Consider the following 144,179-nt stretch of genomic DNA (forward strand, 5'->3'; position numbering starts at 1 on the left):
TTTCAATGGGGTTTAGATCTGGAGACTGGGCTGCTCATGACAGGGTTTTGATGTGGTGGTCTCTTAATTTTTGCCAGAGCTGTATGTGTGTTTCTATGTTTCTGGTAAGACAGGGAAAGTAGATAGTGAAAGTGGGACTGGGGCTTCATGTGAGTGATGTTAATCTACAAGGCTTCAAAATATATTGATAAAAATATTAAGTGACAAGAAACTAAAAGGACCATATGATATAATAATTTAATCTATGTAATCATTCCACAGAGCCCAGGTGAGATAAAGCTTTCTTCCAATTTCATCATAATGGTAGCCTTCGATTCTTAGTTCACTTGATATGGGTGCCTGTTTTCATACAAAATTGGAACCAAGACTTGTAGCTCCTTGAAATAACAAAATATGCATAACTTACTGAAGCACTTTCATATCCAGTGCAACCTTTTTGCTATTCCCCTTCATCTTTGTTTACTGGTCATTCACTGTGGCATTGAAATCCCATCTTCAAAACATGACTGTTGCAGTAAATCACTGGCTTCAGCAGTCATAGTAAGGGAGATGGCACAAGAATGTTAAGGTGAGATGTTGAAAGCAGCAGGTTTTTGTTGCTATAATATAATCCGAGTGTAAGATTGGTTGATAAAGATATTTCAGGTGACTAAAGAAGAGACTCATAACAAAACAAAAATGGTTTCTTTAGACCCATGCCTCCAGTAGACCACGGCTCCTTAGAATTGGGTCTCATTAGACAGACCTAGTAGGTACCTGGGTCTCATAATTGTAATGTAAGTTCCTACTACAATTTAAAAAAGGCTCTAAATGTTAATTTTTTTGTATCCTAATCCCAATATAATATTAAAATAAGTACACAACTTTCTGATACACTAAATATTGTTGTAGCCATAGAAAGGTTTGTAAATCATATCATTACTTTTATAAAAAAAACTATGTCCCCGACTAAGCCTCACCTGCATCTTGCTGGTGCCTCACTGATGACTCCTAACTCGCAATTTGAGACTCACTGCACCCGACAATACAACAAGAAGAAACTGAATGAACAGCATCTGCAGTAATTAAGGCACCACTAATTAATATTTGGCTGCACACCCTTTGGCATTGATGACAGCCTCCAAATGTTTTTTGTAGCCATCTATAAGCTACTTGCATTTTTCAGCTGGTATTTTCTCCCACTCTTTCTTTGCAGTTTGTTCATGCTCTTAAATGTTTATAGGGTTCTTTTTCCCAATGGTAGATTTTAGCTCACCCAAAAATGTTCAATGGGATTGAGTCAGGACTAAATGCTGGCCATTTTAAAACAGTTCATTTTTCATTTTCAACCATTCCTGTGTACTTTTGGATTTGGGTTTGGGTCATTATTTTGTTGGAGCACCAATGATCTTCTGCTCTTACCAAGTTTTCTTACACTTGGTAGGACATTTTGCTCTAACATTTCTTGATAAGTCTCTGATTTTAAGATTATTGTGGTAGGGTCAAGGTCTCCAGTAACAAAGAAAAGCATCCCCACAACATTATGGATCCTCCCTGATGCTTAACTGATGGTAGGGTGTTCTTTTTCTTATAAGCTTAACTGCAATGTCCATAAACAAACTGTTGTGTTGTGAATTCTCTCTCTGGCTTCCCTCTAGTGATTACTGAAGGTAGTGGAGCTGGTCAAATTGACAGATTGGTTGCAAGTTCTCATTCTGGGCTCCCTTTGGTGGTTGCTGGAGGTAGTGGAGCTGATCTGATTGACAGAGGCTTGCCACCTGGTAATGAGGAAGATGATTGGAGATCTGGGGTTTCTAATTTGGATTTAAGACAGCTGACTCCCTCTATTCCTGCTGGTGATTTTCTTCCTGTGCCTTCTGAGGTCTGATGTCTCCTGCCCTGTCCCTGCATGATTCAGCTAAGTGGTTTATTTGCTATTCTGTTTGCATTTGATCTGGTTTTGTCTATCTCTGCTTTGTGTGGGTCTGCCAGCTCCGGCTGGGGCTGTGCTGAATCACCGCTCATATGTTACTGCTTGTGCCAGTTTGTTTTGTTCCCTGTTATATTGGTCTCTTTTTGCTTTGCTTTCAGAATATACCAGAGTGCTGATATAGTGGGGGCGAAGTCGTGAGACTTCAGTGTTTTTTGTGCATCAGACTTTTTGCAGGGTTTTTTGCGTGATTGCAGACTGTGTCTTTCCTTTCCTGTCCTGTCTAGTCAGTGTGGGCCCCATCATTTGCTCAGTCTATTTTCCTGCCTGCGTTTGTGTTTTCATCTTGTCTCACTCACAATATATGTTTGGGGGCTATCTATTCCTTTGCGGTCGGCTCTGGGGCAGTTTAGATTTCCCCTTTCTTGCTTTAGGCTTTGTTAGCTCTCCGGCTGTGCCGAGGCATCTAGGATCATCGTAGGTATGCTCCACGGCTACTGCTAGTTGTGTGGATAGGATCAGGGGTCTGCAATCTGCTTAGTTACTAACCTCTCTGGTTTTCTGTGGCTTAGCCTGGGCCTGCTATCCTCCTCGGTGACCCATTCATAACACTGTTGCTTTGCATTGCCAAAATTTTGGTTTAACCTGTCCACAGAATATTTTCCCAGAAGAACTGTGGTTTGTCAAGGTACTCTTTGGCAAAGATCAGTCATTCCATTTTATGTCTTGTATTCAGCAATCATTTCTTAGGCTGGTTTCACATTAGCGCTTTTTAAGCGCACGCACGGCCGGGGGTAGCTCCGCCCCCGAGCCGGCTCTCTGCCCGGCGTGCCCGCCCCTTGCTTGTAGCGCCGCCTCCTAGCGGACAGCGGCGCCTGCGATCGGCGCACCCTATCTTTAGCATAGGGTGCGCAGATCGTGCGCAGGCCGTGCGCTAGTTGCGCTTTGACCTGCGCTGCGCACTTTTGACGGTGCGCCGTGCGCGCCAAAATCCGAAAAGTTCGATTTTGGCGCGCACGGCGCACCGTCAAAAGTGCGCAGCGCAGGTCAAAGCGCAACTAGCGCACGGCCTGCGCACGATCTGCGCACCCTATGCTAAAGATAGGGTGCGCCGATCGCAGGCGCCGCTGTCCGCTAGGAGGCGGCGCTACAAGCAAGGGGCGGGCACGCCGGGCAGAGAGCCGGCTCGGGGGCGGAGCTACCCCCGGCCGTGCGTGCGCTTAAAAAGCGCTAATGTGAAACCAGCCTTACTTGGCATTCATTCATAAAGTTCTGCTTAGTTTAGTGTATGGTACTTGTTGAAATGTTTTAATGTTTGATGTGGTGTTTTTCCCCCATTCATACAAACCTCTTTCCTCCCCGTCCAGGGAGGTTCTTGACGATTCAATGTTTGGCAAACTTCTTAATAACATTGTGTACTGTAGAAATGTTGATACCAAGATCTTTGGATATGGCCTTATACCCTTTGGAAGTCTAATAATAGCAGGTTTGATGTCCTTAGACAGCTTCTTTGTCTTCCCCATTGTGACATAGGAACAGGGCCTACCATGTGGCTTTTTAAAACTCTGAAGTCATCATTTATTGGCTAATTCATGTCACATGGGCATGGACAATTAATCACAGGTGATTCTTGTGGAGACAAGGGGGGGATGGGCCAGCACCTAAGTCCGCTATCTGGAACCACATGGACCAGGGATCATCTCGCCGAACATCCCTCACTCTTTAACGTGGGCATAATGCTACTCAGACAAAACAAGGTGAGGATGAAACAGTGTGGCAATGCTTTATTGAACCACAAAACAGGCAGATAACACATAGAACAGTCCCAGCAAAATACCTCCAGATGGTGCACATTACAGAGTCTCACCCTTCCGCTGACACACTGGGATAATGACAACCATTACTTCAGAGGTCCCAAGGTCGCTAGCCTACTTGTGGCATGCACACAGAGAGGAGGTAATGACAAGTGTAGAGAGATGTTAGCCCATTCACGTAGAAGGCCAGTTGACCCGAGGGTCACAACCTCCCTTCTCCAAACATCTATGGGGCCAGGCGACGGGCGGGTCCCAATCCTGGCTTTCTCCAAACGTATCCATGGTTCAGCTATGGTCAATGGAGCAGACCTGTATTCTTCCAACCAGGGCCAAAAAACCCTAGGTTGTTTAATGTTGAATGATAGATCTATGTCCTTTGTGATAGAGCCATGATGAATTGGCAGCAGTCCTGTAGGATCCCCTTGATGTTTGGATGTGTCTGGCTGTCTGTCTCAGTCAGTCTATACCAAGGCATGTAACCTATTTTATACTTAACAAGTGTCCTTCATTAGGTATTTACATAATGTCTAAGAATGGAGATGAGATCAAGTAGCATTACTTGATTATTTAATCTCTGCATACTTTTTCCTCCTCTGTCTTAAAAATCAACAAACTATCTGGCCTAGAGAATGATTAATTAGTATATCAGTAAACATGACCAGTCATCAAGGATAAGCGCACAATACAAGTTAATATTACAGGCTTACACAAACAAAAGCCTGTTTTCTTGACAAGCCAAAAAGAAATGCTTAAATTCAAAAGTCAACATATAGATAACAGGCTATTCTTCTTGGTTTGCTAAAAATAGTCGTCTGGGTAGTTAAGATACAATGCTGTCTCTCCTCAATTCTCATTTGTTATTTACCACAGGTGAGTCAAAATGTATTTCCAATCTAATTTAATGCAATGGGTGCCAATACCAATGTTACAGCAGAAAACAGCTGAAAGTTGTTGCATTTTCCCCTATTGGAGAATGCTATTCTCTTAAAACACAGGTCAGCAAAAAGATATATTGGTGCTTACTAAGGGGTTAAAACATATTTAGTTGCCTCCAATGCAAATTCACAGTGTTCTATAAGTATTTTTCAGGCAATTAGAGGCTCTTTAATTATGTGATTTGTGTGAATTTTTTTGCCACAAATCAAATTTTGGTGGAAACTTAAGCAAACCAACACATTTGAGATTCAAATGATCCAATTATCACTATCAGTGACTAAATCCATAATCAAATCCAATATACAGTGGGGAAAAAAAGTATTTAGTCAGTCAGCAATAGTGCAAGTTCCACCACTTAAAAAGATGAGAGGTGTCTGTAATTTACATCATAGGTAGACCTCAACTATGGGAGACAAACTGAGAAAAAAAAATCCAGAAAATCACATTGTCTGTTTTTTTTTTCATTTTATTTGCATATTATGGTGGAAAATAAGTATTTGGTCAGAAACAAGCAATCAAGATTTCTGGCTCTCACAGACCTGTAACTTCTTCTTTAAGAGTCTCCTCTTTCCTCCACTCATTACCTGTAGTAACGGCACCTGTTTAAACTTGTTATCAGTATAAAAAGACACCTGTGCACACCCTCAAACAGTCTGACTCCAAACTCCACTATGGTGAAGACCAAAGAGCTGTCAAAGGACACCAGAAACAAAATTGTAGCCCTGCACCAGGCTGGGAAGACTGAATCTGCAATAGCCAACCAGCTTGGAGTGAAGAAATCAACTGTGGGAGCAATAATTAGAAAATGGAAGACATACAAGACCACTGATAATCTCCCTCGATCTGGTGCTCCACGCAAAATCCCACCTGTGGGGTCAGAATGATCACAAGAACGGTGAGCAAAAATCCCAGAACCACGCGGGGGGACCTAGTGAATGAACTGCAGAGAGCTGGGACCAATGTAACAAGGCCTACCATAAGTAACACACTACGCCACCATGGACTCAGATCCTGCAGTGCCAGACGTGTCCCACTGCTTAAGCCTGTACATGTCCGGGCCCGTCTGAAGTTTGCTAGAGAGCATTTGGATGATCCAGAGGAGTTTTGGGAGAATGTCCTATGGTCTGATGAAACCAAACTGGAACTGTTTGGTAGAAACACAACTTGTCGTGTTTGGAGGAAAAAGAATACTGAGTTGCATCCATCAAACACCATACCTACTATAAAGCATGGTGGTGGAAACATCAGGCTTTGGGGCTGTTTCTCTGCAAAGGGGCCAGGACGACTGATCCGGGTACATGAAAGAATGAATGGGGCCATGTATCGTGAGATTTTGAGTGCAAACCTCCTTCCATCAGCAAGGGCATTGAAGATGAAACGTGGCTGGGTCTTTCAACATGAAAATGATCCAAAGCACACCGCCAGGGCAACGAAGGAGTGGCTTCGTAAGAAGCATTTCAAGGTCCTGGAGTGGCCTAGCCAGTCTCCAGATCTCAACCCTATAGAAAACCTTTGGAGGGAGTTGAAAGTCCGTGTTGCCAAGCGAAAAGCCAAAAAACATCACTGCTCTAGAGGAGATCTGCATGGAGGAATGGGCCAACATACCAACAACAGTGTGTGGCAACCTTGTGAAGACTTACAGAAAACGTTTGACCTCTGTCATTGCCAACAAAGGATATATCACAAAGTATTGAGATGAAATTTTGTTTCTGACCAAATACTTATTTTCCACCATAATATGCAAATAAAATGAAAAAAAAACAGACAATGTGATTTTCTGGATTTTTTTTTCTCAGTTTGTCTCCCATAGTTGAGGTCTACCTATGATGTAAATTACAGACGCCTCTCATCTTTTTAAGTGGTGGAACTTGCACTATTGCTGACTGACTAAATACTTTTTTTCCCCACTGTATAATTGTAAATGTCAGTAAATTTTTATTTTAGATAAATGAATTACTACTGCGCTTATAGTCACTGGTATCTATTGTCTTACTCAAATGGATTTGAAGAGAAAAAAAAAAATTCAAAGTCCAGAGCACAATAAAAGAACCAGGTTTGGACAGAAAACAACATATATACTTGAGCGCCACTGAGGTTTTTATATTATAAAATATTTATGTTAGGCCGGTTTCACATTAGCGCTTTTTCAGCGCACGCACGGCCGGGGGTAGCTCCGCCCCCGAGCCGGCTCTCTGCCCGGCGTGCCCGCCCCTTGCTTGTAGCGCCGCCTACTAGCGGACAGCGGCGCCTGCGATCGGCGCACCCTATCTTTAGCATAGGGTGCGCAGATCGTGCGCAGGCCGTGCGCTAGTTGTGCTTTGACCTGCGCTGCGCACTTTTGACGGTGCGCCGTGCGCGCCAAAATCCGAAAAGTTTGATTTTGGCGCGCACGGCGCACCGTCAAAAGTGCGCAGCGCAGGTCAAAGCGCAACTAGCACACGGCCTGCGCACGATCTGCGCACCCTATGCTAAAGATAGGGTGCGCCGATCGCAGGCGCCGCTGTCCGCTAGTAGGCGGCGCTACAAGCAAGGGGCGGGCACGCCGGGCAGAGAGCCGACTCGGGGGCGGAGCTACCCCCGGCCGTGCGTGCGCTGAAAAAGCGCTAATGTGAAACCGGCCTTAGCTGCATTATATTATGCTATTAATATATTATTTACTTGGAAATCTTTTCCTGTAAATATAATGTACTTTCTCTTTCGATTAAGAGGTTTTAAAAAGGTGATAATAAAGTGGGCAACACATGAAAAAAAATTACATTTCCACATTCATCTATATGTCCAATAATTGTATTTATATTCCAATATAATCTTTAAAATATTAAACTCTCTGGCAAAGTGTGACTAGCAGGCAAGTAAATCTAAGAGCTCCAGAATAATGTACCTCCCTGATGGGAAAAATTGAAGCTTTAGCTACCAAGTCACATTGTAAATCTTATTCTGTATATTTTACAATATGTGGGGCAGCGGAACTGTAAATGATAAATTCTTGCCTGTGGAACATCATTGCACGATATGATTAATTAATGATAGATACTACAATGAAAATGGATGGACTTTTATAAAACTCACTGTGAAGCTTCTATAATTCAATTTATTATATGAAAGCATAGATTATTGTACATTGTCATCACAGCTTTGGGTTCTAGAACACAGACAATTACCTATTTTTAAAACAGATTTTTATTTTAAATATAGTTTTAAAAAATAGCAATGAATTGCAGTATTAAAAATTACAATTAGAAACAGTGCAATTTTCATACAAAACAAAGAACTGCTTAAATATTTGCACCAGAAGCAGTGTGAAAGACTGGTGGCAAACATGCCAAGACGCATGAAAGCTGTTTTTAAAAATCATGGCTATTTCACAAAATATTGATTTCTGAACTCTTCCTAAAACATTAGTATCGTTGTTTGCAAATGATTATGAACTTGTTTTCTTAGCATTATTTGATGTCTGAAAGAACTGGAATTTTTTGATATTTTGACAATTTCTCCTTTTCAGATAAAAATACAAAATTTATTGCTTGGAAATTCAAAGACATGTTGTCAGAAGTTTGTAGACTAAAAGAACAATTTACATTTTACTTAAAAATATACCTATAAAGAGAAAAATCAGACAAACTGAGTATTTGGAAGTGGTCTCTTAATTTTTGCCAGAGCTGTATATATATATATATATATATATATATATATATACACACACACACAGCTCTAGCAAAAATTAAGAGACCACTGCAAAAATTTCAGTTTGTCCTCTATGGTCCAATCCTTATGGTCTTTGGCAAACTTCAGCTTGGCTCTCCTTTGCTTCTCATTGATGAAAGGCTTTTTTCTAGCTTTACATGACTTGAGCCCTGTCTCTAGGAGCCTGTAATGAACTGTTCTTGTAGTGCACTTCACTCCAGCTGCAATTTGCCATTCCTTTTGTTGGTCACTTGATGTCATCCTGCGGTTGCTGAGTGACATTCGAATAAGGTGATGGTCATCCCGGTCAGTGGAGAGTCATTGTCGCCCTCTGTCGGTCTGTAGCTTTGTTGCCCCAATGTCTGCTGCTTGACCATGTTGTAATGGATGGTCATCTTAGAAATTTTAAGGATGGAGGCAACATGACGCTCACTGTATCCCTCTGCTAGTAAAGCCAGAAATGAGCCCTTCTTTTCCTCACTCAAGACTTTTATTTTCAACTCCTTTGGCATGGTTAAAAGTTATTTTTGCATTCCTATTACTTTTGGGATATTTGTGTGATTCACCGTGCTATGCTGAGCAGATGTATACAAAAAAAAAAACAACGACAAAAAAAAAAAAAAGAGGGGGAATAAATACTTAACAGCAGTTATACGTACTCACTTAAAAATGAAATTGATGTAGAATATTCTGTGTAAGTTGAGATTTCTACGTGGCAAGTAGTTTGCAGGTTATCTGATGGTAGAGATCTCGTTTTTGATAGCTGCTGATGCTATTGGAACAATGATATATTAAGGTACCAATAAAACATACAAAAGGTCACACCACTCCTTGCATGTCCACCACACTCACTGGTTGTATCTTAACGTTTATATTCTCTTCGGGGTGTTCCATTTATGGTGGATGAATTGATAAAATACTAAATATGAAGAGAATTTCAATTACTAACAGTGACCACAACCTTGATATTCAGTCCCAGTTCCTGGGGTACATATGCACTTACTTGTGCTAGATTTGTTATGCTACCCAGGTGTAAATCTTGATAGACTCTCTATAATGGTCTTTGTTGGCTTTATTTAGAGCCGGTGCAGGGACGATATCCACTCTTGAAAAAAATGACAAAGTGCAGGGTAAGGACTGATCCACTAAACCCACAAATAGTGCTAGCGTTCCAGTAGCCTGTTAGTCCTGGTAGGACTTCTATGCACTTACTTCTGGTAATTGCTCTGTCGCAGTCTGGCTGAGGCAGCGGCTGCTGATAGAGTGATAAGCGATGCAGTGTAAGGAGGGATCCACTAGACACCCTAATTATGCTAGCGTTCCAATAATCAGTTAGTCCTAATAGGACTTCTATGCACTTACTTCTGGTGATTGCTCTGGCGCAATCTGGCTGAGGCAGCGGCTGAGGCAGCGGCTCTGGCTGAAGCAGAGCCAGCACCTCGTCTACCCGCTCCCCTACTACACGCTGCATAGCTTATCGCTCCATCAGCAGCCGCTGCCTCAGCCAGAGCCGCTGCCTCAGCCGCTGCCTCAGCCAGATTGCGCCAGCCAGCCAGACTGCGATAGAGCAATTACCAGAAGTAAGCTCATAGAAGTTCTACCAGGACTAACTGGCTACTGGAACGCTAGCACTATTTGTGGGTTTAGTGGATCCGTCCTTACCCAGCACTTTGTCATTTTTTTCAACAGTGGATATCGTCCCTGCACCGGCTCTAAATAAAGCCAACAAAGACCATTATAGAGAGTCTATCAGGATTTACACCTGGGTAGCATAACAAATCTAGCACAAGTAAGTGCATATGTACCCCAGGAACTGGGACTGAACATCAAGGTTGTGGTCATTGTTAGTAATTGAAATTCTCTTCATATTTAGTATTTTATCAATTCATCCACCATAAATGGAACACCCCGAAGAGAATATAAACGTTAAGATACAACCAGTGAGTGTGGTTGACATGCAAGGAGTGGTGTGACCTTTTGTATGTTTTATTGGTACCTTAATATATCATTGTTCCAATAGCATCAGCAGCTATCAAAAATGAGATCTCTACCATCAGATAACCTGCAAACTACTTGCCACGTAGACATCTCAACTTACACAGAATATTCTATATCAATTTCATTTTTAAGTGAGTACGTATAACTGCTGTTAAGTGTTTATTCCCTCCCCTTTTTTTTTTTTGTATACATCTGCTCAGCATAGCGCAGTGAATCACACAAATATACGGTTCGCTCAGACTTTATAACAGGAGCTGACACAGTCCTGTCTCTTCACCAGCTGCATCTGAATTTTTTGGATAGGTAGCGCCCGTGTTACTTTACCGTAATTACTTTTGGGATATTACTAGCACTTGTTTTGCCATCCAGCTTGTCCTATTGCAAGAGGATTGTGAACACCCAAGCAGGGTTTTTTATATTTTCCTTCGTTAAATAAGATATGGTTCAGGTGATAGTAAGGTTCGTCCAGGACAATAATCTTGGCCGAGGACACCTGTGCTTCTGTGTCCTGGCCTTCCCTCACAGAAACATATTCCCTCATAGCCAGCATACCTGTGCTTTCTGATTCAGCTCCTTCTGCTTCTCCTCTTCGCTGTAGGAGTCCTTTTTCAGGTGATATAGCAATAATTGAGGCGCAATCCACTTTCACTTCAACAAGAACATCTTTACTAGGTATTCTACACAGCTCATCCACAATTTTAACAGTTTTTACAAGAGGCTTCACCTGATATGTTCTTTGCCTTTCCCTGCACTTCATTCATGGTTACACAGCACAGACCCAGGTCGGACCATCCCTGACAGTTCCTCAGTTTAATCTCTGTTCAGCCCCGCAACTGATATGCATCCCTTGGCCTGTTTCACCCCAGACACAAGATCATTAATTCCTGGAGCAGAAAGCCACTGGGAGAGGGTACTGCTTTTCTGTACTGTACTCCGCACTTGATCCACATCTTTCCTGTCTGTACTCACTTTCTCTGCAGAGTTCCCTGGCCGTTTTGCCTCGGTCCTTAGGGAGTATGCCCACGCAAGTAGTTGCCAAATTGTGGGTCCACTTTGGTCCATTAGCTGTATTGACCCGTTGCTGTGCTGTTTCTGGTGGTGTGGAAAGCTGGGCTTCACTTCACTTAAAATGTTGTGAGACTGCTGCAAACTAAAGTCTTCAGAACATTGTAACTTCAGTGCAAATCTGCACCCTGATTGATCTACCCAGCAGCTGTAGAGCAGGATCTCTGGGTTATTGACTCACCAGCACAATAGTTATCTTCATATACAGCAGCCCAGTAGTCTAGCTCTGCATCTGGAGCAGCACTGCTTACCCTTCACATAAAAATCAGCAGCACTGAGCACAACCAGTATCAGACACTGTGCTGGACAGAGCACAGACCGGAAGACTGCTGCTCACTTCCTTGCTGCACTACATCATGGGAGAGTGACATCAGCAGAGCAGGGGAAAGTGTAGATTCCCCTCCCTGGAGGCAACTTCAGCTGAAGTCGGCTCATTTGAATGAGAGGCTGGTGCCAAGGGAGTTTTTCTCCCACTTGGTAGAAGCCTTGCTTATAATTTTTTTGTCAAATTATTACCCCCGCTTTTAAATTAAATCATAAAAAAATTTGTGATAAGTTCACTTTAAGTCACACAAAATAGTTCATAAATAAAATTTCCCACACTTTACATCTGCCTAATTTTTCAAACTTAATATTAAACTTAATTTTTTTGTTAGGAAGTTAGAGGAGTTAAAATTTCTCATTTTTCCAACAAAATTTACAAAACCATTTATTTTAAAGGACCATATCACATTTGAAGCAACATTAAGGGCCAATAAGACAGAAAATACCCAAATGTGATACCAATCTAAAATATCCACCCCTCAATCTACTAAAAACAATATCCAAGAAGTGTATTACCCTTCAAGTGCTTCACAGGAATTAATTAAATGTGGAAGGAAAAAATGAACATTTTTATATCTTTCACAGAAAAACTGGACTCTAAAATTTGGTGTTCAATTTCTCCACCATGTCACATTTGAGAAGCCGTGATGTGCTTAAAGAGGAAACCCCCCACAAGTTATCCTATTGTGGAAATGAGACCCCTTTAAAGAACACAGAAGTTTATACCGTTGAGCTGAGAAAATAAAAAAATCAATTTTTCCCCACAAAAATGTTTTTTAGCCCAATTTTTTTTATTCTCACAAGGGCAACATGAGAAAATGCACCACAAAACTTGTTTTGCAATTTCTTATGAGTACGTTGCTGTCTCCAATGTGAAGGAAAACTACTGTTTGGGTGCATGGCAGGGTTCGGGAAGGGAAGGATCACCGTATGACTTTTTAAATGCAAAGATGGCTGAGATTGGGAGTGTACGCCATTTGACCCATGGGTGTTTTCCAGAAATAAGCAGTGGTGAAAATTGCTGAGTGAAAATTGCAAATCTGTTATTGTTGTGCTCAGTACGTTGTAGTGCCCAGCTAGTTCTTCTGGAGACATGCACCCATAAATTAGACGGGCTCTCATCACTACAGAAATGCCAAACATATGGATGCTAAATGTGGTTTAAGCATTCTGTTTGACTCTGAAAGGAGTGGGGCATTTGGATTTGAGAGCGCAGAATTTGCTAAATTTCTTTTGGGAGGTCGAGGGGCCATAGTGCTTTGTGCTACCAGTAACATGGGAACCCCTTATATTTCCGATAACAGATGATGGACCTAAGTGGTGACTTGCTTTTTTAGTGGATTGAGTTGAAGTTTTTATTAGGAACATTTTACATAACATTTGGGATAACATTTTTTTGTACTCTACACTGAGCAATTACATCAATGTTTCCATCTAAAGGGGGCTTTACACATAGTGATATCGCTAGCAATATCGCTAAAGCATCACCGATTTTGTGATGCAGCACCGATATTGCTAGTGATATCGCTACTAGAGTTGAGCGAAACGGGTCGGTCATATTCAAAAGTTGGCGACTTTCGCTGAAGTCGGGTTTCATGAAACGAAACTCGACCATAGCGTGAGGTCGGCCACGAGGTCGGCGACCAGAGCGCCAAAGTCGCGCTTCAAGAGATGCTTCCAGCCCCTTTTTCAGCCAATGATGGAGGATGCACACTGTGGGCAACGCGATGACATAGGCATCGGTCACCATCATCTTTGAGAAGGGCATGCAAGTGATTGGCTGGCTTTGTGTGGCGTCACAGGGGCTATAAAAGGGCTTGAACGCCGACCGCCATCTTACTTCTGCCGATCTTAGCATTAGGGAGAGGTTGCTGCTGCTGATTCAGAATAAGGGAGAGCATTAGGCAGGGAAGAAGAACCCAAAAACTGCTTCTGCTGTTGGCGATTTCCACTTACAACACAAAACTTTGTGAGCAGTGACAAGGGAAGGCTCTATTTTTGTGCACCAGCTCTGTTGGTTATTAGGCTGCCTTATAAGGCTCCCTGATAGCTGCATTGCTGTTTGCACACTGCTGTGTAAACTGCTTTTTTAAAAGCAAAAATAATTTTCTTCCTCTTTTCTGCACAGTTACCAAGCGTTCATTTTTCCTCCCTTTTGTGTGTGCAGCAGTCCTGCTTATTAGGCTGCCTGTGTCGATACTTGGACTGAGAGCATCATTGTCAGCGTCCTCAAATCTCTAGTGAGATCCAAATTCTCACCAATCCTATAGACACCCTCCACCTTGTCATACACAATCCAATTTCAGCCTGTTACATTGAGGTGTTATCTCTACTGGGCCTGAGACAATAGTTCAGCGTCCTCAAATCTCTAGTGAAATCCAGATTCTCACCAATCCTGTAGACACCCTCCACCTTGTCATACACCATCCAATTTCAGCCTGTTACATTGAAGTGTAATCTCTACTGGGCCTGAGACAATAGTTCAGCGTCCTCAAATCTCTAGTGAAATCCAAATTCTCACCAATCCTATAGACACCCTCCACCTTGTCATACACAATCCAATTTCAGCCTGTTACATTGAGGTGTAATCTCTACTGGGCCTGAGACAATAGTTCAGCATCCTCAAATCTCTAGTGAGATTCAAAATCTCACCAATCCTATAGACACCGTCAACCTTGTCATACACCATCCAATTTCAACCTGTTACATTGAGGTGTAATCTCTCCTGGGCCTGAGACAATAGTTCTGCGTCCTCAAATCTATAGTGAGATTTAAATTCTCACCAATCTTGTAGACACCCTCCACCTTGTCATACACCATCCAATTTCAGCCAATTACATTGAGGTGTAATCTCTCCTGGGCCTGAGACAAAAGTTCTGCATTCTCAAATCGATAGTGAGATTCAAATTCTCACCAATCCTATAGACACCCTCCACCTTGTCATGCACCATCCAATTTCAGCCAATTACATTGAGGTGTAATCTCTACTGGGCCTGAGACAATAGTTCTGCATCCTCAAATCGATAGTGAGATTCAAATTCTCACCAATCTTATAGACACCCTCCACCTTGTCATGCACCATCCAATTTCTGCCTGTTACATTGAGGTGTAATCTCTACTGGGCCTGAGACAATAGTTCAGCGTCCTCAAATCTCTAGTGAGATTCAAATTCTCACCAATCTTATAGACACCCTCCACCTTGTCATGCACAATCCAATTTCAGCCTGTTACATTGAGGTGTAATCTCTACTGGGCCTGAGACAATAGTTCAGCTTCCTCAAATCTATAGTGAGATTCAAATTCTCACCAATAGTATATACACCTTCTACCTTGCTTTACAGTACCATATAGCTGGTGGTATTTTGGGCACATTTTCACAAAAATGAGGAAGTATGGTGGAAGATGCCATGGAAGTGGGCGGGGGTTGCCAGTTGGTCCCTATGGTGGTGGTGCTGGTGTTGCATCTGTTAGTAGTGGCAAAAGCATAATAGCACCTAAGGCAGGAGGTGTTGAGCCTGCATCATTGTCTGGCTCCACAAGGCCTCGAAGGCTCTCTTTTCTGGGAGTAGGTAAACCACTTTTAAAGCCAGAGCTTCAGGAACAAGTTTTGGCTTACATTGCTGACACAGCCTCCATCTTTCTCGCCTCCTCTTCTGAAGTTTCAAAAAATAAAAGCACTGAGTCGTCAGTAGAGGTTCCTGGTCAGCATCAACACCTTTCCTTGTGTCCTTCACCCCTACCATAAGTGAAGGATGTGGCAGGCCACACTTCCGATTACTCCATGGAGCTCTTTTCACATACCATGCCTGAGTCATGGCTGGGCAGTCTACATCTTGAGGCAGGCAAGGTAGTTAGTGATAACGGACGGAAATTGTGGCAGCCATAGCCCAGTCAAATCTCAGACACGTACCTTGCCAGGCTCACACCTTGAACCTGGTGGTGCAATGCTTCCTCAATAATTATCCAGAGTTAACAGCCCTGCTCCATAAGCTGCGAAGACTGTGCTCGCACATCCGCCGGTCACCCGTACACTCCAGTCGTATGCTGAAGTTGCAGCGATTGCTCCACCTTCCCAAGCACCGCCTAATTATCGACATTGCAACAAGGTGAAACTCCACCCTGCACATGGTTGAGAGGCTGTGTGAACAGAGGCAGGCTGTAATTCATTTGTAGGAGGATACATGGGCAGGCAGTTTGCAGGCAGACATGGAGTTGTCTGGTGTGCAGTGGTTGAAGCTGAAACACCTCTGTAAAGTGCTTCAGTGTTTTGAGGAATGCACACGGCTGGTAAGCGCAGACGACGCCATCATATGCATGAGCATCCCACTTATGCATCTGCTCATGCAAACTTTGATGCACATTAAGGAGCAGGCGTCTGCAGTCGAGGAGGAAGAGGAGGAGGGAAGCCTTGATGACAGTCAGCCATTGTCTGCTCATGGAAGTCTTGTGGACGAGGTGGAGAAAGAAGAGGAAGAGGAGGAGGGATGGGGATGATTATTTTGGGGAGGAGGATGCTTCTCAGGGGGCAAGAAAAAATGTTGGCATGGCAAAGTCAGGTATAGGGTTTGTGCATGACTGGAGGGATGTTGATTTGCCAGAAAGTGCTCCTCCGCCCAGCACTCGCAGTGCATCATTGACACCTGGAACATTGGCCCACATGTCTGATTATGCTTTGCAGATCCTAAAAAGGGACCCCCGCATTGCCAAAATGATGAACGATGACGACTACTGGTTGGCCAGCATCCTGGATCCACGCTATGAAGACAAATTCCAAAACATCATGCCACAGGAGAACCTAGAGCTATTATTGGCTAGCAAACAAGCAACTCTGGTAAACCGTTTGTTTGAGGCATTCCCAGCACACAGCGGTGGTGATGTTTTTCCAATGAGCCATAGGGGGCAACATGGAAGAGGTGTTCGTGGTGCACACAGCCGAAGTGGTGTTGGACACAGGGGTTTCATGACCATGTTGTGAACTGATTTTTCAAGTACCGCTCACACGACTGCATCGATCGAAAGTGACAGGAGACAGCAGTTGTCAACTATGGTAACAAACTACTTCTCCCATATCGATGTTTTCCCTCACCGGTCATTCCCATTTGACTATTGGGCCAGTAAACTTGACACCTGGCCTGAATTGGCACAATATGCCTTAAAGGAGCTCGCTTTCCCTGCTGCTAGTATGTTATCTGAACGAGTCTTCAGTGCTGCTGGATCAATCCTGACAGAAAAAAGGACCCATCTGTCAACCCAAAATGTTGATGATCTAACCTTCATTAAAATGAACCATGCATGGGTTTCAAAGGATTTTGTCCCACCCTCCCCTGCTGACATGTAGGTTGCCAGAAAAATGGCTTGCTTTTGTCCTCCTCTTCCGCGGACTTCTCCAATTACTCCATTTGCAGCTGCTGAATGTCCAACATCAATATATGCCAATTTTTCCACCTCCACGGGGCCGGAGTCACCACCTGGTGCACGCACCCGTGCGAGTGCCGTTGCCCTGGACATGTGGGTGGGCACACTCTTTGGCAACGGCACTGGCACAAGGTCCCTCATAGTAGAATCAAGTGTCTCTGACGGTGGGGGTGCACACCCGCCGTCAGACACACCGGCGTACTATGAGGGGCCCTGTGCTAGTACCGTCACCCACGAGTTCCCCCCTGCTTGCTCAGGGCACCAGCACTTGCAATACTTACCTCTCCCTGCTCCACCACTTTGTAGTCTGGTCTGTTAAATATTTAACTGGGACTGCCAATACAAATTTGGTGAAATGATAGATGATGGTTAAGACGTAGCTATGCCCTGTCCTGCTGGGCTCTATCTTCACATGATCAATGGCTTCCATTTGTTATGGACGTCGACTCACAATGAGATGCAGTGGTGGTTTATCACCAGCTTTCACGGTTTTCCGACTCACAGACGTGTGACATTCCTGCCCACATTTTTAAATGTGTCCTCTCATGCCAATCCAATAGAATCGCCCACGGCCTGTGGCTTGTGTCTTTTGCACTCCAAAGTTACCTGACAGATCATGATAGGCAGTGAGGACAATGTCTACATCTGTCCCTGTGATCACAATTTGATGGAGATGAGTAACGGTGATGGGTTCCACGGTACTTCGATACAGAAAACCTTTCTTCACAAGAACTGTTTTCGCTGTCTCCACAAAGTAATTGAGGGTCAGAATCGCCTCAGAGAATTCTCCTGGGAGTTTTTACCGTGATTAGTAATTCCAAAATTTCTGCAATCAGTCGACTTTCCGTCTGTACTTGTATCATCTCGTTTCCTCTTGCGGAGAGTCTGGACTGTCTTACTGAGAATGAAATATATATGAAGATTGAAAAATACCCCAACAGTGTATACTGGTGTGCGCTTCGAATATATAACCCTTTTTCTACTTTTTAGATTCTTATCTAATCCATACTGAGGCTGTGTCTTTGCCGGACTCCGGAAATATACACACAGATTTTTTATGTTTAAACTATGCTATATATGCCTGTTATCCGGTGATACTGTACCTTTTTACAACTTTGCACAATCACGTCAAGTCCATACTGGGCCTGAGACCCTCTGAGTCTGCCTCCTGATATATAGACATAGGTTTTTCAGGTGTACACTATGCTACATACAATATATACCTGTTATCCGGTGATACTGTACCCTTACTCAACTTTCTACAATCTTGTCAAATCCATACTGGGCCTGAGAATGTCTGAGTCTGCCTCCTGATTAGAGATGAGCAGTGTTCGAGTTGACCTGTTCGCCAATTTAAATTTCCAGCTGTTTTGGGTGGTGTTCGAGCCGTTCGTCGAACTCAAACACTTTGCTTAAAATTCGGCTGTTCGAGGTTCCGTTCGAGTACGGTTCGTTCACCAAAAGCGTAACTTCATTTTCACATTAATAATGGTTTTCAATGTTAATAGACTGTTTCATGGCATAGTAGCGGTGTGTGGTAGCAAGCGTTGTAGTACACCTGTCAAGGAGCTACACCATGTGTGTTTCTAATTATTTTTTACCACATCTTGTCCAGAAAATCCTTTTGGGCCTTGTAACACTGTCTGCTACTCAGCAGAGGAGCCCACGAGAGAACCAAGCTATGCCGCCTGTTTATGTAAGAACTGCGTGCTACTCAGCATAGGAGCCCAGCTGCTAAGCAAGCTACAGCACCTGTGGTTTGGACACTTAATTTTTTCATTTTTTCTGGAATGCCGGTTAGGCCTAATTCCGGAATTCAGGTTGACCTGCACTAACTGGGAAATCCTCGTTCGCGGGGAAGAATTGGAATCCAAGATCCCCATCACTAACGGGGTTCAGCGGGTTATCTGCACCTGTAATTGACACTCGCTGGACCTTTCAGTGTAGCACGCATGCAGCCCTGGACATGCAAGGGCATGACAGACCTGTTATTGATCGATCTCACGTGCCAGAACCTCGAGTGTCCCTCTAGTAAGCTTGACGCGTACCGCTGGGGCATGCCGGAGTCTCGTTCGTTACCGGAATTAAGCTGACAAATCGCTAGTACAACTAAAAACGGACATCCACCACCACCCACAGAATCAACAAAGCTTGCAATCTGTCAATCTTTTATGTAGCGCGCATGGTTGCGGTTTCCCGGGTGGAGGCGAATTAAGCCGCAGGCTCCACTCCTGGTGGTGCCCTTCTGGACATTCCTTTAAGGTTCAGCTTTGCAACCATACTGCCCCCGGAAACCAAACACTTTGTCTTCATGGACGCTGCTCTGAGGTTCGTGGGAATAACGCCGCCCGATCGGCAGTTGGCGTAATTTATGGTGGGAAGTCCGACGGTATATGATCGTCTTCGATTTCAGATTTTTACTGTTTTTTGGTATTTTACATTTTTATTACATCCTTTCTTGACTTCATAAGGGCATGACATGCCTATATCTGTGTCTACTCCATCTCCTTTTACTCCTCCATCTCTTTTCTATATGTAGTTGCCGTTTTCCATATGTTATTTTTGTATTCTGAGCATTTTGTCTGCTTTGGGACACCTTTTAAGGTGTTTTGTAATTGTTTTCTATGTGTTTGTATGTGTTTGTCTGCCATTGTTTTCAATGGTGTTCGACGTTGTTCGTCGAACGCTCGACAAACATTCGACGAACTTGCCTCGTGTTCGACGAACCAAAACGAACTGGAACACTAGCGGGGTGGCTTAACAATGCTCCTGAATATATAGACGTACATTTTTAATCTTTAAAATATGCTATATATACCTGGTATCTGGTGATACTGTACCCTTTCTGCCAGGAAGTCCTCCTCCACCCACCACTCTAAGTGTATAATTGACACCTGGAACATTGGCCCACATGTGTGATTATTTCTTGTGGATCTTCTTGCTATATTGTGGTGTGATCCATCCTGAGCGTGTGACAGTCTGTGGGTTACTCCTGCAATTTAGATGTACATTTAAAAATTACCCCAACACTAGTGTATACAGCTCTACGCTTGTGATATATTACCCATTCACTGCTTTTTATATTCTGGTCTAATCCAAACTGACCAAGTGAGAGTTATTTTCTGACTGTGGAAATAAATATTGAGATTGATAACAATGACCCCTACACTGTGTACAGCTGTACTCTTCAGATCCATTACCGTTTTACAGCTTTTTATATTGTGTTTTTACTTTTTCTACTTTTTATATTCTTGTCTAATCCATACTGAGCCTGTGAGCGTCTCTGTGTGACTGATGGTATATATAGGGAGATTGACAATCATCCATTGACTGTATAGAGCTGTACGCTTCTGATACAGTACCATATATCTGATGTTATTTTGGGTTCATTTTCTGGTGCATCTCCTGGTAGTGGCAAAAGCACAATAGCAGTTAAGGCAAGAGGTGTTGAGCCTGCGTCATGGCCTGGCTCCGGAACGCCTGGAAGGCTACCTTTTCTGGGAGTAGGTTAACCGCTTTTAAAGCCGGAGCATCAGGAACTGGTTTTGGCTTACATTGCCAAAACAGACTCCAGCAAATATGCCTTCCTCTTCTGAAGTTTAAAAAAATGCAAGTACTGAGTCGTCAAGTGCTGGCTCCTGGTCAGGAAGAACCCCTTTCCTTTTGTCCTTGTGTCCTTCACCCCCACCAAAAGTGAATGATGCAGCAGGCCACACTTCACATTAGTCCATGTAGCTCTTTCTATCTTACCATGCCTAGGTTATCAAGTCAAATCGTGAATTCCCCAGTCTAAGATGAATCTGACATGGTGTGTGGGTGGCCAGCCAGGGCAGTGGGGTTAATCGGTACCGGGCCGGTGTCTCAGAGGGATGTGTCACGTTAGTGGTGATGACCCGTTCCGTGGCCCTGGGCGTCCATGCAAAGGGGTGAATAACCTTTATAGGTGAATGATACGTGACGCCACCTGTGGTTTCTGATCAGATAGACCCGCGCTGCAGTGTCGCTTCTCTGGGACAGATGTTGTGGTGCAGCTAAGTTGTAGAAGGCCTGCACAGGTAGGGCTGTAGTCACAGGGCAGATGAAAGAGTTGGTAGATGGTCTGCAGTGCAGGATGTAGCAGAGCCGTGCGCCAGGCGCAGAAGAAAGATGACAGACACAGTCGTGCAGTTCCTTTACCTGTACTTGGTAAGTGTTGTCCAGGACCTAGAGTACAGATGGAGAATGAGTTGGTCAGCCTGGAAGCAATTTTGGAATTCTCTCTCTGCAGATAGGTAGTGTAGCCTCCGTTAAAGCGCTTATCTGAGGTACTCGCAGTACTGAGTTCACTGAAGTTTCCCCTGTTGACTCTCTTTTGGAACTTTCTCGTATGGCAGGCAGCCGTTGCCTTTTCCTTCTGGCTAACACACATCGCTGCTGGGGCCTCCGAGCCTTATTTGGGAACAGAGCATTTACAGCTGCTACTTCTTCCGGTTTCTGCTGCAGGACCGTCAGTGTCCCTACAAATTCAGAGACCGGAATCCCGACCATGCGTCCCAGCTAGGAGTGAGACTTAATTCTGCTCATCCTCCACCTCCCCTTCTCACGTCCACACACTTCCCCTGTGTTGTGTGCTGGTTTAACTGCTAGAGAGATCCTTCGTTGCTCCCAAGCATGACATCACACTCCCAGGAGAAAGGTAATGCCACTGTGGCGACCGTACTCCTGGGGGCACCACAAGAGCACTGATTCCCAGCCACTGCTAGATGATTCTGCTGGTACATTGACCCAGACCACTACATTCCCCTCGCACTCTACACAGCCAGAATCTGACCCTGATGAAACTCAGGTTCCCCTTCCCGCATACTATACCACCTTACATGGTGACAATGAGGAAGGTGCAGATGAAAGTGCAGGTTCCTTGAGCAGGTGGGGGGCATACTCATGGGTGACGGCACTGGCACAGGGCCCCTCATAGTACGCAAAAGTGTCTCTGCCGGTGGGAGGGCCCACCTGCCGTCAGACACACCGCCGTACTTTGAAGGGCCCTGTGCCAGTGCCGTCGCCAACGAGTGGGCCCCCACTGCTTGCTCAGGATCACAGCACTTGCCAAAGTTTAAATACTTACCTCTCCCTGCTCCACCGCCGTGACGTCTTCCGCGTTTCCTGACAGTGACATTCTGGTCAGAGAGCGCGATGACATCACATCTGTAAGCCCTCTGCCTAAACAGTCCAAGTGCAGTGAGATGGAAGATGGGGACGGCAAGGAGTCCAGACCAGACTAGTACAGGGATTCCCTAGCGAGGAGACTTATTTAATTGTTTTCAATGTTGGGACAGCTATTTTTGGGGAGCACTATACTCTGGAGAATGATATATGAGGCCCACCATACACTGGAGCATTCTAAAGGTGGACATCAGACAGTGGAGCAGCATTTACAGGGCCCATTATGCACTGGATCATTAGAAATGGGGCCCATTATATATGGAGCATTATTTGGGCCCATAAAACAGTGGAGCTTCATCCATGGGGACCAAAATATACTGTAGCATTTTGTGGAGCTCATCATATACTGTTTCAAACATTATATGGGACCAATGATTTTGTATGGAGAAATAGATGGGCCTCATTACTCTGTATAGCACACTATGCGGTGGCCATAATACCTTATGGAGTAATATACTGTCCGTTTTTGGAGCTATTGGAGAATTTAAAATGGATATCAGTCATGAGATGTAAGAATATACACTCACTGGCCACTTTATTAGGTACACCATGCTAGTAAGGGGTTGGACCCCCTTTTGCCTTCAGAACTGCCTCAATTCTTCGTGGCAGAGATTCAACAAGGTGCTGGAAGCATTCCTCAGAGATTTTGGACCATATTGACATGATGGCATCACACAGTTGGCGCAGATTTGTCGGCTGCACATCCCTGATGCGAATCTCCCGTTCCACCACATCCCAAAGATGCTCTATTGGATTGAGATCTGGTGACTGAGGAGGCCATTTGAGTACAGTAAACTCATTGTCATGTTCAAGAAACCAATCTGAGATGATTCGAGCTTTATGACATGGCGCATTATCCTGCTGAAAGTAGCCATCAGATGTTGGGTACATTGTGGTCATAAAGGGATGGACATGGTCAGCAACAATACTCAGGTAGGCTGTGGCGTTGCAACGATGCTCAATTGGTACCAAGGGGCCCAAAGAGTGCCCAGAAAAAATTCCCCACACCATGACACCACCACCACCAGCCTGAACCGTTGATACAAGGCAGGATGGATCCATGCTTTCATGTTGTTTACGCCAAATTCTGACCCTACCATCCGAATGTCGCAGCAGAAATCGAGACTCATCAGACCAGGCAACGTTTTTCCAATCTTCTACTGTCCAATTTCGATGAGCTTGTGCAAATTGTAGCCTCAGTTTCCTGTTCTTAGCTGAGAGGAGTGGTACCCAGTGTGGTCTTCTGCTGCTGTAGCCCATCTGCCCCAAAGTTCGACGCACTGTGCGTTCAGAGATGCTCTTCTGCCTACCTTGGTTGTAACAGGTGGCAATTTGAGTCACTGTTGCCTTTCTATCAGCTCGAACCAGTCTGCCCATTCTCCTCTGACCTCTGGCATCAACATGGCATTTCCGGCCACAGAACTGCCGCTCACTGGATTTTTTTTCTTTTTCGGACCATTCTCTGTAAACCCTAGAGATGGTTGTGCGTGAAAATCCCAGTAGATCAGCAGTTTCTGAAATTCTCAGACCAGCCCTTCTGGCACCAACAATCATGCCACGTTCAAAGGCACTCAAATCACCTTTCTTCCCCATACTGATGCTCGGTTTGAACTGCAGGAGATTGTCTTGACCATGTCTACATGCCTAAATGCACTGAGTTGCCGCCATGTGATTGGCTGATTAGAAATTAAGTCTTAACACACAGTTGGACAGGTGTACCTAATAAAGTGGCCAGTGAGTGTACATGCAAAGAGAAAATATGAGTAACTAGGTGAGTATAATAAAAAATACGTCTTTATTAGTTAACATATGTATCACTTAGTACAAAAATACAAAGAGTAAAACGACACCACAGGGTAGAGAACAGAAAGACCCGGGAAGAACACCCAGCCACAAGATATCAAATAACAAAGCAGTGTATATCGGATATAGCCACATCTAGGTAAGTAACCAGTGTCTGCTAGTTCCTCATCTCCCAATTGGGAGATCCCTACGCCACATTATACATCCGTTGTAGTGACCTAGTGTGCACAAATAAATCTCATATGGCCAATTTAAATAGATATCTTACCAGATGTATCAAACAGGGGCTGAATGGACCCGGGACCAGGTCAGGGGAACACCCGACGCGCGTTTCGCGTGACTACAGGCACGCTTTCTCAAGGGAAGTATACCGGGGAGTGCGCACAGGACCTTCTTAAACCCATGTGATTAGTCACATGGTTCCCAGTCGGCCAATCACAGCGGTTTAACGCGGTGCATGCGCACTGTACACCCGAAGGGCCGGACAATGCGAGAGAGAGCGGCAGACGTTACCCCAGGCAGCAGGGGAGAAAGAGTCCCCCGGGAGCCCGGAGGAAGGCAAAAGACACTCCTCCACATGTCGGCCACAAACAGGGGCAGTGGGCATGCGCACAACCGCTGGTACCAATGAATGTAAACATGCACCAAGGTAGTGCACAGAATATTGGGCACAGGTCAGAATTGGACAAATATGTTTTCACATAAGACAAACAGCTACAAATAGAGGTTTATACATATATATCAGAGGGTACTGAAAAATTCAAAAATAACATCATAGCACATTTGATCTCTTCAAATCACAGCATCCCATAATCGTCCATAGACAGCAGTGTCCAAGATAATGAGCATCCAAAATAGGTATTAGGATTAGGGCCAGTGGAACGGCCAAGGTTAAATGTAGAATATGTGTCCAGAAAAAGAGGTCCGGCATAAACTATAAAAAGGGGCAAATAAGTGAGACATATATCAAAAAAATACACATGTAAAAAAATAATGAATAAAACCAACCAAAAACCTGGGGTATGAGGAAACAGAGGGGAAGAAGGGGTACAAAATAAATAAATAAAATGACCAAAAAGGCCCAATAGGAAAATATTCACAATTCAGGATACCCTACAAAAAAGAGGCAAATGACAATGATTCGTTAAGTCCCTTAGGAGTCATTGTGTCAAGTGTAATAATCCATTTGGCCTCAATTTGAGCCAGCCTACGTTTATAATTGCCCCCCCTCACCCCTAAATGTACTTGATCAATCCCTCTAATTTTAAGGGAAGTTGATTCGCCATTATGATATTGTCTTCGTATCCGAAGAGCAGATCCCCAGTTTTCAATGCCTAACTATTATTATAAAGTAAATTAAGGTTGACAAGCTTAAGTAATAAGAATTGATGTCTTTGGCATTAAAATGGACACTGTAGGTGTGTTTCCTGTCCTCCACTCCCTGCCAAACTTGGTTCCCTATTGACTTGCATTGGGTTTCGTGTTTCAGTCGGCCTTCGACTTTTCACGATAATCGGCCGATTTCGTTAGACCCGACTTTTCAGAAAGTCGGGTTTCATGAAACCCGACTCGACCCGAAAAAATGCAAAGTTGCTCATTTCTAATCACTACATGTGATACTTACCTCTGACCAGCTCCCCCGCTGGCTATTGCTGATCGTGCGAGATCGGCCTGGTCCATTTTTCGTCATCGGCTTCCTGCTGGCGCCGACGAGCGAGCCATGGACGCCGGCGGAAGATGGACACCCTCGCCGCGTCTGAAAGGTAAGAGCGACCGCCGACCGCTGCTGCATCGCTAGTGATTTAGCGATGCACCAGCGATCCTGACCGGGTCATATCATGGTCGGGATCGCTGGTGCATCACTAAATGTAATGGGGCCTTAAATCTCTGAATGACGCCTGACCAGTCCATTTACTATAACGAGACAGCAGAGTTACTCTGCACTCCATCTGGCCTCTGTTCAGAGGTGTCCTTCTTTTCAAAAGTGCACAAAACTGTGGCAGACCGAGTTATTATGCATGCCTAAAAATGGACACAGCTGAATTATATGCCATACAATGTCCAAAGTGACTCCATGTGCTTTATTTTTTGGAATCATCCATTGGGCCTACATCTGAATCACGTGTTAGAGGTCAGTATAGAGCGCAGGATAAATGTGAGCTGAACCTTACTGCAATCATTGGTAGGCAGAATGAATAAATCAACAGCATGTCAAGAATTGGTTTTACTCATTTTTTATACCTTTCCTTGTGAGGTATAAGTGATAATTGACAATGCAGCTTTATTTATCGGGTCAGTACGATTACAGCCTACAGCGATACCACATTTACATAATTTTTTTATGTTTTGACTCTTTTACACAATAAAAACTATTTCATAGAAAAAGTAAATATTTTGCATGCCTTTTTTCCGAGAGCTACAACTTTTATATTTTTTCACTGATGGAGCTGTATAACAGCTTGATTTTTGTGGCACAAGATGACATTTTCAGTAATACCATTTTTATTTAAATTAGCATTTTTTAATAACATTCTATACCACTTTTTTGTTGAAAAAGTATTTTTTTGCTTTTTTTCATTTATTTTTTTACGGTGGTCACTGAAGGGAGGGATCAGATAGTGTGACAGTTTTAACAAATATGTGTACTTTGTTTTGTTTATTTTTCTTTACATAAAAATAATTACTTATGGGTACAGTATCTACCTACACATTTGCTTTATAAAATAGGTACGGTCATTTAGGTAAAGAAAACTGACTGACAAACGTTTTGCACATACTATTTATTGATCACAATATAGAGAGCAATTCATTGGTTACAATGCTATGACTTAGTATTTTGTAGCATAACCTCTTTCTTTAATTACTGCACCACACGGAGGGGGCATTGAAGCCAATAGCGTAATCAAGACAACCTGAGGGATCTCACTTCATTTCATTTCCAAATCTGAAAACAATTAATCTTTATTTCTATGGGTACAGGCCACAACTCAATGCCCTAAATTAACCCAAATGTGCTCTATAGGGTTTAAATCAGATGATTTGTTTGGCCACTGCAACAGGAGAATATTTTTCTAAATTGGATATGTGCTTAGGTTCATTGTCTTGCTGGAAATTCCAGCTCCTACCTACTTTGGATTTACCATGTGGCATAATTACATTCTCCAGTGTATCTTTGTATATGATAGAATCCAAATTAGCATCAATTCTATGCAGAAGGCCAAAGGCAGATGCAGAAAAGGCGCTCCTAACCATGACAATGCCACCACCATGTTTCACTGTAAATGTTTGGTACCTTGCATCATTACATTTTCCAATTGGCTGGTATATATAGTGCTTGCCATCACGACTTAACAGATTGAACTTGGATTTATCCCAGCACAACACCTTAGACCAATCTACATAAAGCCCACTGGTGCTTTGACAAACTCCTGGGTGTCTAGCTGCTAAGATTGGGTGACAGTATTCACCCGCTGTCAGAAAAAGTAGAAAAAAAGGTGTATTCCAAACAGCGCTCAGAAATGGGGGGAAAAAAGGAGAAGTTATGTGTTAGGCATCAGGATTCTCCCTCTGCACAGGATAGATCCCAAGCGTTGTCTGCCTCTGTGGTCTCCCATTTGGACTCAGTCACTGCAGGTGCTGCTCAGCATAGACATCGGTCCCAGCATCTTGCTCAGGCTCATGCTGTTTGTTTGGTTTCTGCCAGCTCTCCAGCCAAGTCTATCGTTATCAGCGATAGGCAGCGATGACTTGACGCTCTGGAGCCTAAGTCCAGAAATCACATTACTGAGCATGTCTGTGATGTGGCGGCTTTTCTTTGGTGGTTGGACGCTTGCTGTTCTGGTGATGTGGCAGCACCGGATTGGCCCACTTGTGATGTCTCGCACGACTGGGCGTGAGTGTTTGGGAAGGAGCCTTATGTATCAAAAGCCCCCAGCGGCGCACTAGTGTCATTTTGTGATTGTGTGTGTGAGTGAACACGCTACCACTCTGTTTACACATGCATGTGTGCCGCTCTTATACCAGTGACTGTGTGTCTAGGCAGGCAGTGTAGGGTGGGAAACCCTCGCGTGGTTTAGCATCTGTTTCTGTCGTGTGTGCGGTTAGCACAACTGAGTTACAGAGCAAGTCCAACCCTTAGCCTAGACTTTCCTGGGAGAGCAATAGGGTTCCACACCTAGTGTCCTATTTGCTTTTACCCCTGTGATGTTTAACAGGGTTTAGTACTTTGCTTACTGTTTGCAGTTCCCCTTTGTGGAGTAACAAAGCTTAGAACTCAGCGCTCTGTTCATACTGAGTGGCGCTAATTTGGTGTAGACTAGCAATTGCTGGCCGTGTGTTCTGCCTTTGCTCACTAGCAGCAGTTTATCATCTCAGCACGGTGGACCCTGGGTTTCGAGTGCACTTTACTATCTATTTTCTTTTGGTGCAATCCGCCAACCCTAACAATATGTCCTCCTGCAGGGTTTTGTGGTAAGTAAACAACAATACTCCTGCTGAGTTAAAACCCCACTATCAGAGGGTGTCCTTAATTTCACAAAAGTGGCAGTGCATATAGGTCAAGGAAACAGAGTGAGCTTTTATATTTACTTATACATAACAGCATTTATACACATGTGCTGGCAGTCTGATGTATGTATTGCTTAAATACACGGCGGCCCTGGACACAAGGAACCCAGCTTTCCTGTTAGGATCAGTGCACCCAGCTTTCCTAACAACCTAAATTCTGTGCATATTTGCAGGTTGTTGTATAGAACTACATGCTTATGCATTTGCATCAATTTATGTGAGGTGGTATCTTGACCTATATACACTGCCACTTTTGTGAAATTATGTACACCCTATCGCAGTGGGGTTTTAATTCAGCGGGAGTATTGTTGTATACTTACCTCAAAACCCTGCAGGAGGACATATCTTCTCCTTTTTTTTCCATTTCTGAGCGCTGTTTGAAATATACCTTTGTCTTTTTTCTACTTTACCCTAGACCAATCTGTCTCTTTCCATTGGCTGTGTTCTTTGACAAACTCAAGTTGGACCTTCCTGTTCTTCGCAGAGATGAAAAGCTTCTAGACTGGAATTTTTTCATTCAACCCTACTGCTCTTAGTCATTGCGCCACAGCTTGGCATCCCACTTTGACCCCATATTCTTTATTCATTTCATTCAAAATCAGTACAGCACTTTTATGGACATCAGATACTGACTTTTTTTTTATAATTTTCTTAGTAATATGATCAACTTTGGAGGAAGTTTTCCATGGTCGTCCATTTCTAGGTCAGCTGTTTCATAACTTTCTTTTTCTTCTTTTTCTTTCTCTATTATACATGACTAGAGTTGAGCGATACCGTCCGATACTTCAAAGTATCGTATCGGATGGTATCGGCCGATCTTTAAAAAAAGTATCGGTATCGCCGATTCCGATACCGGAAGTCCCATTCAAGTCTATGGGACTTCCGGTATCGGAATAAGAAAAACCCTTTCCTGCCCTTGTACAGCCTCTCTGGGGTCTGTACGGGCCTTTCGGGGGGCTGTGCCGGCCTGCCAGGGGGTCTGTGCAGGCTCCGGTGGTCTGTGCCGGCCTGCCGGTGGTCTGTGCAGTCTCCGGGGGGCTGTGCCGGCCTGCCGGGGGGCTGTGCCGGCCTGCCGGGGGGCTGTGCCGGCTCCGGGGGGCTGTGCCGGCCTGCCGGGGGGCTGTGCCGGCCTGCCGGGGGGCTGTGCAGGCTCCGGGGGTCTGTGCAGGCATCGTCCGATGGGACTACAAGTCCCATCGGGCGATGCCTGCTACCATGACAGTGATTGACACATTAGCCAATGATGGGACAGTAGTAGTCCCATCATCCGGCTAATGTGTTAAATGTAAAAAAAAAAAAAAAAAAAATACTACATACATACTACATGCATACTACATACATACTACATGCTACATACATACTACATATATACTACATACATACTACATACATGCTACATACATACTACATGCATGCTACATACATACTACATATATACTACATACATACTACATACATACTGCATGCTACATACATACTACATACATACTACATATATGCTACATACATACTACATGCTACATACATACCACATACATACTACATATATACTACATACATACTACATACATACTACATATATACTACATGCATGCTACATACATACTACATGCTACATACATACCACATATATACTACATACATACTACATATATACTGCATGCTACATACATACTACATATATACTACATGCATGCTACATACATACTACATGCTACATACATACCACATACATACTACATACATACTACATACATACTACATACATACTACATATATACTACATGCATGCTACATACATACTACATGCTACATACATACCACATATATACTACATACATACTACATATATACTGCATGCTACATACATACTACATATATACTACATGCATGCTACATACATACTACATGCTACATACATACCACATACATACTACATACATACTACATTCATACTACATGCTACATACATACTACATGCTACATACATACTACATATATACTACATGCATGCTACATACATACTACATATATACTACATGCATGCTACATACATAATACATGCTACATGCATGCTACATACATACTACATACATACTACATGCTACATACATACCACATATATACAATACATTCATACAATACATACATAGACATACAGTACATATAACATAGAGTAACATACTTACCAATACTTGTCACATTGTTCCCCGAAGCCATTGTCGTCTACGGAATAAATATTAACATAACAAACCACAAAAATACTCACCCACGATCCGAAGCAGTCCACGAGTGTGTCCCACGACGATCTTGGGTAGAGAACTGCAGCATCAGATGATGCTGCCGTTCTCTACGGGCTGCAGGAATCCAATGACGGAAGGTAGGTATCCTTCCGCACTGTATTCCTCCGCCACTTAAAAAAAAAAAGTCCCTAGTCTCACTTTATGCCATTGCTGTGTGGGAATTTCCCACACAGCAATGGCATAAAGTGAGACTAGGGACTTTTTTTTTTTAAGTGGCGGAGGAATACAGTGCGGAAGGATACCTACCTTCCGTCATTGGATTCCTGCAGCCCGTAGAGAACGGCAGCATCATCTGATGCTGCAGTTCTCTACCCAAGATCGTCGTGGGACACACTCGTGGACTGCTTCGGATCGTGGGTGAGTATTTTTGTGGTTTGTTATGTTAATATTTATTCCGTAGACGACAATGGCTTCGGGGAACAATGTGACAAGTATTGGTAAGTATGTTACTCTATGTTATATGTACTGTATGTCTATGTATGTATTGTATGAATGTATTGTATGTATGTAGTATATATGTGGTATGTATGTAGCATGTAGTATGTATGTAGTATGTATGTAGCATGCATGTAGCATGTAGTATGTATGTAGCATGCATGTAGTATATATGTAGTATGTATGTAGCATGCATGTAGTATATATGTAGTATGTATGTAGCATGTAGTATGTATGTAGCATGTAGTATGTATGTAGTATGTATGTAGTATGTATGTGGTATGTATGTAGCATGTAGTATGTATGTGGTATGTATGTAGCATGTAGTATGTATGTAGCATGCATGTAGTATATATGTAGTATGTATGTAGTATGTATGTAGTATGTATGTAGCATGCAGTATGTATGTAGTATGTATGTAGTATATATGTAGTATGTATGTAGCATGTATGTAGCATGTATGTAGTATGTATGTAGTATATATGTAGTATGTATGTAGCATGTAGTATGTATGTAGCATGCATGTAGTATGTATGTAGTATTTTTTTTTTTTTTAACATTTAACACATTAGCCGGATGATGGGACTACTACTGTCCCATCATTGGCTAATGTGTCAATCACTGTCATGGTAGCAGGCATCGCCCGATGGGACTTGTAGTCCCATCGGACGATGCTTGCACAGACCCCCGGACATCAGCACAGCCCCCCGGCAGGCCGGCACAGCCCCCCGGCAGGCCGGTACAGACCCCCACAGGGTGCACAGACCACCGGCAGGCCGGCACAGCCCCCCGGCAGGCCGGTACAGACCCCGGGCAGTCCACACAGCCCCCCGGCAGGCCGGCACAGCCCCCCGGCAGGCCGGCAGAGACCCCCGGAAGGCCCGAAATGACGGCGCATCATGATGCGCACACACCGCGCATCATGATGACGTCAGGCCGTCAATCAACTGAACTTCCGATTCCGATGCCGAATTCCGATATTGAAAAAATATCGGAAGTCGGTATCGGAATTCCGATACAGCAAGTATCGGCCGATACCCGATACTTGCGGTATCGGAATGCTCAACACTATACATGACACTTGACTCTGAGAGCAGTTGAATTCCATAGCTACCTCTTTTTGGCTTTTGCCTGACTTCACTCTCAGAATAATAAGGTTCCTGACATCTAGTGATATACACAGACAGAAGTTATGTCGCTTATCCATGTTATGTAAATAAAAGCTTATAACCTGACGTTCAATTAATCCATTGGTTGTATAAATTATTCTTTTGAAAGCTGAAACCCTTCAAAATGTGGTTTAGGTTAAGAAAATAAATTGCCATCAATGCAGAAATATTGATCATTTAATGGACACAGAATGGTCAGATTTTGGCAAGACAAAAGTTTTGTTGCCCACAGAAAGTAATGTGATATTCAAACAAATAATTACCTTAAAATACAAATATATGTTGCATAACATTGGTGAATGAAGTTGTGGTGCTATTAGAGTCATATTTAATATTTTGTGTGACTTCCATGAACTTGAAGGACTGCATCCATCCGGTTCAACAATGATTCATACAATTTATTAATGAAGTCATCAGGAATAGTAAAAAATGCAGTTCTAAGCCCCCATCTCATATAGCGAGATCGCTAGCGAGATCGCTGTTGCATCACCGATTTTGTGACGCAACAGCGATCTCGCCTGCGATCTCGCTACGTGTGACACATAGCGGCGATTGGGCCCCTGCTGCAATGTTGCTGGGCCATTTTTTAATCGCTGGTGTCCTGCTGGCCAGCAAGCATTGCTGTGTTTGACAGGGACAACGACGAATGACCTCAATGCTACAGGTCTGAGAGACAGGGTTCTAACATCCGTCGTATCATTCCGTATCGTTGCTGCATCACTGGTGAGATCTGACTGTTTGACATCTCACCAGCAACCATGTAGTGACGCACCAGCGATCCCTACTAGGTCATATCGTTGTCGGGATCGCTGATGTGTCGCCAAGTGTGACGGTACCCTTACATGCCTCCCAGAGTTCATCTAGATTCTTTTGTTTTGTCTTCCAAGCTTCCTCTTTCATCCTACCCCAAACATGCTCAATGATGTTCATGTCTGGTGACTGGGCTGGCCAGTTCTTGAGCACCTTGATCTTTTTTGCCTGGAGGAACTTTGTTGTAGAGATGGATGTATGAGATGAAGCACCATCCTGTTGCAGAATTTGACCCCTTTTATGATTTGGAATATAAGAGGTAGCTAATACTTCTTGATATTTTAGGCTATTGATGTTGCCTTCCACCTTGCAAATGTTTCACACACACTCCTATACTGAATGTAACCCCAGACTATGATCTTTCCACCACCAAATTTAACTGTTCTCTGGGTGTATTTTGGACCAAATGGGCTCCAGTAGGTTTCCTGCAGTATTTGCGGTGGCTGTGGTGTAATTCTACTGAAGATTCATCAGAGAAATCCACTTTCTGCCATTTTTCCAGCATCCATCTGTTTAGCAGGCTGTGGGACTTTGCAAATGCCACACGGTTTTTTATTTGGCTTTTGTTTAGTGATGGCTTCTGGGCACTAATTTGACCATGGAGACCATTTCAAGACAGAATCCTACAAACTGTTCTAGTTTACACAGGGACTTGAGGTGACCAGGCCTGTTGGAGCTCTGCTGCAGTGGAAGAGGGGCTTGCTTTGGATTTTCTAACCAACAAACGTTCCTCCTGAGCAGTTGTCTTGTGGGGTCTGCCGGACCTGGGCTTGTCAAACACATCTGCAGTCTCTTCGATTCTTTTATTAATTCTTTGTACTTGAAGCTGAGACACATTAAAGGTGCCAGCCACCTCTGCAGTGGATCTGGTCTTCAGCTTCTTGATAATCCAGGCTTTGGTCGCAGGGTGGATTTTTGGCATGTTGTCAGAGCTCAAGTTGCAGCTCAAGTGAAGGTCTGGGGTGCTGGGTTTCTTTTCATACACACCCACTAATTAACTGATCATTTACTGAGCACAGGTGAGGATGTAAACTAGGAATGGGTGCATTATATGACCAGGCGACAAAACTTTTGTCTTGCCAAAATCTGACCATTCTGTGCCCATTAAATGATCAATATTTCTGCATTGATGGTAATTTATTTTCTTAACCTAAACCACATTTTGGAGGGTTTCAGCTTTGAAAAGAATAATGTATACAACCAATGGATGAATTTAACATCAGGTTATAAGCTTTTATTTACATAACATGGATAAGCGACATAACTTCTGTCAGGGAGTGTATTTTTTTTTCTTTGCCATGTTTTAACCAAAAAACCTTTTGAGGTAAATGTTTGCATTAAATTACTGAATTGTGGAAATTTCTCTTTTGGCTTACAAAAACTAAAAATATGGTTTGCCAATCTTATAATGCAGGAAGCACACTTCCAGTGATACACAACCCTTAAATTTTGTTTTAGAAGCAAAATTAGTACCACTGAGGGGTTTATTGCTGCCCTCTTTGTTTTTAGTGTGTGAAGTATTAAAAAATGCTGTTATTCCAATATATCTCAAATTAATGAATTGACAGTCACATTAAGTGACTATGCAGGTCCAGCATGTCTCTAAATCACTCGAGTCTTTATATTTTAATTCACAGACTGAGACTACTACTTCCCATATCATGGTGTTTCATTACTGAAGTAATACACCACAATCAAATTAGGCTTTTTCTATCCCTATGTTGAAAGAGTTGTGCACTCTGGCTTCCTAACCGTATGCAGTAAAAGTCTAAAATAGTACTGCTTGGCCAGCCATTATCTTTTTTTACTGGCTGCAGTAGTCCACCCTGATTGGCTGGGCTAGACAAAGCAATGTGATAGGTGGAGCTTATTATGAGGAAGCCTGAGCAGCCACAAATAATGTAATTAGCTTACTCTCGAGTCTTCAGAAGTGTGTGAAATGGTGCAGAACATAAGATTGCCTAGTGTGCAAATTCTCGGTGAATTTCAGGAAATTCGCCTAGAAGTACATCAATCCACTCATCTTTCTCATTCTCACATATCTTCAGGTAAAAAATAGAAACAGTATATGATGCTAGTCACTACTCACAGACTTGCTGTGAAGCAGGATAGTGAAGAGTTCAGGAGTTAGTACCAAGAGGGCTCATAATAGACAAAAAGGGAAAAGACAAAAGCATAGTCAGGTTACAATCTGAAGTCAGAGTATCAAGAAGATAGCGGATCAAGACAAAGGGGTAAGACAAACAGATGCTCAAAGGTAAATCCAAGATTGTCAATGGAGATCATAACACAACTGAGGGCACAGAACAAACACACACCACTTGAGTAAAAGCCCCATCTCACTAAGCGATCTCGGTAGCGAGATCGCTGCTAGAGTCACAACTTTTGTGACGTAAGAGCGATCTCACCAGCGAGATCGCTATGTGTGACAGCAATCAGCAAGCGGCCCCCCTGCCGGTATCGCTGATCGCTGGAAGAAACCTCTGGACATTTCTTTGGTCGCTGGTCTCCCGCTGGCCAGCACGCATCGCTGCGTGTGACAGGCGGGAGACCAGCGATCAGGTGTAAAAAATAATAAAAAATATAAAAAATATAGTTATTCTCACCTTCCGACGTCCTGTTCAGCCATCCTGCCTCTCTCCCCGCTCTGGTCCCAGTGATCCTTTGCACGAATGACCGAGAGACTTTGTTATCCCTCGAGACCGTGACATCTCGCGGTCATTCGTGCAAAGGATCACTGGGAGAGAGGCAGGATGGCTGAACGGGACGTCGGAAGGTGAGAATAACTATATTTTTTATTTTGATTCTATTTTTTACAGTGGTGGCAAGCAATGTCGAGCGCTCGGCATCGCTGTGCTGATCGCTGGTGAAGCTGTATGTGTGACTGCTCACCAGCGATCACATAGCGACTTACTAGCGATCCTGACACCTTGATATCGGTGTCGGGATCGCTGGTAAGTCGCTTAGTGTGACGGGGCCTTAAGGCTACAATTGGCAATGGCCTGATAATTGTCAAATAAAAAGCCTTGTAATTGCCCAGAACGGATGACGCCTGAAGGAAATCCCACAGAATCAGCCAGATAGGACACCTGAGCTGTCATTCACAATACTCACACCTTTGCCTCAGATTAAGTGATTGAGTTGTTACTCACAATCCTAACAGCTCAGAAAGCCCTCTAACCCAAATAACAGCAGAGCTGTTATTTACAGCATCCATAGGACACCAAGAGTGGTGGAATTGTGACACAGTATATCCCAAATCCTCAACCATAGACAACATTCAGGTGCTTGCTGCATTGATGATAACATAGAACATCATGGAAAGAAATTTGCATGCATTTCAGAAAAAAAGGTAGTACACTGAATAAAATATTTAAGCACTGCTCGAGGCTGGACAGAGAAATGTGTTATAGAATGAAACTGAGATGCTGCGCTGTTAGATTGCATTAGCCACAGAGGACTGCTTGTACACTTCCAATCATATGATGAACTGCAAGCAGGCATGCCAGCAAATGCAATGATTGTTCAGTAAGGAAAAGCATAATTTCCGTAGTCATCATAGCTAAACTAACTTATTGGACATTAATACAGATCTATGGCCAAGTGGCAGAACAGCGAATACCAGAGTAGACTTCTAATGTTCCTATTTCTAAGCAGCAGAATAGATGTGATTGGTGGGACTTGGGACCAAACAGAATAATGTCCTGACTATTTATCACCTCTAAAGCTTATGGCAGAGCTATGCTGTGGACTTTTACATTACATTTTTCAGATCCTAAATGCTAATACATATTTCTTAGAAAAACCATTTCATATTGCTTGATTCCTGTTTTAACCAATGCAATATTTACATGCTATTCAGCAGCAATATAAATGTACATTTTCTTCATTTATTTCACACAGATATTTATCACATGCAGTTTTACTAGAAACTATTTTGTTTGCGTATGGGAGAAATATACTAAAACATGGCCTATTTTAGACACATATTGGGAACCTTTGCAGTACTTTTTTTTAACTCATTGCCTCCTTCTGCATTATTTTGGTCCTTCAGTTAAAAGAAAAATGGATGTAACTGCAGGCCATGTTGCATACCATCATAAAAAAGATAATTTCATCAAATCTGCTGTATAGGAGATGTTCTACAGTGGATATGGTGCTCAAATAGCTCTAGGTCATCTCGTGGGTGAACATGAACAGCTTCAAAACAAAGATTAAAACTTCACATTTAATAGAGAATTTTTAAAAATGAGATGTATGTAAAAACATTATGTAATACATCTGAATACATCGGGTCTATGTATTTCAAGCAAATGCTCTTAATCAAGACCATTACCAATCATGATTAAGTGCCTTTGCTTGAAACGCATGGACCGGTGTTATCAGATGTATTGCATCATGCTTTTATGTACATACTTCTTTTAAACTTTTCCAAAAAAATGAGATATAGTGATTAGCGAACATGCTCGCCACTGCTCAATACTTGAACTGGGGGTTCTTGGTTACACTTGTTACGCGATCGAGTATAGCGGGTGCTTGAATACCATGCTCAAGTTTCCACCCTGTTAAGGGGCTGGTGGAACACATCAATTAATATGAAAGTAATGACAATGTGCATTTGCAGCCCGGGGTCCACCGTGCAGAGATGTTACTGGCTGATGGTGGACACTATATGGCGGTGTAATAGCTGAGCGCACGTGGGTTGACGTCACCCGGTGTGTACAGGAGCGAACTCTGTTGCTCTACAGAGTCCACCTATCTTGGAACGTAAGTGCCCTAGCCTGTTAAAACTCAGAGACCTCGGCAAAGAGAGTGCTGGCGTACAGTCACAGGACTCTACCCCAAAGACTCCGGGTTAGAGTCCCTCTAGACCCCCCAGTGCACGGCACCACAACTGTGGTGCCAGGGAGAGACTGCGCTAATAGATTAGAGTGCTACTTGTGTACAGTACCACTCTGGCAGATGCCACTAACCTCCCCTAACTGGGACAAGGAAAGCGCACTAATTGCGCACGGCGCCGCACTGGTGATACTGCTAGTTCGACGCAGTATGCTCATGCCTAGTGCTGGATGGCTCAGTCTGGCACTAGTCAGCTGAAAGACCCTACTACATGCACAACCAGAGGGAGGGAGTCATAAGGAGTCAGTAACCAGAAACATGCATCCATCATCACACACACGAGTACAGTTTTTTATACTAGTGCATGGTCGGGCGGCCATGCAAATCTTTTAAGCAGCCTTCAGGGACCTAGTGGTCCAATTGGAGCAGCAACAGGACCTGACATGTGACCTCTGACCTCCAATGAGAGGTCGGCCCACGGCCATGCTCAGTAGGTGGAAAGAAGGACTTAGTCCCAGGAGCTGCTCGCTGCTGGCTAGTGTGGGTGGCTATAGCTGAACCAGGGGTGGCAGCAGCAACCAAACTGACAGCACTAGCCTGAGCAAGACGTCGGGATCAACGTCTTTGTTGAGCAGCCTCCTCTGCATTCGAGAAAGGATGGGAGTCCGCAAAAGGCATTTTTAAACAGTAGACAAAAAGGAAGCAACACTTACCTGCCCAGATCTTGAAACAAATGCACTAAAGGGTGCAGCCAGCCCATAAAGCAAGATGTCAGCCACACAGGTGCAAAATACTAGCTAAGCACTCTCCACCTACACATTCCTGGAGGGGGTGACTGCCCAGTACACAAGAGGAGAGAGCGGAAGGCAAGGCTCGGGATTCCTCCTGTTCAGAGGAAGAAACCTGACACCTAACACACTCCACTTTTTTCACACCTATTAGACAGCCAGTGAACATGCTGGGATTGTCCACCATACCGGTAATGCTGTACCCATGTTGGCTATTGGCATTACTGTGATTGGCCAGTCATATAAGACCCAGTGACGAAATGCACTGCACACATTGTTATAGGAGCTTTAGATTATTTTAGAGCAGGCTTATAGGCAGTGTTTAATATTGCTATTTCAGTGCTTGTATACCGCTGCTGCACCATTAAGAGAAAAGTCATTTTCAAGGCTATATACTGTCCTTTCTCCCGTAAAACTGCTGTTATCTGCATTCAGTGTAGGTATAGCTGGTGGAGGAAGGATAGTTTTAGAGGCATATAAGCAGGCTTTAATATTGCTACTGCAGTACTTATACAGCTGCTGCACCTTTAAAAGAAAAGTCCTTTTCAGGGCTACATATTATATTTTCCCTATTAATACAGGAAAGTTACCTAAATTAAAATGCGCAAGTCGTGAAGTAAGAGATGGGAAAGCCAACATGCTGGGGATGGTGGGTGCAGAGGCCGAGGCCATGTGCCAGGTGAAATTGTGTCTGCTGCAGGAGCACATCAAATATGTTCATCCATGAGACCTAGCTTCCTATCCCACTTTGCATGGTGACTTTTTTAAAGAAAGTGCCAATGATAAATGCATGGTCATTTGCAACCTGTGCCATACCAAGATCAGCTAGGGCCTTCCTGACCACAACCAGCCAGACCACCACCAGCATGCTCAGGTTAATGTCATGAAAGCACCCGACTAGGTCCTCAATTAGTTTATGCAGGTGTCACCACTGCCTCTTTCCCTGTGCTACTTGCTTGCCAATCCCCTGTCCAAGACGCAAGTGCGGATGCCATCTTCCCTGCAACTGTCGTTACACCTCATTTGCAAGCACCATCATCAACCACGTCCAACTCTTTGCCCCAGTGTGGCGGTCACCTGTTGCTACCCAAGGAGTTGGAATGCAAACAGAAGTTCCCATTCACCCAGACACATGCCCACACAATTGTTGCCGTTTAGGCTTGTGGACACTGAAGCTTTCGGCAGCATCATGGTTACGGCCGTCTCTCATTACTCAGTCCCCAGCTGTCACTATTCTACCTGGTGTGGCGAGGATTGCGAGCCCTAGTTCTATCAGGGTTTCCGTCACTTCCAACACCAGTTTTTGCACCCATCCATGCCTGGCCCACATTTTCTACTTAGTCATTCAGTGGTTTCTAAAAACCTATCTAGACTTAACTGAGCTACTTGTGAAGGTATGCCTCGTGTGCACCCATTTCTGCAAGTCAACTATAGCTGCCACCTGCATGGCAGTGCTGCAGCAGCACTTGTAAGTTCCACCTTAACAACTTATGTGTGATGTGACCGCGTGCTGGAACTCCATGTTTCAAATATTGGCAAGGCTTTGTGTGCAGCAGAGGCCAGTAGTTGAGTTCCAGTTACAACATGCCCGTCGGTAATCCGGTCAGCCTCCACACATAACAACCAATGAGTAGGCATGGATGTCTGACATCTGTGAGATTCTACAAAACTTTGAGGAATCAACTAAGATGGTCAGCAGGGATGGCAACTCAATCAGGGCAACCATTCTGCTTCTTTTTCTACTCAACCGTTTTGGGTTTTAATAAAAAGGAGGAGGAACAGGAGATGGTTGCCTGCACTACAGAGGGTACTACCCATGCCAGCTTCATCCAGTCTATTCAGCATGGATGGGATGAATCAGAGGAGGAGAGGGAGGAGAAGATGGAGATGGAGAGTCGTCTTCTTGGTGGGGACAGGGAAGCCTTGCCCATTGGGAGTCGGACACACATGGCCGACTTTATATCCTAATACCTTTCCTGTGACACTTGCGTTATACGCATTTTAGCCAACACTGACTACTAGTTGTTCACCCTTCCTGTGGTTAAAAGGGCTAGTTAAATGGTGCAATACCAGAAGATCCTAGTGGAATAACTGGAAGCAGAGGTCATTGATCCTTGGACAAACAAGAACGAGAGATTAGGGAGACATACACAAGGTCCAACAAAGGCAGGAAAACACTATCAAAGTTCTGGGACAGTTTCATTAGACCCTCCCAGTGCCCAGGCTCCGATGCACGAAGTAGTCTGACAAGAGGGAAAAGTTTTGGATGATGGTGGAGTACCTAGCCGACAGCACCAGCATCTTCCGTGATTCTTCGGTGCCGAACAACTATTAAGTCTCCAGGCTGGACACATTGCATGTACTCTCCTAGCATTGAAGTTGCTTGCCTGCCCTGTCGCTAGCATTTTGTTAGAGCAGGTTCTTAGTGCCGCCAGGGGCATAATAACTGATAGGCTCTACTACCTGTGAACTGAAAATGCTGACAGGTAAACTCTTATCAAAGTGAACAAGGCCTGGATTGGCCCAAGTTTCTACACCCCACTGGCTGACAGCAGCGGAACATAAAGACAATTCAAATGTTCCTTTTTCAGGTCTATTCCTATGCATCATTTCCCATCCAAAAAATAGTATACGGTTCATGATTTCTTCTTTTTCTCGTCCTTCTCCTCCACCATATTAACAGGGTCATCATGCTGGCCCTTGCTCCAAATTTTCACAAGTTCATCATGCAGCACTCACCGCAAATTTTTAGTGTGTCATCATGCAACCCTCGCTCAAAGTTTTTACAGGCTCATCATGCAGACTTTGCTCATAATTTTTAGAGCGTCATCAAGCAGTCCTCATTTATAATTTTTAGAGTGGCATAAGGCAGCCCTTATTCATAATGTTAGGAGTCATCATGTGACCCTAGCTCTTAATTTTTTCATGGTGTGTATGATGCCCTTCTTCATAATATGTATGATGCCTACCTCTATAATTATCTTTCATATATATTGTATATATATATATATATATATCGCAAAACAACACATAGACCAGCTAACCTCCGAACTCTGAATGGTCAATACCTGTTTCCTCTGTGTTGCACGGACCAAGACTGGGAACAAGTCCAACAATGTATAAATCAAGGCAGAAAAGTCCAGCAAGCGGAAACTTCAGGTGGTATAATAAAATCCAAGAATTTTTATTGCAGATAATTTAAAAAATCCAGAGTTCAGTAACAAGATGCAGACATAATGCTGAACAGACTACGCGTTTCGGCGGTAACAACTGCCGCCTTCTTCACGGTCTCAAACTGCTTCTGGAATACTCCAACATTCTTAAGTAGAAAAAACATTTCTTAACCTCATAATCAAGACGTAGTAACAGGTGTGGATAACATCCTTCAATGTTAACTCTATAGCTTCCGGAAACAAGTAGAGAAGAAAAGCATCAGTGTGAACAGTACCTGCGCTAACAAAGTTATCTGACCAGGATAAAGAAATAATTAAAAACACACATTATTACATTAATACAACGGTGTTATATAATGAAAACATTATGACTGAGCTTTAATAGCACTACTTGGAAAAACATGATATCAGAAATTATTTATAATGTATTGCTAGATCCATTCTATTATTGAATCCATGCAGTAACCTTGTTTCTAAAAGAAACATCTATTTGCTTTCTCTTGCAAGAATTTTTTTGTGATAATTCCCCCCTCTTTCTGGTTTTTTAACCTGTTCAATGCCTATACAAGAAAAACCCTTGACATCACCCCCATGTATTTGTGAAAAATGTCAGGAAACTACAGAGGCTCCTGCTGGTGGCAAATTAACTGCATCAGAAAGATGTTTTCTGATCCTTTTTTTTAAAGTATTCATAGTGCAACCTACATACTGTTTGTTGCAAATTTCACAATTAATTAAATAGGTAACATTGGCGGTATTACAATTAATATATGAAAGAATATCAAAAGTCTTATTGTGCATAGACATAAATGTTTTAGATGATTTTTTGGCATGCTTGCAACATTTGCACACATTAGCTCCACACCCATAGAAACCTTTGGTTTTTAACCAATTGGTATCCTGTGAGTTAAGAGACAAGGGATCCCTGAAAAGGCTAGAGGATAAAAGTAAACTTAAGCCCCCGTTACACACTGCGATATCGCTAGCAATATTGCTGTAAAGTCACCGATTTTGTGGCGTTGCAGGGACTTAGCTAGCGATATCGCTGCATGTGATACTTGCCTCCGACCGGCTCCCTCGCTGGTTATCGCTGATCGCGCGAGAAGCTCCTGGACCATTCCTCGTCGGCCACTTCCTGCAGGGCTTACTGTGGCGCCGACGAGCGACGCGTGGAGCCGGGCGGGAGGACGCAGGATCGCCGCGTCTGACAGGTAAGTAGCGATCCCTGTCCCCAGCGATGTCGCTAGTGAGATCTGCCTGTGTGGCAGCTCACTAGCGACCACCTAGCGATGCACCAGCGATCCTGACCGCGTCATATCGCTGGTCAGGATCGCTGGTGAGTCGCTAGGTGTAACGGTACCCTTAGAGTGGGGGCACGTTTAGCAACAAACAAAATAGATTCACTATCTACCAGTGTTTTTAAGATTTTATCTTGACACAGAATGGGCAGATATTTCTTAATAATCGCAACAATATTATGATACTGGGGACTAAAAGATGTAGTAAAAGTAACTTTATTTGAACCATTACCAATATTATTGCATATTGTCTTTTTATTTTTAAAGTATACAACAAATGGGCTCTATCCATATTATCTGCCAGTTTTTTTGCTCTTTCCAGAAAATAACTGGGATAACCTCGTTCACTTAATCTGGTGCAGGCTAAATATATCTTCCTAGCCAAACAATACCATCTTTATAAGGGTTATCATCACAAAAAATGAAATTTTCCTCCCATGTAGCCATGACTATATTAGCAAGGGACGGGGAAAAGCGTGCTTCCATGCTAACACCCTGTGTTTGTAAGAAAAATCTATTGTTAAATGAAAAATAGTTGTGTTCAAGGAGAAACTCTATTGCAGAAATAATAAAATTTTGAATGTTTATATCATATGAGCTGTACCGATGTAAATAGTACCTAATGCATCTCAAAGCTATATGATGTGGGATAGAGGGATAAAGTCCCACCACATCACATAACAACCAAACATAATTATTCTGCCACTGTATTTTCTCCAAGACTCCAACAACATCCCTGGAATCCCCAAGAAAACTAGGTGTCAATGGGACTAGAGGTTTCAAAAAAGGATCCACCCATTCTCCAAGCCTTTCACTAAAGGAACCTATACCAGAGACTATAGGTCTCATAGGTGGAGGAAAAATTTCCTTATGAACCTTAGGAAGTGAGTGATAAACTGGAATAATGGGATTCTCTACATACAGATACTTCATAATTTTGTTTGTAATGACACTCGTTCCTAGCCCTTCATGTAACAAGACAATCATATTTTTATTGAAATCTGATATAGGATCCTGTCTCAACTCAATATAAGTACTTATATCCTCCAAATCCTGCAGGTTGAGTTTCTTGTAAAGACCGACATTCATAGTCACAACAGCGCCTCCTTTATCTGCTTGCAGAATAAGGAGGTCAGAGTTGTCTTGAAGCTCAGCAATGGATTTCTGTTCAGAAAGGCTAAGATTAAAACCGTGACTGTTTTTTCCAGATTTTTACTAAGATTTATTAAGTCATTTTCTATAGCCTCCTGAAAAAAATCCAGTGCAGCTGGTCTCGATTTCACAGGGTAATAATCAGAAAAACACATGTCAAAAGTGTCATTAAGATTAACATAATCAGACACATTAGTTTCACTCTCCAATTGTCTAAGGTTATTCAAGGACATTTGTTCTTTAAAAGAAATCGTGAAAACCCTATTGTGTGAACTGCGCAAACCACTTGCAGCAGGAAAATCATCATGTTCATGAACCAATTCAGAATCAAAATGCACTTTTAGAGTTAAATTACGTGCAAAACGATTCACATCAAGAATAGTATCATAAAGATTAAATTTACTAGTAGGAGAAAACCCCAGACCTTTGGAGAGAAGAACAATTTGAGACTCAGACAGAATATAACTGGATAAGTTAAACACCGAAATAGTTAGCGTTTTTTGTAATTTCTGATTCTCATATGAAAACCTCTTGGATTTATGTTTTCTTCCTCCTCTTCTGCGTTTTCTTGCCTGTTTTTTGACACTGTTTTTTCTTTATGCATGTTTTTATTGTAGGAGCCTTTTTTATTATTTTTCCAGGAAGACAACGTGTTGGTAGAGGTGGTAGATGTATCTGTAGAGTAACCCGATGTTTCTCCAAAGGTGGTATCCAAAATGTCCGGCTTATTTCTAAAAGATACTTTAGATTTTTTAAGCCATGGTTTCCGTTTTCTTAAAATAGAAGAAGGATTACTAGTCCAGTTATACACTTTATCATTTTTATAATCATCCAGATCCCGTTGGAATTTCCTTTTTTAATAGCAATAATATCATTTTCTTTCTTTTTTTCAGCCCTTGTACTTAGTACCAGTCTAGGACTCCCACTCTTTAAAAATGGCAAAAAAAAAGTTTTCTGAGGCCCCCCTAGAGGTGTCTTCCAAGATTGTGTGTTTTCCCTCCTCCTAATTTTTGGCCCTTGCACTTAGTATGACCTCTATTTTTTAGTGGCATCATTATGGGGTTCATAGCACTCGTTAACAACCTTTTATTAACTCTCTATGGGAAGGAGCATAAACCCACAGTTCCGTCACTATATTTTTTCATTTTAATTATCACGATGCTTTCAGTATTAACTTTATTCTGTGGACCAGTGCAAATGTGGCAGCAACAAATTTATATAGTATTATTGTTTTTTTTATTACTTTTGTATAGTTAATACATTCTTTGAGAAAAAAATAATTTGTTTTGGGGTTGCCATATTAAGAGAGAAATAATTTTCACAATTTTCCATCAGCCGCACTATATAAAGGTCTATTTTTGCGAGACAAACTGAAATTTTCATTGGTGTGTGACATGTGAGTTTTTGATGATTTTTTTAGTAACTCTTTCGGAGGAAAATTAAAAACAACAATTCCTTTTTTTTAAAAGGCCAACTGCTGTTAATTGACATATTATTGGTGTAAGGCTGGAGTCACACTAACCTGCGCAAAATACGGTCAGTATTTTACATGCGTAATACGGATGACAGACCCCTAAACAGTGCTCCGTATGTCATCCGTAATCAAGGTGTGGTCGCGTATTTTGCGCATGTCAGCATCCGTATGTAATCCGTATGGCATCCGTATGGTGAGATTTTCTCGCAGGCTTGCAAAATGGACATATAATGGAGCCCTATGACAGTTTTAATAAAGAAATGAAAGAATAGATATAGACACATAGAATGCATATATATATATATATATTCTATGTGTATATATCTATTCTTTCATTTCTTTATTAAACCTGTCAGTGTGAGTTTACTGTATAGCGCACTGAATTGCCGGCTTTGCTAAAAGACACCTGGTGCGTATTTCTCGCAAGTCACACGTGTGGTCCGTGTGTAATCCGTATTTTTTGCGCACCCATAGACTTGCATTGGCATACTACGGGCGTAGTACGCTGACAATCGCAGCATGCTGCGAGTGGCACGGAGCGTAGGATACTGAGGAGAAATATACGCCTGGTGCGAGGGACCCCATAGAGAATCATTGGTCCGTGTCTCATGCGTGCTTTTTGCGCCTCTCACTCTCCCGTATTCCTCGTCAGTGTGACCCCGGCCTAATTGATATGTTACTTGTGCTTAGCTGTTCAATACAATAACATCAATATATCAGACGATATAGTTAGAAATTAATTTTTGAATTTTGAAAATACATTTTTGGGTCACCATATTCTGACACCGATATGTTTTTTTTATTTTTCAGCAGATAGAGTTGTATACTAACTTTTTTTAGTAAATTATAGTTTTTAATATTATCACTTTTTGGTTCATTTTTCTTTTTAATCACAATGTATTTTTTGCAGTAGGTATGAGCAAAAAAATTAAATATTGAATAGTTTAAAAAGGTTATTTTTTTAACCATATCTCTATATATAAAACTGAATGTGTGTGTGTATCACCAGCCAATCACGAAGCATCTTTCATTTCACCATTGCGGTTCAAAAGAAGCTGAGCTGTGATTGGTTGCTATGAACAGCAGTTTTCCTTGCAACCAATCACTAAGCATCTCTCATTTCACCAGAGCTGGTTAAAAGAAGCTGAGCTGAGATTGGTTGCTATGAGCAAGTTTTCCCACTTGACAACAACTCAGCAGACACTGACATGGTGGGAGAAATCTACCATCCCTGGGAACATAAGCTTCAGCCATTGTCTGCCCCCCAGAAAGCAGCAGAGAGCACGACAGAAATGAATCCCCCCCTCCCGTGCCTATATCTCATCACACATACTCCGTCCCATAGGCACATCTTCCCTCTTAAAGAGATCATTGGTATGGAAGTCAGGGCAAATCCATCCAGCGCTTTGGTTTTGACCCCAGGCCTCTCTTAAAAGGATCCCCAGTATGGAAATCAGGACAATTGCCTTCAAATGCTCTGGTACTGACCCCAGGCTCTCTTAAAGGGATCTCCTGTATGGAAGTTAGGGCAAATCCATCATCACTCTGATTCTGACCCCAGGGTTCTATTAAAGGGATCATTGGTATGGAAGTTAGGTCAAAACCACTCTGCAATTTGGTACTGACCCCAGGCCCCTCTTAAAGGGATCTCTGGTATGGAAGTCAGGGAAAATCCATCCAGCACTTTGGTTCTGACCCCAGGCCTCTCTTAAAGGGATCTCCAGTATGGAAGTTAGGTTAAATCACTCAGCACTCTGATTCTCACCACAGGCTTCTATTAAAGGGATCATTCGTATGGAAGTCAAGACAATTTCACTCAGTACTTTGGTTCTGACACCAGGCCTCTCTTAAAGGGATCCCCGGTATGGAAGTTAGGACCGTTCCACTCAGCGCTCTGGTTCTGATCCCAGGCTGACGGGATGATGAGGGATATTACCGGTAGTAGTCTGGTGCCTCTGACAGGATGGTGTGGGATATTAGGGGTAGTAGTCCGGTGCTCTGGCTGATGGGATGATGTGGGATATTAGGGGTAGTAGTCCGGCAGCTGTGATGGGATGATGTGGGATATTAGAGGTAGTTGTCCGGTGGCTCTGGCTGACGGGATGATGTGGGATATTAGAGGTAGTAGTCCGGGTGCTCTGGCTGCCGTGATGATGTGGAATATTAGGGGTAATTGTCCATTTCTATGGCTGACGAGATGATGTGGGATATTAGGGATAGTAGTCCGTTGGCTTTGACGGGATGATGTGGGATATTAGTAGTCCGGTAGCTCTGACTGACGGGATGATGTGGGATATTATAGTGAATGTGGCTATGCGGAGTGGGCGGGGCTATAAACCCAACTTTATATATATAGATCTAATCATTATAATTTGTTTTAACTAACCATAGTTAGTTACTATGCCCAGGCAATGCCGGGCTCTTCAGCTAGTAATTGTCATGATCCAGGACGGGATTTCGCTTTGACCCGTCCTGGTTAGACTATGGGTTAATTGTGCTGCCTCTCTCTGGCAGCAGGAGGCTATTTAGTGCTCACTGGACCTGGGTCTGGTGTCAGTTATACTCCTGCCCTCGGCTGAGTTAAGTGACCTCTTGTATACGCGTGCCTTGTGCCTGATAACTTGCTTGCTTATTCGGTTGTGATCTGGTTCTGTCCCTGTTACGAGTTCTGCCTGACCCTCTTGTACTGCGCTACCTCTCGTGTATGACTCTCTGCTTGTGACCCGACTCCTCTCTGCTCGTCCCCTTGGTACCGCACCGCCCTCTTGTGTATGACCTTTGGCTCTGTCTGACTACCCGTCTGTTTGTCCCTCTGTACCTCATTTGCCCGTACTGCTGTGACCTCTGTTTTGCCTGACTCTGAGTTGTTGTGTGGTGTCCTGTCCTATCTGAATACAGGATGCTAAGTCCCGCCCCCTTGCTGTCACATGACCATAGGTCCCGTGCAGACTATTCAGTTTCAGTGTCCGCAGGTCCTATGCCTCTTTACTTTCCAGCGCTGACTGGACCCTGACACTATTAGCCTGAAGCACGCATGGTCACCTCTGCTGCCCGCTCCACAGGTATCTTTTAGCACTGCTTCTGTACTCAGGACACGAGCACTGGCTCTATGAGCTAGTGCAGTGCGGTGTCTCTGACATTATAACTGACCTATACCATTTTTTTTTCTCTGCTCCCATTCACCTGTGTGTGTGATGGATCCTGTGCACACTCTTTCTGAGCAGGTTAAGCATCTGACGCAGATGTCTCAGAAACTCTTTGGAGAACAAAGAGTCCTGGCTCAGTCTCAGCAGCTGATCGCCGACACTGTGCAGGGGGTTCTTTCATGGGGGGCTCGGGATGTTACATTAGTTTCCCCTAAGTCTCCGGTTAAGTTACCAGATACCTTTTCTGGAGATAAAAATGACTTCAGAGTTTTCAAGGAAGGCTGTAAGCTTTTTTTTTCCTTAAGACCACACTCTTCTGGGGATGAAAGTCAGAGAGTGGGGGTCATTATGTCTCTGTTAAGGGGAGCTCCCCAAGCTTGGGCTTTCTCCCTTCCTACCACGGCCCCTGAGCGTATGACTGTGGATGCATTTTTTGAGGCCCTGGGGCATATTTATGATGAGCCTGATCGGGTGCGGATGGCTGAGGACATGCTGATGAATGTTTGCCAGGGGAAACACTCAGCCGAGTGGTTTTGCTCAGAGTTCAGACGCTGGGCTGCTGAGGTCTGCTGGAACGATGCCGCTCTCCGGGGGTTGTTCCGTAGAGGCCTGTCTGAGCATCTGAAAGACGCCTTGGCTCTCCACCCCCCACCTGATGCCCTGGAGGAAGCTATGACACAGGCCGTCTGAATGGATCGCAGGTTACGGGCAAGGGGAGTGATACAAACTGAGACTTCATTATTCTCCCAAGGAAGGGGAGCCAGTTCTTCATTGAAAATCACGGAGATGGGAACCATCAACCTTAAGGAGGAAGAAAGGAGACAACGGCACGTGAGAAAATGCTGTGTTCACAGTGGCGAGTCTGGACATTGGAAAAAGGATTGCCCCTCCCGGCCACTAACCAACAAGCGACTGAGCCCGGGTGATTATCGTGGAGGTCACCCAGGCTCTCAGGTACCCTTTTCTGCATTTTCTAAAATGTCATTTCAAGTGGAACTTTGTTGTGGGGGTGTCTCCACATCCACTTCTGCCTTCGTGGATTGCGGTTCATCATTGAACTTTATTGACTCTGACTTGGTGGCCAGGTGTAAGTTAGGGACAGTTAGGTTGGAAACTCCGATTCACCTTGTTGCCATTGACAAAACACCACTGGTTAAGAATGACATTGTGTTTTGTACTGAAGAGTTTCTCCTTAAAGTGAGTTCCTTACACCAGGAACGTATTTCATGTTTTGTAATGAACAACCTGCCTGCGGGACTGGTGTTGGGGTTCCCCTGGTTACAGCTGCATAATCCTGTGATTAATTGGGAATCTCGGGATATTGTTAAATGGGGTCCCTATTGCTCTGAGAAATGTCTTGTTTCTGTGTCTGTGTCGTCCGTGGGTCTAGAAGGCATTCCGGAGTGCCTGATAGATTATACTGACGTTTTCTCCGAAAAAGAGGCTGAGGTTTTACCACCACACCGCCCATTTGATTGTGCCATTGACCTGGTTCCAGGTGCTAAATTGCCCAAAGCCCGCCTGTATAACCTCTCGGGTCCGGAACGGGCTGCGATGAAGGAATATATTTCCGAGAGCCTCCGTAAGGGACATATTTGTCCTTCTGTTTCTCCTGTGGAGGCAGGGTTCTTTTTTTGTAAAAAAAAAAAAAGACGGTGGTTTGCGCCCATGCCTCGATTTTTGTGAGTTAAATAAAATAACTGTGAGGAATACTTATCCCCTTCCACTTATTCCTGATTTATACAATCAGTTGTCCGGAGCTAAGTGGTTTTCGAAATTAGATCTACGGGGAGCGTATAACCTTATCCGAGTCCGGGACGGAGATGAATGGAAGACCGCTTTTCTCACTACTGAAGGGTTGTTTGAAAATTTGGTCATGCCCTTCGGCCTGACCAACGCTCCAGCGGTCTTCCAAAATTTCATAAATCATGTGTTCTCCGATTTGATTGGACGTTTTATGGTGGTGTATTTGGATGACATTTTAATCTACTTGCCTGATAAACAGACTCACATTGGTCATGTTCGGGCAGTTCTCCAAAGGCTCAGGGAGAACTGTCTGTTTGCTAAACTTGAAAAATGTTTATTTTTTGTTCAGGAACTGTCCTTTCTGGGGTTCATCGTGTCTGCTGAAGGGTATCGCATGGATCCTAATAAGGTGCAGGCCATTCTCGAGTGGGTTCAACCGTGTGATTTGAAGGGTCTGCAACGTTTCCTAGGGTTCGCTAATTATTATCGGAAATTTATAAGGGGGTTCTCACAGGTGGTTAAACCCCTCACAGACATGACTCAAAAGGGGGCCGATATCAAGAATTGGTCAACCGCAGCGGTAGCGGCATTTCAGTTTTTGAAAAAATGTTTCATGTCGGCCCCGATTCTTATCCAACCGGACCCCTCTGAACCATTTATTGTTGAGGTAGACGCCTCAGAGGTGGGGGTGGGGGCGGTATTGTCCCAGGGACCCGCCACTTTGACCAATTTAAGACCTTGCGCCTTTTTCTCAAAGAAGTTCTCCCATGCGGAGAGAAACTATGATGTGGGGAATCGGGAACTTCTGGCCGTAAAATTGGCTTTTGCAGAATGGAGGCATTTTTTGGAGGGGGCTGTTCATCCTATAACGGTAATCACGGACCACAAAAACCTAGCTTACATTGAGTCGGCTAAAAGGTTGACTCCCAGACAGGCTAGATGGTCACTTTTTTTTCCCGATTCAACTTCTCGATCACTTTTCGACCAGGATCCAAGAATATCAGAGCGGATGCGTTGTCACGCAGTCTTGATCCGGTGTCCCCCCCGGAACCTCCATCCTCCATTCTTCAGCCTGGGGTGGTGGTGGCAGAGGTTTCTAATGTGTTGGAACGGGAGATTCGAGAAGCCCAGGCGCTTGCACCTCCAGCTAAGCCGTTGGATAAACTTTTTGTGCCAGCTCAGTTTCGTCTCAAGGTCCTCCAGGAGTTCCATGACTCAGTTCTGGGTGGACATCCAGGGATCTCAGCGACCCGGAAGGCCATTGCTAGAATATTCTGGTGGTCTTCTTTAGCCTCTGATGTTGGGGAGTATGTGTCTGCGTGTGAGGTTTGTGCCCGTGCGAAAACTCCCCATAACCGGCCAGCCGGCGAATTGGTACCACTGCCAATTCCTGAGAGACCATGGACTCATCTGTCCATGGATTTCATCACCAACCTTCCCCCTTCCAAGGGTAATACCGTGGTCTGGGTCGTAGTGGACAGGTTTAGTAAGCCTGCACATTTTGTACCTTTGGCAGCTCTACCTAATGCGGAAACATTGTCCAGATTGTTTGTGGAGCATGTGGTGCGGTTGCATGGGGTACCCCTGAATGTGGTGTCTGATAGGGGAGTGCAGTTTGTGTCCAGATTTTGGAGAGCTTTTTGTAGGAGGTTGGGTATTGGTCTGTCCTTTTCATCTGCCTACCATCCAGAGACTAATGGGCAGACTGAGCGGACCAATCAGTCTCTGGAGCAAATTCTGCGTTGTTTGACCTCAGCCCGACAGGATGATTGGTGTTCTGTGTTACCATTGACTGAGTTTGCATTTAACAACCGCACTAACCAGTCTACGGGTACATCTCCTTTTTTTTGCAATTATGGAGAATTTTCCCGCTTGAATTCTGAGTGTCCTGGGGCGGACGAGACGATCCAGCGGTTGGGGGAGGTATGGCGGGAGGTCCAGAATAACATTACGAAGGCCCAGGACAAATTTAAATTTTTTGCGGACAAAAAACGATCCGTGGGTCCAGTGTTTCAGGTCGGAGATAAGGTATGGTTATCCACCAAAAATATAAGGCTCAAGGTCCCCTCTGCAAAGCTTGGACCCAAGTTTATAGGTCCCTATGTAATTACCGAAGCAGTTAACCCAGTGGCTTTTCGGTTGAGTCTTCCGCCATCTCTAAGGATCCCTAATGTTTTCCATAAGGCCCTTTTGAAACCTGTGAGGTCCAGTGGGGTCCAGTGGGGAGGGATCATCATCTTCCCCGACACCGGTTCTGGTAGATGGGCAGGCTGAGTACGAGGTGGAACGAATTGTCGACTCTAGGTTGGTCCGTCGCGCCCTTCAGTATCTGATACATTGGAAGGGCTACGGTCCTGAGGAACGCTCGTGGGTTCCTGCTCGATCAGTTCATGCGGATCGGTTGATCCGAGCCTTTCACGCCAAGTACCCTGAGAGACCTGGGGGTCTGGTGGCCCCCCATTGAGAGGAGGGTACTGTCATGATCCAGGATGGGATTTCGCTTTGACCCGTCCTGGTTAGACTATGGGTTAATTGTGCTGCCTCTCTCTGGCAGCAGGAGGCTATTTAGTGCTCACTGGACCTGGGTCCGGTGTCAGTTATACTCCTGCCCTCGGCTGAGTTAAGTGACCTCTTGTATACGTGTGCCTTGTGCCTGATAACTTGCTTGCTTATTCGGTTGTGATCTGGTTCTGTCCCTGTTACGAGTTCTGCCTGACCCTCTTGTACTGCGCTACCTCTCGTGTATGACTCTCTGCTTGTGACCCGACTCCTCTCTGCTCGTCCCCTTGGTACCACACCACCCTCTTGTGTATGACCTTTGGCTCTGTCTGACTACCCGTCTGTTTTTCCCTCTGTACCTCATTTGCCCGTACTGCTGTGACCTCTGTTTTGCCTGACTCTGAGTTGTTGTGTGGTGTCCTGTCCTATCTGAATACAGGACGCTAAGCCCCGCCCCTTGCTGTCACATGACCATAGGTCCCGTGCAGACTATTCAGTTTCAGTGTCCGCAGGTCCTATGCCTCTTTACTTTCCAGCGCTGACTGGACCCTGACACTATTAGCCTGAAGCACGCATGGTCACCTCTGCTGCCCGCTCCACAGGTATCTTTTAGCACTGCTTCTGTACTCAGGACACGAGCACTGGCTCTATGAGCAAGTGCAGTGCGGTGTCTCTGACAGTAATATATATTTGACACATTAATGTTATTCTGCGGGTTGATACAATTAATTTGATACCAAATTTATAACTGTCTTTGTCTGACAGTTAGCTATTCAGGCTCTAGCACAAAGGGATCTGATTGAGGGATAATGCAGACAGGGAGGACATTGTCCAGCCTACCTGTTGCCATAGAAACCATCGACAATCAGCACTCATGGATAGCAGTGCAAGGAAGTCGATGGGCTTACAAAGGGAGCAATCTCCCTTTGCCAGATTTCTCACATCCCACTGTCAATAGTAACAGAGATTTGCTAATGTGCTAATGTGCTGAGTTCGACACCAAGTCTGGGCTTGCAGCAAGAGCCTTGCTGTAACCACTGGCTCCTGCTATGCATAACACTGGCAAAACTCCTGAGCCTGTTCATCACATGTAACTGTACACTCATTTGCAGCAAATCACCTGGAAGTACAGTTGCACCCATTTGTGGAAAGGGGATAAAAAGCTGTTGATTTAATTTAAAGAGGTTGTCCACTACTTTTTAAATGATAATCTGTCCTTAGGATAGGTCATCAATGTCTGATTTGTTCTGTCCGACTCCAGGAACCCCCGCCGAGCAGCTTTCCTAGGTTTCTGCGTCGTAGATGCTGGCCAGAACTGCTTCAATGCAGACCTGCTGCATCTTATGATAGTGGCCATAGCAGGGAACTGCACATCCACTTTCTATTCAAATCAATTTGGAGAAGAACTAATCGGAGGGGGTGCCGGATGTCAGACCCCGACCGATAAGACATTGATGACCTATCCAATCAATAAAAAAAGTGTATAACCTCTTTAATACAACAATCAAGAGTCAATACAACAAAAGTCTTGTACTTCTTCAATCTCAAAGACTCATGGACAAGAAGCAACATCGGTGAAAGACAGAAATGAATATGCAGACAGAGGTTGCAGCCATGCTATACAATCATCCTGCCCCGTGTGTATAAAATTGAAAACATACTGAGGTACAAAATATTCCCATAAACTCCTTTTGGTGGCTCTGAACAACTTAGAAGTTGTATAAAGTGAAAGCATATCTAAATACATTAGCCCTTAGGAAGAAATAGAGAAAAATTATTTAAAAAAAAAGTCTTGAACCAATAAACATTTGGTGTTTTTTTTCCAAAACTTTTCTAATATTTTCTGAATAATGAGTAAATTAATTTCACAAAATGCAAAAAGCTCCGGATGCGCGTTTCCCAGCCTAAAATGGTAATAATTTACTGGGTTACTTTATTGAGGTTTTTTCTTCTACAAAGTGTTTCTTAAAAGAGTTCTTATTTTAGGATCCTATGATTTTTTTTCAGCTGAGTGGTTCTTTTGTGTAACAGTAATACCAATTTTTTTCTGGAAGCTTTTGAACACAAATATTCTTTTTAGGACAAGAAGTTGGATTTGCAACGATTTTGTTAAGCCATTTTGTAAACAGAGACACAGTACTTTATAGTATTCCTAAATATAAATAGCTAGTGATTAATGTAACTAATTCATTACATAATTATCAGATGGACCTGAAAGAAATGCTGTTATTATAGATAACACAGTGCTATTTTTCATAATTAGTACCTACTAATTACAATAAATGAAAATAATCTATATTCTCCTCTTCCAAATTCTTTTAGAGCTTCTTAACAGACACGTTTTGTTTTTTAGAATATAAGCTTTCACTCGTACTTTTTGCAATTTTTTTTTTACATTTTGTGCACCTATTTTATCTTATTTCTTTTCGGTTCATTAGAATAGATAAGCTTATTGGAATTTTCCAGAAGAATCACACAAGTTGAGCATGCTTTTAAAAGAAAACAATAGAAATAAAAAAGCTACCTAAAATCAAACACAAATGTCAAAAACATAATGAGGCTTTATAGACATTTTAGCTTTTACAATAGACGATACACTATTTGTCTGTAATGTTATTTAAGCAAAAAAAAAGAGAGGAAAAAAATGACAGGAAAAATGTCTTAACCGCTTCCAGACCGTCAGCGGTAGATAAACGTCGGCGCTTGCTGGGCTTTGTGCAGTGCCGACGTTTATCTACTGTCAGTGGTTTTGTGCTCCCCGGGACCCCCACGTACCTTATAATCTGGGGAACCCACCGCACAATGCTTTCTGTGACCCCTGACCTCATCAAGACCTGATTGGTTCAGGTCCTGATGATGTCAGGCAGCAGCCAATGAGAGAGCTTGCTGGGAAGCTTGTTGAAGCAACGAGCTTTCCCGGCGATCTGACTCATAGTAATGCCACTTCTCCTCTGATCTCACACTGACAGGAGATCAGAGGAGAAACAGCGTTACTGTGTGACACAGTAATGCTGTTTCTCCTCTGATCTCCTGTCAGTGCCAGATCAGAGGAGAAACAGTGTGACAAGCACTGCTGTCAACAGCTGTGCCAGGCAGCGATCTTGTCACAAAAAAAGTAAAAAATTTTGATACACAGGTTAGGGCTAGGATTTGGGTTAGGGCTAGGGTTAGGGTTAGGGCTAGGGTTGGGGTTAGTGCTATGGTTACGATTAGTGCTATGGTTAGGGTTCGTGCTATGGTTAGGGTTAGGGATAATAATATAGTTTTGGTTAGGGCTAGTGCTATAGTTAGGGTTAAGGTTAGTGCTATTGTTAGGGTTAGTGCTATTGTTAGGGTTAATGCTATAGTTAGGGTTAGTGCTATAGTTAGGGTTAAGGTTAGTGCTATTGTTAGGGTCAGTGCTATTGTTAGGGTTAGTGCTATAGTTAGGGTTAGGGTTAGTGCTACAGTTAGGGTTACTGTTAGGGTTAGTGCTACAGTTAGGGTTACTGTTAGGGTTAGGGTTAGACTAAAGTTATATTTACTGTTAGGGCTACTGTTAGGGTTACTGTTAGGCTAAAGTTATGGTTACTGATAGTTAGGGTTAGTTTTATTGTTAGGGTTAGGGTTACTGATAGGCTAAAGTTAGGGTTATTGTTAGGCTAAAGTTAGGGTTAGGGTTAGGCTAAAGTTAGGGTTAGGGAAGCACGGTGGCTCAGTGGTTAGCACTGCAGCTTTGCAGCTCTGGAGTCCTGGGTTCGAATCCCACCAAGGACAACATCTGCAAGGAGTTTGTATGTTCTCACAAAGACATACTGATAGGGAATATAGATTGTGAGCCCCAGATTGTGATGAAAATGTGTGCAAACTGTAAAGCGAAAGAAGGAGAAGAAGGGTTGTTGTTAGGCTAAAGTTAGGGTTATTGTTAGGCTAAAGTTAGGGCTAAAGTTAGGCTAAAGCTATGGGTAGGGTTGGGGCCAAAGCTTGTGCTAGGATTGAGGCTAAAATTAGGGTTAGAGTTGGGGCTAGGGTTAGGGTTGAGATTAGGGATAGGGGTGTGTTGGGGTTAGGGTTGTGGATAGGGTTATGGTTGGGATTAGGGTTAGAGGTGTGTTGGTGTTAAGTTTGTGATTAGGGCTAGAAATATGTTAGGGTTGGACTTAGAATTGTGGGTTTCCACTGTTTAGGCACATTAGGGGCTCTGCAAATGCAACATGACGCTCGCAGACCATTCCATCAAAGTCTAAATTCCAGAACGTCACTACTTCCATTCCGAGCCCCACCATGTGCCCAAACAGTAGTTTTCTCCCACATATGGGACCAGCGCACTCAGGACAAATTGAACAACAACTTTTGGGGTCCAATTTCTCCTGTTATCCTTGTGAAAATAAAAAATTGGGGCTAAAAGATCAATTTTTTAAAAGATCAATTTTGTGGTAGAAAATGTTTTTTTATTTTCACGGCTCTACATTATAAACTTTAGTGAAACACTTGGGGGTTCAAAGTGCTCATTGCACATCTAGATAAGTTCCTTGAGTGGTCTAGTTTCCAAAATGGTGTCACTTGTGGGGATTTCCACTGTTTAGGCACATCAGGAGCTCTCCAAACGCGACATGGCGTCCGATCTCAATTCCAGTCAAATCTGCATTGAAAAAGTCACACGGCACTTCTTCCTTTCTGAGCTCTGCTGTGTGCCCAAGCAGTGCTTTACCCCAACATACGGGGTATAGGCGTGCTCAGGATAAATTGCACAACAACTTTGGTGGAATAATTTCTCCTGTTAACCTTGGAAAAATAAAAATTTGGGGGCGAAAAGATCATTTTTGTGGAAAAAATATGATTTTTTTTATTTTCATGGCTCTATGTTATAAACTTCTGTGAAGCACTTGGAGGTTCAAAGTGCTCTCCACACATCTAGATAAGTTTCTTAAGGGGTCTATTTTCCAAAATGGGGTCACTTGTGGGGGTTTCCACTGTTTAGGTACATCAGGAGCTCTCCAAATGCGACATGGCGTCAGATCTCAATACCAGCCAATTCTGCATTGAAAAAGTCAAACGGTGCTCCTTCCTTTCTGAGCTCTGCCGTGTGCCCAAACAGTGGTTTACCTCCACATACGGGGTGTCAGCATATTCGGGAGAAATTGCACAACAAATTTTGTGGTTTATTTTTGCTTTTTATAAAAATTGGTTCTGAATTAAAATGTTTGTGAAAAAAAGTTAAGTGTTTATTTTTCCCTTCCTTTTCCATTCATTCATGTGAAGCACTTGAAGGGTTAATAAACTTCATGAATGTGGTTTTGAGTACATTGAGAGCTGTAGTTTTTATAATGGTGTCACTTTTGGGTATTTTCTGTCATATTGACCCCCTCAAACTCACTTCAAATGTGAGGTGGTCCCTAAAAAAAATGGTTTTGTAAATTTTGTTGTAAAAATGAGAAATCGAGAAATCGCTGGTCATCTTTTAACCCTTATAACTTCCTAACAAAAAAAAATTGTTTCCAAATTGTGCAGATGTAAAGTAGACATGTGGGAAATGTCATTTATTAACTATTTTGTGCAATATGACTCTCTGATTTAAGGGCATAAAAATTACAAGTTTGAAAATTGCGAAATTTTCAAAATTTTCACCAAATTTCCTTTTTTTAACAGATAAACGCAAGTCATATCAAAGAAATTTTACCACTATCATAAAGTACAATATGTCGTGAGAAAACCTGGTCAGAATCAGCAGGATCCACTGAAGCGTTCTAGAGTTGTGACCTCATAAAGTGACACTGGTCAGAATTGAAAAAATTGGTCCGTTCACAAAGGCAAAAACAGGCTCTGGCACGAAAGGGTTAATATGCCTTGTGGTTGAAGTCATTATAACTCAATTTGTTCCCTCCACTGATTCCACTTGAACATTTTTATATACTGCAGGCACTTCATAGTGTTGCTGATTGGTCTCAGTGCAGGCACTGGGACCACCACTGATCAGTTAAAACACCTCTCTGAAGTCCGCAGCTCCAAAAAAAGAACATTGAACTTTTTTCACAAAAAAATTAATTCAGATCAAATTTTTTTTATTTTGACAAGGGTAACAGGAAAAAATGGACAACAAAACTTGTTGTGTAATGTCTCCTGAGCATGCCAATGGGAAGGAGCGTCATTTGACTTTTTGAATGCAACATTTGCTAGAAAAATTGGCAGATGCCACGTTGCATTTGGAGAGCCTCTGATGGCCTAAACAGTACAAATCCCCCACAATTGACAATTGACACCATTTTGTAAACCAGCTATGGGTAGTCCGAAAGCCATTTGACACCATGTTTCCAAACTGTCATACATTTTAGGAAGGAGACGCATTCTGACTCTTAAATATGTTGTGCTTTTGTGGAAAAAAAATCAATCCAAGAACAGCAGACAATCTTCTGAAGATGCTAAAGATAAAAAAAAGTATCGATATCACCATTAAAACATGTCATATCAACATGACCTGAAAGGCCATGCAGCATAAAAAAAGTAATCGATCCAAAAGTGGTTTGCAGGGCAAAATGGGAGGTCTCTTTTCCCTACATGAGTCATGCCTTTTTAGCTCCTGACTAGTGTTGAGCATTCCGATACCGCAAGTATCGGGTATCGGCCGATATTAGCTGTATCGGAATTCCGATACTTAGTTCCGATACTTTTTTCATATCGAATACCGAAATTGGAAGTTCCCATAATTCTAGGAGCCCGCTCGATTTGATTCAGCCAATGGGGATCCTCAGAAGTGTGGGCACATCCTGTTAGGCATGTAGGCATGTTAACTACTGGCATGGCTGTGATTGGCTGCTGAAATGATGTCATGATGCACTATAAAACCGCAGCAGCCGCCATTTCGGGTTCACTCTGCTGTGAATTCAGTTAGGGACAGGCTGCTGTTGAAGACTGTGAGGGAAGTTAGAAATAGCAATCATCAAACATATCTATTGCTCTACCCAGGCTACATAATCCACCACTGTAGCATTTTTGTAGCCCAGCAGCGCTGTTTTAATAGCTGTCTGCAAGGGTTGTGTGAGTGCAGACCCACGCTGTGTAGTGTGTCCTGCAGGCACGTCTGCTTGTAGGCCGCCCAGCGTGTGTCTCTGCCTCATACACATTTTTCTTTTATTGCTGCTTTTTTTCCTCCTGTATAGTGTGCTTTCATACGTATCCATATACGTTGGTTGCAAACACTAAAGGAGTGGACAGCGGAGCCTTTCAGCAGCCTTTCAGTGCTATAGCCCATTTCTCTGCACTGTTTTTGGCTGTCTGATAGGTCTCTCTGTGTGTGAGTGCAGCTCACGCTACAGTGTGTTCTACAGCCACCGCTGGTTGTAGTCCGCTCAGCGTGCGTCACTGCCTCATACATAGTCCTTTTTTTGCAGCTAATTTGTCCAGATTTTTGCTCCTATATTAGTGTGCTTCCATCCGCATCCATTGTCATTGGTTGGTTGCAAACACTATATAGGATTAGGTAGAGGAGCCTTTTTGCTGGCTTGTGCCCTTCAGGGCCAGCCAGACTAGTATCACCCTATTTTTTGGAACCTCATCAATTGCATTGTAGTTTAGCTTCCTTCCTGCATTGTAATCGCTCCAAAAAGTTTGTGATACTATAGCTTTCAAACTTTGGTCACATCCTTTTATTTCCCCCCCCCAAAAAAAAAAAAGGAGATAAAGTTCACCAAACACTCCACTTTAGAGTTGTGTAGACCACATTAGATCATATTAAAGTGTAGTACACACACTCTTAGCAAAATTAGTGTTTCTTATACTGGTTAGCAGGTGTTCAGGAATAAGAACACTAAGCCCCCCCTTTTTTACTTTTCTGCCTATCTTTATCAGTCTACCAAGATGAAGAAGGCAGGGAGTAAGGCACGTGGTCGTGGCCGTGGAGATTCAGCAGGGAGAGGATGGGGGGATTCAGCAGGGAGAGGACGTGGGGATTCGGTGTCTGCTGTGGCCACCAGTGACCCGGCATCCCCCACTTTTACCAGGCAACAGTCCTTCATGCGCAGCTTTGTAGGACCTCGCCGTACCCCACTGCTGCGTGACGAACAAATTGAAGCCGTTGTCAGATGGATGGCAGCTAACGCATCCACTTCAATGACTTCCGCATCCTCTCAGGGCCAGAGCACTGAAGAGCAACCATCTGTCTCTTCACCACCTGCCAAATTGCCCAGGCAGTCTGAGAGCCCTGGACAGGAGCCATCTCAATCTTTACTTCTGTTCTCAGAATCTGTTGGCTTGGAAAGAGGTGGCCAGCCAAGCAGCATTCTAGAGCGTGAAGAAGAGGGAGTATGCAGTGATGCGCAACTGCTTTGTCCCTCTGAATCTGAAGAGGCGGGTGGGCCAGTGCCTATTGTCAGCACACCTCAGTACTCATCTGATGATGATGAGACTCAGTTGCCAATTTCTGGTACGTACGGTGCTGGCGAGACAACCCAGGACCAGCCGGTGCTTGAAGAGGAGAGTGGAGATGATGAGGTCCTAGACCCATCATGGCATCAGCCACAGGAAGGTGGTGGGAGCAGCTCTGAGGAAGAGATTCCCTGAATGGCCAAAAGAGGAGGGAGAGAGCGGGGGCAGACTTGGTTGCCTGTATCCTCCACTTTGGCACCCGTGAGGAGCAATCCTCTTCCAAAACACAAAACGGGCACTCCCAGGACTTGCAGTGCGTGGTATTTTTTTGACACAGTTGCAGATGACATTTGCTTTGTCAAATGCAAGCTGTGTCATCAGAAAGTTAAACGAGGGAAAAATGTGAGCAACCTCAATACCACAAATATGTGGAAACATGTGCGTATCAAGCACGAGGTGGAGTTACACAGACACACTGAAGATGTAGGCCAACCTTCAGCAGCACCTACCACCTCTTCAGCTCGTGTTGGGGCTTCTTCCTCCAGCTCACACACAGCTGGTTCGGCTTCCTCACTGGAACGCCATGGAAGAACCTCTGCCACTGTTGTCCAGAGACCCAGTGAAATTCCACCCACTGAACCACGTTCTCAGTCATCAGCACACTCCCAGGCCACTCACCAGCAATCGGTAGCACAGGCATGGGAGAAAAAGCGGCCATACTCGGCAAACCATCCCCGAGCACTGGCTCTGAATGCCGGCATTTCCAAACTACTGGCCCTTGAGATGCTGTCATTCAGGCTGGTGGAGACTGACACCTTCCGGAACTTGATGTCATTGGCAGTTCCAGAATACAATGTGCCCAGCCGCTTTTATTTCAGCAGGCAAGCCGTCCCTGCCCTGCAAAAGCATGTGGAGGGAAAAATTAAAAATGCGCTACTAAACGCCGTCAATAGCAAGGTCCACCTGACCACCGATGCGTGGACCAGTAGCCATGGACAGGGACGATACCTTTCCCTCACTGCCCATTGGGTCAATGTTGTAGAGCCGGGTACAGATCTAGAGAGTGGCTCTGTACGTATTCTGCCAACTCCAAGGATTGCAGGAATGCAGTCTGTACATATTGAGTCCTCCTCCTACTCTAGTTCCTCGGAATCAGCACTGCATGAGCCTGTTAGGCCAGATATGAGCACAGGTGTGGCCAAACGTCAACAGGCCGTCCTTAAATTAATTTCTTTGGGGAATCGGAGCCACACAGCACAGGAGCTCTGGAATGCCATCAAGCAGGAGAGCGATGTGTGGTTTGTGCCAGCGAATCTCCAGCCAGGTTTGGTAGTGAGTGACAATGGCCGAAATCTAGTGGCAGCTCTGGGCCTAGGCAACCTCACTCACATACCATGTCTGGCACACGTGCTCAATTTGGTCATGCAGAGCTTTCTGAGGGACTATCCGGATCTTAATGCACTGCTGCACAAGGTTCGCCTAGAGTGTGCTCACTTGCGGTGTTCCAGCATGGCAAGATCGCTCATTGCATCTCTGCAACGCCGATTCCGCCTGCCAGAACATAGCATCATATGTGACCTCCCCACCAGGTGGAATTCAACGTTACATATGTTGGAGCGGTTGTGTGAGCAGCAGGCAGCAGTAATGGAGTACCAGCTGCATCAGGCGCAAACAAGTCGCACTGTGCGCCGGACACACTTCACCACCACTGAGTGGACCACTATGAGGGACATCTGCCAAGTTTTGCGTGCCTTTGATGACTCCACGCGGATGACCAGTGCAGATGATGCACTAGTCAGCATGACTGTCCCCTTATCTGTCTGCTTCAAAAAACCTTACAAGCACTAAGTGAGGAGGTTTTTGAAGAGGTTGAGGATGAGGAGTCAGAAATGCCATCTGCTTCTGGCAAGTCTGCGCAACGTGCTTCCACACAAAGGCCCAGGCAGGGGACACTTAGTGAGGAGGATGACGAGGAGTCAATGGAGGAGGAGGAACACATCTCTCAGAGGAGGGAGGTACACAAGGCTCTAGTAGTCAATGTGTACAGCGAGGGTGGGGTGATGCTGAGCAGGCTGAGATGCTGCCTCAAGCTGGGGACAGCGTTTCCGGTCCAGTTGGCAGTCTGCAGCACATGGTTGATTTCATGCTGCAGTGCTTGTTAAATGACCGCCGCATCGCCAACATTCTCCCCACGGCTGATTATTGGGTGTACACCCTCCTAGATCCTCGCTACCAGGACAACTTACAAAGCCTCATACCACAGTTGAAGCGGGAAAGTAAAATGCGGGAGTACCAAGAAACACTTGTGCAGGCCATCATGTTCTCCATTCCCATCGCAAGTGTTGCTGGTAGTGCTTTTCAAAGCAGCCATGTGGGTAGAGGCAGTGGAGGAAGCTCTGCACAAAGAGGTAGCAGAGGCAGTGCCGCAGGACAAGGCAAGGCCAGTATGGCCCAAATGTGGAAAAGTTTTGTGGGACCGCCACAAACGGCTACACCATCACAGACGGCTCCAGTCAGCAGGAGGCAACGTTTCCGTCAGATGGTGACAGACTACTTGTCTTGCCCTGTTAGTGTACTCCCAGACGGCTCTTCCCCGTTCAAGTTTTGGGTCTCTAAGCTGGATACATGGCCAGAGCTTAGCCAGTATGCATTGGAGGTGCTGGCTTGCCCTGCTGCCAGTGTATTATCGGAACGTGTCTTTAGTGCTGCAGGTGGTGTGGTAACAGACCGTCGCACGCGACTATCCACCGATAATGTTGACCGGCTTACTTTTGTGAAAATGAACAAGGCCTGGATCTCACCTGAATTTGCCAGTCCTCTTCCAGAATAAATAATTGCCTGGCAACAGGATCCAGGTCTCCTGTTGTGTTCATGTTTCTATGACCTGAACTTTATTTCCTGGGCTACAGCAACGCCCGTTGTTGCTCAGAAGTGCTGTCCACACAGACAAAACACTCGCACATGTGTAAGTGGGGTTTGGTAACGTCAGCTGATCCCCTGCTGTGTGTATGGCAAAGTGTCCTGCTCCCTCCAAACTCAAAGTACCTCAGATATACACCTCGCTCCAAGTAGGCCTCGGCCTACTACCTGATTTTCCCTGGGCTCCGACACCGCCAGTTGGTGCTCAGAAGTGCTGTGCCCACAGACAAAACACTCGCTCATGTGTATGTGGGGTTCGGTAACGTCACCTGATCCCCTGCTGTGTGTACGGCAAACTCTCCTGCTGCCTACAACTTCTGACTACCTCTGATTTAATATGTTCTCTGATTTGCCCTCTGTTTCCACTCTGTTTTGAGTATTTCCTCCGGCCTACAACACCGCCTGATTCTGCTCTCAAGTGCCATCTGCACAATCATCACTTGTTCCTGTGTTACCTGGGTCCTGTAACATCTGCTCATCTCCAGAGGTGAGTCCGGCAATGTCTCCTGCTTTGTCTACATTCCCACTACTTGTAGTGGAAAAGTGGACAGAGCAGGAGACATTGCCTGACTCACCTCTAGGGAGAAGCTGCTGTTACAGAACCCCAGTAACACAGGAACAAGTGTTGGTTGTGCAGACTGCATTTCAGAGCAGCAACTGGCGTGGTTGGAAGCCAGAGGAAATACTCGAAACAGAGTGAAGCCAGAGGCCTAATTGGAGTACGTTGACAGTTAGTAGTAGTGTAGAAACAATCTAAAACTGCCACCAAGTAGGCTTCAGCCTACTACCTGATTTTCCCTGGGCTCCGACACCGCCAGTTGGTGATCAGAAGTGCTGTACACACAGACAAAACACTTGTTCATGTGTAAGTGGAGTTCGGTAACGTCTGCTGATCCCCTGCTGTGTGTATGGCAAAGTGTCCTGCTCCCTCCAAACTCAAAGTACCTCAGATTTACACATGGCTCCAAGTAGGCCTCGGCCTACTACCTGATTTTCCCTGGGCTCCGACACCGCCAGTTGGTGCTCAGAAGTGCTGTACGCACAGACAAAACACTCGCTCATGTGTATGTGGGGTTCGGTAACGTCAGCTGATCCCCTGCTGTGTGTACGGCAAACTCTCCTGCTGCCCACAACTTCTGACTACCTCTGATTTAATATGTTCTCTGATTTGCCCTCTGTCTCCACTCTGTTTTGAGTATTTCCTCCGGCCTACAACACCGCCTGTTTCTGCTCTCAAGTGCCGTCTGCACAATCAACACTTGTTCCTGTGTTACCTGGGTCCTGTAACATCTGCTCATCTCCAGAGGTGAGTCCGGCAATGTCTCCTGCTTTGTCTACATTCCCACTACTTGTAGTGGAAAAGTGGACAGAGCAGGAGACATTGCCTGACTCACCTCTAGGGAGAAGCTGCTGTTACAGAACCCCAGTAACACAGGAACAAGTGTTGGTTGTGCAGACGGCATTTCAGAGCAGCAACTGGCGTGGTTGGAAGCCAGAGGAAATACTCGAAACAGAGTGAAGCCAGAGGCCTAATTGGAGTATATTGACAGTTAGTAGTCGTGTAGAAACAATTTAAAACTGCCACCAAGTAGGCCTCAGCCTCCTACCTGATTTTCCCTGGGCTCCGACACCGTCAGTTGGTGCTCAGAAGTGCTGTACGCACAGACAAAACACTTGTTCATGTGTAAGTGGGGTTCGGTAACGTCTGCTGATCCCCTGCTGTGTTGTATGGCAAAGTGTCCTGCTCCCTCCAAACTCAAAGTACCTCAGATTTACACCTGGCTCCTAGTAGGCCTCGGCCTACTACCTGATTTTCCCTGGGCTCCGACACCGCCAGTTGGTGCTCAGAAGTGCTGTACGCACAGACAAAACACTCGCTCATGTGTAAGTGGGGTTCGGTAACGTCAGCTGATCCCCTGCTGTGTGTACGGCAAACTCTCCTGCTGCCTCCAAATTCAAACAACGTCTTATCTTAAACTGCCTCCAAGTAGGCCTCAGCCTACAAAATGACTATCCCTGGGCTCCAACATCGTCAGTTGTTGCTCGGAAGTGCTGTCCACACAGAAAAAAACACTCGTTCATGTGAAAGTGGGGGTCAGTAACGTCAGCTGATCCCCTGCTGTGTGGAGGGCAAACTGCTGCTGCCTCCAAATTGTAACTACTTCTGATTAAAACATTCTCTGATTTGGCCTCTGTCTCCACTCTGTCTCTAGTATTTCCCCTGACCTCCAACACCGCCAGTTCCTGCTCACAGTTGCCGTCCACACATTCCACACTTGTTCCTGTGTTCCTGGTGTTCTGTTACGTGAGCTGATCCCCCAATATGTGTCCGGCACTGTCTCCTGCGCTGTCCACCTTCCCACTACAAGTGGTGGGAATGTGGACAGAGCAGGAGACATTGGCAGACACACATCAGGGGATCTGCTGACATTACAGAACCCCAGTAACACAGGAACACGTGTGGATTGGGCAGACGGCTACTGTACGCATAAACTGGCGGTGTTGGTGGTCAGGTGAAATCCTGGAAACAGAGTGGAGACAGATGCCTAATTGGAGCACGTTGACAGTCTGTTGTAGCCTACAAACAATCTAAAACTGCCACCAAGTAGGCCTCGGCCTACACCATGATTGTCCCTGGGCTCCAACACCGCCAGTTGGTGCTCGAAAGTGCTGTCCACACAGAAAAAAACACTTATTCATGTGAAAGTGGGGTTCAGTAACGTCAGCTGATCCCCTGCTGTGTGGAGGGCAAAGTGTCCTGCTCCTTCCAAAGTCAAAATACCTCCGATTTACACCTGGCTCCTAGTAGGCCTCAGCCTACACTATGATTGTCCCTGGGCTCCAACAATGCCAGTTGGTGCTCGGAAGTGCTGTCCACACAGAAAAAAACACTCGTTCATGTGAAAGTGGGGGTCGGTAACGTCAGCTGATCCCCTGCTGTGTGGAGGGCAAACTGCTGCTGCCTCCAAATTGTAACTACTTCTGATTTAAACAATCTCTGATTTGGCCTCTGTCTCCACTCTGTCTCTAGTATTTCCCCTGACCTCCAACACTGCCAGTTCCTGCTCACAGTCTGGAAACAGAGTGGAGACAGATGCCTAATTGGAGCACGTTGACAGTCAGCTGTAGTCCAGAACCGATATAAAACTACCACCAAGTAGGCCTCGGCCTACACCATGATTGTCCCTGGGCTCCAACAACGCCAGTTGGTGCTCGGCAGTGTCTTTGGCATGGGTACTCCCTGTTGCCCAGCCTGGTTCCAGCACGCCAGCTGTTTCCAGGTAGTGTCAATTTCACTTTGCCACCAATCCGCTGTCCTGTCGTCTTGCGGCCGGGTAAGCCGACTCTACGGTGCCTGCAGTTTAGGTGACTCCTATGTGGTCTGCGGGAACTGGCACTGAAGGCTGGATTCGTAGTGCCAATCGGACATGGACCCCCTGTAGGACTGTGGGTTTCGGTAACTGCGGCCGGCTTGCGGCCTGGCTACTTTGCTTTGGATGGGTACCTTCTGCTACCCACCCGGGTTCCAGCACTGTCAGCTGGTTCTCGCCAGAGTCTTTGGCCTAGGTGCCTCCATCTCGGTATCCGAAGGTCCAGCACCGTCAGCTGGTCCTTGGTAGTGCATTCTAGCACAGGTACCTCCTGCCTAGTAACCGTGGTCCAGCACCGTCAGCTGTTCCTCGGTAGTGCCATTGGCTCTTGTAGCTTTAGCTACCCATCTGGGTTCCAGCAACGTCAGCTGGTTCTCGGCAGTGTCTTTGGCACGGGTACTCCCTGTTGCCCAGCCTGTTTTCAGCACGCCTGCTGTTTCCGGGTAGTGTCAAGGTCACTATGCCACCAATCCGTTGTCCTGTCGTCTTGCAGCCGGGTTAGCCGACTCTACCGTGCCTGCAGTTTAGGTGACTCCTATGTGGGCTGCGGGAACTGGCACTGAAGGCTGGATCCATAGTGCCAATGGGACATGGACCCCCTGTAGGACTGTGGGTTTCGGTAACCACGGCCGGCTTGCGGCCTGGCTACTTTACTTTGGATGGGTACCTTCTGCTACCCACCCGGGTTCCAGCACTGTCAGCTGGTTCTCGCCAGAGCCTTTGGCCTAGGTGCCTCCATCTCAGTATCCGAGGTCCAGCACCGTCAGCTGGTCCTTGGTAGTGCTTTTTAGCACAGGTACCTTCTGCTTAGTAACCGTGGTCCAGCACCGTCAGTTGGTCCTCGGTAGTGCCATTGGCTCTTGTTCCTTCTGCTACCCATCCGGGTGCCAGGACTGTCAGCTGGTTCTCGCCAGAGCCTTTGGCCTAGGTGCCTCCATCTCGGTATCCGAGGTCCAGCAACGTCAGCAGGTCCTTGGTAGTGCTTTCTAGCACAGGTACCTCCTGCCTAGTAACCGTGGTCCAGCACCGTCAGCTGTTCCTCGTTAGTGCCATTGGCTCTTGTAGCTTTTGCTACCCATCTGGGTTCCAGCACGATCAGCTGGTTCTCGGCAGTGTCTTTGGCATGGGTACTCCCTGTTGCCCAGCCTGTTTTCAGCACGCAAGCTGTTTCCGGGTAGTGTCAAGGTCACTATGCCACCAATCCGTTGTCCTGTCGTCTTGCGGCCGGGTTAGCCGACTCTACGGTGCCTGCAGTTTAGGTGACTCCTATGTGGACTGCGGGATCTGGCACTGAAGGCTGGATCCGTAGTACCAATGGGACATGGACCCCCTGTAGGACTGTGGGTTTCGGTAACTGCGGCCGGCTTGCAGCCTGACTAATTTGCTTTGGATGGGTACCTTCTGCTACCCATCTGGGTGCCAACACTGTCAGCTGGTTCTCGCCAGAGCCTTTGGCCTAGGTGCCTCCATCTCGGTATCCGAGGTCCAGCAACGTCAGCTGGTCCTTGGTAGTGCTTTTTAGCACAGGTACCTTCTGCTTAGTAACCGTGGTCCAGCACCGTCAGTTGGTCCTCGGTAGTGCCATTGGCTCTTGTTCCTTCTGCTACCCATCTGGGTTCCAGCACTGTCAGCTGGTTCTCGCCAGAGCCTTTGGCCTAGGTGCCTCCATCTTGGTATCCGAGGTCCAGCACCGTCAGCTGGTCCTTGGTAGTGCTTTTTAGCACAGGTACCTTCTGCTTAGTAACCGTGGTCCAGCCCCGTCAGTTGGTCCTCGGTAGTGCCATTGGCTCTTGTTCCTTCTGCTACCCATCCGGGTTCCAGCACTGTCAGCTGGTTCTCGCCAGAGCCTTTCGCCTAGGTGCCTCCATCTCGGTATCCGAGGTCCAGCACCGTCAGCTGGTCCTTGGTAGTGCTTTTTAGCACAGGTACCTTCTGCTTAGTAACCGTGGTCCAGCACCGACAGTTGGTCCTCGGTAGTGCCATTGGCTCTTGATCCTTCTGCTACCCATCCGGGGTCCAGCACTGTCAGCTGGTTCTCGCCAGAGCCTTTGGCCTAGGTGCCTCCATCTTGGTATCCGAGGTCCAGCAACATCAGCTGGTCCTTGGTAGTGGTTTCTAGCACAGGTACCTCCTGCATAGTAACTGGGGTCCAGCACCGTCAGCTGTTCCTCAGTAGTGCCATTGGCTCTTGCTCCTTCTGCTGCCACTACGGGTTCCAGTACTGTCAGCTGGTTCTCGCCAGTTTCTCAGCCTTCTTGTACCTTCTGCTACATTTCCAAGATCAAGCTTTTTGAAATTGTCTTTGGTAATCCTTATTGATCTCCATGACGACGACCCTGATGACGACGACCCTGAAGACCACACCAAAGAAGACCAGAAATATGACCCTAAATAATATGACCAAGAGGACAAAGAACATGAAGACAACCACCAAGATACATAAAAAAAGACAGAAGAACAAGAAGCAGAAGAAGCAAAAGCAGAAGAACAGAAAGCAGAAGAACATTAAGCATAAGACTAAAAATCAGCATAGAAGAAATCAAAATTATAAGCAGAAGAAGACTAAGCAGTAAATGGGGGTGAGTCCGTTCCTCCTCGTGGTGCCCCAGGAAAATGCCTGCTGCTGCAGGCCAAACTGAACGCGGACAAATCCTGTTGTAAATCTTTTGTGACAGGCAGAACGTAAGGTGTAATCTTATATCTTTTATAGATAAGTACTACAGGAATGCCTGTCACCATAAGAAAATGAAGAAAAAGAAGAATAGGAAGAAGATGAAGAAATAGCATATGAAAATTAATAATAGCTGAATAAGAAGAATATGAAGAATGGAAAAAAAAATTAATGGGAAGAAGGTGAAGAAGAAGAAGATGAATAAGGTGAAGAAAAAGTTGATGAAAAAAATGCTACTGCTGCGGATCATGAAGGAGAAAGTGTGGGAGAAGTACAAAAGAAGGTGAAGAGCATGGAAGTTGTGAAACTTACATATCTGACAAAATATAAAAAAGTTAACATAGTCAATATCTTTTTAACTCCGAACGTCTTGAAAAAAAAATTGGAATTAATGCTATGCCATGTGATTTGAATAAACCACTATGCCTTTAATGTCTCCTCCACCTCCCACAATACATTCTACATGATTCTTATTTGTTTTCAATTATGTAGAATTAGCCAACAAGGAAATAAAGGGTTTTTTTAAATTCCGATACCGGAAGTCCCATTGACTTGAATGGGACTTCTGATATCGGAATCGGCGATACCCGATATTTTTTTCGTATCGGGCGATACCATCCGATACGATATTTTTGGGTATCGAACGGTATCGCTCAACACTACTCCTGACCCAGCAGCCAGGGACTTTGTAGTGATGTATAATCGTTGTTCTAATGATGACTCATGCAGGGAAAAGAGACCTTCTTTTCCTACATAGAGGTTAGAAGGATTCAGCTAGTAAGTTTTTAATCAAGTGATGTCATAATCCTAAGGGAAAGAGTAGAATTAACTGGGTAAAAGGGGAAAATTAGCAATTGCAAGTACACTGTGTAATATAATATTTTGACTCCAATATATTAAGAGGATATTTTGATGGCAGGACTACTTTAAGATTAAATAAATTACATTTTTTTCACATTTTCAATTTATTAGAAAGAGTTTAAGTGCAATTAGATATTTATTTCAAAAATATGGAAGAAAAAAATAACAAAAAACAAAATGGCTCAAAATTTATTTGTTAACCCCTTAAGCCCCAAGGGTGGTTTGCACATTCATGACCGGGCCAATTTTTACAATTCTGACCACTGTCCCTTTATGAGGTAATAACTCTGGAACGCTTCCATGGATCCTGGTGATTCTGACAATGTTTTCTCATGACATATTGTACTTCATGTTCGTGGTAAAATTTCTTTCATATAGCTTGCGTTTATTTGTGAAAAAAATGGAAATTTGGCAAAAATTTTGAAAATTTCGCAATTTTCCAAATTTGAATTTTTATGCCCTTAAATCACAGAGATACGGCACAAAAAAAACTTGATAAGTAACATTTCCTACATGTTTACTTTACATCAGCACAATTTTGGAACCAAAATTTTTTTTTGTTAGGAAGTTATAAGGATTAAAAATTGACCAGCGATTTCTCATTCTTGCAAAACCTTTTTATTTTTACGGACCACATCACATTTGAAGCCACTTTGAGGGGTCTATATGATAGAAAATACCCAAAAGTGACACCATTCTAAAAACTGCACCCCTTAAGGTGCTCAAAACCACATTCAAGAAGTTTATTAACCCTTCAGGTGCATCACAGGAATTTTTTGAATATTTTAAAAAATGAACATTTAACTTTTCACAAAAAAAATACTTCAGGTTCAATTTTTTTATTTTACCAAGGGTAATAGGAGAAATTGGATGGCAAAAGTTATTGTGCAATTTGTCCTGAGTACGTTGATACCTGATATGTGGGGGGGAACCACTGTTTCGACGCATGGCAGACCTCAGAAGGGAAGGAGCGCCGTTTGACTTTTTCAATACAAAATTGGCTGGAATTCAGATCGGATGCCATGTCGTGTTTGGAGAGCCCCTGATGTACCTAAACGGTGGAAACCCCCCACAAATGACCCCATTTTGGAAACTAGACCCCCCAAGGAACTTATCTAGATATGTGGTGAGAACTTTGAACCCACAAGGGCTTCACAGAAGTTTATAACGTACAGCGGTACAATTAAAAAATCATATTTTTTCCACAAAAATGATCTTTTCACCCCAATTTTTATTTTCTCAAGGGTAACAGGACCATAAAAGTTATTGTGCAATTTGTCCTGAGTACGATGATACCCCATATGTGGGTGTAAATGACTATTTGGGCGCATGGCAGAGCTCGGAAGGGAAGCAGCGCCATTTGACGTTTTTGACTGGAATTGAGATCAGACACCATGTCGCGATTGGAAAACCTCTGATGTACCAAAACAGTGGAAACCCCCCACAAATGACACCATTTTGGACACTAGACCCCCCAAGGAACTTATTTAGATGTGTGGTGAGAACTTTGAACCCCAAAGGGCTTCACAGAAGTTTATAACATACAGCCGTACAATTAAAAAATCATATTTTTTCCACAAAAATGATCTTTTCACCCTCAATTCTTATTTTTCCAAGGGTAACAGGACCCTAAAAGTTATTGTGCAATTTGTCCTGAGTGCATTGATACCCCACATGTGGGGGTAAACCACTATTTGGGCGCATGGCAGAGCTCGGAAGGGAAGCAGCGCCATTTGACGTTTTTGACTGGAATTGAGATCGGACACCATGTCGCGTTTGGAAAGCCCCTGATGTACCAAAACAGTAGAAACCCCCAGAAATGACCCCATTTTGGAAACTAGACCCCCTAAAGAGCTTATCTAGATGTGTGGTGAGCACTTTGAACCCCCCCCAGTGCTTCACAGAAGTTTATAACGACCGGGCGTGAAAATAAAAATATTGTATTTTTTCAACAAACATGATCTTTCAGTCCCCATTTTTTATTTTCCCAAGGGTAACAGGAGAAATTGGACCCCAAAAGCTGTTGTCCAATTTGTCCTGAGTACGCTCACACCCCATATGTGGGTGAAAACTACTGTATGGGCACACGTCGGGGCTCGGAAGGAAAGTAATGATGTTTTGGAATGCAGACTTTGATGGAATGGTCTGCAGGTGTCATGTTGCCTTTGGAGAGCCCCTGATGTGCCTAAAATATTGAAACTCCCCACAAGTGACCCCATTTTGGAAACTAGACCCCCCACGGAACTTATCTAGATGTGTGGTGAGCACTTTGAACCCCCAAGTGCTTCACAGATGTTTATAACGCCTGGGTGTGAAAATAAAAAAATCATTTTTTTCCACAAAAATGACATTTTTGCCCCCAATTTTTTATTTTCCTAAGGATAACAGGAGAAATTGGACCCCAAAAGTTGTTTTGCAATTTGTCCTGAGTATGCTGATACCCTATATGTGGGGATAAAACACTGTTTGGGCACATGGCAGAGCTTGGAAGGGAAGGAGCACCATTTGACTTTTTCAACGCAGAATTGGCTGGAATTGAGATCAGACGCCATGTTGCATTTGGAGAGCACCTGATGTGCCCAAACAGTGGAAACCCCCCAATTATAACTTCAGCCCTAACCCTATTATCAGCCCTAGCCCTATCCCTAGCCCTAACCCTAGCCTTAGCCCTAACCCTAGCCCTAACCCTAGCCCTAGCCCTAACCCTAACCCTAATGGGAAAATGGAAATAAATACATTTTCTTTTAGCTTTATTATTTTTCCCTAACTAAGGGGGTGATAACGGGGGGTTTGATTTACTATTTATGGCGGTTTTTATGTTTGGCAGCTGTCACATGCTAAAAGACGCTTTTTATTGTAAAATAGTTTTGCATCACCACATATTGAGAGCTATAATTTTTCCGTATTTTGACCCACCGAGTCATGTGAGGTCTTATTCTTTGTGGGACAAGTTGATGTTTTTATTGGTACCATTTTTGGGCACATGACATTTTTTGATCGCTTTTTATTCCAATTTTTGGGACGCAGAATGAACAAAGCAGCGTTTCATGAATTTCTTTTGGGGGGTGCACTTACACCGTTCCGCGTGCGGTAAAATTGATAAAGCGGTTTTATTCTTCGAGTCAGTACGGTTACAGCGATACCTCATTTAGGTCGTTTTTTATGTTTTGCCGGTTTTATGCAATGAAAACTATTTTATATAAAAAATAATTATTTTTGCATTGCTTTATTCTGCGAGCTATAACTTTTTTACTATTTTGCGGATGATGCTGTATGGCAGCACGTTTTTTTGCGGGACAAGCTGACGTTTTCAGCGGTACCATGAATATTTATATGCGTCTTTTTGATCGCACGTTATTGCACTTTTTGTTCGGCAATATGATAATAAATCATTATTTTTTGCTTCGTTTTTTAGTTTTATTTTTTAAGGGGTTAGCTAAAGGGGTTAACTAATGGGACAGTTTTATAGGGCGGGTCGTTACGGACGTGCCGATACCAAATATGTGCACTTTTATTGTTTTGGCTTTTTTATTTTCAAAAAATGAATTTATTGGGGAATATTTATTTTTTTTAAACTAATTTATTTAGCGATTTTTTTAAAATTATTTTTACACTTTTTTTTAACTTTATTATATTGTCACAGGTGGGACATAACTGTCCTGTGACAGATCAGCGATCTTTCACAGGCATAGACGCAGACTTCCTCATGCCTGCGCTTTGCAGGCAGTGAGGAAGCCAGCTCCCTACAGGCCCCCGAAGGTCCCCATCGCCATGTTGGATCTGGGGGCCTGTAGGGAAAGAGCCCCCCGCAGCAGCGCTGCACATTGCGCTGCCGTGGGGGGCTCAGGGATGCACGGAGGGAGTCCCCTCCTTGCCGATGCTTCCCTTTAACCGCCGGTACACCGCGATCGTGTTTGATTGTGGTGTACAAGAGGTTAACATGTCGGGGGTGGTCCGTGACCGCCCCTGACACATTGTGCCGGGTGTCAGCTGTGATAATCAGCTGACACCCGGCCGCGATCAGCGGCGCTCACCACGTGAGTGCCGCTGATCGCTATGATGTACTATCCCGTCCCTGGGAATTAAGTCCCAGGGCACATGGACGGGATAGTACATCTCATGGCAGAAAGGGGTTAAAGATATCTAAGGGAATGGTAATGTGTTTGCTGATAATTTTGTTAGATGAATGAATATTTTATAAAAACTCTCTTTTTTCTATTTGCAAATTCACTATGAAACTAGCTTAAATAAAACTTAAAACACATAAAAGAGGTTAGAATGATTCAGATGTTGCCCAATAGATTCAAAGTGTACACCCTCCATACAAAGTAACTCTTAAATAATACATAATTCTCATGAACCATTCTTCATGGTAAATAAATAATTCTAAAAAATACAGCAGGTCAACCATCTGCATAATTATGACTCTGCTCAGGTCTAGTTTTAATTGTCATAGTGCTTCTTCTGCTGGCATAGAGAAAGAAGTGTTGCATAAATCAGCTGCAGGTAGTCATCTATATATAATGACATTTACAGTACAGCACAGCAGAGCTAAAAGTGTAGAAAAAATATAACACATAGGAGGATGTTGTGCTTGATACTTGAGAAGTGAAATTGTCTCAGGAACTGGATTTCGAGAGTATCTTTTATATGCTGATTGTTTTATCCTGCCAGTGTCACTTTCCACTTTTCATTTAAATTGGTCATTATCTTTCTGTGACTTTTAAAAGGTGCAGTAAGGATTATTTCAGTCTTGTGGCTGTTTCAGAGATGCAATATCTTTGATTCATGATGCGCGTGAAGATAATTTGTGTAGCTGAAGGTCACGAAGAGATAGTTCACAGGAACCTAGAGCAATATCTTGTGACGTGGAGAGATGCACAGTTGGGAATGGATGTGGAACTGTGAACACATCTTAAAAGCATCTTTTGATAATCACAGAATATTACTTCGAGAAGCAGGTTTTACGTAGAAGCAGCTGTATTTTTCTTTTTGCATTTTTTAACATGTCAAAAATCAATTGCATTTTATGTTTTTTAAAATAAGATATGCAGTTGCTTTAACAGTGTGTGTGCCATAATGTGACAACGTCCCTGACTGTAAGGTTGTGAACGTGTTTTGTCACTGTAAAATTGTATCAGTTGTATACTTCTGAAATAGTTTTCTTAGGCTAGTTTCACACTAGCTTATTTTCCAAGCAGTGCTCAGTGCCGCTAAGCCCCGCCCCCGGCCGGCTCCCTGCCCGCCCCTTTCGGTCATCGCCGCCTACTATTGCACACGGCTGCATGCGATCTGCGTACCCTATCTTTAGCAAAGAGTGCGCAGACCGTGCGCTAGTAGGATTTTAGCATGCGCTGCGCACTTTTGAAGGTGCACCGTGTGCGCCGAACGCACCATGTTGCATTTTGGCGCGCTCGGCGCACCTTCAAAAGTGCGCAGCACACGCTAAAATCCTACTTGCGCACAGCCAGTGCATGGTCTGCGCACTCTATGCTAAAGATAGGGTGCGCAGAACGCATGCAGCCGTGTGCGATAGTAGGCGGCGATGACCAAAAGGGGTGGGCAGGGAGCCGGCAGGGGGCAGGGCTTAGCGGCGCTGAGCGCTGCGTGGAAAATAAGCTAGCGTGAAACTAGCCTTATACAGTAATACTGGAGTGATTCTTCTATTAAAATGAATATAAAGAATTTATGCATTGTTATGCAAAGTGCAACATTTAACAGTGACGCACAGACACATGCTCTAGGACTTCTTCCCTATGTCTAATATCTCCTTAGACCATATTACATTGAACATGAAGATCTTAGTTGTCTTCGAAATTTTTTTCTATTTTTGATTCTCTGGAGAAGAAAGAGAATCTTTTGGCTAGGGACTATCAATAAATTCATATTTAATTGGGAATAACTTCTGCTTGATCTTTGGAGCACATTATCATGTAAGAGTTTGGCCCACCATAGGATTTTCTTGCACTGTGGTTGGCCAGTCTGTGTTTTGACCAATCTTCCAGTGATATTTGTAGAATGTTATTCTTCTTTTATTATTAGGATACTACGATGACCTCATAGTTTCTAATAGGAGATGATAGTATTCATGGAAACCATGTAAAGAAAATATTCATGTAAAATATTCAAATTGCTGTAGATTAATATTTAAAAAATTGTAAATATTGTACACTTTTAATAGTCTTTCAACAAGTGTCACAATCTGTCACCTTTTCAGCCAGTGTTCTTAAAATTAAATTAACAGTAGAACTCACATTGATTCTGAAAGCAAGAAATAAATATGAGAAATTAATTAAAGTCTCTTTGTGGCAAAGAAAAACACATGGAATGATGGAGATCTATTGCTGTCACTCAAAGTCTGCTGCTATGCAAATTCCCAGATAAATTCCTATAAAATGTTATGCTATCTTGTTTATACTGTATCTAGAGTCAGATATTGTGATTTTAGGCAAAAATACCACAAGGAAACTCTACATATCACAAGGGGTTTCTTTTGTAATGGAGGTCAAGATCGCTTAAAGTCAAGGCTCAGCTGAGATTTCTAATGAGGCTAACCTTGACTTAATAAGTAAGGTTTTACAGTAATAAAAACAAGCCTACAATTTTCAGCAGGTTCTTATGATTCACATAAGCTAATAAAGAAAACTTACTTTTGAATTTAATAGCATAATTTCCATGTGAACAAACAGAAACATAAGCTGGTATGAAATTGGTACATTGTGGGGGAGGGTTAAATGTAAAAAATAGATGAATAGGGATTGAAAAAAGGATATTATCATTTCAGATGACTTTTCAGAATAAACTGTTTTGTGTGTACATGTGGAATAGCACTATTTGTGGTCATTATATAATGTGTACTGTATATACTCGTGTATAAGCCGAGTTTTTCAGCACATTTTTATAGTTGAAAACGCCCCCCTCGGCTTATACATGAGTAAATTGTCCCAGAGGGCCGACGGGGGAGGGGGAGCGACAGAGCAGTGGGCCACAGAGGCAGGAGCCAGCGGCTGTGGCTGTAACAGTGCCCGATGCTAAAGAGAAATGAATATTCATTTCTCTTATAGCGTGCACATTGGCACCCGCAGCCGCCGGCTTCCAGAAGACATCCTACTCACACTCCTGCGTGCCTTCACTGCATCTTGTTGATTCCGGCGCCATCAGCATTTCCAGCCGAGCGATCACATGAGCCTGCTCATTAAGGTTATGAATATGCATGCCTCTTTACTCCCATAGGCGTGGAGTGAATATTCATTACCTTAATGAGAGGGGCCACGTGATCACTTGGTAGGAAGAGCTGCTAGCGTCGGAACCAACGAAAAACTGTGAGAACACATAGGCTAGGTAAGTAAGATGTTTGTTTTTTTAATAGGAAACATGTATACAAGGATAGGGGATAGGGAGCCATGTATACAAGGACAGGGGAGCCATACATACCTTGACAGCGATAGGGAATCCATGCATACAAGGATAGGGGATAAGGAGCCATGCATACAAGGACAGGGATGAGGGGACAATGTATACCTGGTTTATACTTGAGTCAATAAGCTTACCTAGTTTTTTATGGCAAAATTAGGTGCCTCGGCTTATACACGGGTTGGTTTATACTTGAGTATATACGGTATCTTACATTTTTTAAGTATTGCTCCATCACTAATTTTCAGTTCTATTTTAGCCAGGGGTATGAACTAGCTTCTACGATATCACCAACACACTGCATACACAGACATAGCGATGGCCTGCTCTCCTTGAGCTAAGCATGATTAGCAGAAGAAGACAATAGAAGTAATTCATCAAAGGTTTTACACCAGAAAACTGGCGTAAAAGCTTTAAAAAGTTGCAAAATTTTGGTGCAGCAGGGAGTTGAGCAATCATTTTTCAACTTTTGGCATTTTTTGACCACTTTGATTTAGCTTCACCAAACTGTGTGGAGCTGGGGGTGGAGTCAAGGTGGCATGAAATGTGGTCATGCAAGTCTGTCAAATTAATAAAAAAAATGCCCGTGTTTTGTAAGTCAAAAATGACTGGAGCAGACTGGATAGGAATAGACTCCTAGACTGGAGTAGCATTTCTAGTGCAGCGCACAATGGTGCATGCCAATTACAGGAGACATCGAATTGGCATGGAACGCTTAATGAATTTTGTTCTATTTCAGCAAGACTGAATAGCATGATTGTGCATTATTCTAATCTAATGAATTGGCCTCAAAGTTTTCAGGCAAAAATCCCCTTTTAAAGGAATCATTGTGCTCTTATATTCAATCAACATGACAGGGGATATCAGATGCCTTGGCCTCATTCATTAACAATTTTTTGTGAGCTTCCAGAGCCATCACTGAAATGTTGTAAACAGGTCATTTTGTTGCAGGGCTAAAATTTAGTAGAAATACAGTTGTTATTATTACTAAGTTAAATTTTATGACAATAAATGACTTTTGTGTTTTTTGCAGTGTATCTGATAACTCTTCATAATTATTTAGTTACTGCAAATTGCCACTATAAAAACTGAATCAGCAAATTTTGTAAAAAAACACAGTTTGTCAGTCTCAAAGCTATTGGTCACAACTGTACATATGTTACCTTTCCTTTTGGCTTTCCTATATTGACAGAAAGTAGATCTAGATATTTGGCTTTGGAAATAAAACATGATTACACAATACTCTGTCAGCAGATGGTTATGCTACATGTGTCTACACGTAAATTAAACCCTCAACATGCTGGAATTTAGCACACTGTCAGGGATGGCTGTGGCCTCCTTTTCATGGTCACTTCTCTTGGCAGGAGTACACTGCAGTATCTGATTTCTGACAACTTGCACACTTTCACAGTTCCTCGCACGCAGGCATGTGTATCTTGCTATAACTAATGTAGTAATTCTCTTCACATGTAGGCTTCAGACACTTCTTGCTTGGCAACCTTTACATTTAGGAATAAGTCACTATGCTCTCCTCTGCAGTATCTGATTTTCATTAATGTGTTAAGCCCCCGTTACACACTGCGATATCGCTAGCAATATCGCTGTAAAGTCACCGATTTTCTGATGTTGCAGCGATATTGCTAGCGATACCGCTGCATGTGATACTTACCTCCGACCGGCTCCCCCGCTGGTTGTCGCTGATCGCGCGAGAAGCTGCTGGACCATTCCTCGTCGGTCACTTCCTGCGGCGCTTCCTGCTGTGACGATGAGCGACGCGTGGAGCCGGGCGGGAGGATGCAGGATCGCCGCGTCTGACAGGTAAGTAGCGATCCCCGTCCCCAGCGATGTCGCTGGTGAGATCTGCCTGAGTGGCAGCTCACTAGCGACCACCTAGCGATGCACCAGCGATCCTGACTGCGTCATATCGCTAGTCGGGATCGCTGGTGCATCGCTAGGTGTAACGGTACCCTTAGCTAAATGCTCTGTCAGTGGATACTTTCTTCACACTCACCAAAGTACACTTCTTTGTTTCCTTGTATTGTGGCAAATCCTAAAGGCCCTTTTACATTTAGCGATGCACCAGCGATCCGACCAGCGATCCGACCCAGTCAGGATCGCTGGTGCATCGCTAAATGATCGCTAGTGAGCTGTCACACAGGCAGATCTCACAGCGATGCAGCAGCGACGCAGCGCACGATACTCACCTTTCACACACAGCGATCCAGACGTCCTCCCTCCCGCCTCCATGCGTCGCTCGTCGTCACAGCAGGAAGTCCCAGCAGGAAGCTGACGACGAGAAATGGAGCCGCCCGATCTCGCACGATCAGCAATGGACAGCGGGGGAGCCGGTCGGAGGTAAGTATCACACATAGCGATATCGCTAGCAATATCGCTATAACGTCACAAAATCAGTGACGTTTTAGCAATATTGCTAGCGATATCGCTATGTGTAAAACCCCCTTAACACTCTCTCTGTAATGGCAGATAACTTGTTCAGGAGGACATATATCTTCCTCCTAAGGCAGAATACAACCACTACATAGTAGGGGGGACTTTCCTGCATGCTCTTCTGTACCTCTAACAAGTTCCTGCCTTGCTTCTGATTATGTTAGTGCTAACTCCACACTCCCAATGATGTAGTATTTCACACAGTAGAACAGTATAATTTATTATTTATATTCAGCACTAAAGACATCACTCAGGCAACTTATTGGCCTGGAAGTGGGCATATCACTGGGAATTTGCACACAACACCAATCTATAGCATCACTTATGTAGACCTTCCCTGGATCTGTCAGTACCGTTGTTGCAGCATAAATATAAACACACTAGATGTTGGCCCGATTCTAAAGCATCGAGTTCTCTAGAATATGGCCGGCGGGAGATTAAAATTAAAAAAAAGTGATATACTCACCTTCCGACGGCCCATGGACTCTTTCCCTCCTCTCACCATGCGCCTGGCATCTTCCGGTCCCAGTAATGCTTAGCGCGAAGGACTGGAGATGATGTCACTCTCACGAGAGCGTGACGTCATCAGCGGTGTTTCACACAAAGCATTACTGGGACCGGAAGGTGCCGGGTGCGTGGTGAGAGGAGGGAAAGAGTCTGGGGGACGTCGGAAGGTTAGTATATCACTTTTTTTTATTTTAATCTCCCGCCGGCCATATTCTGATTAGCCAATGAACTCCCCTCATTAACTTTTGTATCCCCCTTAGTAAAGACTAAAAAATGTAGCACTCAATATCTGTGGAACACTGTAGCAGATTTTTTTTTTAATGAAACAGTCAGGGCAGCAGCAGCAATAAAATAAGAGCAAAAACTTCTGACTTTTGACATGGTGACAGGTCGTCTTTAAGTCATCTGTTGTGTTCAGACCATAACTACAATCTTGGAAAATAATTTATAGCATTAAACATTGCATGACATATAACAACATACCAAAGCGTTAACTTTTCATTATCACAGTCAGGAACAGTTCAACAGGTAGCAATAGAGGTTCCCAAAGCAACAGTCTGTGATATTTGAAAGAGGGCGACAAACCTATTTTGGACCCTTTTCAAAGATGCTTCTGTCTCCTAGTGAGAAAGAGCTGAATAAGTTTACGCTTTCATGAGCATTTAGACTCCAACCCATTATCCCCTTCTTGACCCATGACGCCTACACAGGCGTCATGAAAAGTCGTGCCTAAACGAACCATGATGCCTACGTAAGCGTCATGGAATAAATCACCCTCCTGCGGGTCGGGTGACCAGGGTCACTGAAAGGTCACCTGACCCGCACACACAGTAGGCTTTGTGCTTCACCACAGGGGGTGTGGCTTAGCCCCCATGTGGCTACGATCGCTCTGATTGGCTGTTAAAAGTGAAACAGCAAATCAGAGCGATAGTAATATTTCATCAATGAAATTTGATGAAATATTACAATCCAGCCATGGCTGATGCTGCAGTAGCATCGGCCATGGCTGTAGACTCTAACCTGACCCCCCCACCCGGCTGGCAGGAGCGATCGGACCCCACCACGGACTGACAGCAGCGATCGGACACTGCCATCAGGATCTGCTCCCCCTTCCCTTCCCTCTTCTCCCCCCGCAGTCCGATCCCCCACTCACCCTCCCCAGTACCTCCTATGTCCCTCTGGCTGTCCCGGTGCCCCACCGTCCCGGATCATGGGTGCCGCCATCTTGGAAAATGGCGGGCGCATGCACAGTACAATTGTAATATTTCACCAATGAAATTTGGTGAAATATTACAATCCAGCCATGGCCGATGCTGCAGTAGCTCGGACATGGCTGGAAACACTACCCTGACCCCCCCACACTGGCTGACGGGGGCGATTGCCCCTGCCACGGACTGAAAGCAGCGATCGGATGTTGCCATCACGATCTGTCCCCCTCCCCTTCCCTCCGCTCCCCCCGCAGTCCGATCCGCCCCTCACCCTCCCCGGCACCTGCTATGTCCCGCTCTGGCTCCCGGTGTCCCGCTGTCCCTCCTGCATGGGCACCGCCATCTTGAAAATGGCGGGCGCATGTGCAGTGTGCCCGCCGGAATATGCCAGCCGTCAGATTCATTTATTTATTTTGATCACTGTGATAAACTCTCACAGTGATCAAAATAAAAAAAAGTAATTCACCACCCCCCTTATCACCCCCATTGGCAGGCACATATAATAAATAAAGAAAATATTTTTATTTTTCCGCTAGGGTTAGGGCTAGGGCAAGGGTTAGGGCTAGGGCTAGGATTAGGGTTAGGGCTAGGGTTAGGGTTAGAATTATGGTTAGGGTTGGAATTAGGGCTAGGGTTGGAATTAGGATTAGGGTTAGAATTAGGGTTGGGGTTGGAATTAGAGTTAGGGTTGGAATTAGGGTTAGGGTTGGAATTAGGGTTGGGATTAGAGTTAGGGTTGTAATTAGGGTAAGGGTTAGAATTAGGGCTAGGATTAGGTTTAGGGGTGGGTTGGGGTTGGGAGTAGGGTTAGCCTTGTGGTTAGGGTTAGAGTTGGGATTAGGGTTAGGGGTGTGTTGGGGTTAGGGTTGTGGTTAGGGTTATGATTAGGGTTGGGATTAGGGTTAGGGGTGTGTTGGGGTTAGGATTGGAGTTAGAATTGAGCGGTTTCCACTGTTGAGGCACATCAGGGGTCTCCAAACGCGACATGGCACCATTTATTCCAGCCAATTTTGCGTTCAAAAAGTCAAACAGTGCTCCCTCCATTCTGAGCCCCGACGTGAGCCCAAACAGTGGTTTATCCCCACATATGGGGTATCAGAGTACTCAGGAAAAATTTTACAACAACATTCAGGGTCTAATTTCTCCTGTTACCCTTGGGGAAATAAAAAATTGGGGGCTAAAAAAATGATTTTTGTGGAAAAAAAATGATTTTTTATTTTCACGCCTGGGCGTTATAATTTTTTGTGACGCATTTGGGGGTTCAAAGTGCTCACCACACATCTAGATAAGTTTCTTGGACAGTCTAGTTTCCAAAATGGGGTCACTTGTGAGGGTTTCCACTGTTTAGGCACATCAGAGGCTCTGCAAATGTAACATGACACCCGCAGACCATTCTATCAAGTCGGCATTTCAAAGCGTCACTACTTCTCTTCCGAGCCCTGACGTGTGCCCAAACAGTGGTTTACCCCCACATATGGGGTACCATCGTACTTGGGACAAACTGGACAACAACTTTTGAGGTCGAATTTCTTCTGGTACCCTTGTGAAAATTAAAAGTTGTGGGTTAAAAAATAATTTTTTGAGGAAATAAATATTTTTTATTTTCACGGCTCTCCGTTATAAACTTCTGAGAAGAACTTGAGAGTTCAAAGTGCTCACCACACATCTAGATTAGTTCCTTGGGTGGTCTAGTTTCTAAAATGGGGTCACTTGTGGGAGGCTTCCTCTGTTTAGGCGCATCAGGGGCTTTGCAAACATAACATGACGCCCGCAGCCCATTCCATCAAGTCGGCATTTCAAAACGTCACTACTTCCATTCCAAGCCCTGACGTGTGCCCAAACAGTGGTTACCCACACATATGGGGTACCAGCGCACTCAGGACAAACTGGACAACTTTTGTGGTCCATTTTATCCTGTTACCCTTGTGAAAATAAAAAATTGTGGGCTAAAAATCATTTTTTGAGGAAAAAAGATGATTTTTTATTTTCATGGCTCTGCGTTATAAACTTCTGTGAAGCACTTGGGGGTTCAAAGTGCTCACCACACATCAAGATAAGTTCCTTGGGGGTCTAGTTTTCAGAATGGGGTAATTTGTGTGGGGTTTCTACTGTTTAGGCACATCAGGGGCTCTGAAAACATAACATGATGCCCGCAGACCATTCCATCAAGTGGGCATTTCAAAACATCACTACTTCCCTTCCGAGCCCCGACGTGTGCCCAAACAGTGGTTCAGCCCCATATATGGGGTACCAGCGTACTCAGGACAAACTGGACAACAACTTTTGGGGTCCAATTTCTCCTGTTACCATTGTGAAAATAAAAATTAGCAGGCTTTCTTGAGGAAAAAAAATATTTTTATTTTCATGGCTCTGCATTATAAACTTCTGTGAAGCACCTGGAGGTTCAAAGTGCTCATTATGCATCTAGATAAGTTCCTTAGGTGGTCTAGTTTCCAAAATGGGGTCATTTGTGGGGGAGCTCCAAAGTTTAGGCACACAGGGGCTCTCCAAACACGACATGGTGTCCGCTAACGATTGGAGCTAATTTTCCATTCAAAAAGTCAAATGGCGCTCCTTCCATTCTGAGCCCTGCCGTGCGCCCAAACAGTGGTTTATGACCACATATAAGGTATCAGTGCACTCAGGAGAAATTGGACAACAAATTTTAGGATCCATTTTACCCTGTGGCTTATGTGAAAATGAAAAAACTGAGGCTAAATAAAATTTTTGTGAAAAAAAGTACTTTTTTTTACGGATCAATTTGTGAAGCACCTGGGGGTTCAAAGTGCTCACTATACATCTAGATAAGTTCCTTGGAGGGTCTAGCTTCCAAAATGGGGTCACTTGTGTGGGAGCTCCAATGCTTAGGCACACAGGGACTTTCCAAACGTGACATGGCAAACAGCATATTTTCCATTCAAAAAGTCAAATGGTGCTCCTTCCCTTCTGAGCCTTGCCGTGCGCCCAAACAGTGGTTTATGACCACATATGAGGTATCATTGTACTCAGGAGAAATTGGCCAACACATTTTAGGATCGATTTTATCCTGTTACCCATGTGAAAATGAAAAAATTGATGCTAAAAGAAAATTTTTGTTGGAAAAATTAAAATGTCCATTTTTTCCTTCCATATTGCTTTAGTCCCTGTGAAGCACCTGAAGGGTTAATAATCTTCTTCAATGTAGTTTTGAGTAGCTTGAGGGGTGCAGTTTTTAGAATGGTGTCACTCTTGGGTATTTTTCTGCCATATAGACCCCTTAAAGTAACTTCAAATGTGAGGTGGTCCCTAAAAAAATGGTTTTGTAAATTGCGTTGTAAAAATGAGAAATCGCTGGTCAACTTTTAACCCTTATAATTTCCTAACAAAAAAAATTTTGTTTCCAAAATTGTGCTCATGTAAAGTAGACATGTGGGAAATGTTATTTATTAACTTGTTTATGTCACATAACTCTCTGGTTTAACAGAATAAAAATTAAAAATTTGAAAATTGCGAAATTTTCAAAATTTTCGCCAAATTTCTGTTTTTTTCACAAATAAACGCAAAAATTATTGACCTAAATTTACCATTAACATGAAGCCCAATATGTCATGAAAAAACTTTCTCAGAATCGCTAGGATGCGCTGAAGTGTTCCTGAGTTATTACCTTATAAAGGGCACTGGTCAGAATTGCAAAAAATGGCCAGGTCATTAAGGTCAAAATAGGCTTGGTCATGAAGGGGTTAATTGATGACATTTGATATAACTGATTGAAATAACATAATTTCAAGGTTTTTCTTGGAAAGTGACATTTCCAAGAAGTGTTAAAGAGAATCTGTCAGTAGGTTTTTGCTACCTCATCTGAGAGCAGCATGATGTAGGCAAAGAAAAGCTGAATCCAGCTATGTATCACTCATGTTATTGGAAGCAGCAATTCAGACCCAATCAACGTTTTTAGATTTAGCAAAACAGCAGAGCTGAGTAAGCTGCCCCCGCCCACACCAGGCTTTCAATATGTAATCTGAACTGAGAAAAGTAAGTTAATGTGTATGCACAATGTAAGTGCATGTTAACACATGACCATTAACCAGAGAAAACAAAAAACACAAATATCCTGAACTAAAAAGTAAAAAATATACTGCAAATAATGCATAAAGGTAATAATAATAAGGGTATTTAGTAACCATAGTTTTGATCAAAATAATGTACAAGCCATCCCGCCACGTCACGGCAACCCTTGTGGGACAGTCCCTACTCTAGTATTTAAAACCTTTTCACTTGCCAAATGGCGTGAATGTGAATAAGGGTCGAGCGGCTGAACCACTAGTAACAGTTTAGGCCAGACTGGATGGCTTTCCCAGCTCAGAAAGAGGGCGGTCACACCCCTATATGCACTGAATGCACAATGAAATGAATAAAAAACAAATCTGAACTGAGAAAAGTAAGTTAATGTGTATGCACAATGTAAGTGCATGTTAACACATGACCATTAACCAGAGAAAACAAAAAACACAAATATCCTGAACTAAAAAGTAAAAAATATACTGCAAATAATGCATAAAGGTAATAATAATAATAAGGGTATTTAGTAACCATAGTTTTGATCAAAATAATGTACAAGCCATCCCGCCACGTCACGGCAACCCTTGTGGGACAGTCCCTACTCTAGTATTTAAAACCTTTTCACTTGCCAAATGGCGTGAATGTGAATAAGGGTCGAGCGGCTGAACCACTAGTAACAGTTTAGGCCAGACTGGATGGCTTTCCCAGCTCAGAAAGAGGGCGGTCACACCCTTATATGCACTGAATGCACAATGAAATGAATAAAAAACAAATCTGAACTGAGAAAAGTAAGTTAATGTGTATGCACAATGTAAGTGCATGTTAACACATGACCATTAACCAGAGAAAACAAAAAACACAAATATCCTGAACTAAAAAGTAAAAAATATACTGCAAATAATGCATAAAGGTAATAATAATAATAAGGGTATTTAGTAACCATAGTTTTGATCAAAATAATGTACAAGTACACTTTTCTCAGTTCAGATTTGTTTTTTATTCATTTCATTGTGCATTCAGTGCATATAGGGGTGTGACCGCCCTCTTTCTGAGCTGGGAAAGCCATCCAGTCTGGCCTAAACTGTTACTAGTGGTTCAGCCGCTCGACCCTTATTCACATTCACGCCATTTGGCAAGTGAAAAGGTTTTAAATACTAGAGTAGGGACTGTCCCACAAGGGTTGCCGTGACGTGGCGGGATGGCTTGTACATTATTTTGATCAAAACTATGGTTACTAAATACCCTTATTATTATTATTACCTTTATGCATTATTTGCAGTATATTTTTTACTTTTTAGTTCAGGATATTTGTGTTTTTTGTTTTCAATATGTAATGTCCATAGAAAGTGAGGTTCGCAGGAGCGGGCATGTTGGACTAGCATGCACATGTGGCTGTGTCCCAGCAATGATAAGCTCCTAGTGCTAAAACAGTCATTACAGGTAAACAAAACCTGAGAGATTGATAAGAGAGGCATTGCTGAAATCTGTGTTTTAACCCCTACCTCATACTGTCTTCAGATTACATAGCAAAAACCTGATGACAGATTTCACTTGTCAGCAGGATTGTGCTGTGGGGGGGCTTCACGTGGTGCTCTGATTAGCTATTCATAATGCAGACTGCTGACAGGTCACTGATCCCTCAGTGACCTACCCCCTATTTTACATAATGAATTTATGTTCATATTGAAAAAAATAAAAAATAAACCCTTCTTGCAGGTAGGTGTCAGCCATCTGCATTATGAATAGCTAATCAGAGCACCACATGAAGCCCCCACACAGGCTGCCCCAAAGCACAAGCATATCATTAACTCTAACAACCACAAGACGGATTTTATCCACCAAGGTATCATTTTAATCAGTATAACGGCACTGACCTGATACTGTCTGTAGGTTACTGTTCACAATCCTGTTGACTGGTTCCCTTTAAAGTAATAGTAAAAACTAACATCATTGCACCGAATGCTATTAAATGCATTTTTCATTATACTGTAGTCAAATTGGAATTTGTAACGATCAAGGGTCTTTATTGGATTATTTTTATTATACTCACTGGTGTAGTATAGGCAGGTAGCATAGTCAGTGGGAAATCAGAAATCAGTGCAGAGAAACAGCAATACAATATGAAGGAGCAGATGAGAGCACTAGACTAAAGGCTGCAAGCTCAATAATATCATAAAGAAGGAAGTGCAAGGCTAGGCTTAAGGTACTGTCACACTAAGCGAGATCGCTAGCAATATCGCTATAACTTGTGATGTTATAGCGATATTGCTAGCGATATCGCTGTGTCTGATACTTACCAGCGACCGGCTCCCACGCTGGTTATCGCTGATCGCACGAGAACCTCCTGGACCGTTTCTCGTCGTCAGCTTCCTGCGGTGCTTCCTGTGGAGAGACGAGCGACGCGTGGAGCCGGGCGGGAGGACGCAGGATTGCCTAGTGTGACAGGTAAGTAGCGACCCCCGACCCCTGCAATGTCGCTGGTGAGATCTGCCTGTGTGGCAGCTCACTAGCGACCACTTAGCGATGTACCAGCGATCCTGACCGCGTCATATCGCTGGTCGGGATCGCTGGTACATCGCTAAGTGTGACACGACCTTTAGATAGGGTGTCCAACCAGGAAAACACAGGGTGGAGCAAACCTGGAAATCACATGGTGGAACCAATCAGTAATAACAGGTACTAGTATCTGAAATATGAAGATAGGTGAAAAGCTCAAAGAGAAGAGCTGGTGCCTGGTGCACTGGCATTGCTCGGTTTGAATTCTGACGGGATTATTCTTTTACAGAGAGTTCAAAATCTACTCAAATAAACTTACTTAATTGCTTCCAACATGCATTCAATTACACAAGTCTCAGACTCAGAACATCTGCTTACTTGTTTGACTCAGCATTTCTGTTTTTACATTTTCTACAACAGTTTTTCAGTCTTGCAAAAACTGTATTACTATTTCTAGAATTTCTAAAACATTTTCAAAGAAATGTTCAGTCTTTTTTTATTTTGTAGCACATACACAAATCACAGTTATGACAGCAATGTTTGCTTAATAGATTAACATTCTGGCTTTTTAAATATACCTTAATCAAATGAAAAATAAATTACAGTATTTTATTTAATAGTATGTGTTTTCTAGAGAAAGTAAAGAAATTCAATCACTCAATATTATAGACAAGTATGTCAGATTGGGGTGCTTAGGGTCCAACAGTGGAACATATTCTGGTGACCCAACCTAAAGATACCTGGAAATTTTACCTGTTCTTTTTTAGGACTCAAGCCCAAATGGACTGAGTGACAACCACTATTTTTAATTTTTTTCCGGACAAAAATTCACAGATATTCAAATTCTCTTGCAGTTCAGAAAGATTGGAATTGATCATGAATATTAGGATCTTATATATTAGAAGTAATAAGCTTTTAGACTGTAAGGGTGTGTGCAGACGCTGCGGAATCCGCTGCGGATTAATCCGCACGGATTTTGCAAAAGCCGCAGATAAACCGCAGGTCAAAAGACCTGCGGATTATCTGCGGTTTTGCCTGCAGTTTGGTCCTGCGGATTCACCATCTCCACAATGGTGGAGATAGGAACCCGCTGCGGATTCCGCAGAAAGAATTGACATGTCACTTCTTTCTGCGGTTTCAAAACCGCAGCAAATCCGCGCAGATTTTTCCGCAACATCTACACAGCGTTTTTTTTTTTACCATTCATTTGAATGGTACTGTACACCGCAGCTAAAACTGCTGTCTGGTCCGCAGCGGCCAAAAACGCTGCGGAAACGCAGCGGAATCCGCAGCGTGTGCACATACCCTTAGGCTCCAGGATTCTCCCTCTGCACAGGAGGAATCCCAAGCCATGTCTTCTCCTGCGGTCTCCCATCCAGTCTCGGACGCAGTGGATCCTGCTCAGCAGAGACGTCAGTCTCAGCGTATTGCTCAGATCCGTGCTGTGCGATTGATTGCTACTGCCTCTCCAGGTTCAGCTATAGCAATCAACAACAAACAGCAGAGAGCAGTTATCCTTGACACTAAGTCCGGGTTTCGCCCTACTGAGCATGCTCATGAGGTGGCAACCCCTCATTGATGGTCCGCGGTCAGCTGCTCAGGTCCTCAATGCTTGTCTCTGGTGACTGACTTCCTATGTTCCCCTACCCTTGGTATGCGTGGCTTTCTCAGCCCTGCCAGCTAGTGCCTAGGATGATAGTGCAGGTAGGAGGCAGAGTCAGTGCCTAGCATCAGCACCAAGTAGTGACATCACTTGTGCAATATTTTTGCACAAAGGTACTGAAGCCTCCTCTGGAGTGATTTTAAGCATGTATTACATTTAGTAAATTATGCAACATTTTAGCAGAACATGTAACATTTTGCATTAAAAAGTTGCCAAACAGGTTAAAGACAAAATTAGTGAGCATGTTAAAATTTTGCAAAAAATATTAAGAATATGGTGCTATAAACATCAACAAATATCACAATACAAAAAAGAAAAGAAACTTAAAAAATGTAAATAATGAATCAGACCCAATGTCTGTAGAGTTTTATGAAATATGTTGGCACTTAGGAAGAACAAGAAATAAAATACCTATTAATTTAGTTATTTATTAGCTATCTTTATCATTTTTTTTAAACTTGTCCACCATGACATACTATTAGTGATCGCTACTTTAGTGCATTGTTGATTCATAAAATATGATGCTGTGTCTCTATATGAAGCAACAAGTAAAAGCAATTCATGTTTTTTCTTGTTTTAGATTTCTGTATCAGTTACAGGTTACAATATAAAATCAGCCATGCAGTGTGTGCTTCACATCAATAAATGGCAATAATTTATGAAACACAACACTTGACAAATAATTATTCATCTATTAGCATTGCTTGCTTCAGGTCCTTTTATCAGCGAGGTTAAGGAATAATACATTAAAATGTTGTACTTTGCAAAATGCTGAAATTAATGTGAGTATCTGCAATTTTTAATCAACGATGTTAGATAATATCTCGTTTTCACTTAATTTGCTCTGCATGTGTCTCTTCCAATCTGTAGTTTGTGTTAACTGACCTAATTAGCGACCTGTGCTAATTGCCAATCTTTTGATTTATTCTCAGCCGGTAATGTTATATATATTCCTTTGGAAAGTTCTATGGATCATTTATTTATCAGATAAATCATTGTATAATAAGTTATAAAATATTAGAGACATTTTTTAAAGTTACACTAATGAAGTTAAAGCCAAACAAAAAAATTTGGAGGGATTATATGAGATTAGATTTTTTTGCTCTAGAAACAGTGTTAGGCTATGTGCCCACATAGCGTTTTAAAACGCTCACTAAAAACCAGACTCCTTCCCAGAAATCGCGCGGTTTTTTCCACGCGATTTCACCGCGATCATGATCGCGATTTTGCCGCGATTTTCGCGTGCGATATTCAAGCACTTTCCAAGCGATTTGAAGCATCACTTGGAAAGTGATTGACAGGTTGGTCACTCTCGTCAAACATAGTGTTTGACAAGTGTGACCAGGTTTTTACTATTGAGGTCGCCTATGCGGCATCAATAGTAAAAGATAGAATGTTAAAATGCTAAAAAAAAATAAAAAAATCGGGGTATATTTACCTTCCGGCGTCCCGCGCTGCCATCCCGGGCCTCAGCGTTCCCAGTAATGCCTTGCGAGACCTGTGATGACGTAGTCTCGCGTTGCTATAGCGATCTCGCGAGACCGCTAGAGTCACGCAAGACTACGTCATTACAGGGCCTTGCCGCAAGGCATTACTGGGAACGCTAGGCCGGGAATGCAGCGTGGGACATCGGAAGGTAAATATACCCTGATTTTTTATTTTTTATTCTTTTTTTTACAGGGGTATGGTACCCAGGGCCTGGAGGACAGTCTCCTCTCCTCCACACCGTGGGTACCAACCGCACATGAGACGCTTAACTTCCCGCATGGTGGGCATAGCCACATGTGGGAAGTAAGCGATTCTCATGCATTCCTATGGGTGCGGAATCGCGGCAATTCTTTGCGATTCCGCACAAAAGAATGAGCATGCTGCGATTTTTTCCGCGATGCGATTCCGTTGCGGAAAAAAGCGCAGCATTAGCACAGCATGTGCGGAATGCCATAGGAATGCATGGGGGGTGTTCTGTACAGTTTTTTTAAACGTTTTCGCAGCGTTTTTGCGCCAAAAATCAAGGCAAAAACGCTTAAAAATCGCTACGTGGGCACACAGTGTTACTCATCACTATTAGTTGTGTCTGGTTTTGCAGCTAAGTCTTATTTACTGGGCAAGAATGAGGATGTCTTTATTCTGCGGGACACTACTATTATAGCCAAACCAAATCAAAATATACAGTTTTTTAATGTTTTCTAGTCTAGTCTTAATGTGATGTCATGATATATGTTTAACCATGACATCCTCATGTTGGCAAGGCCTTGTCTGTTGGAGGTGCCAAAAACCTGACAGGTCCTGTGGTTTGGAGAAGACTGTAAATGTAGACTGGCTGGAGCAACAAATGCAGGAGTAGTGAGAGCAAAATGAGGGCTGGGGGGTGTGAGCATTTTTATTTCTAATCATTTTTTTTAACTCCTCTCTGGACTATTGAATCGAGCAAAATGGTGGAGAGATGTTTGCAAATAATGTTGCAAAAAGTTCATAATCTGGTGAACCAGAAGTTTTGGTGATATATGAGGCAATTCGGCCATCTCTACTTATAAAAGCTCCCTGTGGTAATATGTTTTTCATGCAGCAGTTGCAGGAAAGATGACTGCCAACACCGATCTATTAATAATAACTAGAGATAAGTGGAGATTTTGAATTTGCCAACTTTTCTGAATTTTATCAAAAAATTATATATGTGGCAAACAAACTTGGGTGAATCTCAATACTGGAAAGTTTGTAATTGCTCGAAAAATATACTTGGGTAAAGAAATAAGAGAGACAACCCAGCAGGCCATGAAAACTTAAACTTTACAGGAGAGAGAACCCTGCAGACCATAAGTGCTTACACAAGAGAGAATGGACCATGCTGATTAGAAGAATTTACTGAGAGACAGAGGACCTTGCTGTCTATAAGAGCTTACACTCTACAGACCAGAGAGAGCGAGGACCATGCTGACCATAAGAACTTACAATCGATAGAAGAAAGGAACTGAGAGACTTACGTAGTGACTTCAGAGATGGAAAGTGACTCCGCTGTACAACCTGTTCTCTGCTGGGAACTGCTGATTTGAGATGGCCCAGGCACTGACACCCATTGTAAAAGGTATCAAAATCCTGCCATAGCTACAGGAAATTATTGAGAAGCCTGCATGGCAATGTAAATTGACATTATTCTGCTCGTTGATGCTTCAGCAATGCGGGAAATGGTGCTCGGCAAATCAAATCTCAAAATATTCAAATTCCCGTGAAACCGCTAATTTCGAGAAATTCAACTCGGTTCTCTCATCTCTAAAAATAACTGATTACTTGTGGTTAAAGAAGCTGGACCCTTTGAGATCAGATCAGTTCTTTGCCAAGGGGTTCTTCATTCTCAAAAGGGGATGTCCAAATGGGGCAACCACTTCTTGTACATTTTGTATATGTGCAATATTACAGCACACAATCTACACGTAAAATAAGTGCATCATTGTATAACTATCATACATATATTATATTAGTGATCTTTCTCATGAAATAATTAAAGTATCACATCCTGGGCAAGGGAACACTGTATCTATATCTCTCTCTCTAGAGTTGTTTGGAGTGTCAGTGCACATTGTCAGATGCCAGTTCATTTTTCTTTTGAAGAATATACAGCCAACTATATACTAGCGATTGGGGACATTTTTCCAGTGAAGCATATTTCATACATATATTTTCTGAAGTCAGAATATAATTCTTATAGGTTCTTTTCATGTATAAGCTGTTTTTTTCAACATAGTAATGTAAAATTATTGTCATGCAGTGATCCCCAAGCTGATTGAAGAGGAACACCAGTAAAGTAAGAGTTTAAGTACAATTTCACAAGACAAAGCAACTGCTTAAAATAGCTCATTCCTATGCTTTAGTTAAAGTCTGCAAAATAATTTTTCTATATAAAAGATGTATGGAGGAGTCTTATTTCTAATGTCTGTAAATATTTGGCAAAGTCTATGAAGCCTGATTAAAAAAAAATGAAAAGATGAGTTAAATTAGCTAAGGTTTAATGTTAAAAATCAAAACAATTAAATGAGTTTTCAAGAAATAACTTTTTATCTCAATAAACTAGCTCACTGTAAAATAACAAAATGCTCCAGCACTACGTCTCCCCTGGAGCTCCTGGTTTATGTTGATAGACTTGTAGCCGAAATTTCATATCTACAGCACATGACTGCTGTAGCCAATAACTGGATTCAGTGATCTCATACACTCTACATTGGCAGAACTGCTGAGCCCAGTGATTGGCTATTGAGGTCATGTTCTATATCTGTAAAATGTTATTTTTAAAAAAAAGTTAGGAAAAATCATTTTATGCATGGTCTTACATTTTTCTTAATGTTACATTGTGTTTATGTTTTTTTTCAATACTTATTTTGCCTAAAAAAACTTCTTTTACATTTTTGTAGCAATTTACTACACTTCTAAAAATTGAAATTGCAACACCAAGAAGAAAATGTAATGGAATTATAGAATTCACAGAATCAACAGACATGTTAATGATATGCTAATTCTGAAAAAGTTCTCACTGCGTTTTCACTGCTTGATACCTTACACCATGCTTGTGACATCCAATTTCACTTTCAGTATGGAATGCATCAGTCATGGAACCAGTGTTATTACCTTTTCTCCAAAGTGTCCAAGAAGCCATTTTTCAACATGTCAAAGCAAGACTGCATGTTGCTAATGCTAATTTTGCAAATTTTTTAAAGTTATTTAATTTTTTAATTTTTTTTGCTAATTATGCTAATTTTGCATGTTGCTAATGCTAATTTTGGATAACTAGAGGAGGAATACCTGTGAAGACTCAGACGTCAAGGCTAGATTTCAGAAAGGCAGATTTTAAGGGATTCAGAAAAAGAATTGGAGGGATCCAATGGCTAGATATCCTTAAGGGCAAAAATGTCCAGGAAGGATGGGAAATCTTGAAAAATGAAATTCTCAAACCACAATTGTTAACAATTCCGAAAAGAGGGAAGAATAGGAAACGTTTAAGGAAACCAGGATGGATGAACACAGAGCTTAAGCATATGCTAAAAAGATAATAGAAGAGTAGTAGACATATGTGGAGGCCAAGTATCAATAATATGTGTAATGGCCATAAAAGAGGATCAATAATATAAACCATATATCATGATCCACATAATTGAAACAGGACAAATGCAGGACAACTGCACATTTACTAAAAAGTACCAAACAAAAAAGCAGTCAAAAGATCCATAAAACTATGATATTTATTAAATATAATATTAAAACATTATTGGATATGGACACACAGTGTTTGGACAGGGAAAAGGAACAGCATATAAATGAACACGATGGTCATGAAGGGCCAACAAAGCTGCAAACACCCCGCCAGGATAATAGAATGCAGAGCTAGATGGTATAGCTAATACAAGTCAGGAGGTTATATAGAATGTAATATAACAAATCATACAGCAAGTGCTACAATCCTTCTTAGGGAGTATACCCTGACAAGGTGCAAATACGCACATACAAAATTAATGTATAGTACACAACATGATGGTAACATAATAAACTGCATTACTATACCTGAAATACGGGGGGAGAGCAGCAAGGTCGGTCCTATCCCCGACGCGCGTTTCGGAGTTAAAAGAACTCCTTCCTCAGGGGGCGTGGAGCGTAGTATACCCATCGGGCATTATATTGCACGCCCGCCGGAAGTCATCAAGGCGCGCGCTGTCCGCCATTGGCCAGCTGATTCAGTGCTACGGCAGAGCCGGAAACACGCGGGCCCACGTGATCCAGCTCTCCGAGCAGAGACCGCCCACCGGCCAACAGACGGACAAAGCGCACGCGCAGAGATGACAGCAGGCTAAAGCGGCCATATTTAAACAGGGCAAAAGATGGGGCAAACAAAAAATAATAATAACAACTGAATATTTTGTGGAATGTGGCGAAATGCAGTGTTAAATGACAAACCAGTAGCCACGTAGTATTAGTAACAAATAACCAAGATTTGCACTAAGTCTATAACACTGACCTATAGAAACAGCAAATGGCCAAAGCCACAAGTAGATGGCCGCATGATAGGTGCATATATATGGGCCAATTCAATGAAAGAAGATTGTTTGGCTCATAATTGACCGGATCCAAAACTAAAGCTGTAGTATACAGGACCCGGTCTCCATGTAAGAGTGCAATTATCAAAATTAGCAAGATTTGAATACAAAAATTCACTGTATGGCAAGATGTAGTAAAATCATCAAAATAAGCCACCCACACACAAGAGGTAAATTGTATAGAGAATTACCCCATAGCACGGAATGCCACAAAATACAAAATATATACAATATTACAGAGTAATACAAAATACACTGAGCTGTTATATAGCATAGCCAGTAACAGAAACAGTATCACTGCAGTATTACATATATATAGCCCCATAAACACATATTACATGTAAAAATTATGTGTTTAAATACTCTAATAAATGATACAAAAATCTCAAAATTGTGTCAAATTAAATAAGACAACAAAAATATACAGCATCCATTAAGCAGCTTGATGTTGCCAGACGATCTACGAACTCTTTCCACCGTTACGGATAACATCCAGTCATATTCAGAATACTATAATGATAAAAACAGAATTTAAAAACAAATAATAGAACCATAGTGTCCACAAATACCAACTCAAAAAGGTAACTACAAATATGGGGCATAGGAAATATTTTCATTAAGGCCACGTGGATGGATGGTGTCCAAAGTCCAAATCCATCTCGTTTCAGACCTCGCCAAGCGATTAGATAATTTGCCACCCCTTATGTTAATATTAAGAGCTTCAATGCCCCTTACTTTAAGGAGTGTAGCATTACATTGATGGAATTTCTTAAAATGCCTGGGTAAGGTCTTTAGACTTAGATCGTCATCACACGTGGCAGCAGCCACTATACCTAGGACATGTTCCCTCGTGCGTACCTTTAACTGCCGTGTGGTCATCCCCACATAGATTAGACCACAAGGGCAAGTAGCGTAATAAATCACGTACCGACTGGTGCATGATATATGCTGCTTGATAGAAAATGTCCTGGTACCATCATGATTGGTAAAAAGGGTACTCCTCTCAATATTGGGGCAAGCTATACAGTGGGGAAAAAAAGTATTTAGTCAGTCAGCAATAGTGCAAGTTCCACCACTTAAAAAGATGAGAGGCGTCTGTAATTTACATCATAGGTAGACCTCAACTATGGGAGACAAACTGAGAAAAAAAAATCCAGAAAATCACATTGTCTGTTTTTTTTTCATTTTATTTGCATATTATGGTGGAAAATAAGTATTTGGTCAGAAACAAGCAATCAAGATTTCTGGCTCTCACAGACCTGTAACTTCTTCTTTAAGAGTCTCCTCTTTCCTCCACTCATTACCTGTAGTAATGGCACCTGTTCAAACTTGTTATCAGTATAAAAAGACACCTGTGCACACCCTCAAACAGTCTGACTCCAAATTCCACTATGGTGAAGACCAAAGAGCTGTCAAAGGACACCAGAAACAAAATTGTAGCCCTGCACCAGGCTGGGAAGACTGAATCTGCAATAGCCAACCAGCTTGGAGTGAAGAAATCAACTGTGGGAGCAATAATTAGAAAATGGAAGACATACAAGACCACTGATAATCTCCCTCGATCTGGTGCTCCACGCAAAATCCCACCCCGTGGGGTCAGAATGATCACAAGAACGGTGAGCAAAAATCCCAGAACCACGCGGGGGGACCTAGTGAATGAACTGCAGAGAGCTGGGACCAATGTAACAAGGCCTACCATAAGTAACACACTATGCCACCATGGACTCAGATCCTGCAGTGCCAGACGTGTCCCACTGCTTAAGCCTGTACATGTCTGGGCCCGTCTGAAGTTTGCTAGAGAGCATTTGGATGATCCAGAGGAGTTTTGGGAGAATGTCCTATGGTCTGATGAAACCAAACTGGAACTGTTTGGTAGAAACACAACTTGTCGTGTTTGGAGGAAAAAGAATACTGAGTTGCATCCATCAAACACCATACCTACTGTAAAGCATGGTGGTGGAAACATCATGCTTTGGGGCTGTTTCTCTGCAAAGGGGCCAGGACGACTGATCCGGGTACATGAAAGAATGAATGGGGCCATGTATCGTGAGATTTTGAGTGCAAACCTCCTTCCATCAGCAAGGGCATTGAAGATGAAACGTGGCTGGGTCTTTCAACATGACAATGATCCAAAGCACACTGCCAGGGCAACGAAGGAGTGGCTTCGTAAGAAGCATTTCAAGGTCCTGGAGTGGCCTAGCCAGTCTCCAGATCTCAACCCTATAGAAAACCTTTGGAGGGAGTTGAAAGTCCGTGTTGCCAAGCGAAAAGCCAAAAACATCACTGCTCTAGAGGAGATCTGCATGGAGGAATGGGCCAACATACCAACAACAGTGTGTGGCAACCTTGTGAAGACTTACAGAAAACGTTTGACCTCTGTCATTGCCAACAAAGGATATATCACAAAGTATTGAGATGAAATTTTGTTTCTGACCAAATACTTATTTTCCACCATAATATGCAAATAAAATGAAAAAAAAACAGACAATGTGATTTTCTGGATTTTTTTTTCTCAGTTTGTCTCCCATAGTTGAGGTCTACCTATGATGTAAATTACAGACGCCTCTCATCTTTTTAAGTGGTGGAACTTGCACTATTGCTGACTGACTAAATACTTTTTTTCCCCACTGTACATCTGCCACAGGGAAAACAACAATTTCTCATTGGTATATCATCCAGAAAAGTACGCAATGGACGATCAACATAGTGACTCGACACCAGCTGATCACGTAAATTCCTTGCCCTTCTAAAAGTAATGGATGGATATTCGGGGAGGAATTTATTCAAAATTGGATCAACCGCAAGGATCGGCCACGCCTTATTCATTGCGTCACGCATCATCTTATGCTGGGGGTGAAAGGAAGTGATGAATCGAACAACATCACTCCCCTCCGTCTTATTGCGCCACCTAAGGAAACATCTAGTAATACCTTACTTCACGCCTCGTCTTGCCATCCGCGTCATCTTATTAAAGCTATTCCAGTGGGGCAGTTTTTACGTCTCCGTCGTATCTGTTCCACTGATATGGATTTTGAATATCGTGCTAATGAATTGAAAGCTCGTTTTCTATCTCGTGGATACAGTAGACGGAGTGTTAAGAGGGCCTATCAACGTGCCAAACATATGAGTCGTAATGATTTATTATATAGGTGGCGCAATAAGACGGAGGGGAGTGATGTTGTTCGATTCATCACTTCCTTTCACCCCCAGCATAAGATGATGCGTGACGCAATGAATAAGGCGTGGCCGATCCTTGCGGTTGATCCAATTTTGAATAAATTCCTCCCCGAATATCCATCCATTACTTAATATTAACATAAGGGGTGGCAAATTATCTAATCGCTTGGCGAGGTCTGAAACGAGATGGATTTGGACTTTGGACACCATCCATCCACGTGGCCTTAATGAAAATATTTCCTATGCCCCATATTTGTAGTTACCTTTTTGAGTTGGTATTTGTGGACACTATGGTTCTATTATTTGTTTTTAAATTCTGTTTTTATCATTATAGTATTCTGAATATGACTGGATGTTATCCGTAACGGTGGAAAGAGTTCGTAGATCGTCTGGCAACATCAAGCTGCTTAATGGATGCTGTATATTTTTGTTGTCTTATTTAATTTGACACAATTTTGAGATTTTTGTATCATTTATTAGAGTATTTAAACACATAATTTTTACATGTAATATGTGTTTATGGGGCTATATATATGTAATACTGCAGTGATACTGTTTCTGTTACTGGCTATGCTATATAACAGCTCAGTGTATTTTGTATTACTCTGTAATATTGTATATATTTTGTATTTTGTGGCATTCCGTGCTATGGGGTAATTCTCTATACAATTTACCTCTTGTGTGTGGGTGGCTTATTTTGATGATTTTACTACATCTTGCCATACAGTGAATTTTTGTATTCAAATCTTGCTAATTTTGATAATTGCACTCTTACATGGAGACCGGGTCCTGTATACTACGGCTTTAGTTTTGGATCCGGTCAATTATGAGCCAAACAATCTTCTTTCATTGAATTGGCCCATATATATGCACCTATCATGCGGCCATCTACTTGTGGCTTTGGCCATTTGCTGTTTCTATAGGTCAGTGTTATAGACTTAGTGCAAATCTTGGTTATTTGTTACTAATACTACGTGGCTACTGGTTTGTCATTTAACACTGCATTTCGCCACATTCCACAAAATATTCAGTTGTTATTATTATTTTTTGTTTGCCCCATCTTTTGCCCTGTTTAAATATGGCCGCTTTAGCCTGCTGTCATCTCTGCGCGTGCGCTTTGTCCGTCTGTTGGCCGGTGGGCGGTCTCTGCTCGGAGAGCTGGATCACGTGGGCCCGCGTGTTTCCGGCTCTGCCGTAGCACTGAACCAGCTGGCCAATGGCGGACAGCGCGCGCCTTGATGACTTCCGGCGGGCGTGCAATATAATGCCCGATGGGTATACTACTCTCCACGCCCCCTGAGGAAGGAGTTCTTTTAACTCCGAAACGCGCGTCGGGGATAGGACCAACCTTGCTGCTCTCCCCCCGTATTTCAGGTATAGTAATGCAGTTTATTATGTTACCATCATGTTGTGTACTATACATTAATTTTGTATGTGCGTATTTGCACCTTGTCAGGGTATACTCCCTATGAAGGATTGTAGCACTTGCTGTATGATTTGTTATATTACATTCTATATAACCTCCTGACTTGTATTAGCTATACCATCTAGCTCTGCATTCTATTATCCTGGCGGGGTGTTTGCAGCTTTGTTGGCCCTTCATGACCATCGTGTTCATTTATATGCTGTTCCTTTTCCCTGTCCAAACACTGTGTGTCCATATCCAATAATGTTTTAATATTATATTTAATAAATATCATAGTTTTATGGATCTTTTGACTGCTTTTTTGTTTGGTACTTTTTTATATGCTAAAAAGGAAGAAACAAATGTTTATAAAATGGAAAGAGGGAGGCATGTCAAAAGAAGAATATAATGCTGTTTGCAGAACCTGCAGGGCACAAATCAGATTATCTAAAGCTGACAATGAATTGAGGCTTGCAAGAGACATCAAAAGCAATAATAAAGGATTTTGGGCATATGTCAAAAGTAAAAGAAAAGTTAAAGATGCCATAGGATTTTTACAGGATGAAAATGATGAAATGGTAAGACAGGATGTTAAGAAGGCTGAACTTTTAAATTCCTATTTTGCATCTGTTTTCTCTCAGAAAGGAAATGTAACATCAACTATTATTCACTGTCCTATTAAGGCAATAGAAGAATCCAGGATATCTATAAACAGAAAGATAGTGAGGAAACACTTAGCTAACCTAAATGAATTCAAGTCTCCAGGTCCAGATGAATTACACCCCAGAGTACTGAAGGAGATAGCAGAAGAAATTTTTGAACCCCTCTCCATAATCTTTGAAAATTCTTGGAGAACAGGAGAAGTCCCAGAAGACTGGAGAAGAACAAATGTTGTTCCTATCTTCAAAAAGGGGAAGAAGGTGGACCCAGGCAACTATAGGCTGGTGAGTCTGACTTCTATACCAGGAAAGATCTTTGAACAAATTATTAAACATGTATGTCAGTACCTGGATAAGAATGGAGTGATTAAACAGAGTCAGCATGGGTTTGTAACTAATAAGTCATGTCAGACTAACTTAATTTCCTTCTATGACAGAGTCACTGATTGGGTGGATCAGGGAAATGCTGTTGATATAGTATATCTTGACTTCAGCAAAGCATTTGACAAAGTATCTCACACAATCCTTATTGAAAAAATGACTAAGTATGGAATGGAGAAGGCAACTGTTAGGTGGATTCATAACTGGCTTAGTGATCGGACCCAAAGAGTGGTCGTAAATGGCTGCACATCCAGTTGGAAGGATGTCTCAAGTGGGGTACCACAGGGCTCTGTCCTGGGTCCTGTATCGTTCAACATCTTTATCAATGACTTAGATGAAGGAATTGAGGGTAAACTGATTCAATTTGCTGATGACACAAAGCTATGAGGGATAGTTAATACTAGAGAAGAGAGAGAGGATTCAGAAAGATATAAATAAACTGGAGCAGTGGGCAGCAACTAACAGAATGGTTTTTAACAGGGAAAAATGCAAAGTGCTACATCTGGGCAATAAAAATGAAAAAAGCATATACAGAATGGGAAGAATAGGGCTAAGCATCAGCACATGTGAAAAAGACTTGGCTATACTAATAGATCACAGACTGAATATGAGTCAACAGTGTGATGCAGCAGCAAAAAAGGCAAATGCAATTCTAGGATGTATTAACAGAAGCATACAGTCTAGATCACGTGAGGTCTTTATTGCCCTCTACTCCTCTTTGGTCAGACCTCATCTGGAATACTGTGTCCAGTTTTGGGCACCACATTTTAAAAAAGACATCAACAAACTAGAGCAAGTTCAGAAAAGAGCGACCAGAATGGTGACTGGTCTGCAAACCATGTCTTATGAGGAAAGGTTGCAGGATTTGGGAATGTTTAGCTTGCAGAAGAGAAGACTGAGAGGAGACTTAATAGCTGTCTACAAATATCTCAAGGGCTGTCACATTGTAGAAGGATCATCTTTATTCTCATTTGCACAAGGAAAGACTAGAAGCAATGGGATGAAACTGAATGGGAGGAGACACAGATTAGACATTAAAAAAAACTTTTTGACAGTTAGAGTGATCAATGATTGGAACAGGCTGCCATGAGAGGTGGTGAGTTCTCCTTCAATAGAAGTCTTCAAACAGAGGCTGGACAGACATCTGTCTGGGATGATTTAGCGAATCCTGCTTTGAGCAGGGGGTTAGACCAGATGGCCCAGGAGGTCCCTTCCAACTCTACGATTCTATGATTCTATGATTCTACTATGAGCAGCCATTGTTGCCTAAACATGCTACATGGTCTGCAGCGTCTCGCTACTTACCTCCCTGTGGGCACATCTGAGATGTCATTGGTTGGCAATTGCAAAAGGAGCTGCCAACAGCAGATCTTGATGATTTATATGATATTCACCATGACAGAATATTCCTCAAACAACCATGAATAACCTCATAGCAGCCAAAGTATGTAAAAAGGTGCATTTGTGTACTATATGTTAGTTCTATTTCTGTAGGTGGTGCTCACTTTTGATAAAGGAAGAATTCAAGATGTTTTGGAATTTTTTTTCCATGTTTTCATGATTTGCAGATCATTAACATGTCTTTCCATAATTCCACAATTTTTCTTTTTTGGTGTTGCAAATTCAATGTTGAAGAGCTTTTATTTACTGCTGTTACATAATACAGAGCAAGCATCTCTCTCAAATTTTAATTTTCCAGACATGGTTCTTTAAGGTAAAAAAAACTTAGAACAACTTGGCTGTCAGCAGCTTTAGAGGATCGGGAGCAACCAGGACCAATTTGTCCCAAAACAACCCACAAGCAGCGGAAAGCTGCTTATTGGAAGAGACCAAATTATTATTTTAATTTTGAAGCAGGTAGCATCATATATTGTACAACTTTTATAAGACTGGGAAAATGTACCCAATCAAGTAGAATATATATAAAATATTGGGTAAAGGGAAGAAATACCCTCAGATGTAGCATTTATTAAACACACTATGCATTTATTATAAAATGTTTCAGAAAATATCACGGTGTAGACAACTGTTATCAATGTATAACACATCAAAAGCCATTGAACGTGTTAGGTTAGGTGTCGTGTTACAGTTTTCAGCATTGGGATATCTTCCTACATTGATGTATATACATTTTGGCAAGGCATATTTTTAGTAAGTCTTTTGCCATTCCCGCTACAGTATATGTTCCACCTTTCAGTGAAGAAATAGGATTGCATTCAGATAAAAATGTTTTCAGGTACTATAATGTTATATTTGGTTTTGTTTAACAGTGAGATTTGAATATTATGTTCAAAATATAGTTGTCTTAAAGAGATAACTTCATTGCAAAATGTTTAACCCATTTCTGACATCTGCCATAGATAAATGGAGCATGTCGAGTGAGAGTATATGGAACTGGCTCAAGAGCTGAGCCAGCATCCTACCTGGGAGATACCTGCTATGTTATATGGTTGGAATCTGTCTGCATCACCAGCAGCTAAGCTGCATTCCAGTATATAAAAGAAGCAATCAGATGATTGCACATTCAAATCTTTCAAGTGAACATAAAAAAAGATAAAAGTAAAGTTTACTAAAAAAATGAAAAAAATCAAATTACCCCTAATTTAGCCCATTCAATTTAGCTAAAATTGAAATATAAACATATTCAGTATTATCACAAATGTAAAAAGTCTAAATGATCAAAATATAAAAGTGTATAACCCATACATTGGATGCCACCAAGCAAAAAAAAATCAAAGTGACAAAATTGCTGTTTTGCAGTCGTGGCACCTCCGAAAAAAATAGATAAAAAGTGATTAAAACATCTTATGTACTTTTTAATGGTATCAATAAAAGCATCAGCTTGCCACTCAAAAGCCAAGTGCTCAATCATTATAATCAAAGGCCAATTAAAAAAGTTATTGGTCTGCAAAAATGGCAATACCAACAATTTTTTATTTTATTTTAATGTATAACCTTATTTTGTTACTAAAATAGAAATAAAATATGCAGGTTTGGCATCATCGTAATCATACTTACTTGATTAAACATATTGTCCGCTTCATTTTACCACACAATGAAAGTGGTAAAAACAAAACCTAAAAAACATTGGCAGAATTGTATTTTTTAATGATCATACGACACTTCGAAATTTTGTAATATTTTTCAGCACATTTTATGGTAAAGTGAATGAATTCAATTAAAACTCCAACTCACCTTTCATAAAAATAAACCCTCATATGACTATGTTGTGAAAAACGAAGAGAAGGAAAAAATCGAAAATGGAAAAATAATAAGAAATTGTGTGAAGTCAACTAAATAATTGCTATCTAATTTTAATGTTTTACCTACTTCAATTTATAAATGTTTCAATCTAATGTGCATCTTTAGTAAACTTATTGTAATGCCACATGATTTCATTTTTTGGGGTTATTAAAGCAATTTGTCAGGAACACCGCACTGTACTTGCTCACTGAGCCAGTGCACGTGTCCTGAGTGTCAGGATCCTGTCAGCGCCGGCGTGCAGCCTCCGCTGAGCAGGGACTCACCCGCACTGTAGGGGTACCGGGGTCAGGTACAGCCAGAAAGTACTGATGCACAGGACCTGTGGATGCTGAAGTTTAGCAAGCAGACACGGGACCTACGGTCATGTGACTGCAAGGGGCGGGGCTTTGCGTCCTGCTTAGTGAGATGGAACGACACTATGCAGAATTACTCAGAGTCAGGCAAAACGGGGTTCATACACAGAGATAGCCGCAACGTACCAAGGATGAGACAGAGCGGATAGTCAGGGCCAAGCAGCAGTCAAAACCAAACAGACATAGAAGGTACCAAGCAGAATCCAAAGCAATATCCAGAGAATACACCAAGTCATACACAGATTATCAAGTAACCAGAACACAGCAAAAACACACTCAGGGGTCACCACACTATGCCAAGGGCAAGAGTATAACTGACAGGGATAGGAGCGTCCTGAGGCTATAAGAAGCCTCTCCCAGAACCAGGGAGAGGCCACAATCATAACCCCAGGTGTGCAGGTAAGCCTGCACTGGGATCACAACTTTAACCCCAGAAATGCCAGTCATCAGCACTGGTTCCAGACATTAACCCCACGTGTGCGAGTCAAACCCGCACTGAGATCATGGCAGTAAGCCCCTCTCAATGGGGGGCCTCTGGACCCCCAGGCTTGCCCGGGTACTTAACATGGAAAGCCCGCACCAGGCGATCAGCATGCATCAACCGGGCCGGTACCCAGGACCTGTCTTCCGGTCCATGCCACTTCCAATGAACCAGGTACTGTACCGACCGCTGTACCAACCTGGAATCTACGATATGACCAACCTCGTACTCCTCCTGCCCCTCGACCAAAACAGGAGAAGCCGCAGACTCGGAGTCTCCCCGGACTGCTTCAAAAGGTTTCAGTAGAGATTTGTGGAAGACGTTAGGGATCTTGAAAGAGGGTGGAAGGCACAGCCTATACGCCACTGGATTGATTTTTTCCACAATCTTGTATGGGCTAATGAAATTGGGCCCCAACTTGGCTGAAGGAACCTTCAACTTAATGTTTCGAGTGGAGAGCCAAACCTTGTCTCCAACCTGAAACGTGGGCCCTAGTGTTTGTTTCCTGTCCGCGAAAAACTTACACCTGCCCTGAGACCTAGATATACTCCGCTGAACTTCTACCCACGTAATCTGTAGTCGCTGAACAGAGCCCTCAGCCCCGGGACACCCCGAGTCCAGACGAGAAAACTCACCAAAATGAGGACTGAACCCATAATTGATCAAAAAAGGAGTCATACCCGTGGATTGACTCACCCGACTATTGAAGGCAAATTCAGCCAACGGCAGTGCATCGCACCAGTCATTCTGTCTAGCAGAGGTTAGACACCTGAGGATCTGTTCCAGGGACTGGTTAGTGCGCTCCATCTGACCATTGCTCTCAGGATGGTATGCAGACGAAAAGGACAGAGACATCCCTAATTTTTTGCAGAAAGCACGCCAAAACTTAGCCACAAACTGCACACCACGATCAGACACCACATTCAGGGGTACCCCAGGCAACCAGATCACATGCTGCACAAACAACCTGGACAACGTCTCAGCTGACGGTAGTGCGGACAGGGGTACAAAATGAGTCTGCTTAGAAAACCTGTCCACCACTACCCATACCACTGTATTACCCTTAGATGGAGTGAGATTGGTAACAAAATCCATGGATAAGTGAGTCCATTGTCTTTCGGGCACTGCCAAGGGCATCAGCTCCCCTGCCGGCCGGCTATGAGAGCTTTTAGAACGAGCGCAGACACCACAACCAGCAATGAATTTTTTATGTCCGAACCAAGGGTAGGCCACCAAAAGATCCTAGCCACCGCCAGACATGTGGCTGAAATACCAGGGTGAGCACTCAGCTTGGATTCATGGAACTCCTGCAAGAGTTTCAGGCAAAGTTGCTCTGGGACAAACAACTTCCCCTCCGGCTTGGCCGCTGGGGCCCGTGACTGGGCCCCCTGAATCTCCTGTTCCAATTCAGATGAAACCTCTGCTATCACAACCCCAGGATGAAGAATGGAGGATGGTGGCTCAGGGGGCGACACCGGCTGAAAACTGCGCGATAAGGCGTCAGCCTTGACATTCTTAGACCCTGGACGAAATGTAATCGTAAACTGAAAACGGGAAAAAAAAAGTGACCAACGGGCCTGTCTGGGCGTTAGTCTTTTAGCAGACTCAATGTATGACAAATTTTTGTGATCCGTGATCACCTTAACCGGGTGACTGGCCCCCTCCAAAAAGTGCCTCCATTCGTCAAACATCAATTTGACCGCAAGAAGCTCTCTATTTCCTACGTCGTAATTTCTTTCCGCAGCAGAGAACTTCTTGGAAAAGAAAGCACATGGTCAGAGGTTGGTTAGAATGGCAGGCCCTTGGGACAACACCGCCCCCACCCCCACCTCAGAGGCATCCGCTTCCACGACGAATGGTTTGGACAGATCTGGCTGTACTAACACAGGAGCAGACATAAAGCTTCTTTTCAGGGTCGCAAAGGCCTCCTTTGCGAGCGAGGACCAGTTTCTCACATCCGCACCTTTACAAGTAAGATCTGTGAGTGGTTTGACCACCTGTGAAAACCCCCGAATAAATTTGCGGTAATAATTGGCAAACCCCAAGAAGCGCTGAAGACCCTTAAGGTCTCGGGGTTGCACCCAATCTGCAATAGCCTGCACCTTCTTGGGGTCCATGTGAAAACCCTCACAGGACACAATTAATCCCAAAAAAGACAATTCTTGAACAAAAAACACACATTTCTCCAATTTGGCATACAGATGATTTTCCCTCAGTCTTTGGAGAACGGTCCGTACATGATTCAGATGAGATTGACTGTCGTGTGAGTATATCAGAATATCGTCTAAGTAAATGACAACAAAACAACCAATGAGATCCGAGAATACCACGCTGATGAAATTCTGAAATATGGCTGGGGCATTGGTAAGACCAAATGGCATGACTAAATATTCAAACAGTCCTTCGGTCGTGAGGAACGCGGTTTTCCATTCATCCCCCTCCCAGACCCTTATCAAATTATATGCCCCCCGAAGATCCAGTTTGGAGAACCATTTTGCCCCTGAAAGTTGGTTACACAAATCGGGAATCAACGGAAGGGGGTACGCATTTCGTACAGTAATCTTGTTCAGCTCACGAAAATCGAGGCAGGGACGTAAACCACCATCTTTTTTCTTAACAAAAAAAAACCCTGCCACCACAGGTGAGACTGAGGGACGTATGTGTCCTTTGCGAAGACTCTCAGCAATGTAATCTTTCATGGCCAAGCGCTCAGGGCCAGATAAATTAAACAGACTGGCTTTAGGCAATTTAACCCCCGGGACTAACTCGATAGCGCAGTCAAAGGGTCTATGTGGTGGCAACGTCTCGGCCTCACTTTCATCTTTGAATTCTTTCAGGTACTCCGGAATACCTTCCAGCTCGACAGATGACACAGATACAGATTTAACAGGTTCAACCAATAGTGCAGACTTATCACATAACATCAAATCATTAAACCCCCACTGAACAATCTCCCCCGTTTTCCAGTTAATTACTGGGTTATGGTGCTGTAACCAGGGCATGCCCAACACCAATCCTGCTGGTAGATTGTCCAGAACCAAACAACTTAATTTTTCCACATGGGTAGTGCCCACTTTGAGTGAAAACAAGTCAGACATAAAGAGAAGTCCCTCTTTAGTGAGGGGGAGGAGTCAATGGCCACCACTTTGATCGGAACCTTAAGTCTAACTGTCCCTATCTTACAGCGTGTGACCAATTGGGAGTCAATGAGATTGATGGATGATCCACAGTCCACGAAAGCTGTAGAGGGAAAACAACAATCGTCCACTAACAGTTCCACATGAAGCAACACCTTAGAAAACGAGGAAAAGGGTACCTGAGGGTCTGAGTAGTCTCCCCGCTGAGTACCCAGACCTAGTCGTTTCCCGTCGACCGGGTTGAGGATGGACAATCAGGACACTCCCTTTTCCAATGTCCTGTTTTACCACAGTAGAAGCATAACTGCTTTTCTCTCCGGCGTTGTCTCTCCTTTTCCTTCAGGGAGAGAGCCCCTACGTCCATGGGTACAGAAACAGTCTCTTTTCCACTAGGGAACAATGGAGTCTCCGCCTGCATCACCCCCTGGCCCGCAGCCTACTGTCCATCCGGACGACCTGGGTCATGGCGTCCTCGAGAGAGTTAGGTGGGGGATGTAATGCCAAGGCATCCTGTAACCGCTCGGACAAGCCTCTGCGAAAGAGTCCTCGGAGTGCGGCGTCATCCCAAGAGACCTCTGCGGCCCAGCGGCGGAATTCTGTGCAAAACCACTCAGCCGAGTGTTTCCCCTGACAGACACTCATCACCATGTCCTCTGCCAATCGCACTCGGTCCGGCTCATAATATATGTGCCCGAGGGCCTCAAAAATCGCATTCACAGGCACTTTCTCAGGGGCAGTGGGAGGAAGGGAGAAAGCCCAAGCTTGTGGGGACCCTCTTAACAGAGACATAATGACCCCTACCTTCTGACTTTCGTCCCCAGAGGAACGTGGCCTCAAACTAAAGAAGAGTTTGCACCCCTCCATGAAGACCCTGAACTCCTTTTTGTTCCCAGAAAAAAAATCAGGCAGTTTAACAGGTGGTTCTGGGGACACCAAAACAACATCACTCGCCCCAGCCCCCAGAGACCCAGCAGCTAAAGCCCCCCGCACTGTCTCAGAAACCTGCTGCTGAGAACGAGCCAGAGCTTGCTGCTCCAGAGATAAACCCTGAAACATCTGACTAAGATTTTTCATTTGTTCAGCAAGAAATTGTATGGGATCCATATTTCTCAGCAGAGAAAAAAAAAACCCAAAAACTTAATGGTCAGTTATAATGTCAGGAACACCGCACTGTACTTGCTCACTGAGCCAGTGCGCGTGTCCTGAGTGTCAGGATCCTGTCAGCGCCAGCGTGCAGCCTCCGCTGAGCAGGGACTCACCCGCACTATAGGGGTACCGGGGTCATGTACAGCCAGAAAGTACCGATGCACAGGACCTGTAGATACTGAAGTTTAGCAAGCAGACACGGGACCTACGGTCATGTGACTGCAAGGGGGTGGGGCTTAATGTCCTGCTTAGTGAGATAGAAAGACACTATACAGAATTACTCAGAGTCAGGCAAAACGGGGTTCATACACAGAGATAGCCGTAACGTACCAAGGATGAGACAGAGCGGATAGTCAGGGCCAAGCAGCAGTCAAAACCAAACAGACATAGAAGGTACCAAGCAGAATCCAAAGCAATATCCAGAGAACAGACCGAGTCATACACAGATTATCAAGCAACCAGAACACAGCAAAAACACACTCAGGGGTCACCACACTATGCCAAGGGCAAGAGTATAACTGACAGGGATAGGAGCATTCTGAGGCTTTAAGAAGCCTCTCCCAGAACCAGGGGGAGGCCACAATCATAGCCCCAGGTGTGCAGGTAAGCCTGCACTGGGATCACAACCTTTAACCCCAGAAATGCCAGTCATCAGCACTGGTTCCAGACATTAACCCCACGTGTGCGAGTCAAACCCGCACTGAGATCATGACACAATTACTTTGCAATAACTTACTTTATCTGTGCTTACAAAATTGAAAGAAGAGGTAAGCTATAGACTGGACCAAGGTGAGTCATTGGATGTGGTATATCTTGATTTTTCCAAAGCGTTTGATACCGTGCCACACAAGAGATTGGTACACAAAATGAGAATGCTGGGTCTGGGGGGAAATGTGTCTAAATGGGTAAGTAACTGGCTTAGTGATAGAAAGCAGAGGGTGGTTATAAATGGTATATTCTCTAACTGGGTCGCTGTGACCAGTGGGGTACCGCAGGGGTCGGTGTTGGGACCTATTCTCTTCAACATATTTATTAACGATATGGTAGAAGGTTTGCACAGTAAAATATCGATATTTGCAGATAATACAAAACTATGTAAAGCAGTCAATACAAGAGAAGATAGTATTCTGCTACAGATGGATCTGGTTAAGTTGGGAACTTGGGCCGAAAGGTGGAAGATGCAGTTTAACAATGATAAATGTAAGGTTATACACATGGGAATAAGGAATCAATATCACCATTACACACTGAACGGTAAACCACTGGATAAATCTGACATGGAGAAGGACTTGGGGATCCTAGTTAATGATAAACTTACCTGGAGCAGCCAGTGCCAGGCAGCAGCTGCCAAGGCAAACAGGATCATGGGGTGCATTAAAAGAGGTCTGGATACACATGATGAGAGCATTATACTGCCTCTGTACAAATCTCTGGTTAGACCGCACATGGAGTACTGTGTACAGTTTTGGGCACCGGTGCTCAGGAAGGATATAATGGAACTAGAGTGGGTACAAAGGAGGGCAACAAAATTAATAAAGAGGATGGGGGAACTACAATACCCAGAGAGATTAGTAAAATTAGGATTATTTAGTCTAGAAAAAAGACGACTGAGGGGCGATCTATTAGCCATGTATAAGTATATAAGGGGACAATACAAATATCTCTCCGAGCATCTGTTTATACCAAGGAAGGTGACGGTCACAAGGGGGCATTCTCTGCATCTGGAGGAGAAAAGGTTTTTCCACCAACATCGAAGAGGATTCTTTACTGTTAGGGCAGTGAGAATCTGGAATTCCCTGCCTGAGGAGGTGGTGATGGCGAACTCAATCGAAGGGTTCAAGAGAGGCCTGGATGTCTTCCTGGAGCGTAACAATATTGTATCTTACAGTTATTGTTAGGTTCTTTAGAAGGACGTAGATCTGGGGATTTATTCTGACAGAATTTTATAGGCTGAACTGGATGGACTAATGTCTTTTTTCGGCTTACTAACTATGTTACTATGTTACTATGAAATAATGAAACCGGTACCTGTATAAACATCGCTTTAAATTAATGCATGGGAATAAGGAATTGTTTAATCCCAAAACATCTGAATTAAGAGAAATCTATTATCTAGCGTTTTCTATATCAGCGGAAGCTAAGAAGTGCCAGCAATTATTAGGATTGCCAAATCCTTCAGGAGCACGTTTTGCTTCTATTATACCATCCAGCCGGTCTGGGCATGAATATTAATGCAGACTCAAACTTTTTTCTGAACTACTTTTCTATGTGCTCATTGTGATAGAATTCTCAGTAGACTGGTTCAGAAAAACAGGAATATTGGAAATTATATAAAATAGAATTTAAAAGCTGGAGTGAGGAGTTATAGGCACATTTTTTCTTATTTTGTATGACACATATATCCTTACTGCATGCATTTAACTTATCAGCTTTTTCTGAAATATTCCAGCAATGCAAAACTCTCAGGCATCAATCTATTAGATGCTGGGAAACACGAGCTGCCGTACATTCAGCCCACTCATATGTATCAATCTTCCTTCTATTGTTTATTTTCTTTACAATTGATGATTCTCTCTTTCATCTGTCACTCTCTGCTTTCTTCTACTTATTGATCATTTTTCATTTTTTTTCTTTTGTTTCATTTCTCTTTTAGAGCTGCAGGAAATAATTCAGCTTTTTTCAGCTTTAAAAAAATTATGTTTCTTATGAATTCTTGAGATAAATAATTATTTCAGTAGGGCATAAATATTCACTGTATGCTGATGTGTAGTGATTAAATACAGAATGTATAATTGTATGCTGTTTTTATTTAAAGGGAACATTTCACGTTGGATAACGCTATTAATCTGTAAATTTAGGGCTAATGTGTTGGTTAATATCATTAGAAAGGAGACCAGCTACTGTACTGAAAGCGCAGCTACAGGGAGAAAATGAACTTTACTCCTCCCAGGAGCCACCGGCTTGAAATTGAATAGATGTTCCAGCACGCCCTGAGACTGTGACGGACAGCTGGCTTTACGCTGATGTTTTAATCACTAGCAAGATTCTATGTAGACAGGAGGAGGGAGGAAGGAGCTCTGTCTCTAAGCTCATCCCTCCTCCTATCGACATAGCATTGTATCAGTAGCAGCTGCCATCTCCTATCTCAGTAATAGGACAGTCTGTCTTCATTGAATACAGATTTTAACTCAGAATTGAGCATTTTGATAATGACTGATCAATTTTGGGAAAGAAAGAAGCAAATTTGTCTGATAAGATAAATTACAAAGTTTCTTATTTTCACGTGCACTATTAATTTATGAAATGAAAATTAAAATGACAGTTAACTAATACTTCACCCAGTGTGACAGCTGTCCATAATTTTGGCAGTAGTTAAATAATTTCCTAAATATTTGAAATAGTTTGTTATCTCAATTGTCACAAAGAAGGTGAGAGCATCTCTTTTTAATCAAAGAAAGGTTCATTTCTTTTTTGAGTTTGTCCATGGATAGTTAGAAGAAAAAATGGAGGCTGTTCCTGCAATCCTCTTGCTACCTATAAGCATTGGATCAATGATGTAAAAGCCTAAGAAAAGCGTGATTTACTGACAATTTTAAGCCCAAGTTTCCAAGCCGTCAATTCAAAGAGAAATATTGTTCTAAATGGATAAAAAGGCGAGAAGAATAGAATCAATGGAAAGATTCCGCTTACTAGGGGTCCTGAGACTGTCTCGGTTACTGTCTGTGGTGGTCTTTGCTAGACAGCATTGTTAAAGTGGACACACATTGCTAAGAAGCACCTTGGTGGCACTGTAATCTTATTGCCATTTTGATGCTTTTGTTAATTAGTGCACTCATACTGCACAATTAATGTGGAACAATCAGATGCAATCATTACCGTAATCCCTTCAAAACCAGATCATTTGGGCTTTGAAAGAGGTAAAAAAAACTTTATATTTTTTCTCTTCTTATTTTGAAAGTAATAAACTTTTTTGCATCAATAGAGCAACATAGGGTATTGTTTTGGGTACACTGTGTAGCTTCTAATTATACTACATTGGTTTACATATAGTTTAATGCTAAATTTATATTAATTAAAATTTAGGGGAACTAGTAAACAGGCTTACATATTAGAAGAGGCACATTAGATGCCAGCATATGGAAGGAGTTTTTCAGGGCTCTCGAGTGGCGGCCATGGGCTACTGACGTGGTTGTTGGACCATAATTTTGCCTATATTTTTGCTTAACTCTAGCTGTAGATGATCTGTTAGTGATATAATGCATCATTATGAGTGTTTAACATATATAGATATAACAAATGGAGCATATATATTTTTATGAACAAATATCTAGCTTAAATGCTATCAAACTAGGAATGTGTTTCATCCATCTACTAAAATAGATAACGTAGAATAACTAAAAATATACCATGATGACAACTAAAACGTGTTCCATCTGTACCCATCCCTTTCCACTGTTTATCTACATTGGTGTAATAAATGGAAATAAATAATCAAGAATCTATAAACTCATACATTCTTCAAAAAGAGTCCCATTACCTAAAGACGGAAAGACAGGAGAGATGAACATAAAACTTTTTGGTGACAGGAGCAAGTGAGCTACAGAAGACCGGAAATATCAGATTTTGTTATAACTGCTCTAGTGACCAGCATGAAAAAATGTGATATTTTATGATTTTATTATATGGATCATCAAGCCAGTTTAATTTTTTTAAATTAAAGTAATAAAAATCTGCAAATAACCCCTTCATGACCAGTGGTATTTTCGTTTTTGCACCCCTTCTTCTCAGAGCCATAACTTTTTTTTTTGGCAAATATGGTCAATATGGCCATGTGAGGGCTTGCTTTTTGTGGGAAAAGTTGTACTTTTGAAAGAAACCATTGGTTTTAACATATCGTGTCCTGAAAAACTGGAAAAAAATTCCAAGTGCAGTAAAAGTGCAAAAAAGTGCAATTCCACACTTATTTTTTTACCATTTTAACTAAATGCTAAAACTGACCTTCCATTATGATTCTCCTGGTCATTACAAGTTCATAGTCACCAAACATGTCTAGGTTCTTTTTTATTTAAGTGATGAAAAAAAAATCCAAACTTTGGTAAGTTTTGTAATCTGGGGCTGGGTGAGGGCTTATTTTTTGCTCGTTTTTATTGATGTCATTTTGGAGTAGATACGATCTTTTGATAATTTTTGATCACTTTTGTCCAGTTTGTCTTGAGTACGCTTGTACCCCATATGTGGGGGGAACCACTGTTTGGGCACACGTCGGGGCTCGGGAGGGAAGGAGCACCGTTTTGGAATGCAGACTTTGATGGAATGGTCTGCGGGTGTCATGTTGCATTTGCAGAGCCCCTGATGTGCCTTAACAGTAGAAAGCCCCCACAAATGACCCCATTTTGGAAACTAGACCCCTCCAAGGAACTTGTCTAGATGTGTGGTGATCACTGGGGCAGGGAAGGGGTGATCACCAGAGCGGTGAGGGGTTGATTGCCGGGGTGGGGAGGGGGTGATCACTGGGGCAGGGAGGGGGTGGTCGACGGCGTAGGGAGGGGGTGATAACCGGGGCAGGGAGGCGGGGGAGCAGAGGGGAGCGGAAGACAGCACAGTGGGGAGCATATACCGGTGAGCAGCAGAAGCGGTGGTGGCAGCAGATCGCGGTCAGCAGATTGTGGTTGGGGTGGTAGTGTGGTGGCGGTGGGGGCTCATCAGTGGCGGCAGTGGAGTCATCAGCGGTGGCGGCATGGCCCAGAGTGAGGGCAGCTATAGTTGACACCACCCTCCACATCTGATTGGAGGGATAGCGTCACATGGACGCTAGCTTAAATCAGATCTGGGGGCGGAGTCACAGAAGTTACATAGCTCCAGCCAATGGCCAGATATTGCAGCATCGGGCATGGCTGGAGTGTAATATTTCACCAAGTTTCATTGGTGAAATATTATGTTTGCTCTGATTGACTGTTTCACTTTCAACAGCCAATCAGAACGATCATAGACATGGGGGGGCAAAGCCACCCCCCGGGGTCAAGTTCAGGTCCCGATGTACCTGCAGGTTGGGTGACATTTCAGTGATCCCCATCACCTGACTCGCAGGAACATGATCCCACCATGATGCCACATAAGCATCACAGGTAGGCATGGCACCTATTTTTATGATGCCTACATGGTGTCACAGGTCAGGAAGGGGTTAAAGTCATGAATGGAACCTACTATGATAAAAAATGAGCAACATTTCGTATTTTACTTTAGCCAACAAGAAGATAAGATGTTTATTTAATAAAAATTATACATTTTTGGATAACATATCAAATGGCACTGTGAAGAGATCAAGCTACCCACTGTGGTCTTTGCCTTTGGATAATACATGATTCTGGTAATTTTCATTTATATACTTGCTAAAAAAAATCAATACAGCTGATAATGGCTTCAATTTGTATTACTGCTCATTTGCACTGAATTGTAATATTTATGACCCTAGAAAAGTGAACAAGAAAACAACATAGCCAAACTGTCATTCAGGGAGTTGTATTATACTTGGTGTAACATAGCAACTGGATAAAATAATGGACTATTGCACAGCAAAGTACAATAACAGTATTCGCCCACCCGGCCTCAACCCATCTGTCTGTCTAAGAAAAAAATATATATTGTCAGAAAAAATATTATTGAATAGACACTTTCTGAACTCATTATTGGATATGATAAGAACAGGTTTTTATAGCAATTTATCTCGCAGGAAGCTTTAAAGTCTCAATTTGTCTGTGTTGCTGGCAATGTTTGGATTAATCTGTTGCTTTGTGATTCCTTCACTGCAGTCATTCCCGGTGGGATAAAAGGGAATTGATATACACAGAGAACTGGATTTCAATTAATGCAAACTCCTACTAATTTCTTTCCTAGTGCATAACAGAGAAACATTTTAATTCAATACTGTTTTATCATGGTTGAGTCCTCGGGGGGATTTATTGCTGAATATTTATTGAAACCGCTGTTACAGTTCAACTCTGCGGTAACAGGGGCTTGAAAGTGCTGTCAGAGTTGTCTGACTTTCCCAAAGATAAATAATTTAATTAAGGTAAGACACAGTGGCTGAAGTAAGCACCACAGATCTTCTTATACAGCGCCTCATGGCATGTTTCAAATTATGGATGAAATACTTTGATGGAGCACGGAGAAAAAAATATTTAATGATTCCTATGTTTTTGTAAATGCTCTGTAGAGAATTATGTGGAAACAATGCTTTTGTTATAGGCGTTGTTGAATATTAGACTACATTTAAAAGGGCAGTCGGACTCCCAATATCCTATTTTATGGTATGTGAAAACTACATCTTTTTCCAGCAGATTCTACCCTTACTCTACCTAAAAAAAGTTACACAAAATGAAAATAATGCACAACAATGTCAAAATGATAATGCTGTGCACATGTTCCATCTGATATCACTTCTTTTAACTAAAGAAGAGCGACTTTGCCTTTTTCTCAAAAGTCGGGTCGAACGAAATCGGCCGATTATCGTGAAAAGTCGAAGGCCGACTGAAACACGAAACCCAATGCAAGTCAATTGGGAACCAAGGACGGCACGGAGTGGAGGACAGGAAACACACCTACAATGCCCATTTTAATGCCAAAAACATCAATTCATATTACTTAAGCTTGTCAACCTTAATTTACTTTATAATAATAGTTATGCATTGAAAACTGGGGGGTTATTTGGCTAAAGTTGTGGGGGGGTAGGGCTGGCTCCAGATTTTTGTGGGCCCTGGGCCAAAGAGTGTAACTGGGCTCATATAACACATGACACAATTCATGATCCTCTGATACGGCAGAGAAATAGCGGTATAGTACAATGAAAAATACTTCACTTCTTATATCTCGTGACTGATATCCATTTTAAATTCTCCAATAGCTCCAAAAACGGAGAGTATATTATTCCATACAGTATTATGGCCACCGCATAGTGCGCTATACAGAGTAATGAGGCCCATGTATTTCTCCATACAGAATCATTGGTCCCTTATAATGTTTGAAACAGTATATGATGAGCTCCACATAATGCTACAGTATATGTTGGTCCCCGTGGATGAAGCTCCACTGTGTTATGGGCCCAAATAATGCTCCATATATAATGTGCCCCATTTCTAATGCTCCAGTGCATAATGAGCCCTGTAAATGCTGCTCCAGTGTCTGATGTCCACCTTTGGAATGCTCCAGTGTATGGTCGGGCCTCATATATCATTCTCCAGAGTTTAGTGCTCTCCAAAAATTGCTGTCCCAACGTTGAAAACAATTAAATAAGTCTCCTCGCTAGGGAATCCCTGTACTAGTCCGGACTCCTCGTCGTCCCCATCTTCCATCTCACTGCACTTGGATTGTTTAGGCAGAGGGCGTACAGACGAGATGTCATTGCGCTCTCTGACCAGAATGTCAGGAAACGCAGAAGATGTCACGGCGGTGGAGCAGGGAGAGGTAAGTATTTCAACTTTGCAAGTGCTGTGATCCTGAGCAAGCAGGGGGGCCCTCTCGTTGGCGACGACACTGGCACAGGGCCCCTCATAGTACGGCGGTGTGTCTGACGGCAGGTGGGCCCTCCCACCAGCAGAGACCCACCAGCAGAGACACTTTTGCGTACTATGAGGGGCCCTGTGCCAATGCCATCGCCCATGAATATGCCCCCCTACCTGCTCAAGGAACCTGCACTTTCATCTGCACCTTCCTCTTTGTCACCGTGTAAGGTGGTATAGTATGCGGGAAGGGGAACCTGAGTTTCATCAGGGTCAGATTCTGGCTGTGTAGAGTGCGAGGGGAATGTAGTGGTCTGGGTCAATGTACCAGCAGAATCATCTAGCAGTGGCTGGGCATCAGTGCACTTGTGGAACCCCCAGGAGTACGGTCGCCACAGTGGCATTACCTTCCTCCTAGGGAGTGTGATGTCATGCTTGGGAGCAACGAAGGATCTCTCTAGCAGTTAAACCAACACACAACACAGTTCCCACTCCAGGCCAGCAGGGAGACCTCTGAACCTGACTGCTGAGGAGCTGCTCTCTGTGGTCAGGAGGAGGTAAGTTAGGGCAGTCTGTGAAGGGAAGGGGAAGTGTGTGGATGTGAGAAGGGGAGCTGGAGGATGAGCAGAGTTAAGGCTCTCTCCTAGCTGGAGTGCATGGTCGGGATTCTGGTCTCCGAGTTTGTAGGGACACTGACGGTCCTGCAGCAGAAACCGGAGGAAGTAGCAGCTGTAACTGCTCTGTTCCCAACTAAGGCTCGGAGGCCCCAGCAGCGGCGTGTGTGAGCCAGAAGGAAAAGGCTATGTCTGCCTGCCATATGAGAAAGTTCCAAAAGAGAGTCAACAGGGGGAACTTCAGTGAACTCAGTACTGCGAGTACCTCAGATAAGCACTAGAACGGAAACCACACTACCTATCTGCAGAGAGAGAATTCCAAATTTGCTTCCACGCTGACCAACTCCTTCTCCATCTGTACTCTGGGTTCTGGACGGCACTTATCAAGTACAGGTAAAGGAACTGAGCGACTGTGTCTGTCATCTTTCTCCTGCCCCTAGTGCACGGCTCTGCTACATCCTGCACTGCACACCATCTACCAACTCTTTCATCTGCCCTGCGACTACGGCCCTACCTGTGCAGAGTTTCTACATCTTAGCTGCACCACAACATCTGTCCCAGAGAAGCGACACTGCAGCGCGGGTCAATCTGATCAGAAACCACAGGTGGCGTCACGTATCATTCAACTATAAACGTTATTCACCCCTTTGCATGGACGCCCAGGGCCACGGAATGGGTCATCATCACCACCAACGTGACACATCCCTCTGAGACACTTGCTCGGTACAGATTAACCCCACTGTCCTGGCTGGCCACCCACACTCCATGTCATTCATCTTGGACTGTGGAATTCACAATTTGACTTGATAACCCAGGCATGTTATGATAGAAAGAGCTACATGGACTAATGTGAAGTGTGGCCTGCTGCCTCATTCACTTTTGGTGGGGGTGAAAGACACAAGGAAATGGGTTTTTCCTGACCAGAAGCCAGCACTTGATGACTCAGTGCTTGCATTTTTTTAAACTTCAGAAGAGGAGGGCATATTTGCTGGAGTCTGTTTCGGCAATGTAAGCCAAAACCAGTTCCTGATACTCCGGCTTTAAAAGCGGTTAACCTACTCCCAGAAAAGGTAGCCTTCCAGGTGTTCCGGAGCCAGACCATGATGCAGGCTCAACACCTCCTGCCTTAGCTGCTATTGTGCTTTTGCCTCTACCAGCAGATGCACCACCACCATCAGCAACAGCTGGCCCCCCCACGCCTACGTCCGCGGCCTTTTCTACCAAACTTCAAAATGTTGCAGAAAATGAGCCCAAAATAACATCAGATATATGGTACTGTATCAAAAGCGTACATCTCTATACAGTCAAAGGATGATTGTCAATCTCCCTATATATACCATCAGTCACACAGAGGTGCTCACAGGCTCAGTATGGACTAGACAAGAATATAAAAAGTAGAAAAAGTGCACAGTATCATCAGATAGCAGGTATATAGTATAGTTTAAACATTCTAAATCTCCGTAGATATTTCAGGAGGCAGACACAGACGCTCTCAGGCTCAGTATGGATTACAGCACAATATAAAAAGCCGTAAAACGGTAATGGATCTGAAGAGTACAGCTGTACACAGTGTAGGGGTCATTGTTGTCAATCTCATTATTTCTTTCCACAGTCAGAAAATAACTCTCACTTGGTCAGCTTGGATTAGACCAGAATATAAAAAGCAGTAAATGGGTAGTGTATCACAATCGTAGAGCTGTATACACTAGTGTTGGGGTAATTTTTAAATGTACATCTAAATTGCAGGAGTAACCCACAGACACTCACACGCTCAGGATGGATCACACCACAATATAACAAGAAGATCCGCAAGAAATAGTCACACATGTGGGACAATGTTCCAGGTGTCAACAATACACTTAGAGTGTTGGGTGGAGGAGGACTTCCTGGCAGAAAGGGTACAGTATCACCAGATACCAGGTATATATAGCATATTTTAAACATTAAAAATGTACGTCTATATATTCAGGAGTAGTGTTGAGCCACCCCGCTAGTGTTCCAGTTCGTTTTGGTTTGTCGAACACGAGGCAAGTTCGTCGAATGTTTGTCGAACGTTCGACGAACAACGTCGAACACCATTGAAAACAATGGCAGGCAACCACAAACACATACAAATACATAGAAAACAATTACAAAACACCTTAAAAGGTGTCCCAAAGCAGACAAAATGCTCAGAATTAGAGTTGAGCGACTTTGGTCGGATTGGGTTTCTTGAAACAAAATTTGTTTCAGATGAAACTGGTCCGACTAGGGCAAAAAAATTCGGAGTTTCGTCCGAAACCCGACCCAAATGCAAGTCAATGGGGAATAAAAGTCGGCATTGAGTGGATGAATGTCCACAAGGCCCAAAATGATTTTCTGGACAAGATGCGGTAAAAAATAATTAGAAACACACACGGTGTAGCTCCTTGACAGGTGTACTACACTGCTTGCTACCACACACCGCTACTATGCCATGAAACAGTGTATTAACATTGTAAACCATTATTAATGTGAAAATGAAGTTACTCTTGTGGTGAACGAACCATTCTCGAATGGAACCTCGAACAGCTGAATTTTAAGCAAAAGTGTTTGAGTTCGACGAACGCGCGAACACCGCCCAAAACAGCTGTAATTTTAACTTGGCGAACAGGTCGAGTCGAACACCGCTCATCTCTAATCAGGAGGCAGACTCAGACGTTCTCAGGCCCAGTATGGATTCGACAAGATTGTAGAAAGTTGAGAAAGGGTACAGTATCACCGGATAACAGGTATATATGTAGCCTAGTTTACACATGAAAAACCTATGTCTATATATCAGGAGGCAGACTCAGAGGGTCTCATGCCCAGTATGGATTTGAAGTGATTGTACAAAGTTGAGAAAGGGTACAGTATCACTGGATAGCAGGTATATATAGCATAGTTTAAACATTAAAAATCTGCGTGTATATTTCCAATGTCCAACAAAGACACTCACAGCCTCAGTATGGATTAGACAAGAATCTAAAAAGTAGAAAAAGGGTTATGTATAGAGTTGAGCGATACCAGCCGATACTTGAAAATATCGGATCGGAATGGATCGGCCGATCTTAAAAAAAAGTATCGGTATCGCCGATTCCGATACCGGGAACCAATGCAAGTCACTGGGGCCAAAATATCGGAATTAAAAAAAACCCTTTCTTTCCTTGTAGGTTAATTCTACATGAAGAAAAACAACTAAGAATAATGTAGAATGTATTGTGGGAGGTGGAGGAGACATTAAAGCCATAGAGGTTTAGCCCAATCAAATGGAATAGCAGGAATTAATCTTTTTTTTTAAAGACGTTAGGAGTTACAAAGATATTGACTATGTTAGCCTCATTTATATTTTGCCAGACATGTATGTCTTCTTCTTCTTTCTTCTTTCTTCTTCTTTCTTATTCTTCTTCCTTTTTTTACCTTCTTCTTATTATTATTATTCCTTTTTTTACATTCTTCTTCTTCTTCCTTTTTTTAAATTCTTCTACTTCCTTTTTTAACATTCTTCTTCTTCTTCCTTTTCTTACATTCTTCATATTCTTCTTATTCAACAATTATTATTCTACATATTCAACTTCTTCATCTTCTTCCTATTCTTCTTCATCATATTCTTGTTTGTGTCAGGCATTCCTGTAGTTGTTATCTAGAAAAGTTAGAAGTTTACACCTTCCGTTCTGCCTGTCACAAAAGATTTACAACAGGATTTGTCCGCGTTCAGTTTGGCCTGCAGCACCAGGCCTTTTCCAGGGGCACCACGAGGAGGAACGGACTCACCCCCATACACTGCTTAGTCTTCTTCTGCTTATAAATAAGATAATATCATTTGCTCAGAGTATTAGTCTTATGCTTAATGTTCTTCTGCTTTGTTTTTTATGCTTCTTTGTCTTCTCTCTCTTGTTGTTCTGCATCTTGGTGGTTGTCTTCCTGTTCTTTGTCCTCTTGAACCAGCTGACGGTACTGGCACCCGGAGGGGCAGCAGAAGGAACAAGAGCCAATGGCACTACCGAGGACCAGCTGACGGTGCTGGAACCCGGTTACTAAGCAGGAGGTACCTGTGCTACAAAGCACTACCAAGGACCAGCAGACGTTGCCGGAACTCGGATACCGAGATGGAGGCACCTAGGCCAAAGGCTCTGACGAGAACCAGCTGACGGTGCTGGAACCCGGAGGGGTAGCATAAGCTGCAAGAGCAAATGGAAATAGCGAGGACCAGCTGACAGTGCTGGCACCCGGAGGGGCAGCAGAAGGAATAAGAGCCAATGGCACAACCGAGGACCAGCTGACGGTGCTGGAACCCGGTTACTAAGCAGGAGGTACCTGTGCTACAAAGCACTACCAAGGACCAGCAGACGTTGCTGGAACTCGGATACCGAGATGGAGGCACCTAGGCCAAAGGCTCTGACGAGAACCAGCTGATGGTGCTGGAACCCGGAGGGGTAGCATAAGCTGCAAGAGCAAATGGAAATAGCGAGGACCAGCTGACAGTGCTGGCACCCGGAGGGGCAGCAGAAGGAATAAGAGCCAATGGCACAACCGAGGACCAGCTGACGGTGCTGGAACCCGGTTACTAAGCAGGAGGTACCTGTGCTACAAAGCACTACCAAGGACCAGCAGACGTTGCCGGAACTCGGATACCGAGATGGAGGCACCTAGGCCAAAGGCTCTGACGAGAACCAGCTGACGGTGCTGGAACCCGGAGGGGTAGCATAAGCTGCAAGAGCAAATGGAAATAGCGAGGACCAGCTGACAGTGCTGGCACCCGGAGGGGCAGCAGAAGGAATAAGAGCCAATGGCACAACCGAGGACCAGCTGACGGTGCTGGAACCCGGTTACTAAGCAGGAGGTACCTGTGCTACAAAGCACTACCAAGGACCAGCAGACGTTGCTGGAACTCGGATACCGAGATGGAGGCACCTAGGCCAAAGGCTCTGACGAGAACCAGCTGATGGTGCTGGAACCCGGAGGGGTAGCATAAGCTGCAAGAGCAAATGGAAATAGCGAGGACCAGCTGACAGTGCTGGCACCCGGAGGGGCAGCAGAAGGAATAAGAGCCAATGGCACAACCGAGGACCAGCTGACGGTGCTGGAACCCGGTTACTAAGCAGGAGGTACCTGTGCTACAAAGCACTACCAAGGACCAGCAGACGTTGCCGGAACTCGGATACCGAGATGGAGGCACCTAGGCCAAAGGCTCTGACGAGAACCAGCTGACGGTGCTGGAACCCGGAGGGGTAGCATAAGCTGCAAGAGCAAATGGAAATAGCGAGGACCAGCTGACAGTGCTGGCACCCGGAGGGGCAGCAGAAGGAATAAGAGGCAATGGCACAACCGAGGACCAGCTGACGGTGCTGGAACCCGGTTACTAAGCAGGAGGTACCTGTGCTACAAAGCACTACCAAGGACCAGCAGACGTTGCCGGAACTCGGATACCGAGATGGAGGTACCTAGACCAAAGGCTCTGACGAGAACCAGCTGACGGTGCTGGAACCCAGAGGGGCAGCTGAATTTACCCCTGAAAAGCAAAGTTGGCATGCCGCAAGCTGGCTGCAGTTACCGAATCACACAGTCCTACAGGGGGTGCTTGTCCTACTGGCACTACGGAACAAGCCTTTCTTACCAGAACCCGCAGTCCACATAGGAAGCACCTAAACTGCTGGCACCCTAGCCTCGGCTAACCCAACCGCAACACGACATGGCAACTTGGGGTGGCAAACTGACATTGACACTTCCCGGAAACAGCAGGCAGGGCTGGAACCAAGCTGGGCAGGAGGGAGTACCCGTGCCAAAGTCAGTTATGAGCAGCAACTGGCGATGTTGGAGCCCAGGGACAAGCACTTAGCAGGCTGAGGCCTGATGTGCTGTCAATTGGGAGGCAGCAGGACAGATTGCCATCAAAACAGCAGGGGAACAGCTGACGTTACTGAACCCCACAAACACAGGAGCTAGTGTTTTACTCTGTGAAGACGGCACTTCCGAGCAACAACTGGCTGTGTTGAAGCCCAGGGACAAGCACGGAGCAGGCTGAGGCTGCATTGAAGAAATTTTAAGATCGGTTGTAGACTTCTACTAATTTTAACCAAGCTCCACTTAGGCCTGTGGCTTCACTGATATTCGTATTTCCCCTGTCCTCCAACCCCGCCAGTACCAGCTCCGAAGTGACGTCTGCACAATCCACACTTGTTCCTGTGTTACAGGTGTTCAGTCCGGTCAGTTAATCCTCTGATGTGTGTCCGGCAATGTCGCCTGCTCTGTCCACATTCCCATAACTAGTTATGGGAATGTGGACAGAGCAGGTGACATTGCCGGACACACATCAGGGGATTAACTGACCGGAATGAACACCTGTAACACAGGAACAAGTGTGGATTGTGCAGACGCCACTTCGGAGCTGTAACTGGCAGGGTTGGAGGACAGGGGAAATAGGAGAGACAGTGGAGCCACAGGCCTAATTGGAGCACGGTTAAAAATCAGTAGTAGTACGACTGTGTAGGCAGCAGGAGACTTTGCCATCCACACAGCAGGGGATCAGCTGACATTACTGAACCCCACTGAGACACGGGAGCAAGTGTCTCTTTCTGTGTGGACGGCACTTCCGAGCTACAACTGGCTGTGTTGAAGCCCAGGAAATAGGAGGGTGTAGGCAGAGGCCTACTGTATTTGGAATGTGGTGACAGCAGGAGAGACTGCCATCCACACAGCAGGGGATCAGCTGACGTTACTGAACCCCACTGAGACACGGGAGCAAGTGTCTCTTTCCGTGTGGACGGCACTTCCGAGCTACAACTGGCTGTGTTGAAGCCCAGGAAATAGGAGGGTGTAGGCAGAGGCCTACTGTATTTGGAATGTGGAGACAGCAGGAGAGACTGCCATCCACACAGCAGGGGATCAGCTGACGTTACTGAACCCCACTGAGACACGGGAGCAAGTGTCTCTTTCCGTGTGGACGGCACTTCCGAGCTAAAACTGGCTGTGTTGAAGCCCAGGAAATAGGAGGGTGTAGGCAGAGGCCTACTGTATTTGGAATGTGGAGACAGCAGGAGAGACTGCCATCCACACAGCAGGGGATCAGCTGACGTTACTGAACCCCACTGAGACACGGGAGCAAGTGTCTCTTTCCGTGTGGACGGCACTTCCGAGCTACAACTGGCTGTGTTGAAGCCCAGGAAATAGGAGGGTGTAGGCAGAGGCCTACTGTATTTGGAATGTGGAGACAGCAGGAGAGACTGCCATCCACACAGCAGGGGATCAGCTGACGTTACTGAACCCCACTGAGACACGGGAGCAAGTGTCTCTTTCCGTGTGGACGGCACTTCCGAGCTACAACTGGCTGTGTTGAAGCCCAGGAAATAGGAGGGTGTAGGCAGAGGCCTACTGTATTTGGAATGTGGAGACAGCAGGAGAGACTGCCATCCACACAGCAGGGGATCAGCTGACGTTACTGAACCCCACTGAGACACGGGAGCAAGTGTCTCTTTCCGTGTGGACGGCACTTCCGAGCTACAACTGGCTGTGTTGAAGCCCAGGAAATAGGAGGGTGTAGGCAGAGGCCTACTGTATTTGGAATGTGGAGACAGCAGGAGAGACTGCCATCCACACAGCAGGGGATCAGCTGACGTTACTGAACCCCACTGAGACACGGGAGCAAGTGTCTCTTTCCGTGTGGACGGCACTTCCGAGCTACAACTGGCTGTGTTGAAGCCCAGGAAATAGGAGGGTGTAGGCAGAGGCCTACTGTATTTGGAATGTGGAGACAGCAGGAGAGACTGCCATCCACACAGCAGGGGATCAGCTGACGTTACTGAACCCCACTGAGACACGGGAGCAAGTGTCTCTTTCCGTGTGGACGGCACTTCCGAGCTACAACTGGCTGTGTTGAAGCCCAGGAAATAGGAGGGTGTAGGCAGAGGCCTACTGTATTTGGAATGTGGAGACAGCAGGAGAGACTGCCATCCACACAGCAGGGGATCAGCTGACGTTACTGAACCCCACTGAGACACGGGAGCAAGTGTCTCTTTCCGTGTGGACGGCACTTCCGAGCTACAACTGGCTGTGTTGAAGCCCAGGAAATAGGAGGGTGTAGGCAGAGGCCTACTGTATTTGGAATGTGGAGACAGCAGGAGAGACTGCCATCCACACAGCAGGGGATCAGCTGACGTTACTGAACCCCACTGAGACACGGGAGCAAGTGTCTCTTTCCGTGTGGACGGCACTTCCGAGCTACAACTGGCTGTGTTGAAGCCCAGGAAATAGGAGGGTGTAGGCAGAGGCCTACTGTATTTGGAATGTGGAGACAGCAGGAGAGACTGCCATCCACACAGCAGGGGATCAGCTGACGTTACTGAACCCCACTGAGACACGGGAGCAAGTGTCTCTTTCCGTGTGGACGGCACTTCCGAGCTACAACTGGCTGTGTTGAAGCCCAGGAAATAGGAGGGTGTAGGCAGAGGCCTACTGTATTTGGAATGTGGTGACAGCAGGAGAGACTGCCATCCACACAGCAGGGGATCAGCTGACGTTACTGAACCCCACTGAGACACGGGAGCAAGTGTCTCTTTCCGTGTGGACGGCACTTCCGAGCTACAACTGGCTGTGTTGAAGCCCAGGAAATAGGAGGGTGTAGGCAGAGGCCTACTGTATTTGGAATGTGGAGACAGCAGGAGAGACTGCCATCCACACAGCAGGGGATCAGCTGACGTTACTGAACCCCACTGAGACACGGGAGCAAGTGTCTCTTTCTGTGTGGACGGCACTTCTGAGCTACAACTGGCTGTGTTGAAGCCCAGGAAATAGGAGGGTGTAGGCAGAGGCCTACTGTATTTGGAATGTGGAGACAGCAGGAGAGACTGCCATCCACACAGCAGGGGATCAGCTGACGTTACTGAACCCCACTGAGACACGGGAGCAAGTGTCTCTTTCCGTGTGGACGGCACTTCCGAGCTACAACTGGCTGTGTTGAAGCCCAGGAAATAGGAGGGTGTAGGCAGAGGCCTACTGTATTTGGAATGTGGAGACAGCAGGAGAGACTGCCATCCACACAGCAGGGGATCAGCTGACGTTACTGAACCCCACTGAGACACGGGAGCAAGTGTCTCTTTCCGTGTGGACGGCACTTCCGAGCTACAACTGGCTGTGTTGAAGCCCAGGAAATAGGAGGGTGTAGGCAGAGGCCTACTGTATTTGGAATGTGGAGACAGCAGGAGAGACTGCCATCCACACAGCAGGGGAACAGCTGACGTTACTGAACCCCACTGAGACACGGGAGCAAGTGTCTCTTTCCGTGTGGACGGCACTTCCGAGCTACAACTGGCTGTGTTGAAGCCCAGGAAATAGGAGGGTGTAGGCAGAGGCCTACTGTATTTGGAATGTGGAGACAGCAGGAGAGACTGCCATCCACACAGCAGGGGATCAGCTGACGTTACTGAACCCCACTGAGACACGGGAGCAAGTGTCTCTTTCCGTGTGGACGGCACTTCCGAGCTACAACTGGCTGTGTTGAAGCCCTGGAAATAGGAGGGTGTAGGCAGAGGCCTACTGTATTTGGAATGTGGAGACAGCAGGAGAGACTGCCATCCACACAGCAGGGGATCAGCTGACGTTACTGAACCCCACTGAGACACGGGAGCAAGTGTCTCTTTCCGTGTGGACGGCACTTCCGAGCTACAACTGGCTGTGTTGAAGCCCAGGAAATAGGAGGGTGTAGGCAGAGGCCTACTGTATTTGGAATTTAGAGACAGCAGGAGAGACTGCCATCCACACAGCAGGGGATCAGCTGACGTTACTGAACCCCACTGAGACACGGGAGCAAGTGTCTCTTTCCGTGTGGACGGCACTTCCGAGCTACAACTGACTGTGTTGAAGCCCAGGAAATAGGAGGGTGTAGGCAGAGGCCTACTGTCTTTGGAATGCGGAGACAGCAGGAGAGACTGCCATCTCCACAGCAGGGGAACAGCTGGCAGTGCTGAACCCCACTAACACTCGAACGAATGTGTTTGGCTCTGTGGAGACGACACTTCTGAACACCAACTGACGCTGTTGGAGCCCAGGATTAGGCGAGGAGCAGGCTGGGGCCTGTTGCTTTTGGCAGGTGAAGGTAGCAGGAGACTTGCCATCTCCACAGCAGGGGAACAGCTGGCAGTGCTGAACCCCACTAACACTCGAACGAATGTGTTTGGCTCTGTGGAGACGACACTTCTGAACACCAACTGACGCTGTTGGAGCCCAGGATTAGGCGAGGAGCAGGCTGGGGCCTGTTGCTTTTGGCAGGTGAAGGCAGCAGGAGACTTGCCATCTCCACAGAAGGGGAACAGCTGGCAGTGCTGAACCCCACTAACACTCGAACGAATGTGTTTGGCTCTGTGGAGATGACACTTCTGAACACCAACTGACGCTGTTGGAGCCCAGGATTAGGCGATGAGCAGGCTGGGGCCTGTTGCTTTTGGCAGGTGAAGGCAGCAGGAGACTTGCCATCTCCACAGCAGGGGAACAGCTGGCAGTGCTGAACCCCACTAACACTCGAACGAATGTGTTTGGCTCTGTGGAGACGACACTTCTGAACACCAACTGACGCTGTTGGAGCCCAGGATTAGGCGAGGAGCAGGCTGGGGCCTGTTGCTTTTGGCAGGTGAAGGCAGCAGGAGACTTGCCATCGCCACAGCAGGGGAACAGCTGGCAGTGCTGAACCCCACTAACACTCGAACGAATGTGTTTGGCTCTGTGGAGATGACACTTCTGAACACCAACTGACGCTGTTGGAGCCCAGGATTAGGCGAGGAGCAGGCTGGGGCCTGTTGCTTTTGGCAGGTGAAGGCAGCAGGAGACTTGCCATCTCCACAGCAGGGGAACAGCTGGCAGTGCTGAACCCCACTAACACTTGAACGAATGTGTTTGGCTCTGTGGAGACGACACTTCTGAACACCAACTGACGCTGTTGGAGCCCAGGATTAGGCGAGGAGCAGGCTGGGGCCTGTTGCTTTTGGCAGGTGAAGGCAGCAGGAAACTTGCCATCTCCACAGCAGGGGAACAGCTGGCAGTGCAGAACCCCACTAACACTCGAACGAATGTGTTTGGCTCTGTGGAGATGACACTTCTGAACACCAACTGACGCTGTTGGAGCCCAGGATTAGGCGAGCAGCAGGCTGGGGCCTGTTGCTTTTGGCAGGTGAAGGCAGCAGGAGACTTGCCAACTCCACAGCAGGGGAACAGCTGGCAGTGCTGAACCCCACTAACACTTGAACGAATGTGTTTGGCTCTGTGGAGACGACACTTCTGAACACCAACTGACACTGTTGGAGCCCAGGATTACGCATGCCGCATGCAGAGGCCAATGGGCAGCGGTTTTTATGGAGGTTGTTGACTACTACTGATTCTAACCATGCTCCACTTAGGCCTCTGGCTCCACTGTCTCTACTATTTACCCTGGCCTCCAACCCCGCCAGCTACATCTCTGAAGTGGCGTCAGCACAATCTACACTTGTTCCTGTGTTACTGGTGCTCAGTCCCGTCAGTTGATCCCCTGATGTTTGTCCGGCAAGTTCGCCAGCTCTGTCCTCATTCCCACTACTGGTTATGGGAATGTGGACAGAGCAGGAGACCTTGCCGGACACACATCAGGGGATAAACTGATGGGACTGAGCCACAGGAACACAGGAACAAGTGTAGATTGTGCTGACGCCACTTCAGAGATGTAGCTGGTGGGGTTGTAAGGGCCCCTTTTATCCCATGCCTGTGCTACCGATGGCTGTGATGGATGGGAACGTGCTGCTATGGGTGGAATCTGACAGGGTCTCCGGACAATAGTGGCAGAGGTTCTTCCTTGGCGATCCTGTGAGGAAGCCGAACCAGCAGTGTGTGAGCTGGAGGAAGAGGCCCCAACACGAACTGAAGAGGTGGTAGGTGGTGCTGTACGTTGGCCTACGTCTTCAGGGTGTCTCTGCAACTCCAACTCGTGCTTGGTGCGCACATGTTTCCACATATTTGTGGTATTGAGGTTGCTGACATTTCTCCCTCTTTTGACTATCTGATGACACAGCTTGCATTTGACAAAGCAAATGTCATCTGCAACTGTGTCAAAAAAGGACCACGCACTGCAACTCTTGGGAGCGCCCGTTTTGCCTTTGGAATGAGGAATGCTCCTAACGGGTGCCGAAGTGGAGGGTACAGGCAACCAAGTCTTCCCCCTCCCTCTGCCTCCTGTTTTGGCCGGTAGGGGAATCTCTTCCTCCGAGCTGCTCCCACCACCTTCCTGTTCCTCACGCCATGATGGGTCAAGGACCTCATCATCTTCCCTCCCCTCTTCAAACAGCTGCTTCTCCGGGGTTGTCTCGCCAGCACCGTACGCACCAGAAAGTGGCAACTGAGTCTCGTCATCATCTGATGCGTACTGGGGTGTGCTGACCATAGGCACTAGCCCACTCGCCTCTTCAGATTCAGAGGGACAAAGAAGTTGCGCATCACTGCATACTCCCTCTTCTTCACATTCAGGAATGCTGCTTGGCTGGCCCCCTCTTTCCAAGCCAACAGATTCCGAGAACAGAAGTAGAGACTGTGATGGCTCCTGTCCATGTCTCTCTGACTGCCTGGGCACTTTGGCAGGTGGTGAAGAGACAGATGGTTGCTCTTCTGTGCTCTGGTCCTGAGAGGCTGTGGAAGTAATTGAAGTCGATGCGTTAGCTGCCATCCATCTGACAACGGCTTCAATTTGTTCCTCCCGCAGCAGTGGGGTACGTTGAGGTCCTACAAAGCTGCGCATAAAGGACTGTTGCCTGCTAAAACTGGGGGATGCTGATCCACTGGTGCCCGCAGCAGGCCCAGAATCCCCACGTCCTCTACCTGCAGAATCCCCACGTCCTCTCCCTGCAGAATCCCCACGTCCTCTCCCTGCTGAAACTCCACGCCCACGCCCACGCCCACGCGCCTTACTCCCTGCCTTCTTCATCTTGCCAGACTGCTTAAGATAGGCAGAAAAGTACAAAGGGGGGCCTTAGTGTGCTTATTCCTGAACAGCTGGTTACAGGTACAAGAAACACTAATTTTATGAAGTGTGTGTGTGGACTACACTTTAATAGGAGCTGATGTGGCCTACACAAGTTCCAAATGTAGTGTTTGGTGAACTTTTTTTGTGGTTTCTTTGTTGGAAACAAACTCAAAGTATGTGAACAAAGAATTGAAACTAATAGTATCACCAACTTTTTGGAGCTATTACAATGCAGGCAGGTAACCTACAATGCAAAAGATGAGGCTCCAAAAAAATTGGGTAATACTAATCTGGCTGCGCCGGCAGGGCACAAGCCAGAAAAAAAGGCTCCTCTATCTACTCCTATATAGTGTTTGCAACCAACCAATGTTGATGGATACGGATAGATGCACACTAATAGGAGAAGAAAAAATGAGCTGCACTCAAAGACAAATATGTGTGAGGCAGTGACGCACGTTGAGCGTCCTACAACCAGACGTAGCTGCAGGACACTCTACTCTGCGTGAGCTGCACTCACACACAGTCAGAGACCTCTCAGACAGCCGTGAACAGTGCAGCTAAGTGGGCACTGGCACTGACAGGCTGCAGAAAGGCTCCGCTGTGTACTCCTATATAGTGTTTGCAACCACCGTAGATGGAGACGGATGGATGCACACTAATAGAAGAAAAAATGAGCTGCAATAAAAGAAAAATGTGTGAGGCAGTGACACGCTGAGCGTCCTACAACCAGACGTAGCTGCAGGACACACTACTCAGCGTGAGCTGCACTCACACACAGTTAGAGACCTCTCAGACAGCCGTGAACAGTGCAGCAAAGTGGACACTAGCACTGAAAGGCTGCAGAAAGGCTCCACTGTCTACTACTAGTGTTTGCAACCAACGTATATGGATACGGATGGAAGCACACTAGATTGAAATTATGTAAAAAATGCAGCTCAAAAATTAAAAGATGTATGAGGCAGCAGTGAGGCACGCTGGGCAGCCTACAACCTGACGTGGCTGCAGGACCCACTCCACAGCGTGAGCTGCACTCACACAGCCCTTGCAGACAGCTGTGAACACTGCTGCTAGGGCAAAGAAGGCTACAGTGGTGGTTTATGTAGCCTGGGTAAAGCACTAGATGTTTGGTGGAATCGCTATTTCTAACTGTCCCTCACAGTCTTCTACAGCAGCCTGTCCCTAACTGAATTCACAGCAGAGTGAACCAGAAATGGCGGCTGCGGTGGCTTTTATAGTGCATCATGACATCATTTAGGCAGCCAATCACAGCCATGCCAATAGTTAACATGCCTACATGCCTAACAGGATGTGCCCACACTTCGGAGGATTCCCATTGGCTTAATCAAAGCAAGCAGGCTCATAGCATGATGGGAACTTCCGATTCCGGAATCCGATATGACAAAAGTATCGGAAGTCAGTATCGGAATTCCGATACCGCTAATATCGGCTGATATCCGATACTTGCGGTATCGGAATGCTCAACACTAGTTATGTATTCGAAGCATACACCAGTATACACTGTTGGGGTATTTTTCAATCTTCATATATATTTCAGTCTCAGTAAGACAGTTGAGACTCTCCGCAAGAGGAAACGAGATGGATACAAGTACAGACGGAAAGTCGACTGATTGCAGAAATTTTGGAATTATTAATCACGGTAAAAACTCCCGGGAGAATTCTCAGAGGCGATGTTGACCCTCAATTACTTTGTCTGTGGAGACAGCGAAAACAGTTCTTGTGAAGAAAGGTTTGCTGTATCACAGTACCGTGGAACCCATCACCGTTACTCATCTCCATCAAATTGTGATCACAGGGAAAGATGTAGACATTGTCCTCACTGCCTATCATGATCTGTCAGGTAACTTTGGAGTGCAATTGACACAAGTCACAGGCCGTAGGCGATTCTATTGGATTGGCATGAGAGGACACATATAAAAATGTGGGCAGGAATGTCACACGTCTGTGAGTTGGAAAACCGTGAAAGCTGATGATAAACCACCACTGCATCTCATTGTGAGTAGATGTCCATAACAAATGGAAGTCATTGATCATCTGAAGATAGAGCCCAGCAGGACAGGGCATAGCTACGTCTTAACCATCATCTATCATTTCACCAAATTTGTATTGGCAGTCCCAGTGAAGTATTTAACAGGCCAGACTACACAGTGGTGGAGCAGGGAGAGGTAAGTATTGCAAGTGCTGGTGCCCTGAGCAAGCAGGGGGGGCCCACTCGTGTGCGGCGGTACTGGCACAGGGCCCCTCATAGCGCGCCGGTTTGTCTGACGGTGGGTGTGCACCCCCACCGACAGAGACACTTGATTCTACTATGAGGGACCTTGTGCCAGTGCCGTTGCCAAAGAGTGTGCCCACCCACCTGTCCAGGGCAACAGCACTCGCACGGGTGCAAGAGCCAGGTAGTGACCCCGGCCCTGTGGGGGGAGGCAGCCCAGTTAGGGCGTGGAAAAAATGGCATATGTTGATGTTGGACATTCAGCAGCTGCAAATGGAGTAATTGGAGAAGTCCGCGGAAGAGAAGGACAAAAGCAAGCCATTTTTCTGGCAACCTACGTGTCAGCAGGGGAGGGTGGGACAAAATCCTTTGAAACCCATGCATGGTTCATTTTAATGAAAGCTAGATCATCAACATTTTGGGTTCACAGACGGGTCCTTTTTTCTGTCAGGATTGATCCAGCAGCACTGAAGACTCGTTCAGATAGCACACTAGCAGCAGGGCAAGCGAGCTCCTGTAAGGCATATTCTGCCAATTCAGGCCAGGTGTCAAGTTTACTGGCCCAATTGTCAAAGGGGAATGACCGGTGAGGGAGAACATCGATATGGGAGGAGAAGTAGTTTGTTACCATAGTTGACAACTGCTGTCTCCTGTCACTTTCGATCGATGCAGTATTACCAGTCGTGTGAGCGGTACTTGAAAAATCAGTCCACAACAAGGTCATGAAACCCCTGTGTCCAATGCCACTTTGGCTGTATGCACCACGAACACCTCTTCCATGTTGCCCCCTACGTTGCCCCCTTCGTTGGAAAAACATCACCGCCGCTGTGTGCTGTGAATGCCTCAAACAAACGGTTTACCAGAGTTGCTTGTTTGTTAGCCAATATTAGCTCTAGGTTCTCCTGTGGCATGATGTTTTGGAATTTGCCTTTATAGCATGGATCCAGGATGCTGGCCAACCAGTAGTCATCATCGTTCATCATTTTGGCAATGCGGGGGTCCCTTTTTTGGATCTGCAAGGCATAATCAGACATGTGGGCCAATGTTCCAGGTGTCAATGATGCACTGCGAGTGCTGGGTGGAGGAGCACTTTCTGGCAAATCAACATCCCTCCAGTCACCCACAAACCCTGTACGTGACCTTGCCACGCCAACATTTTTTCTTGCCCCCTGAGAAGCATCCTCCTCCCCAAAATAATCATCCCCATCATCCTCCTCCTCCTTTTCTTCCTCTTCTTCCTCCACCTCATCCACGAGAATTCCCTGAGCAGACAATGGCTGACTGTCATCAAGGCTTCCCTCCTCCTCTTCCTCCTCGGCTGCAGACCACTGCTCCTTAATGTGTGTCAAAGTTTGCATAAGCAGACGCATAAGTGGGATGCTCATGCTTATGATGGCGTTGTCTGCGCTTACCAGCCGTATGCATTCCTCAAAACACTGAAGGACTTTACAGAGGTCTTTCAGCTTCGACCACTGCACACCAGACAACTCCATGTCTGCCTGCAAACTGCCTTCCCGTGTAGCCTCCCACAAATGAATTACAGCCTGCCTCTGTTCGCACAGACTCTCAACCATGTGCAGGGTGGAGTTCCACCTTGTTGCAATGTTGATAATTAGGCTGTTCTTGAGAAGGTGGAGCAATGAGAAGGTGGAGCAATCGCTGCAGCTTCTGCATACGACTGGGGTGTACGGGCGACCGGTGGATGTGCGAGCACAGTCTTCGCACCTTATGGAGCAGGGGTGTTAACTCCGGATAATTATTGAGGAAGCACTGCACCACCAGGTTCAAGGTGTGAGCCAGGCAAGGTATGTGGCTGAGTTTTGAAAGGGCTATGGCTGCCACAAAATTCCAACCATTATCACTAACTACCTTGCCTGCCTCAAGATGTAGACTGCCCAGCCATGACTCAGTTTGTCTCTGCAAGTAGTCGGGCAGTACCACCACGGTGTGTATGTTGTCGCCCAAACACATCATCTTCAACACAGCCTGCTGACGCTTACCAATAGCTGTTCGATAGTGGAACACCTCGTGTGCAACACTGGCAGCTGCGTATGGAGTGCTCGTGCGACTGCGCTCTGTGGATGAGCTTTCGCTTCTGGAGGAGGAGGGTCGAATGTCTACAGCCAACTGTTTCCTATACCGTGGGCTTGGCAGCACTGTCCCACCGCCGCTGTCCCCTGTGGACCCTTCATCCACCACATTAACCCAGTGTGCAGTGATGGACACATAATGGCCCTGGCCATGCCTACTGGACCATGCATCTGTTGTGAGGTGCACCTTTCCACTCACTGATTGCTTGAGTGCATGGAGAATGCACGTGGAGGGCTGGGATGGCTTTTAGGGAAAAGAAGTGCTGATTGGGTAGGTCATAGAGTGGTACGGCGTAGGCCATGAGCTCGCGGAAAGCTTTGCTTTCAACCAACCGGTAGGGCATCATCTCTAACGAGATTAGTTTGGCAATGTGGGTGTTCAAAGCCAGTGTACACGGATGAGAGGATGAGTACTTTCTTGTCCTACTCAGAGTCTCTGGTAAGGTGAGCTGGACTTGAGAGCTGCATATGGTGGAACTAGCGGTGGACATGGCGGACTGAGAGAGGGTTGGTGATGGTGATGGTGTTGCTGATGGCCTAGATTCAGTCTTACGTAGCAATAACATTGTGATTCCATGACTGCTTGGCCCTTGTGACGACACCTTGACATGTGCTGCTGGTGGTGTGCTAACCGGTGGGCTTAGGCTACTTTCACACTTCAGGTTTTCGGCGTCAGGCGCGATCCGGCGTCGTGCCGGAACGCCGGATCCGGCAAATGTTTAGTAAAACCGGATATGACGGATCCGGTTTTCTGCCGGATCCGTCTTTTTCTTGACAGACAAAACCGGATCCGTCTCATCCGGTTCATCCGTTTTTCTATCCGTTTTTCGACGGATTACGCCGGATCCGGTTTTTAAAATTGACCCTTGTGGCCTTCCGAACGGGATTGGCTACTGGAAAACTATATATAGCATGTTCCTACAGCCCTTCTTTGACAGGTTGTAGAGGAGAAAGTGCAGGTTGGAGAGAAGAGCAAGTTACTGGCGAAGATGGATGTTGTCATTGGAAATATTTTGAAGAATTTGGCGGATTTTATAGCGGAGGCGAATCGTTTGAGGGTGATTGTTCTGGAGAAGGAGAGAGCGAGATAGCAGCGCATCAGGCATCGTAGACGACGTTTGTGGATCCACCCCATCACAGCCAAGAGAATGACGCGTGGGGTCTATTCTACACTCTGCATGGACCTTCGACGAAACCCGGATAAATTTTTTGGATATGTTAGGATGAAAATGGAGAATTTTGATTACTTGGTGGAGCGCATTGCACACCTCATAAGAAAAGCGGACACCTATTGCGGCTTCTCTGTTTCACCCACAGAGCGTCTGATGGTGACTTTAAGGTAAGCCACATTTATTGGATGTGATCGCATCAGAGCACACTTTCACTGCAATCTTGTTGGTGGTAGTTTGTATCTCCAAGTGTTATAGCTCAGTTTTGGTATGTAATGCTGTGATTTAAAACTAATTTATTGTTTTTTAATTCCCCACAGATTTCTTGCAACTGGAGAATCCCTTTTGTCACTGCATTTCCAGTACAGACTCGGGATTTCCACCATATCTGGAATAGTGAAGTACACATGCCGTGCACTGTGGGACTCCTTAGCTGAAGAGTTTTTACCAGAGCCCACAACAGAGAGGTGGATTGAAATTGCTGACAAGTTTCAACAGATATGTCAGTTTCACAACTGCTTGGGCGCTGTGGATGGGAAACATATCCGCATTGTAAAGCCAGCCGGATCGGGATTGGAATATTTCAATTACAAGAAATATTTTTCAATTGTCCTCATGGCCATCGCTGACACGGAATACAAATTTATTGCGGTTGATATTGGGGCCTATGGCCCCTCCAATGACTCTCAAGTTTTCAAACTGTCTGCCATGGAGCGTAAACTGTATGGAAACACCTTCCAGTTCCCACCACCTAGACCGCTGCCGCAAACATCTGGTCCACCTATGCCATTTGTCTGTGTAGGGGATGAAGCCTTCCAGCTGTCAGAACACCTTTTGAAACCGTACTCTAGCAGAGGATTGACAAGACCAAAACGCATTTTTAATTACCGCCTCACAAGAGCAAGAAGAATGGTTGAATGTACCTTTGGTATTCTGACAGCCAAATGGCGGGTCCTATTGACTGCGATCAACCTCAAGACAGAAACTGTAGACGAGGTGATCAAAGAGTGCGTGGTACTCCACAATTTTGTTATCTGCAAGGAACCCATTTCCATTGAGGACACCTCTGAAGAAACCACCTTGCAAGATTACCATGACATTACCACTAGAAGTTCTGTGACGGTTTCAGTAATGAGGGACAATTTTGCACTATACTTTATGTCACCTCAAGGCAGAGTACACTGGCAGGATGACATAGTGTGAAAGATTTGTGCCCAACCAAACTTGTGTACCTTCTGTACCAACAGTATATACCTTTGCCAACCAAAGTTGGCTATCTTGTCATGGTCTCTATTTTTAGCTTTAGGCCACAGGTGTGTACCTGGTTGTGTTTTATGCAAAGTATTTCACCTTTTAACAAAAGTTGTGTACATTATTATGAAATCACCAACAATAAACACAACTTTTTAGGTGAAATACTTTGCTTCAAACACAACCAGGAACACAACTGTGGCAAAAAGCTAAAATTTACCCACAGTTATATACCTAGTTTTGAATACCATTTCACCTTTTAAATACCCTGTATTTAACCTTTTTCACCGCAGAAAGAAATGACAGACAACCAGTGTAAAATAATTTAACTTTTATTGAAAAATGTTTTTTTTAGTAAACTTTTTTAAAATTTTAATAAACTTGTTTAATAAAGCTTTGAAACCATAAAACTGGTCATTTTTATTTAAATAAACACATTATAAATCTGTGTAGTGTGTGGTGGAAATACTGCTGTAGGGGCTGCGGGACACTTCGACACTGGGAGTGTGGAGAGAGGACTGGGATCGTGGTGGGGAAGGAACAGTTAGAGGTGAAGGTGTGGAAAAAACTACAGAATGGGTGGACATGTGGGAAGCAGAAGAGGTGGTGGGTGGTGGAGTGGAGGGTTGGGCAGGGACTGTAGGAGCAGATGATGTTGATGGCAAGTTGTATGTGGAAGGAGTTTGGTACGGGGCAGGTTGCTGGAAGTGGGGAGATGTCTGGTACGGGGCAGGTTGCTGGAAGTGGGGAGATGTCTGGTATGGGGCAGGTTGCTGGAAGTGGGGAGATGTCTGGTACTGGGGAGGTTGCTGGTACTGGGGAGTTTGCAGGTACTGGGGAGGTTGCTGGTACTGGTGAGGTTGCTGGTACTGGGGAGGTTGCTGGTACTGGTGAGGTTGCTGGTACTGGGGAGGTTGCTGGTGCTGGGGAGGTTGCTGGTGCTGTGGAGGTGGATGGTGCTGGGGAGGTGGATGGTATGTAATAGGAGGGGGAGGATGGAAAGTGGCTGGAGGGGGTGTAGATGTAATAGGAGGGGGAGGATGGAAAGTGGCTGGAGGGGGTGTAGATGTAATAGGAGGGGGAGGATGGAAAGTGGCTGGAGGGGGTGCAGGTGGAGGAACTACTGTGGTGGGAGGAGGAGGTTGGGAGGTAACTTGCTGGAGAGCAGCGTGGCATGAATGCATTACATGCATCTGCTTGGCAGGAGAGAGCGTTTCCATGCGCTCCACAACAGACCTGAAAAAGGTGTGGTTTGGCGAAGATCTTGCTTCTGAATGCATGGTTTGCAGAAGTGTCTTCACCTCCAGAATGCTGGAGTTGATCTGCTGATAGCCTGCGGAGATTTGCTCTGACAAGACTTTTAGACAGTTCTGGAAAGATGCATTCAGATGCAAGAACTCTGGCGCATAAGTCTTTTCCTGACCCCTCTGCCGCTGCCGCCCAGTACCCGCAGGTGTACTAGAGGTGGCAGGGGCAGAAGGGTGGGGTAAAGGGAAAGCGATCTCCTCACCAGCAGCTTCATGTAATGTAGGCGGCCACGATGCTCCTGTGCTGGTGGATGGGACAGATGGGTCGAATGTGTGGGAAGGCTGGGAAGGTGCAGATGTACCGGGGCGGTCGAAGTGTCCCTCGGTGCCGGTCTCCTCAGGGATCGCCTCAGAAGGGTCCAATCGTGCAGGCTCCCGAGTGCTGCTCACCGTGCTGTGGAATAAAGAGAAAAAAAACAATTAAAATAGTGACATGGTATGGCCCTGGCTGAAAAAAAGAAAGTTACATCTAAACATTTTTTTGTCACATGTGGTGTGTAATATTTACCTTCTGGTGAGCATTGTCTCCCGGAGGAACGACAGGGCTCGTGCGTACTTGTACTTGCTCCTGCGTCCTCCAGATCCACTCGGGGCCCGAATCTCTTTATTGAACTCCTTCTTGAAACGATCCCTCACAGACCACCACCGCTTCACAATTCTCTCCCCTGAAACGAGAAAGGACAAAGTGGTTAGTATACAACATCAGTGTTTCCCAAACTCCAGTCCTCATGGTCCCCAGGGGTCAAGTTTTCAGGATTTCCAAAGTAAATAGAAATCCTGAACACATGATCCGTGGGGACCACGAGGACTGGAGTTCGGGAAACACTGGTTTAAATCAAGCAACCGGTACTGTATATACTTACGCTCTTTAATCTGGGCCCGAGCTTCGAGGTCCTCCCAGCGGTCCACAAGGAGCGAACAGATTTCCTCCCAGAGTCGTCGGGTAACGATCAGGTCAGCGTGGCGTCGGTCAGCCATATTCCATAGCGGCTCCCTTTCTCTGACGAGATCGATGAGGCGGTCCACATCAATCCCTCCATCCTCACCGTCAGAGTCGGGAGCACGCTGTGAAGGCTGTTAAAGAAAAAGACAAAAATAACATAATTAGCCTCCACAAAAGAAATGAAATAAAAAGTGCAAAAAAAACAAAGCAAAAATATTTATACTTACACGCTGGTGACCGCCGCGTTGCTGTCGCCGACGACCCTGGGAGGCACTGCGAGGACCTCTTGGCCGAGCACCAGATTGGGAAGACTAGAGAAGAAAACAAAAAATGTTATGTCTTTGGATGTAGGCATTTGTTTGCTGTGTGTGGTCTGCAGAACATTGTTTTCTATGTGTTGTGTGTAGTGTGATGTTGTGTTTCTGCGTTTGATGCAAAAAACTTACCAATTGTGAGCCCACTCCAAGTGTCTGTCCACCCCTTCCTTCTTCTTCTGGGAGCTCCTCTTCATCTTGTGATTCCTGTTTTGAAATAAAAGGCAATGAATACACATATATTACAGAGATGATGGATTTTGGAAATAAAAACTTACCGTCAAACGCTGACGATGCGAGGGAGGGCTCCCAGAAGATGATGTGCTGTCTTCCTGGTGGCCACACTCCATGCCTGTGGGTGGTGTTTCTGCTGCTGCCATTGCTGCTGCTGCTGCTGCATCTATTGGGCGGCTGTTGAATAAAGAGAAACAAAGGGCCAATGAATATCTTGATATTACATAGCCCTAGTTTGGAGGAATGGGGGATTTGATAATTACCGTCTCTCATCTGCTGCTGGACTCCCCTCCCGTTGTTCAGCATGCTGCTCCATTTGGGGTGGTGTTGATGGTGCTGCTGCTGCAGATGTCTGCTGCCTTCTCCTGCTCCTGGTTCTTGGCTTGGGTGGCATGTTGGGTGTGGCTGAGGGTCCCATTGTCTTGCTTTTATATATGTCCTGTGGGCAGAGCTACTGAGCATGCTCAGACCAAAGAAACTGGATCCGGCCGCCGGATCCGGTTGTCGCCGGACCCGGCGCATTGCGGCGCTCATAGGCTTTCATTGTATGAAAAAGCCGGACACGCCGGATCCGGCGTGTCCGGCTTTTTCAACGGATACAAAAAACGTTACAGTCACCGTTTTTTCCAGACGCCGGATCGCGTCACATTGCCGGATCCGGCGAAAATCGGATGAAACGCATGGCCATCCGGCTCGATCCGGCTCTAATGCAAGTCAATGGGGGGGAAACCGGATCCGGCATTGCATTTCGACGGATCCGGTTTTAGTCAAAAGCGCCGGATCGCGCCTGAAGCAGAAAACCTGATGTGTGAAAGAGGCCTTACAGTGGGGGAAGCAATGCAGCATTGCTGACTACCTTCATTCAGAGCAGGTGCACATGTGGTACGTGAGGTTTGGTAGTCCGTCCACGCTTGCAAGTGCACGGTGGTTAAATGTCTAAGCATGCAACTGGTATTCAAATTTCTCAGATTTTTCCCTCGGCTAAAGGTCTTTGCGCAC

The sequence above is a fragment of the Dendrobates tinctorius genome, unplaced genomic scaffold (assembly GCF_039654945.1).
Source record: "Dendrobates tinctorius isolate UK_male_01 unplaced genomic scaffold, ASM3965494v1 ptg000016l, whole genome shotgun sequence".
Taxonomy (NCBI): Eukaryota; Metazoa; Chordata; class Amphibia; order Anura; family Dendrobatidae; genus Dendrobates; species Dendrobates tinctorius.